Consider the following 144,179-nt stretch of genomic DNA (forward strand, 5'->3'; position numbering starts at 1 on the left):
GTAAGAGCTCCTGCTTCATTCACATTTATATACCCTGAGCCTCTTCCCTTTCAGTCCTGATATACAAGGGAGAAAAAATCAATAAAGGGCACATCTTATTGACAACTGCTCAAACACTCGTCAGTATAAACTGTCCACTAAAATTGTTTATAACTGGTAAACTTGAAAGTCTCACGTGACAAGGAAGATATATGTGTTGGTAAATCTTTTATTGGTGACATGATGGCAAGAACCGGCCGCATAAAACTAGCCCAGCATCTCCAGGCATGGAAATGAGAGTTTGAAATGGCGCCACCACGCCTGGTTCAGGCATGCCGGGAAGTGCATGCAGGTCAGGTGAGCTGCGGTGGAACTCAGAGCTCGCCTGGTCTCATTTCCTTTATTCTATTGAGTGTCCTCAGACTAAGGCTCCTAGTGGTAAAATGACTGGACTGTTCTCCCCAATTTACCCTTACAGACTTTTTACAGTTATTTTTTAAGTTGGGTATCTAGCTCTGCAGCAATTACACTTGTGTCTGGGATCAGCCTTAGACTATCCAATGCCATGAGCTATCTTTCCTTAAACACTTGCTTAGAATTCATTTGACAGAAGACAAGATTTCGCATTCCACAGCTAAAGATAAAACTTACAGAGCAAAATTCCTGAGCTCCTTCACCCCCTCCCCTTCCTCTGGCAAAAGCCCCCTCAGCCCCAGCGGGCTCCCCTCTGACTGCTCCAGATAGCCCAGCCCCTTTGACTCTGTCTGCAGTCGGACTCCCAACTTGAGTGAATGATCCAGAGCTGTCCCCCTCACCCCCGCCGCCTGAGCTGCTCTGGAGATCACGCAGGTCTGCAGGACTCACTCCCCTCCGGTCAGCCTGGTCACATCTATGCCACTGAAGCCATCTATGTCCTTTGTGGCCCACAGTGACTGTACGATTAGGCTTCTTATATTAGTTGGGGTCCTGTGAGAAGCAGACACCAATTTAGGATTCAGTGTGCAGGAGGCTTACTGGGGGGAACGCATGAAGGATGGAAAGTGGGGTGGGTGGGGAGCTGCAGACCAGTTGCAGCCCTGACTCTGGCAGGAAAGGAGGAAGGAGGGAGCGAGGGGGCAGGTGGGGGAGGTTGGCTTTTTTTTTTTTTTTTTTTTAATTTTATTTTTTGGTTATTCAATTACAGTTGTCCCATTTTTCCCCCATTGCTCCCCCCTCCCAGCCCAGAGGTTGGCTTTTGCTAAGTGCTTTGCATATATTAGCTCAAGTCTTACAACAAAAAGTCTGTAACAGACACAGAGGCTCCGAGAGGCTAAGTGTCTGGCCCAGTGCCACACGGCCTGCAGGTGGGAACCTGGCATTTGAAAGTTCGGGGTGAAACTTCAGACTACTTGAATTCCCCTGGAATTAACATTACTTTCTCCTTTAGGATTGGTTTTCTCAATTAAGTTTTAAGGATCTTAAGAACAGAGGATCCAATAAGTATTTATTCTATAAAATGGGTTTCAAAAGGAGCTAGAGAGATATTAGATATAAAAACACATCTTTGTGTCTGTTCTAGCAGACAAAATACAGATTTTTTTTTTTTTTTTTTTTTTTTTTGCCTGGGACCATCACTAAGTCTTTGATCCACAAGATCTGTAAGAGGAGAATAATCTAACCTAGAGGCTTTGTTAAGCAGGCGCCCAGGGGCAGGGTTAAAGTAGGTCTGTTCTGGGCCCTTCTGGCCAAGAGTCTGCGGAAGCTGAGTGTGCGAAGGCTCACGACAAACCGCAGCCTGGACATTTTATAGGCGCGCACATAAAGAAGTGTCTCTCCCCCAAAGTGTTTGAGTATATAAACATGGGGTGCCAAATGTAACATCTGTAATTAAGTGGGGACTACGGTGAAGGGAATGAAGGAGCATGGGGTCAGGGTGAAGCCAAACGAAGAAGACAGAAAACTGCCCAGAAAAGGCCCTTCTTAGTGTAGGAGGCAGTCACATGAACGCATCTAAAGTTATATAATGTAAATGGAAAAAAACAAGAGAACAGGAACTTGGAAGAAGAAAGGTTTGCACCATTGCTGATATGTTCTTTGTAGCTTGAGGAAGACGACGGACAAGTTTGGTAAAGGAAGGATCTGAGTGAAGAGCGAAGAGCAGGAGCTGGCTTCCGATATACGGTGTTAGGTTATAAGGTGTCCTGCGGAGCCTTCGGGCGCCCCTGCCCCGCTGTGCCCGCGGCCCCTGCACTGCTCTGTGTCTGACGTCGGTGACCCACGCATCTCCACGACGCATTGGCCTGGAGGGCAGGCAAGGAGCGTGAAAGAGAGCTGTGCCCAGATTGAGACTGTAGGTGGCAGCAGAAATTCGGGCATGAAAAAAACAAAAAGCCCGTCCACCAATCCCCCTGCGGAACTGTGTGGTAGGGTCTCCTCTGCTTGGGTCCAGCGACTCACAGAAGGACCTGGAAGATTCTAGCAGCCATACATTTAGTGAATTCAACACACCATTTGAAACCATCCTGGCTGTTCTTCAACATGAAGATATCTGATATCACGAGTTTAAAGTCTAAAGAATCATGTATTCGTGTTTCTTTATGTAAAAAAAAAAAAAAGAATTAGATCGTCTTTCTCAGTATTAGGACGTTCTTATTAGTCAATATTTAATGAGAGATAGCTTTGAAATTATAGTCTGTGACAGCCATCATCAATCATTAATGTTATTTTTTCTGGAACAAATTATCCCCTTTTGATTGTGTTGCCAAGGAAACGGTAGATCCTTTTAGAGATGAATAGAAGCTGGGAGGTATAAAAGGATTCCTCACCACTATGAATCCCTATGACTCTCCTAGAGATGATATCAAATTGTTGCTTTTGAATTTCATTTCATCAGATCTTCTTTGGTTTGCATGTGCCTGACTTATTTCTCCTATCCCTTCATTTTAAACTTACCATGAAATTTTTAAAAATGTGTTTCTTGTAGAGAGCATGCAGTTCAATATCTGAGAGTCCTTCTCACTGAGACCGAGGGCACGCTGTTCACATTTCTTCCCATAGGTTTGACTTCCTGCCGTCCTTCTTACTTTATTCTACTATTTGCTGTATCTATTGCATCTGTTGTTGTTCATGCTTCCCCCTCCCCAATTTCTTCTGATTAATCAGCATGTTAATTTAAAAAATTCTTCTCCCTGCCCTCCTTCCTCACAGGCAATACACATTTTACTATATTGCTCGTATATTTTAACTCGCGCTTAAGGCTCGAAGTCTCTGTCGATATTTTAAAGATCACACAGTCACTCTGACTCCCTGAACATTCGACATCATTAGTCCTCCCTCCCACCACGTGGAGACCTAGGAATGCTTTTGCTTTCTCACTGTCTTAATTTTCCATTCCTATACCTATCTTGTATTCATAAAATTTGAATTTGTAGGTATGACTTTAAAAAAAATTGGAAACAATTTTACAATTAGAGAAATACAACTAGCACAAAGAACATTTGTAAAGCCCTTTACTCGGGTTTACCTATTGTTCACATTTTACCCAGAATCCTTCTATCATTTGCTTTCTCTGTACACACACACCCACACACACACAGATGTAATTCTTTTCTGAACCACTGGAAGATAAATTGCATATATACCCTTATATCTACTTTGATCCCTAAACACTAGAGTATGTTTTGTACGAAGAATGCTATTTTACATATCCACAGCATAGTTATGTTTAACAAGTCTATATTTTTATAATGTTTTAATCTAATGCATAGTCCATAGTCACATTTTGTCAGTTGACTTAAAGTCATTTACAGAATCTCCACCCCCACCTCTGGTGCAGGATCCAGTCTAGGGGTGGGTATCACATTTAATTGTGTTTCTTTAGCCTCCTTTAGTCTGGAACACTCAAAGCCTTTCTTGGTATTTTATGACATTAACTCTTTTTTTTAAACAGTAGACTCCTCCAGACATTTAAAATATAGAATGTTGTTTATTCTCTGTTTTCCAGCGAGGCCACTGTGATCAGATTCAGCTTTTGCATTCACAGCTCATGGCTGTCTAAGGAGGCTGCTTTCCTCAGGATAGCTCACCTGCCCCGACGCGGTGCCTACCTGTCACCGCTGGTGATGCTGGCTTTGATCACCTACGCAGGCTGCTGTCCGGTTCTCCACTGTACAATGGTGGTTTTGTTTTCCTCCCTTGCAACTAACAGTTGCCCTATTGCCAGGCAACTGCCCTGCTTCTTATCAGTCCCGCCCCCCATATGTACAATATCAGCCATTGATGATTCTTCCCTGATCCGATCATTACTTATCATGTTTGCAAAATAGTGGTTTCCCAGCTCTATCACCCCCTGCACATTTGCCAGTCAGCTGTTGCCACTTTTTAACAATTTTTATTTATTTATTTCTAGAGAGAGGGGAAGGGAGAAAGAGAGGGAGCAAAACATCAATGTGTGATTACCTTTCACATGCCTGCAACCAGGAACGTGGCCCGAAACTCAGGCATGTGCCCTGATTGGGAATTGAACCTGTGACCCTTTGGTTCACAGGCTGGTGCTCAATCCACAGAGCCACACCAACCAGGGCAGCTGTTGTATTTTATTGTAAGCAATAGCCCTCTCTTGTCACTATATTTATCTATCTGTCATCTATCTATCTACCTACCTGTCATCTATCTAATCTATTGGCTCATTAATCCATATGTTTTCAATGGTTTGTAATTCAGTACTATACTTAATGGTTTTGGTGCTCAAACTGTCCCAAGATTTGACAGTGAAAGTCATATTTGTATGTCCCTTCTTCCACAGTTAGAATTTGGCTCCCAACATATCAGCATGTTTAGTTATTTGCTCAATACTTTAATATATCCATAATCATTTCAAAATTACTCTGTCCATGCTACAAAAATAAGCAAATGACTAAAAAGTGTTCAGGATTTGTTTTCAATTCTTCCCCCACCTCAACGGCTTTTATATTTCCCAAAAGATCTGGAAGAAGACAAATATCCACCTTCTGATTTTATATATGAAGTCCAGAGAGGCGAAAAAGCTTAGACATTTTCAAAATGTCTGCTGTCACACCAGGTCACATTACCAATCTGTGCATTAGGTGGCCCTGATGGACAGCCGCCAGGGAGGCCTGGAAGAGGTGCTCTCTGGTGCTCACAGTCACACAGATGGGTTCTTCCAAAGCCATCCAAGTTGCCACATAGCCAGAGCAGCAGCGATGAAAAGGAACACGGAGCTGACCTGCCGCCTGAATGATCTTCTGTAGCGTTTTTCTTTCCCATTGCTGCTGAAATTTTACCTCTTCTGTGAAATCTTTCCAGGCCAGTATCTCCTGGCATGTCACCATCCAACATTTGTTCCCTTTAGCTCTTTGCTACACACACGGACACCCACATGGTTCTTGGCTACCCAACCCGGCAGAGAATAAGGTGTCAGTGAAACAGCTCACTCGTGGAGACTCACTATGCTTGAACATACATAAATTAGCAAGTTTTACAGAGCTGGAAAATAAAATACATATAACACCAAAAAAATGTTTTTTGGTTATCTGTCATTGGTATAGAGCTTTATAGCAAGTCACCCCATTGTTTATTAGTTTATTTGTTATGAATTGCACCCTTGCAAATTTCTACCTGCACAAGGATCACAGTATTCACTAGATTACTGTTTACATATATGTACTGTGCTAACAACCCGCTCATATTCTCCCAAGTCAGTTGTTCTGTGTATCTCATGAACCACGCTCTATTTCTTCAGAACAAATTTATGTTTATAACCAAGCAGGATGGATTTATCTCAGGAATGCAAGGTGGGCTGTACTGTAAATTCCTGACAATTAACTTCTTGTTTTTAATTGTATGTGCCTGACATGAAGCTTTTGGTTGCTGAGGTATCCACTTCAAAGACATTTATCTAGGGGTGGGGGGACCCATATTGCCAGCTACACAGCTAGAGAAAGAGCTAGGCTGTTCCACACACGAAGCTCCTTATTTTAGAAAGCTCTGGTCGACCTGCACAGCTGCTTGCTTTTCCCTTCTCACGCTTCAATTCCCACTCTTCTGTTTCCAATTCACCAAGAAAGATGAACTCATGAAAGCCTAGGGACCCTACTCATAACTCCCATAAAAGCAGAACTTTAAGTTTGTTCTCACTTTCTCCCTCTACCGCCTTCTTGTTCTCGCTCTCCTTCTCTCTCTCACTCTCCCCCACTTCTTGTGTGGGCTCCAGTCTGGAAATCGCCTTCAGGCAGAAAGCCTGGCCAATGGCAGGGCTCATAGGTAATACCTGTTGAGGAGGCCCCAAGGAGGAGGCAAGATGGGCCAGGCCTTGTAAGGATGACAAAGTTTGGAGGACCAGGACAAGCATTCTAAACGGGTGCTTTTTTCTCTTGACAATCCCCCAAACACATACACTTCCACGATCCTTATGCTGCTGCCAAATGTAATGAACAGAGGAAGGAACAGTAAAGCTTGCAGAAGAGCATGAATAAGGCCACAGGCATCTGTATTAGTTTCCTGTTGCTGCTGTAACAATTACCAACACAGTGGCTTAAAACAGCACAAACTTATTATCTTATAGTTCTGGAGATCAGAAATCTGAAAGAGGCACTATTGGGCAAAAGCCAGGTGTTTGGGAGCTGCTATTCCTTCTGGGGGCTGGCTATAGGGCAGAATTCATTTCTTTGCTTTTTCCAGCTTCTAGAAGCTTCCCACAGTCTTTGACTGCTGACCTCCAGCCAGCGATTGCATCACTCCAACCTCTGCTTCCATCATGACATTTTCTTCACCAACTCACTTGCCTTCCACTTTCCTTTATAAGGATACCCATGATTGCATTAAGTCCACTTAAACAACCCAGTATAAGCTCCCCAGTTGAAGATTCTTAATTTAATCATGCCCACAAAGTGCCTTTGCCCTATAAGGTAACATAGTCACAGGTTCCAAGAATTAGAATGTGAACTCTTGGGGGGAGGTGCATTATTCTGCTTATCAACAGACTGGCAAAATAGATTTAAAAGATGAACTGTCAAATGTGGGGAGAGACGGACAATACATGTCACCAAGAAAGAATAAGATCAAACACTATTTGAACTATTTATATTACGTGTCTGTTGCTTCTTCAGGTGGTATGGGTTATTAAGAACTGATATTGACTGTTTTAAAAATTGTTTTCAGTTACAGTTGACATACAATATTATATTAGTTTCAGGTGTACAATATAGTGATTAGATATTTATATAATATATGAAGTGATCACCCTGATAAGTCTAGTGTCCACTTGACGCCATACATAGAGATGTTGACTATTTATGACAGTATAAACCTCCCATCTGTATGTACATATAAAATCTCACTTAGCTGAGATTTGAACCCATGTCTATCATATCCCAGACCCAGGTACTTACCACTAGCTTCAGTGCCTTCCTGGGAGGAAAACTAGTCTATGTCGTTATAACCCTGAATTGCTCTATTTGTGCCACTGAACACCATTAAAGATCTGAAGTATTACGGTTCCCAAACAGCATCATTTCGGCAGAAGTCAATATGCTATCTCAGGAGATTTTTGTTAAAAGCAGACGTGTTCTTTTGGCTTACACAGAGCATACAAGGAATTTAAAGGAAACTTCGGAGCAGATGGCCTTCTGCCGTTTTCAAAGGGTGGTTTGATGGGACCAGCAGTGAACATGAAGAGGAGGCATGATTTACAAGGAAGCTGTTGGAGTACTGTGTTGCAAATAAAAGCTAAGGAGGCACTTTGCAATTCACTTCGCTGTTTCTATTTTTCCCCGGTGTTTTATTGCCGCCTTTCATTCCCAAACATTATAAATGTTCCTTACCAGTTTCACATTCTAAATTCTGACTCCATCATGTTCTCTCCAAGAACCTGACACTTACTTCTCCTGCTGTATGAGAAAGAAGGAATGTCACAGCTTAGCTAAGTAAGGGCGTGGTCTCTGCCTGTGCAAATTGTCACAAACTCTCATTTTGGTCCATCATCTCATCCCTAAACGGCAACATTTGGATAAAATGACCTCTACCTTCTTCTAGTCCTGTGAATCCCCAGCCCAACAGGGATTATGTCTGACTCTGGTTTGGACCCATGAGGTTCCGTCCACGTCCATGTCCAGTTGTTCATTAAAGCATCCATTCCGGGCAGTGGTTCAGACTGAAAGGGGGATGATGTTTCCCAGGGCTTTGGTGATGTTGTCCTTTGTGGTTACAGTTTGCCCGTCACCAAGCAAAGAGGACTGACGCCTGGGAGCTGTCATTACAGACTCAGGGTCGGGAAAGCCGAATTCTGCATAGGTGGCTGGGAGAACAGGAGGCAGAGGACCCCAGAGACCTGCCGTCAAGGTGATGTCCTCAGCTTGGAAGCTACTAAACCCTGGCTTTTCAAAGTGAGGTCTAAGGACCAGCAACATAGGCATCACCTCCGAATTTGTCAGGATCTCAGACCCCGCCCCAGATCTGCAGGAGTGGAGCCCGCGTGTTAAGGAGGTTTCTAGGTGATTCTTGGGCACATGAAAGTTTGCGAAGCCTTTAGTTGAGTGTCGCCGACCACCCCTACCTTGCCCCCAAGCGTGGCAAGGGCCAGTCCCTGAATTAGCTGAGAGTCTGCTGTCCCATTGCAGGAGGGGCAGGGTCCCCGAGGATCCCGGCAGAGACCGACGGGAGACACAGCGCTGTCCCTGCAGCCCCCGCTCCGTCCTGGGAGACGCTCCCCCGGGAGCTGCGGCGCCAACAGCCCCTCACCCCCACCCAGCGGTCCCCAGTGAGCGGCGGGAGCGGGAATAAAGCCCGCCCCGGGCGCCCCCGCGCTCCTCCCAGTCTGGGGCTTCCTCAGGAGAGCGCAGCTCCTGCCGGGAGGCACCGGCACCAGCGCGGGGTCCCAAGCGTCCTGTCCCCTCCCCGGCCATGGGGCGCCGGGCGCTCCTTCTGTTTCTGCCGCCGGTGCTGGCGGCGCTGGGCGGCCTCGAGGGCTCCAGGGCAGGTGAGCTGGACCCGCGCGCACGGACGACCAGGGGAGGCAGGGGGCGGGGGGGGGGGCTGCGGGGCGCTGCAGGGCGCGGGGGTGCAGGAGAGCTTGGGGACCCTTGCTGAGTGTGTGCCCCCTGCCCCGTCTGCTGTGATCTTTTATCTAGGAGGGCGAGGCTGGCCATCGGAGGGGGCGCCAGGTGAGTCGCCAGGCCGCCCTGCGGGTGGGAGGCTGGAGCGCTCAGCGGATGAGTTCGCGTCTTTCCCTCTCCCGGGCTCAAGCGGTGGGAAAGGGCGCCGATGTCACACCTCCCTGGGGGCGCACCCGCCCTCCTAGGCTCTTCCTGTCCCGACTTCCAGGCCCAGAGGGATTCGCTTTTTTATCCGGGGTCTCTGATGGGTTCGCCGCTTGGGGTTCCCCAGGCAGCAAACTGAGCCTGGGGACCTCGGGAAGCGGTGGCGCGCTCCAGAAACCCATGGGGAGAAAGTGCAGTTAGGAGTCACATCCTGCGGCACTGGTACCCCTGGGTTTAGACAGAACCCAGAGCAAAGGAGAGGCGAGCCGGAGTCCCAGCGTGACTGAGACGCCCGCAGTTCCCGAAGTGGCTGGTGACCGAGCCAAGGGTAGGACGTACCCGGCTTTTATCAGACCGCCTGACCTGCGAGCTGGGTTAGTCCTCTTGGCCGGTGCTCCCGACAGGGCCCCGTGGATGGAAGGCCGCTTTAAATCAGTACAGCTTATGCGGACCCTTTCTTAGTCAAGGTGCTGCTAAGTAGTTTGGAGGAGATGCCACTTAGCACCTGAGTCGTTTGTTATCCAGGAGGGATGCTAGCTAACCAGCGGTGGTTGGAAGCCCTTGCTCTGTGGTCTGTCTACACCACTTCCGAAATGTCATTAAAGTTACTCTCTGTCTCTCTCTCTTTTTTACTAAACGGTGCTTTCCAATGTCTTCTTATAGGAAGACATCTTTATATTGTGTAACTTGGAAAAGCACATGCTTTGTATACTGACAGAGTATGAGAAAGCTACCATAAATCTAATACATAAATAGGTTTATAACTAAGTATCTTGTTTACGCACGGCAAGCATCTACATAAATTTGTAAAGTAGTATTTAAGATCTATCTGCAGATCGTGTATAGAATGTATATGCACATTTGGTCTCCAGACTGAGAATCACTAGGGCAAAATATTGTTCCAGGTGTGACTCACCGGCAGTGAGTCTTTGAGGGATGACTGTAATCTGAACGGGGATCCCTCTGGAAGGATCTGCTGGAAGAAGGAGCAACAGAATCGATGCTTTATGAGCATTTCTGTGGTGGATACTGTGCCACATCGTTCTGTGCTCATTTAATCCTTGAACCTTCCTTTTAGAATTACTCATTTACTAGCCTCATTTTATAGACAAGAAACCCAAGGCTCAGAGAGAGGATGTCACTTGTCCAAGGTCATGCTGTTAGGAAGTGGTCTAACCAAAACCCCAACCTGGGTAGCCTGGAGACTGAGCCTGTGCTCCCGTGTTAGTGGTTGGTAACATCATCTGCTCTCAATTTAATGGTTTTGGTCACGTTAAGTGAGATTGCCTGGGTGATACATGAATACATGACAAAGTTATTAGCTATCCATTAATAACCAATACTTCCTGAATATTTTATTTAAAATGTTTTTATAAGCTAGCCATTGAAATGTCAAACACTGAGTGATTATGCTAAAAGCACTATCTTACAGGGATACAGGTAAGGCAAAGACATGGTTCATTACCCGAGAGAATATATCTACACAATAGACTCTCATTGTCAATTTCCATTACGTACATTTGCATACCACCTTCCATTCCCTATGCACAGACTATCCCTGGGAGTAGGACTGCTGGGTTTTCATTGCATCTTGTAGAGATGTCTGCTAGTATGGGGCACGTGGCTTATGTTTTGTAGGATTGGTCTTTTCCTCTTTGAAAGTAAGGACAGTATAGTAAATTATGTACAGCCAGGCTTTCCTGGGGCTTCCCTTTGAGGGCCATATTCCATAACAGGCTTATTTTTGACCATTAATCATTCAAGGTTGATAAACATAAGTTCATGACTTGAATAAAACTGATAGTGTGACTCAATCTCATGCAACTAACTGAAAGTTTAAAAATATTGTAACCAGGCTATTAGAGACATTCCTATAAAGACAGTATGTAGGACCCCAAACTCTGAAATCTCATTTTGAGATGCATCAATACATATGTACAAATAAGTTGGAGTCAAGCCCTGGCTGGTGTGGCTCAGTGGATTGAGCACCGGCCTGAGGACCAAAGGGTCACCAGTTTGATTCCCAGTCAGGACACATGCCTGGGTTGCAGGCCAGGTCCCCAGTTGGGGTTGCATGAGAGGCAACCACACATTGATGTTTCTCTCTCTTTATTTTTCCCTCCCTTCCCCTCTCTCTAAAACTAAATAAATAAAATAATAACAATAAACTAGAGTCAAGTACTTTGAGCCTAGACCTCTAAACTTGCAACTATTCATACTCTTGAGTCTTTAAGACTGAACGAGAGCTGGAAGAAGTGTGTATGTCTCTTTAAACACAAATATAAGTCCACCCATCCTACTAGGAAAATGGAGGCAAATGGCAGTACTCAGCAACACCACCAGAACACCAGAAAGCATGGCTCCCAAGGATCAACATTGTCCAACTCATGTGGGTTTTAGGGTACCAAACCCCTCTGTTCTTCTCCTGGGTATTAGTTGAAGATCTTCCAGAAGAACCTTTGACCGCAGCTTATCATGAACAGGTGCTTTCTTGCACCCAAGGAAGCCAGGAACTCTCACAGCTTTGCTCTTGGCTGCCCCGTGCAGATGAAGCCCAGTGTAACACGACAAGGCAAGCCGTGTGTGGTGACAGATGCATTCCCGTGGCCTGGCTCTGCAATGGAGAGCGAGAGTGCCCTGATGGGACCGACGAGCAGTGTGGTAAGCCCTTCTTCTATGGATCAGGGACGTGTTCATGCCCGGCCCTTACTTATACGCACCTGGCCGACAGTGACAGTGTCAGTTCAGTTCTTGTGGTTTTTAGCCTCTTAAGGGAATTCAGAAATATTGAGTGCTCCGGGCTGTTGCAGCCATTCACTGAGTAAGGCCAGGAATGTCTCTTTAAGTGTTGGTACCCCTGCTAAAGAAACAAATAGAAGGCTAGTTGGGATGGAAAATCCAGCAAAAATCTGGCTCCTTTCCTTAAATTCAGCCTTAAACATCTGTGGCAGTTACTCAAACTGGGATATTACTGACATTCCTTTATAGGAAACCCTTGCCCATCCCAGGGCACACAATTACTTTTATATATGCTAAACTAGTTCAGCTTTTATGTGCTTAGACATTTATACAACTAAAACACAACTTTGCAAAATGAATATAAAGAAAGCTGCAACATCATGGGAGCCAAGTTAGCCACTTGGTAAATGTCTTGTGGAAATACGGCTCAAGTCCTTTTGTGCTGAAAGGCTCAAAGCCCCAGAAGGGACGCGTGCACCTGTGTACAAGGGAAGCCTCCTAACAGATGCCTCACAGCCTGTGCAGCGAATATGGAAGGAGAAAAGTCCTCCTTAAAGGAGGAAACCCCCAAAGTACTTGGTAAGGGTTACATTCCTTTGCTATACCCCATGCACATATTCTTGGTGGTCACTTACTGTAACTAATTTAGCATGAAACCTTTGATATTAAAATGAGTAACATTATAGGTTAGAATAAAAGTTTATACTTGCAGAAATGCCTTGTGCTGTGTCCCCCATACACTTCACCCCAACTCCCCAAGTTTATGTTTATCTTATATCTTTATATTTATATGCCGGCTGCTGCCAGTAGGCATACTTAGGTGGAAGTATTTGAAGGTTTAATTAAACCAAAAGCTAACAGTTTCCGAGTTGTCTTAGATCTTAATATAGTCTCAAACATCAAAGGAGGCAAAGAAGTTGACCTATAAAATGTGGTCACTAGCCACATGTGATGATTTAAATAAATAAAACAATATAAATTTGGTTCTCTTGTCATCCCAGCCACATTTAAAGTGCTCTAAATAAATAAATAAATAAATAAATAAATAAAGTGCTCCATAGCCACATGTGACTAATGGCCACCACTTTGGACAGGACAGGCATAAAACATTTCCATGGTCACCGAAGGTTTTACTGGGTAACAGCGATCTAGGGGAATGATGAGGAGGATAAGCTTTATTGATCTGCTAAGTGATGATCCCTTGGTAAGGTAAGGATACTGTGATATCGTCAGGGGTAACATGCAAAGGGGAAGCAAGTTTGGGGTTGGTTCCACTGGCAAATCGGGAACTCATTATTCCATAGCTGATGAAAATAGTTAAAGTGAAGCCCACATTTAAAAGCTGCTAGTGTCCTGAAAAACGCCTCTTCCTTTCTGCCTCTTCTTGAACACTGTTGCTGGCCCACAGAGGAAATATGTCACGGACATCCACGAGCCTGGCAGTGCGATGATGGGAAATGTATTTCCCTCCGCTGGCTTTGTGACGGTGTTGGTGACTGCTTAGATGGCTCCGATGAGGTTAACTGTGGTATGTACAACTTTTATCTTTGTTCAGGTTCTCTGTTTATTATGCACATTGATTAGTATCAATAGCATTAGGTGAAACAAGCAAGTCACTAAATAGCCTTATGCCATATGTGCGAAACCCAGGTGTTCAGCTGTCTCTGATGCTATGGGTGACATTTTTACCCACTTCTCCAGTTTCAAAATTACCTAAAATAAAAAATATATTATTAGCTTTATTGACTTTTTCCCCCAATTTATTTGAGGTGAAACTTCGGTATACAAAGTCATGTCCGTATCTCCAATGATTACCATCGGCTCCAATTCTTGACTTTCTATAGACAAAAGCCCCTGCACAAACCATAAATCCCCAAATAACTGAGGCTGTAGAACATCATTCCTGTCTCACTGAGCCAACCCTTATCTTTTAGAGATATCGACAGCATGTCCAGAACAAAAAATCCAGTGTCCAGGAAGTTCTGAGTGCTGCGATGCTTGGGAACTCCACGGCGACTGGGAAGACTGTGAAGACGGGCTGGATAAAGCCCGCTGCCCCCAGGGCCATTGCCTGGCTGGACAGTGGCAGTGCAAGAACAAGGCGTGTGTCATGGAGAGCTCCAAGTGCGATGGCATCAATGACTGTGGGGACTCCTCAGATGAGGACGTCTGCGGTGAGTCTTGCCCTCCCCCATTCACTTAAAGGGAAGGTCATTTCATGGGGGCTGCTTGCTGCAAGTTGCGTTTTAATTCCTGTGCCTGAGACTAACACCCTATGTCTAAAAACAGGACATTTCCTAGCAATTGCTGAGACTTAGTCACCCATGGAAACATAAAGCAGTGCCTGGATAGTAACTCTGCAATGGGCACTTGAAGCATTGCCTGGAATGGTTCCATGATTCATCATGGCCGATGGCCAGAGCCCCCTAACAGAGGCCTCACATCCTGTGCAGTAAATTGTGGAAGGGGAGAACCCCTCTTTAAAGGTGAAAACCCCAAAGAACTTGGCGAGTGCCATATTTCTTTCCATAGCCCACATGCACAGTCTGGTGGAACCTCCAGCTTCTTGGGGAACCACGATCCCATTCGGTCTTTCCTTTCTGGAGTTAATTCTGCAACATCAACTACATTCAGATTCTAACATTTCTACTATAAAATATAAACCTGGTTTCTTAAGAGAATATGTACATCTTTTAGGGCTAGGGTTGACTGATTTTAACTCAATTTTAATTAGAACTATTTAATACTAGTTTGATTCAGTTTCAATACTGTTTCAATCCGGTGCCTAGAGGTCGTAATACCTTTGTTGTTAAGTTCTTAATTCCCAATTCCCTGGAAACTTGGCTTTAAAAAAATAAAACTTTCTTTCCTACCTAGACTTGCTTTGGGTTGTAGAAATACTGTCACCTTACCCACTGTAAGAGTTCTCTGTTTCTACTTCCCACATAATTATTAGTGAACAAGAACCTTTGCCTTCCTACACAGCTTCCTGTCCAGAAGGCATGGTTAGATGTGACCAAGGAAAATGCCTCCTGGAATCCCTGGTGTGTGATGGGGAAGCAGACTGCGCAGATGGAACTGATGAGCCCAGTACCTGTGGTAAGAAGCCAGTTGCCTGGCTTTACAAGGGAGATGAGACAGTGAAGTCAAATGACCCATGCCTTAGTTACCGTCGGGAGTCCACTCGGTGAGAGCACACTGGGACTGAAACTCCCACGCAGGCAGTTGTCCTTCAGTGACGGATCCCTCACATTTCATAAGCTCCCCCCTTGGCTTTGGTCTCCTGCATGTGAGCAAATGCCACCTGAGCTGTAAAACTCCGAGTTATTTTCACAGTGTAGCTTTAAGGAAACAGACTAGCTAAACACCTCAAATTAGGTTGCTCCTAAATTTCCGGAATAAAGAACAAACAGCCACCGAGAAGCAAACCGTTTGTTTAAGACAAAATGGCAGATTCTTTAAGGATTTAACAAAGGAAAGACTGAGGGAAACCATTGGCAGGTGAGGAGGCCACTGAGCCAGCAGCTCTGGCTTTTAAACCCGTGGTTCTCACTGTAAAAATCACTGTTGGTTTGAGTTGGGGCGGAGGGAGAATGGGCATCTGTCCCTAGGTCATTTTGTCATTTTTCTCTTATCTCCCCCGACCCCACCCCAAAATTTTACCTTAGACATGAATGATGAAACCTCTTTAGTACTGTTACAGGCTGCAAGAGAAACTTCTTACTGAAGGAACAAAGACATACTAAGAACATAAACAGCAAAACAAAGTACAGGCTTCTGGTCCTGTATAGATAATTCACCGGGATTAGTAAGTTATTATAGCACTTCCTAAGGTAAGGAGATCCAGTCACCCATAAATTCCAGAGAAAATAGAGAAGAGGTTGCTGGTCTCTCCATGTGGGTGGACAATATACTAGCACTTAAAATTGTCTAGACTGTCTGCCTAGAAAGTCATTGTTCCTGCTTCATGATTCCTAACGTTCCCTTTTCTAGTTTTCCCCAAAGCCTCTGCATTCTTGGGTAAGAGGTCAAGGTCAAAAGTTATGCTTAATTAGTCTCCATTCCTCATACCAATATAGAGGGTTATGACACAGTGTGGTTTATAAAATGTTTGATCTTTATTGCATTCAACTGTACTGATCACTGTCCTCTCTCTACCAGGTAAAAACTGTTCTCTGGCCAATGGGGGCTGTGAGGGACAGTGCAGGGATACCCACTGGGGGGTCCAGTGTTCGTGTGCGACTGGATGGCAGCTACAGCCTGATGGTCAGAGCTGTGGAGGTCCGATTTCATTTGGCGCATCTTTTTTAAAAAAAGTCTTTATTGCATAAAACATATATAACATGAAATTTACCATTTTAAACATTTTAAGTGTATAATTCAGTGCCATCTTGTACATCATAATGTTGTGCAACCATCTCCAATATCCAGTTCCAGAAATTTTTCATCCTCCCCAAGAGAAACTCTGTACCCATTAAACAATAACTCCTCAGGCCCCCCTTCCCGATCCCCTGATAACGTCAATGGACTTTCTGTGTCTATGAATTTGCTTATATTCTAGTACCATGTGTGAGTGAAATCATACAATATTTGTCCTATTGTGTCCGGCTTATTTTACTTAGCATATTGTAACGTGTCAGAATTTCCTTTCTTTTTAAGGCCAAATAATATTCCATTGTTTGATTATATCACATTTTATTTACCCATTCATCTGTTCATGGACACGTGGGCTGCGTTTGCCTTTTGGCTATTGTGGATAATGCTGCTATGAACATCGGTGTACAGGTATCTGTTTGAGTCCTTGCTTTCAGACCTCTTGGGAGTATACCAGAAATGGAACTGCTGGATTATATGGTAAATTCTGTGTTTAATTGAACTTTTGAGGGACTATCAAACTGTTTTCCACAGTGACTGTACCATGTGACATTTCTAACAGCCATGCACAAGAGTCTCAATTTCTCTGTCCTTGCCAACGCTTGTTATCATCCTCATTTTGTGGGAGGTACAGGTTAACTGTTGCCGACTAATAGAAAATGTTAAGTTTAGCATCTTCCTTTTATGGGGCTTAAGCGTTTCTGCCATGGAGTAAATATGCTTGCCAGTTCACGGCCTTGCCTGAGTTCTGTGGCATGGGTGGCAGGACAGATTCTGAAGTGACAGCCCATTTGTGTTTACCCTTTCTTGTTCCTCCTAGCTGATTTTCTCTAAGTTACTCAAGCCTTCATGTCTTGTTTTTGCCCTTTGTAAAATGGGATTATGATGTCAGAATGATGAAATAAGTTTCATGTATCTTCACAATTCAGTAATAATCTGAAAAGCTTATGGCTGTTACTTCATAGTACTCGTCCATAAAAATACAGGACAGTATTTTAGGCTAACACGTGATTAAGAGGGTAGAAATTTATTGTCTTGATGCTTTGTCCTAAAGGGTAGGAGTTTCCTTTATTAAATCCTGCCACCCTGACCCCTGTTCAGTAGCTCCGTCTCTCTTCATGGGTTCCTCCTGCAATCCTTCCCACTTAGGCTGAAAGGATATAAGGGGAGAGGCCCCGGTTTATTAGATAGAATCAGAGTTACATTCAACAATTACTTTCCCATTAAGAAGAATTCATGAAGAATGGCAATGAACCTATTTTAGGACAACTCAATTTATTAATCCTCTATTAGAAGTATGAAGTCAATGTCTGGTCATGACCTTGGAGGGGTGTGTGTTTTTCACACGTGCTCAGGCTCCTACAGCATCCTTTTTGGGTTATGGCTCATTGCAGTGATTGATTAGCCACTGAGCTTGACTTGTAGTGATATATTGATTATCCCTCCTCTGGGCTAGGAAAGGCATTATTCTACTTTAGAATGCTGTGGTTTCAGAAGAACAATGTTTTCTTGGCAGTGCATCAAGGAACCATATTCCTTCCTGCTTAAAAAAAAAAAAAAATCTCTCCTAGTCCTGTGACTCACGCTAAAGGGTTCCTACCATCTGGCTTTGAGGGACATAATAGTACCTAATTTAAATTTTGCCAGTTATACCTGTGAGGCATTAGCTTTCTCATTATCATGGATGACCTGTCCCATGGCACAGTAGACCTTAACACTTGTCATTCTGAATTAGGTTCTGGCTGGCCGGACAAGTGACACATCCCCAAGACCGTTGCTAGGGTAACATAGATTAATATGCTGTGCCAACCAAACATCGAGAGTCCCCATATTGACATTTCTGCTGAACTACATTCATGTGCATGGGAATTCTATGGAGGCGGGGACTGTCAATTCCAACACTTGGCATAGTGACCTCCACATAATATATGTCCAAAGAGCATCCAAAAAGCGGCCCAAAAGAACAAAAATACTGAAGTAGGTTCACAGGCTTTCTCTAACTCCTGGCTCTCTGTCATTAGATATAGATGAGTGCTCTATGGCACACAGTCCTTGTGACCAGCTGTGTCATAATACTCCAGGCTCTTACTCCTGCGGGTGTGTTCCAGGCTACCAGCTTTACAATGGCACCAACTGTCAAGTTATAGGTGAGTTCCGATACCCAAAGCAAAGCCTAGTTCCTGCTCTATTCTTAGCAGTAATTATAAGTAAAAGTGATCTAGATGGTTCACCTTAAGGTCTAGTGTTAGAGATGACTTTATTCTTCCCATAAAGAAGCTGCTATTATAACATTCCTTGGCCAAACTGTCAGTTGCTATTAATTGTCTTTAAAATGACTTAGTTATTCTATCTGCTACCCACCTAGGTGCTGCAGAAACCCAGTCAGTGTCATTTTACTTTGCCTGTGCTTCTTTAATGATGGGACACTTTTATTAGTCACGGTTGTTCTGTACAAAGCTTAGAGAGGACTTCTGTCTCGATGAGGAGGGCTGAATCTGAAATCAGATAAGGTGGAAAAGTTCCAAAGATTTGTTTTAATGTGCTGGAGTTCAGAGGAGGAGTTGAGACTTGTGGTCAACTAGATCTCTGGATGTGCCTTAGTCCAGACCTCAGGGATATATAGATGTTGGCATGGGAAGTGGGACATCTTTAGTCAAAGAGAATGGTGTGAAAGTAGGTTTCAAGGTAATTTTGTCATTTTCTCTTCTACTTCTATTGCAGATGGTGCTGTTAGAATTCTGATAGCAGCAGATCGAGAGCTTGGTGTCCTGGATTGGAAAACAGGCATCTATGAGACTCTGATACCTATAAAGTCAAGGCCTACTTCTGTTGCCTACGATCTTGAGCGAAGCATGTACTTTTGGGTGGATGAAGTCTTAAATGTGTTTGTCCTTGGAAAGCCAAACTTTGTTCCTCTCTATCCAGGTATATTTCTTGATGTTAAGAGTCTTAGCTTCTTAAAGCTACTTAAATATAATGTAAGAAACATATGTATTCATCTGGATACCTACCTCTATGATTCCCTTATCATGAATCATGACAGTACCTAAAATCCCGATTTAAGATAAGGCTTTGCAGTTTGTATGCTCTACAGGAATTCTGTAGAGTTAAATTAAGTTTTGGAACATGGGCTCAGGCCAAGGTTAGTCTCAGCTGCATCTCTAGGTATATGACCTTGAGTAAGTTGTTAACCCCTTTGAGCCACCCTCCTTAAGATGAGGCCAATAACATTTGCCTCTCTGTGTAACTAGGCCCAAGGGTTAAGCTAGACAGTGCATGTGAAGAAGTGTTTAGCATAGTTCTGGGCATGTAGAGATCCCTTGAGAGCAGTGAAGAGGTAGAGTTTGTGATAATTCACCTGAGACTTATGTAATAAATATTGCCCCAACCTGAAGCCCTGTTCTCTTAGATTCCTTGGTTATGCTTTTGCTAAGGTCTTCCTCTTTCCCTGCTGCCCAGCATGCATTGGAAGCATCTTATAGTCACTCCCCGGGTGTCCCATGTGACTTGTTGTATAGCTTGAAGCCAGAAGCTGTAGAAAAGTCCTGGCCGAGTCTCGTTTTTCAAGCTAAGATGGGTGTAGAAGAATACAGGAACATAATTCTGTCTCCTCTGTCCCCAGAACTAAAAACAGTGAACAGTGTCTCTTTGGACTGGTTCACGGGACAGTTGTATTGGGCCAGCAGCTTTGCAAGGGTCATCTGTGCTGGTTTAAGTGATGGCAGAGGCTACGTCAGGATTTTGGAAAAGGATCTCGTGCCAGAGCAGCTGATCGTGTTTCCTGCCAAGAAGTAAGTGTTTTGTTTTTTTTTTTTTGGAATATATCCAAGACCATTGGTTACCTTAGATATTTAAGTTGATAAGAGAACACTTCAGCCTTTTCAACCTAGGTCTCGTTTGCTCTAAAAAAAATTCTCAATTTTGAAGTCTAAATTGAACATGTGGAGCCAAAGTTTTCAGAGTCTTAAGAGCAGAAATCTCCAGCATTCCTAGCAGTACAATAATACGAGGCCCGCACGAGAGAGCTGAGGGAGCCTGGCTGTTCAGAATAGGGCTTCTCCTCCACCTTGTGCTTTTGCTTTTCTCAGGTACTTGTATTGGATAAATAGGGGTCAGAGAGGCATGAGGACCATCGAAACTGCAGGCATGGATGGCTCTGATAGGAAGGTGCTTGCGGTTGTAAACATGGAGGAGCCTGTGGGACTGACACTTGACCATGTGACTGGCAGGCTGTACTGGATCAGTAAATATAAAGAGGTACTACAGAGAGGTCTGGAGGAGAAGGTAAACCCTTTTAGTTGGGGCTTGGAATGATGCTGGGTAAGTACAAAATTATCTTAAGTCTTATGTCAACTCTTTGAAGCATCTTCTGGTCATGAAAACTGAGAAGAGCAAGCTCTAATTGACTGGTATTTTGAGGCAGATCTAGACTAGATCTATATAGGTTGGGAGTCATAGCATGGCTTCTTTAAACACTCTACAGTGGAACTCAGCACTAAAGTTTTATAGTAATATAGGTCATGTTCTATTCCGTACCAAGGATATCAAGCCTTTCAAGATGGCAGGCCACTTCTTGAAAGCATACAGTTACTTAGGTACTTCAGTGCCTTGTACTCATATTTCTAGTTCTTGATGTTATAGTTCATGTTATTTCATTTTCGGAAGCATCAAACTAAAAGACATGGTGGCTAAAGCATAGGCTTGGGAGTCATATTTTTAAGCCTATTACAGCAGGCTGTGATTTTGCCTACTTATGGTGCTGCATTACCCTCTTAAAAGAGAGAATCCCTATGTCAGAGGGCAGTTGGAGACTGTCATGAAAGGAGATGGTACAATGTCTGGACGCAGACAATAATTTATAGTAGCTTCTTGTACAACATATATTTGTACAAGAAGCAGTTCAATACACCGGCTCTGGCATTTGCCTCCATGAATCTCTAAGGTGAGGCCATTCCTATCATGTTGCTATCACATGAAGATGTATAGTTAGTGTTCAAGAAACTGAGGTGCACTGACATCATCAGCGCTTGTTGCTAATGCTTCCCTGCTTTCATGAGACTCTCCAATTCTTCAGTCCATAGAGGCGGTGAACGTGGATGGCAGCAGGAGGCACACCTTTCCTGAGATCTTCTTGGAAGATGAAGACCCAGTAGGACTAGCTGTATTTGAGAACTCTTTTTTCTGGGCAAATAGAATACAGCTCCTTCAGACTTCATCCCACACCCCAAAGGAGAGAGTGGTGCTGCTAAATGCATCCATATCTGCTTTCTCAGTCCTCCACAATTCCCAACAACACAGGAGTAAGTCCAAGGCTTGCTTCTGAAATGCTCATGAATCAGAATGTACACTAAACAGTAAACAGAAACTACCTAAATTACTATCGTGGTCTGTTATTGGAACTTGCTGTTTAGAGGCAGGGGAAATGTTCTGGGTGTGATTCCAGACTTATACAAGACTTCTGTGTAAGATGTACTGAACAAAAACATCTACTGGGAAACTCGCTCCAAGCAGGTACCTTGTGCTTGTCCAGTGTAGTGTCAGATTTTTAATGTCTGAAATACACAAAACAAGATCATAAGCTGTTTACAGAAGGGCTGAAATGGCTTAATCACTGACAATGACAACTGACAACAGAAAATTGAACCAAGCCCAGCATTATGCTTATAAAAGGAAGTCAAATATTCATTGACTTTGTTCATATGAAATTGTATGTCAGGTTCTACGCAGATAACGCTTCTTAACTGGGTTCAAGAAACTAACCGAAGTTGGGATCCCAGATCACTATTTACTTCTAAGGGAGTCTTCTGATAAACGAACTAGACAGTTCTTTTGCCTTAACTCTAAGAGAGAAAATGTTTGTTGAAGCTTTGTTTGCTTAAGCTTAATATAGATAAGAATTGTCACTATATGAGAGACAGTAGACCATGGGAGTTCAAAGGTCAGCGTGCCTAACCTAGAAAGTAACAAGTATATTAGGATTCCTCTTATGGTTGAAATACCTCTCACAGAGTATTAATTTTTGAACTAGTATGGATAAATGAATCTGAAATTGTGTCTAATCTGTTTCTGTTTTAAAATAGACAGACATTCAGCATGTGTTCCAGGTTCTTGTAGCCACTTATGTCTCCTGTCCCCCGTCCATCCCAAGGGCTATAAGTGTGTTTGTCCAGAGGGGATGTTTCTGTTACCTTCCGGTACATGCAGTGGTAAGTACGCTGGGTGAAACAGGCTCAGCTTGAGGAGGCACGTCCTATGGTCGTCCTCGGCATAATGTAACTTCCGTTTTTGAATCAATCACATTCATACTGACAACCTGTTTTGATAACATTTTGTTATCAAAAGACATCAATTAGATTTTTTTTGGGGGGGGGACTAAGATATACATAACATAAAATTTACCATTTTAATCATTTTAAGTAGACAGTTTACTGGCACCAAGTACATTCACATCTCTCCATAGCCATCACACCTTCCATTTCCAGAATTTTTTACCTGCCCAACCTGAAATTCTACACCCATTAAACAATAACTCCCTTTTGTCTTTCCCTACCCCCTAGCAACCACCATTGTACTTCTGTTTCTGAATTTGACTACTCTATGTACCCTGTATAAGTGGAATCATTCAGTATTTTTCCTTTTGTGACTGGCTTATTTCACTTAGCATAATGTCTCCAGGTTTCATCTACACTAATGTGAATTTCCTTTCTTTTTAAGACTGAATAGTGTTCCATTTTATATACATATATATATATATACACTATATTTTGCTTATCTTTTTATCCATCAATAGCTATTTGGGGTTTGATTAGTTTTATAACAGGAAAAAACAGCTTACACTATTTAGTTTCACATGAAGAACAACAACTAATTGGATTAAGAAAGAAATCCTCTATAGTCTTATGACTATTGTGTGTTCTGACTTATGTTTGTAAACAGAGTATCTACTTCAATCTTGTTAACATAATCCTTCATGTTGCTGTTCCATCATTGAAATATCAAAGGCTACATAGTCATTGAACATCTCTACCCAAAGTACTTGACTTATTTTTTACAGAACATTGAGATTTGAAGAAGAAAAAATGACATAAATGTGTTCATGCTCTACCTTTAAATAACACAATTCACAGGGTAGCCATGAGATGCGATCATGGTGTAATAAACTGTTGTGCCAAACTCCAGACTTCAACTTACATTGTATCTTGAACATTATAGAAACAGTTCAACACCCAAGTAACTTCCCTTTAAATGGACAATAGAGTTTGCAGGTCTCCGTACTGACACCTGTGTGCTCTGAGCAGGAATTTGATGATGTCACCAGACCGAACACAGCAGCCCTCCAGCCCTAAGGCTCATGCTTCTGTGTCCACCTTGCAGCAGAAATTCCGAGGACCTAGTGCCTTGGGAAGGCTGAGGAACACTTGCCCAGACGACTCCTTCTCTGAGGAAGACAGGGCGCTCGGTTGTGTGTGTGTGCTTGCAGTGTCTGACTGAGGCGCCTTTCCAGAGGTGCCTCGGCTGGAGAGAAGGGGTTGCTCAAGACAGGAGCGTGGGGCTTAGCTAACAAGTGATCAAACAGTAAATCTCTCCTTTTCCTTGGTAGACTTAAAACTAGTGTTTTCTTCTGACAAACGTCTCTACTTGTTGAAAGTTGGTTTTATGGGAACTGCGATAGAGAGAACCCTGGTTCAAGAGCATCCTACGAACATCTATCTGCTGGATATTGACTGGAAAAAAAACCTCATCTACTGGACAAGTGCCCAGGGACATCTGTTCTGCTCAGCCGGCTATGCAGGAGAAAAGCGGGAGATCTGGACAGAGCGTACAGGTAAGTTGGGGTGGCTGTTTTGGATTTGTCCTTTATTTTCCGGCACCAAAATTTAAAAAAGCCAAAAATCCTTACCTGTTCCTGATCTGAGTCGACCTTAATGGCCAAAGAGTGGTTTTTAACTAATTGAAATATTGTGTTTGTGATTTACCTTTGTTCTTATGAGAGGTGTGCAGACTGTAAAAATGCTCCTGTGATTTGGGAAGTCTTAGGGTTAATAATAAGGTTTTTAAAATCCTTTTTCTCTGGCTTTACATCTGAATAGGATAGAAATGGACCTTAAATACTTCAGTTTTTGCATTGCAGATTTTCTTACACTGATTTAGAAGTGATTTGCAATGCATATTTCAGAGAGAACTAGCAAGATATTTTCTTAATATGGTAATATATACTTTCTCTCCCTTCCCACACTCTTAAATACCACCCCCTACCCCATAGCTCCCTGTTCTCAGCCTAAATGTAAACATCTACTTTATTTAAACGGAGACTGGAACTCTTGGGTGAGTGATCTAATCTCTGAATGTGTGTGCCCTGCACACTCTAAGAACTAAAAGAGGTGTCATGTTGACATGCATGTTACTGCAGAGCAGTGGACTCTACCCGGAGTCCTGTGGGCAGCACAGTGGCTGGCACTTAGGAGTTTCAGTACCGCACCCAGGGGACTGTCAGGAGAAACTGAAATGGACAGTGGTCCATGACACAGCTGATGGCTATTAGGAGACCCCTGATCATGAATGACTTCCTACTTAATTAAAGTATTACCTTCCCCTAGCTGTGTTACAAGTATTATATCAAGAAATTGTAAGAGGCTGAGAATTTCATTTGAGCATCCTCTAGTGTTGAATATTCAGTTCCTGTGGCAGGAGGCTGTGAAATTAGTGTGTGTCTATGTGTGCATTCTCCAAGTTCCTGGCACAGAGCTCCTGAGACCGTTGTTAATTTCCTGAGTGATAGGAGCACCTGACACAGAGCTGCGAAATTCATTTTTAATTTGCTGGGTGACAGCATCTTTTGTTATAATGACGCAGTTCTTGGTGGCTCCTGGATGAGGGCTGGTCACCACAAAGACCAAGCAATTTTTAGAAGCTTGGAACTCTCAGCCCCATTCCCCATTCTCTGGAGATGGAAAAGGGCTACAAATAAAGTTAATAATCAATCACTCAAATATGATGCAGCCTCCATAAAAACCCCAAAAGTATGGAATTCCTAATAAAAAATGAGAGGGCTTCAAAATTCTGTTTTAGACTAGAGTGCATGTCTGTAAGAACCTGTATAGAATTGCTCAAAGAACATTCTGTGACCCTGACACTGGGTTTTGGACCTTGAACCTGAGTGGAACCAAGGTTAAATCTAACTCCAGAGGGAACACATGTTCTTTGCAGATGGCAGAGGCCAAGAAAAAAGAGAGAAGCTGAACCAAGTGTGACCAGTCTGTTCTTACTAAAGTGCCACCCTTAGGTCAACATCTTTCCTAAACAATAGTGACTTGAGGAGTACGGGAGAATTCACAAGCACAATTCTAGGCAAATTCCTCCACGAGGACATGAGGGATAGTAAAGACATGCTCCCACCCTAAGACCCGGGAAGTAGGGAGAACTTATAGCACATTACGCCCTGTGTGTACTGGCTTCTCTAGTCTGTCACCCATGGCCCACTACCATGCCCTGGCTGTCAGTCAACTTCCCTGGTAGTTAACATTTGAATTCTTAATATTACAGAGGGTGTGCTGGGACAGATTTAATAACTGGCTCTCTGAGGGGAAAATTGTGCCTGTATACACTTATATATGTTTATAATAAAACTTATTGTTATAAAGGATGTGTAATACAATTTGCAAATAATGAGATATATGACATTCCTTCTTGTAAATTTTTATATAGCCAACTAACTTTCATAGATTGCTTTCTTACTCCAAATTCTTGGATCTTAGCCCATCTGTAATTGCAATCAATCAAGATTTAGCAAAATTCAGCTATGAATAAATGCCTGTCTCTTGATGTCATTATTGAGTGACTGTCGTCTTGATGTGAATGTTGTTTGACACTTTTGTTTCTAAAAATAAGTGAGATGAAAGTGAAACAATGGAGACTAGTTGGAATTAGTTCACCAATGACAGGTGACTTATTTGTGAAATTGGATAATAGTTTTCAAATACTTGAAAAGTATATTTCCTGATTTTTGTGGTATTTAAAATGTAATGGCACAGAGAAATTTAACCTGAAATGTTAACATTTTCTCTGTCATTTTAAGTCTAGATCAGGAGTTGTCAACCTCTTTCTGTAAAAGGCCAGATAGTAAGTATTTCAGGCTTGTAGCTTTTGCCAGTTTCTATGCTATAAAAACTCCCACAATGCCAGATTTCACACCACGAATGTAACATCACTGCATGTGGTGTTGGGAGGGCGTGTGCAGTAGCAGATCTTCATGTAGTATTTCCACCATGCAGGTACAATAGACATCAGTGGCCAAGAGCATAGGTAACAGTAAGACATAATAGAACAATTAAGCAATGGTTTAAGTATTTTAGTTTTGTTTCAAATATGATTTAACTTGATATAATTTAAGTTTTTGTAATAGCTGTGTGGAACAACAAGCTTACAGAATTGCTGAATTTACCAATTGGCTGTTATGAGCTTGTGCAAGCCAGCCCCAGCACACTGCTCTAAAAATAATAGATGCTATTCTAAGCTTTTCATAGGCATTAACTCTAACCCTCATAACAGCTTTATGAGAGAAGCACTTTTTCTATCATATTAACACATTAGTGGAAAGTGAGGCACAGGAATTTACTGACACCTTATTTTGGGACAGTGTTTCAAATGAGGCATCTTGGCTTGCTAGCCTTCTACTGATCTTAACCTTGATGCTGTCCTGCATCCCAGAGTAGGTGATGTCTAACTTAGACCCTATTGTACAGCTAGCTACACTGGGCAGGATGGGCAGTAGGGGAAGTGCTTGGTAGGTTAGTGCTTAACTCTGTTATACATTCACATCTAAGAAGCAACACTGCATAGTTTTTATATACCTGGTCCCTATCTTATCTGTGTCTCTAGTTGTAGATATCACTGTGCGTCCGCTGTGCTGATCACCTTCCATACCACTGCTGTGATGTCACTTTAGCCCAGTTTCTGCTTTCCTCTAGCAGTTCCAATCCTAGTCACTTGTCAGGTGATTGATTAAAGAAGAAGGAATGTGAATCTGAAGTTGTAGACCTGAATTCAAATATAAGCCTTGCCACTTAGATATCTAATTTATAAAATGCAGTGAGTGTCTGACCTTACCAGATGGTTGTGTGAATTGAATGAGCTCATATGACAGATATGGTGCTGGAATCAGAGTAGGCATGATGGGAAATAATCGCACAAATAAGGCGTGTGGGCTTGTTAGAGACTGGTCTTTGCGTCCCCTAATGATCTTCCTTCCATCCTTGACCCAAAACTTAAGAAAGGGCATTTGATTGCCCTTTCTAGTGAGACTTACTCTCTTCCATACAGTCTGTTCAGCAAATGTGGACATATCAACTGGGAACTTGTTCTGGCTGGCCTGCGACAGAAATGTGATTCAAAAGACTAGAATTACTGGCCCAGACACACATACCCTCTACAGAGCGAGCAACATTATACTTCATCTCCTTCTTGATTGGCCAAAGAGGGTGCTCTACTGGGTAGAAAGTGGGAAACACTTGCAAAGTATGACCCTCGATGGCAAAAACAGACAGGAAGTCTGGAGAGGCACCTGGACGGCGGACACCCACATGGCTTTAGACCTCAGCTCATCTAGCATCCTCTGGACTACCAAAGGGCGAGGTAAGCACCACCCCACCAGTGCAGCTGGAAGGAGCTTGAATGGATGAGTGTGAGTCTTGCTTCTAGTATAATGATTCCGGTTATTCTTAGAATGTCGTAGACATAGGTTCAAATTCTGCTTTTCATAGTTAAAGGCTGGATATGAGTCACTTACATCAAACTCAGTTCTCATTTATAAGTCTAGATTTATGATTTAAAAGAGAAAACTCCATAAATAATGTACTTACAAGCTTTTTGCAGTTTTCAAAACTTGTTTCTGCCTCTATAGAAGAAGTAATGGAACCAAACTTCCATTGTAAATGAAATACAGATGTTTTGGTTATAACTTGATAACAGGTACAAATTATACCATGTAGACCAATTTGATAGCCTTCTCACTGAAAAGCCATCCTTGAGGCCTAGCAGCTGCATGCTGATGACCGGGTGCTTTAGTGTGTACATCTGATGTGGCCACATGGCAGACCTAAGCCTCTCCCTTTTCTGGAGCTTTAAACACATCACGGGACTATCTTGAACAATAAAACTAAACCTACAAAACTTAATAGGGAGAATCTGTGCTTGTTTTTGATTTGGGGGGGGTCACTGAACCTCAACCAGATTGCACCCCACTGTCACAGGTTATTTGTTCTATATCAGCTTGCAAGAGCTTGACTCTTCCTTAGGGTTGCAATGTCTAAGTCTCCTAAAGAACAGAACATATACTTTGAACAAGACCTGGAGTGATGGTGTTATAGCCGCCCATGGGCCCTACCTGGTGACGATGAACGGAGCGGCTCTCGTGCTCTGGAACAGGAAGATGCTGGAGTCCTTCTCACTGTCCAAAGAGCCACACGTAAGAAAAGTTGTCATCCTAGCAGAGAACCAGGAGGTTCCAGGTGAGTCTTCCTCTGTAAGGTTGTCCTCTGAGACCCACTTTACCTGGCTGCCCTCAGTGTGTTTTTTATAGGATGAAATCCTGGGCATCTTCATGTTTCTGTGGTTGTTGTCGAAATCCACAACTCAGCAGGCCTTTTCCTTAACTTTTCCACACCCAAGGGGAGTAAGAATCTATCTAACATGGCCCTCAAAATTGCTAAATGACAGAAGTCCTGGAGCCATACTTCGAGGGAAGCCAGCACACTGTGGCCCATTCTGACAATTACCGTGCACGTTAGCACATTATAGCTCTTAGACTGGCAGTAAAGAGATCCATTGAATTTGCTCTAAAGCAGCTTTGCAAACTGATTTCACTGAGGATCCCCCTTTCTCCGTAGCAGTAACATCTTGTGCAGTACCCGTGGCGAAGCTGCCCAGGGGCTGTGGAGACCAGGAAAGGCAGTGTGCTTTTTCTGTAGAAGCTGCACCTTGTCATTCAGGTTAACCTGCTTTTGGCTGCTTTCCCTTTTTTTCCCATGTAAGCCTTTGGCACAGAGCCCAAAAATCTGATCTTGGGTCTTGAGGCAGAAAAATAAATCCTATCACAGGAGTTAGAGAGCTTTGTCAGCAGAAGCAGCTAGAAGCCTGAAGGAAGAGTGGAAATGAAGAGAGACAGAAGCTTTTATGTACCCAACCCATAGAGGTTTCTCAACTCCCTCTTCTGTCTAAACTGTCTTACTTTAAAAAAAAATTATTTTATTTATTTTTAGAGAGTGGGGAAGGGAGGGAGAAAGAGAAACATGGATCGGCTTCCTCTTGCACACCCCCAACCAGGGGAATCTGGCCCGCAACCCAGGCATGTGCCCTGATAGGGAATTGAACTGGCGACCTTTCGGCTCCCAGGCTAGCACCCAGCCCACTGACCCACACTAGCCAGGGCTAAACTGTCTTACTTTTTGATTCACTGGTTGGTTTAACCTCATCTTAAAGGTTAAGAAGCATTAGGAACATGTTTCTGAGGTGGCAAAGTGTGTCAATAAACAGGCAACTTTTTGGTAACAAATCCAATTTTGATTATTCTACTAACAAATCTGTTAGGTTGCTGAGGTAGTTGCTGAAGAATAGTAAGGGATAACTTTTCACAGTATAACTTACACATCTCAACAAATGAGTGTCCATGTGATACTGGCCCCTGTCCTAGACCATAGATGCTAGCAGGGAACGAGACAGAACAAGTCTTTATCTTCAGAACTTACTTTATTTTTTTATTCCCAGAATATAGCATTAGGTGGTAAAAAAAAAAAAAAAATTAAGCTTAAAGTTAATAGATCTAAAAGGAGAAAACGTTTGCCCAAATTCGAAGTCAACAGACGAAGGGCGAATGTACCACACTTAATGTAAAGATCTAGGCTTGGGGTCCGCATCACTTCTTCTTCCTATGAGTAGCTAACAGACTGACTTGCTGAAGCACCTGCTTGTTCTAGATCCTGGAGTTGAAGGAACAGCCACAATCACCCCTCCTCCTCTTCCTCCACCACACCCTCTACTTTGCACCCGATCTTCTGTCCCCTGCCGGGATGGGAAGGGATGCATTTCTCGGGAGAACCTCTGTGATGGTGGGCATGACTGTCAGGATGGTTCCGACGAAGAGAACTGTTCCCATTTCTGCAACAGACCAGGTCTGTCACCATCTCTATCTGAATACTGCTTCTGCGAGTCTCCCTTGCTTCTCTGCTTCCTCACATTTGCTTAAGTATCTCAGTGTTTGCCTTCATATAGGCTGAGCCCTAGAGTGACCTAAATGGATCACTTGGCAGTATTCTAACAAGTCATTAAAATAACCCAACAAATAGGAGACCATATTTAAACAGCCTGGACTGGCTTGCTAACTTAATTGATCAGAGCACTTTATTAAAGCTTGCTTATGGATCAACTGAGATACGGAGCTTAAGTAAGATACAGCCTCTTTACCCCCCTTCCGCACTTCAGAATGGGAGGGAGTTCATCTGATTTTGAGCCTTTAGTCTGCATGTGTGGTGCTAACTCTTGGCCCTTCCCATTGAAGGCGTCTTCCAGTGTCTGGACGGAAGCAAGTGCATCGAGGAGAAATACCGCTGTGATGGGGTGCAGCAGTGCTGGGACGGGTCTGACGAGTGGGACTGCTGGGAGCCCGCTGAAGACTGTTCTCTGCGCTGTGACAACAAGACCCGCTGTGTCCCTAAGAGCTGGCTATGTGATGGCAACCTAGACTGTTCTGACAAGAGGGATGAACAAGGATGTAGTAAGTTCCATAAAACTTCCTTGGAGTATTTTAAACTATTTCAGTTAGTTCTCCTTATTCCCGGTAGTGAAGTCCTATCAAGTTGCCATGAACACTGAATTAGTGGATATTGAATTGTTGCTCCTAGAAAAAATACAGAGTAAGGTTTCTACACGTCTCTCGTCACATGTGTGTTACCTAATCAATATACAAGCTTGTTTTATGTGTTTCTGTTTAAGGACAACTTAATATATTGTTGGCTTATCAACACTGAAGTCACAGCCAATAGCACCGTATCTCATGCCTGGACAAAGCTTATCTAACACACGTAATTTCTCCATGAGGCAGATCGTAGACTTCTTGCACTTAGGAACCCCAGGCTGCACTTCAGCACTTCACGTGGGGGCCATTTTAAAGAGAAAAATCATGAAAAAGTACAAAAATGTGAAAAGCATGGCCCTACAGAGACTGCAAATGAACACGCACGCACAGTGTGAGGAAGGAACCGAGACGGCAGAGTGTGACTTCTTCAGTCTCAACTGGGGACAGGTGTCGGGCAACTCAGTGTTTTTTTCTGCCGTGTGTATCTTAGCAAATGACTGTAAAATTGTGACAGCACTGACTTTTGGGGTCACAAGTAAGTTTTAGCAAGAAGGTAAATGTGCAAACACTGAATCCTCAAGTAAAAAAGACCAACTGTAGTTACTACACAGTTACCAGACTAAGATGAAAGTTTCTGAGTGACAAGGACCTTGAAGATCATGCTATAACTTCCCTCTTAACATGACAAGGAGGTTTCAATGAGTGGAAAACCATCCTACTACCGAAATAAAGCATTACTTCTTGGTGAGATAAAATCACCCTCCCTGGAGATTTTCACTGTCCATCTTCTCATGAGATGGGTCCTTGCTTTCCCTTCATTTTTATGGGGTACACAGTCTTTATTTTTATTCTTCCTAATGACATGTTTCAAAGACCTTACTCACACTGTGGGATTTGGGTACAAGAGAGAATGTGGAGAATGGGTTAGGTACCATGATACATTTAGATGTGGAGGCAACTACGTAGCTAGAGGATATGCTTGCACTTGGGCTAATGAGAACATCAGAAAGAAACAGAACAGTAAGAAAGTAGGGAGGTACCCAAAGTATAATTTACTTTTCAATATATGTTTATAGTTTTGCTGAGGACCTCACCCTTTTTCTTGAACTGAGCCAAGTAACTTCTTTCTATAGGAATTTAGTCTAAGAACATAAATTACAGGGTATGTTGGATATTGTGGGGAATTTCTTTTTTTCATGGATGACATTAAGGTCCCAGAGGAGAATCCCACTTTCCTTCCTATCCCAGTGTCCTTCCATCCTTGTCCCTCTGCCATCATTCCCCTGGACAGAAGGATTTTCTGGCTCTGTCTGGCCTAACAGTCTACTTGAACCACCTCTCTGTCCTAACACCTGAAGGGGCTTAGTCCCCAAGATGACAGCAGAAGACTGAGGGGTCTTGAAACCACTTTATTTGCCATCAACTCACTTCTACATCCAGCTGAGTTCTTACCTGAAGCCTTATTTTTCAGTTCGTGAGAAATGCAGCGTATCTGAATTTAAATGTGAGAATGGTCAATGCATATCGTATTCTCTGCATTGTGATGGGAACCGAGACTGCCTGGACCACTCAGATGAAGAAGGCTGTCCTGGTGCCTGGCCCCTGCGGTGCCCGTCGGGGGAGGTGAAGTGCCCGCGGAGTGGAGAATGTATGTTGGCAGAGTGGCTGTGTGACCACGACTTGGACTGCAAAGATGGGAGTGACGAGAAGGTAGTCGCTCTTCTTTCAGAAAAATAAAGTAGGTTTCTAATCACAACACCAATGCATGCTTCCCTGCAGAACACTTGGGAAACACAAGAGCAGAAAGGCCTCTCATAGTTACCAGCCAGAAAGCCACTCCTAACTATAGCAAAGTGTCGACATCCTCCTGCTGAAAGTCACATTTCCAAGAGGTTTTTCTTTGTAGGAGGTTTGCAAATGTTAGGCCTTGATATGACTTAAGCTATGACTTAGATGTCCCACTCAGAGATATGCTTACTTGTCACCATGGAAGACACCGAGGCTCCCATGGTGTATGCAAGGCAGCTTGGACTTGAATCCTACCATTTGCACTTGAGCTTAAGAAAGTTCTTCTTCATGCTCTATTTCCTCATCAGTAAAATGGGCATAAGATATGCCTTGTAATGTCTGAAGGGTTGAGAGAGGATCTGGGCTCTACTATAGCAGGTACACAGATGTCCCTTCCTTTCCATTGTCCATCCTGCACCACCTGAGTTTCCAAGTCAGTTTAGGCTCAAAATAACCATTCATGTGCCAGGCTATGCATTAAACAAGGTGGGAAGAACTCTAGAGAAGTTTCTAGAGCACATCCTTTTGCTTATGCCTCTTAAATTAAGACTTTCTATTTTGACAAAATAAGACATTTCTTCCCACTTCCCATTTATATTTGTGTCACTTAGAATCTGTCGCCTAAACTCCAGTTACAGGGAGAGTTTCTCCTAAGTACTGTCACCTCCTAGTTTCTAGGCTCTACCCGGCCTTGTCACAAGGTTCTTGGGAATTATCTCCTAACCGCAGTCATCTTGCTCCAAGAACCCTTCCTGGTGCTGAACGCAGGTGTCACTGACTCACCCGCTGTCTCCGCAGAACTGCGACACTGGGGAGCTTCGGTGTGGCTCCGGGCAGTGGTCCTGCACCAGTGCAGACCAGTGCGTGCCTGACTCGTGGCGCTGTGATGGGCAGCGTGACTGCAGGGATGGCAGCGACGAGGCTGGGTGTAAGTGTGTGGGGGGGGGTGGCTTTCACTGAGGGGGAGGCAAAGGACTCAGGGGGTGCCTGCTACTTGCTTCTGCTTAGTGTGAGAAAGCAGCTCAGCAAGCAACTGCTGCAGGACCCGAAGCCCGTTCCTCACCAGCATGCAGGCATCTTGCACACAAGGAGAGCCCGGCTGTGCCTGAGTGGGGGGCGGGGTTGTGGGCTAGACTATAAAGGTCCCAAGTCACCCTCTCCAGGCCCCCCGGAGAAGTGCCAGAGCTCTGAGTTCCAGTGCCACTCCTCTGCCTGCCTCAACCTCAGCCTGGTGTGTGACGGGAAGGAGGACTGTGCCGACGGCTCCGACGAAGGTGGACAGTGCTCGTGGCCAGCGTGCGGCCAAGCACAGTGTGACCACGCCTGCTACCAGGCCCCACGCGGCCCCGTGAGTGCTTCAGTTACTGTTCTCTAGCAGCTCCCGGCCTGGCTCAGTGCCGGGCAACGTCCTCTCTCAGGCTGCCCCCGACTGCTCCTCAAGCTCTGGCTCTTACACGGCAGAGCTCTCCTGACCCATCCGCCATTGTCCCGAGCTAAGCCGGGCTCCTGGTGAGTCCTGTCTTGTCCCTTCCCTGTCTCATGCTTTCTGGAACCCCCCCAGCCAGCCTCCAGAAATGCTACCAACATGGTCCTTCCCAACCCAGGTATGAGTTCTGGGTCACATGTAGGGCTCAGCGAGATTTTGTGGTTGTCCCAAAAGCCAAATGACCCTCCCTTCATGTTGCAGCTCAGGAAATTGTAGGCCTACCCACATGGGAGTTATATGTGAGTTCCACGTGAGTTATATGAAGTGTGACCTGTCCTAACACTAAGAACTGCCTATGCTCTAGCCTGGTTGTCTGAACATAGTAGTGACCTTGATTCTGATGTTAAGATAGAAGAAAACTTCTTGTGTCTGGTCATGGTCACATCTATTGGCAGATAGCCAGTTTAGTTAAGCCCGCCTGCCTCTTCACTTATTGTGTTGGGGTTCTGGGTGTCCTGTGCTGAACTTGGACACCTTTGTTTAATTAGGACCCATGGTGGTGGCCAGGGTGTGAGGTGTGTGGCAGCGTTGCTAAAAAAAGAGTGACGGTATTCAAACTAAAGTTGGTTCTAAGAACATTTTGAGTGGCTGGAATTGAATGTATTGCCATGTACTTTTTATCACGAGGTCAAGGCCTTTAAAAAAAAAATCAATGTGGTACTCTCTTCAGGAAGTTTTGAAGTTTTCATCAACCTCTTTCAGATATGTGCCTGTGCGCGAGGCTTTGAGCTGGAGAGCAGCGGCCGAGTCTGCACGGATGTGGATGAATGCCGGAGGCCGGGCGGTCAGCCTTGCAGTCAGACCTGCATCAATACCCAGGGCTCCTACAGCTGTACCTGCCGCCCTGGCTACAAGCTGGAGCCCGATGGCCGCACCTGTAAAGCAGCAGGTTAACAAGCTGGAATATCTCCTAAAGGGGGTCACAAGCTTCAGGGTGCTAAATCTGCCAGGAATACCAATGCAAATCTCTCTTTTTCGGGTCTTAAATTCTCCTGACCACTTTGTCTGTCTTTAGAGCAAGAGCAGAATCCCCAACCACTCTTTTTTTATATCTTGCATTTCAGATCAAATTTGAGTTTGAAAGTGTCTAATAATAAAGTGGTGTTACAACAAAACCAGAACTCTGGCCTTGGGTCAGCCTTGCCTGGAGCTAGAATAAATGTCTGCATTCCTAACTAGCACTTCTTTCCTGCTCACCTCCCCCCACATATTTAGTTAAAAGTGTGGTTTTCCATTTAAGCTAATTATGCCTTTTTCTAAGTATCTTCAAATATGGGTATTAGCTTAACCATTACATCAAGGGAAGAGCTGCTTAGCTACCAGATGGCTGGCATCACAGGCCTGGCAATGTGAAGGCGAAGGCTACTTTGTCCTCTAATTCCTTAGCCAGGGCTGGGGGTCACCCTTCAGACTCCTTAAGGCCGTACTGAAAGCAGTTCTTATCCAACAGGGACTGAACCAGTCCTGCTTGTGGCAATTCAGTTTAACCTGCTTCTCTATGGATTGAGGAGCTTGAAAGAAGATATTCTGGCAACTACAGACAAGAACCTGACTATTTTCTCTATTGACTATGACTTACTGGATCAGAAAGTCTTCTGGACAGATCTCGGAGCAGAAAGTATTCAGTGGATAAGCATGGACACAAAGAAGAAAGGAACTGTGGTAAAAGGTACGCCCCTTGCCTTTACTCAATACACATGGCATGAAAAATAAAACGAGGGGCCATTAACGTTCTCAACGTTGGTTTCATTATATCTCCTGAACTAAAAGGGACCAAGGCTTGCTAGTTGGTTGACATGAAAAGATCTTGATACATTGTCATCTCAATAGACACGGGAGTCAGCCAAACTGTCAGCCAGTGGCCATAGGTGTAATGGTCACCTTCCTCTACAAATAGCACTTTGGAGCATTTGAAAGAAGACTGCTCTAATGGAACTGCCTATACCAGCTGAAAAAAAAAAAAAAAAGAAAAGAATAAGCATGGCATCCTAGTCTGATGCATATTCTGAGCTGAAAGCTAGTAAGAGCTATAATTTAATCTATGTACACATACTGAGTGGTTTCCTCTCTTCAGGAATAAAATCAGACTGTATAGTGGTCGACTGGATTGGGAGGAATCTTTACTGGACAGAAAGGACAGCTGGCCAGATTTTGGCAATTCAGTTGACTGCTGTTTGGAGAGGAAAACCTGAGTATACAATTGTCCTGGATGATGATTTGAATCAACCACGGTCTTTGGCTTTAGATCCCCTAAATGGGTGAGTCCAGGCATAACTGTGTCTGGTCAAGTCCTTTAAGTTCATTATTCCTCCTCAGTTCTTCTTTGGTTGTGTTCACTGAATACAGAACAAGTGAATAGAAACCTTATATGCCTTGACTTTATACTTTATGGTGATGTAGATCAACCACACACATAGTAATTTTGTAAGCTTCTGGGAAGAGTCCTTTACTTCAATAAAGTGAGATGTAAGTTACACACTTAGTGGCCCACCTATACTTTATTTTGACAAAATAGACAAGTATATGCCTCAGTGAATAATTTTTGTGGCTTTAAAATTGCAGGAGGAGGAAGAATGGAACTAGGGAGAGTGTTTAATTTACAACAATGTGCGTGGTGGGTGGGCGGGCAGAATAATTGTGTCTTGGGGTTGAACCTGGGTTCTTCATCTAGAATCCTTTCTCCAGGAACTTAGAGATGACATTTCCTACTTGAAGGAGCAAAGCCCCCATTGGGATGGCCATATATATCTCAAATGGAAAAATAAGAAAGAGCAAACCTCAGGACTCAAAGGTAACCCAGATTGGGTATCCTTCCTCTGGTTTTCTCACCTCTACAATACCTTCAATCAGGAATCTACTAACATGGTCCTCATGAAATTGAAAGTATTTTTGATGCATCTAATGCCTGTGGCCAAGAATAAGGCCCGAGGCACATGACTGCCCATGGAACCAGTGTACTTTCCAGCCGAGAAAAGATGATCAGGTTCCCTGAGTATTTTCCATGGCTTAGACACTAATGTGTTCCTAGCCTTCTTATACAACTTTTGTGATATTTTACCCCCAAATGATGACTAAACAATCATTATAAAACATCCAGGAAGACTTTTCACTACTTTACAATTATGCTTAAGGAATAAACCAAGTTTACATTTGAAGAAAAATTAATTGGGCTACAAATTGCTGTCTTAAGGGATGAATTGATGTTATTTTCTGTGAGGTAATATTTGACCCCAATGCTGACTTTTGTTCATGCAGGTTAATGTACTGGTCTGAAATGGGAGGAGAGCCTTGCATAAAACAAGCTGGAATGGATGGTAGCAACAGAAAAGTACTCATCAATCAAGGTCTTGGCTGGCCAACTAGCATAGTTCTTGATCAGCTGAGTTGGAAAATATTCTGGTCTGATGACAAACTTCACTGTATTGGCTCTGCCAATCTAGATGGTACTGGTATTAGTGTAAGTGTTGTTTTGATATTTGACCTCTCTGAAATGTCATGGGCCTTGTGTAAAACTCAACTCAGAAACCTCACCTTCACTGTTTTATGTCATTTTAAAAATATTTTATTGTCTATGCTATTACAGTTGTCCAAATTTCACCTTCACCATTTTAGATGTTGCAGCTAACGCAAATCAAGAGCCCTTTTTCAGTGTCTGTGTTGGAAGATGAAGTCTTCTGGTCTGAAACGAAGACAAGAACCGTACAGCGCATGAGGAAGCTGACAGGCAAGAACAGGGCTGTCCTCATCAAGCGTCTGGAACAGCCTTATGGACTCAAGGTCTCTAATGTACTCTTCAAAGTATCCCCCTCATTCTCCCTGCAAAGGCTACGTGTATGAGGCTGCCATAGGTGCAGACTGGAGTGACACGTTCATCTGCTATTTTTGAGCATTCACTGATGCGTATTTCTTCCAGATAATGCATGAAGTCCTACAGCCCAGGTCTTCTCATCCTTGTCTGGACACTGGATGTTCTCACTTGTGCCTTCTGAGCCCACGACCCAAGGGAAGCTGTCGTTGCCCAGTCGGACTCCTGCTTGCAGATGACAGTGTCAACTGTGTCCCTGTCAAGGAGTCGGCATTTCTGTTTCTTACGTTGCCCATGGTTATTATACAGGTACTGTCCGCAGCCTTCCTTTGTGTCTGTACTTGGGCAGCATTCCCTTTCAGACTGAGGAATCCAAATTCTTCATGGACGCTTATAAAGAGTAGGGGCTCTTTCCTTGGCAATATTCTTCAACTACTACTTAAATTTTAGTATTCAGTGTGTGCTAGGAGCTATCATGACCAAAATAAAGTAGCTCTGAAATAAGGATGACTTCTACTTAAATTCCATTAGGAAATGCATAGTACACAGAATAGAGTGAGATTAGTTTAGTTTAGTTTAGTTTAGTTTAGTTTAGACAACTTCGTTAAGTTGTCCAAGCTCCAAGATAGTGATGTAGAGTAATTCCCAATACAAACAGCTTGGCTCTGTTCTAGCCTGGGGGTGGGGGACAGGTACATTTTATGAGGGAAAATTTTTAAGTCACAGGGGGATGAAAGGTACTGACAAGCAAGTCACCCTTTACTTCTAACATCTAGAGGACTTGGCATTTTACAAAAACAAAACAAATTTTGGGACGAAAGATAAACTTCAGCCTCCTTAAGCTCTTCAGAGTAGGAGCTCATTTAAAGGGGAGGGCCCTTGATAGAGTGGTAAATCTTCAAATCACTTGAATTCAAAAAGTTTAATGTGCTTGAAACTCCAAGAAAGGCGAGAAATGACCACTATATGCTTTTAGAAAATCGAATATATACAAATCTGAATTTATGTATTCTAACATTAATGCAAAATCAAGATAATGAATTAGACTAGACCTAACCGGTACCATCCACCTAACTTATTTTCTGTAGATTTATCTGAAAAACCTAGAAGCTTTCCTAGGACAAGCCACTTTACCAGAACATAGGATACTTCCCTTCACCAGTGTGAACCAGCTGGCTTCTGTGGACTACATTGTCCAGGAAAAGGCCCTCTACCTTTCAGAGTTGGATAACGGTGATATCAGGCTACTGAGGCTCAAAGAATCTGGAAAGCTCTCTTGGAGGAAACTCTTATCTGTGGAGGGGACAGTAATCGCCCTTGCTGTGGACTGGTTGAGTGGAAACGTATATTGGATTGACAGTGAGAATCCTCATATCAACGTAGCCTCGTCTGAAGGCCAGTATTCCACTGTCGTGTTGAGCGACAATCTGTACCGGCCAACCTGTGTTGCGCTCTATCCACCTTCTGCGGTCATGTGTTTTGTGGATCTGGGTTCCCAGGAAGACAGTGGACATGGCTCCAGCATTGAATGTGCCTTCATGGATGGCAGCAGGAGGAAGGTGCTGTGGCAGAAATCCCAGGTCCCTGTGGGCCTGACCTTTTCAGATTCAGGAACTCGAATATACTGGGCTGATACCGGTAATTATTACCTACACCCTAAGTGTGAGTCTGAGGGACCTGGGCCAGGGTGAAGTAGAAATGTTCAGCTTTCTGATCTTCAGTCATATTTTCAAATAGTTTTTAGATCAGAGTTTATATTTTCTGTACTACCTTCCACATAAATGCAACGATTCCCCATCCTGAGTTGCACATATTAAACCACAAGCATGCAATATAACATCTTTGTGAAGGCATAACATGGAGAACATAAAAAATACACATGCACAAGTCTTTGTGTAGCACTATTAGGATAGAATGAATGAAGAAGAAGTGGCCTTCAGGGAATGCATGGCAGAAAGTCTCTTCCTGGAGGGGAGGCAGGACCAAGCACAGCTGTTTGGGCAAAATAAAATAAACTGAACCTCTCTTTCTAGGGAGAGGACTCATAGAGAGTATTCAACAAGACGGCTCTAGATCCAGAGTAGACCGCAGAGGAATTCAGGGCCTTAACCTCTTTACATATGGCCAAGGTGTGATGTTCTGGACAACAGTTGATGACGGTGATGATGGTAGGTCTTCTATATCTGATTGTCTTTGTGATCTGAATTTACTCCTGGGTATCTGAAGAGAATCTGCTACTGCTTAGCCCTGATCTTCGGCGGTGTCTTTCTTTTGGAAGAATAGCTAAACAACTTCCCTAATCTCACATGTATGTGTAACAGTGATTCTATGACCTAGGGGAGCTTTAACTTTCTTGGTTATTTTTTTTGCATAATCCATTTCTACCTGAGATTTCTGACATTCATATGAGGCCCTCTGCTTTGGAGGACACCTGTTATGGTAGAGAGAGAACTGGGCCAGAAATTGGAAGTAGGTGGTATAACTGCTCTGTCAGTTAGTAGCTAGTGGCTGTAATACCTTACCTGTAAAATTAAGACAGTACCTGTTCCAGTTGACTCAATGCAACATGAAAATACTAGATGAATTATAGAACATTTTACACCTGCAGGGTATTTCTAATATATTCAAAGAGATTGTCCTAAACCCTAGTTCTCTGGTACAATGATTTTCAACCTTTTTCATGTCGTGGCACACACAAACTAATGACTCAAATTCTGCAACACATCAAAAAATATATATTTTTTGCCAATTTGACAAAAAACAGGTATAATTTGATTCATTCACACCAGATGGCTGTTGTTTTGGTTGGTTGTCATCATTTTTTTATGTGACAATCTAAGGGAAAAGAGGTCAGTGGCCCTGACTAAATAGTCAGGTATTGCACGTTTTAAAAGTTCTTGCGGCCCACTGGTGTGCTGTGGCACAGTGGTTGAAAATTGCTGCTCTGGTATATTGTTTCTGGCTAGAATATAGATTTGCTGAAACTAGAAAATGCACAGCTTATGTGTTTAAAATAAGTCTGTCTCCTTTTTATTTCCAAATTCTGGTCCATTGACCAGTTGGGCTGGCCACAACAGAATTTCAAGGACAAATTGTCAGATCCTACCCCAGAGATGCTAATTTATTAAGTACATGGTAAGACCTTTGCCATCTGTTTTAAGATCTTCTATTGACTCTTGCTGCAGATCTGCCACTTTTTGAAGTGGATAACAATGTTTAAGTTTGTTATCCATCAGTTGTAGGGGCTGAAGTTTCATATACCCTAATTTCCTCTCTTTAGATATCTGGACGTATATGAATGTGTCAACATAGCTTATTAATTCCTAATTTAATTTTGGAGAAAGCTATAGAATGTTTTGTATTTATCTGAAGTTTCTTCCCAGAAACAGATTTAGAAAAATACACGTCTCTCCTGTAAAACTCTTGTTACTCAACTGGAATTTATGGAAACAAGTGACAGTTCTCACCTTGAGCAATGTTCTTTGCCTAAGAAGTTGTCTTAAAATTTCACTTTTGTTAATGATCATTCACTGGCTCTTGTTTCAGCCCAAATTACTAAAGTTTGGTACAGCAAGGCTGAACTTTCAGAAAACCAGTGGTTCCGAGTAGACCAGAAGATTGTGAATTTAAAAGTTTACAGTAAACTTCGTCAACAGGGTAAGTAACTCTGCAATGGTTACAACACTGAAGTCTACTGAATTTCCCCTGGGAGGGGATGCTCCATCCTTTATTATCTATTTGAAATATCTTTGTATTTTCCAATAAAATATTTCTCTAGCAAAAAACCTATACATCTGCATAACTCTCTTTTCTCTATGCAGTTATATACAGTCTGGTTCTAGTCTATAACTAGTTCTGTTCCTTATCTAGTATCTAGAAGACATAATAGTGATAGGTGTATTGGACTCCAGTTTGGTACACTTGGGTTCTATTTTCAGTTCTGTTATTATAGATTAATCACAATGTGGGATAATTGAAATCTCCTGTTAGCTCTAAAGTGGAGCCAGCATTCATGCTACTCATTGTCACTTGTATCTACTTGTGATGTCACCTAATCCTTGAAATATCAGCTGGGGCTGGTGCTCAGAAGTTTCCCTCCACCTTTCTTACAGACACAAATGGGTGCCTGACTGAATGTCTGGGGAGGATGATGATGGGTTTAGTTGAAGTAGTAATAGAAGAAATCTGTTCTTAGTGGAGATTAACACCAACAATATGAGCTCAAATAGTTAACCACACCTACCTTTACCATGTATGATGGAGTATACCTATTAGTCAAACCCTGGCTGGTTTGGCTCAGTGGATTGAGCGTCGGCCTGCGAGCTAAGTGTCGCTGGTTCGATCTTCCAGTCAGGGCACATCAGAGAAGGAAAACTCTGATTCCAAAAAACCTCCGCTGCCTTGCGGCATACCTCTTCAGGGGAAAGGCTAAGGGAGTAAACCCCAACAGAAAATCCGGAGCCGGAGTCCCTAAGGCGGTTTGACGTTGTAGTCAACACCGGCAACTCCTGCGGCGCACCTGAAGCCAAGCTGTATTGACTCCGTCTTTCCCTTGGACCCTTCAGCTGCGAAGAGAGGGGGGGTCTGCTGCATGGGCAACAGCAGATCCTCCATATCACCCTGCCCAGGCTCTGTAGCTTCAGCTTCACTGGAGAGGACACTCCAGCGTCATCGCAAGATGTCGATTCAACACGGGAGGAGACATATACCGTGTCACTCCCGAGTTGGACTGCACAGCCATTCTCGGCGGTGCAGATAGACTCTTAAGAAGCTACACCATCGTCTCTCGAGACGGACGGCTGCCGACGACGACCTATTAGTCACAAGGAATGCTGCTCCATTGCTTTGTTCTTGAAAGTTAATCTTTATAACTGATATTGGTCATGCTTAATCCTAAAATCTTGGCTTAGTGGGGAGAACCTTTTTAGAATCCTTCAGTGAGATAAAAGGTCACATTACAAAAATGATGTTAATCTGTTACTTAATTCTGAGAACCAGAAGGAGGGTCTCAGTCACCCTTAAAGTAGGTTTTATCTATACTACATACATACTTATTCCACAATTCCTGGAATATCTTAAAAGGTAACACCTCATTAGAAGTTTAAGTCTTTAAGATAAAAGCTTTGGAGAACTATGGGAAGCTGTAAGTGGCTGACTTAATCAGACTCTTCTGCAACCCCACCCCAACATACCCCCACCACACCCCTGGCAACCAGCAATCTGTTCTCTATCTATGACTCTTAGAGGGGTCACAGAGACCATAGCCCTCAAAGTTCCGTCTAAAGAGAACTTTATGTGTAAGACCCTTCTAGTTCTGATGTTGAGTGGTTGGTGTGAGTGGAGAAGAGAATTCACAGTGGGGCCTTGAATGAACCAGAATACCTCGATTTTTCTTAAGCTCATCCCTTGTTTGAACTCTTTGGTTTCCAAAGCCTTTCTTATCCATGAAGAAGACTCACCAATCCCTTGGTACCCAGCTGACTACAAGGAATTAAATTGAAGAGCTGTCTCCTCTGGGGAAATATCTTATAACTCTGCTAGTCATATCTGCAGAAAATTTGCAGAAGACCCTTCTGAAAAAAAAAATCTAAATCAATATATTTTGGGGGGTGGGGGATCCACAGGTAGTAACAGCTGCTCAAAAGACAATGGAGGCTGTAGCCACATTTGCTTACCAAAGCCTGAAGGACGGACTTGTAAATGTGCCAGCGGCTACTACTTGGCTGACACAATCAGATGCGCTGAAGCTGTCCACTGCTCTGCACCATCTCAGTCCTGTAAGGACGGTCAGAAATGCATTTCCCTGGAGCAAGTGTGTGATGGTCGTGCTGACTGTCTGGATGCCTCTGATGAAATTAACTGTGAGTAACTCCTGCTCCTCACCACCAATGGCTGACTTTTAGTAATATTTAATTTCTCAATATTCCTTAAGCTTTTACCCTCTAAATTGCTACCTCATTATCACCGTGTACTCTTTAAACTGAACAATACTCTTTAATCTTCTAATATGGGCAAGTGGATATAGAGTATGTGGACCTCCTGTGGAAAGCTAACATGCCCTCTGCTTTGATTGTAAAACAGGCAGTGTGATGGGGAGCTCCAAAGGGCTAGACCCTTTGTGTGTTGTCTGAGAGGACACTCATTTAACCTAGATTTGACTCGGCCCATTTTTGATCACTTGGTAAGCATAGCCCAGGGGAAGTTGGTAAAGCAATCTATTTGCCCTCCCTTGGTTCCCCCTTTTTAATGTGGAAATAGCACTTTCTACCTTACAGAGGTGTTAAAGAATACAAGAGAATGCGTATAAAGCTGCCATGTTAGGACTTAAATGCTAACTGTGGATGGCTGTTATAGAAATACTGTGCCAAATAGTGCCTGAAAAAGTGTTTTCATGGCCAGTCGTCGGAGCAACTATAGCTATAGCTACAGGTCCAATGATACCCATGTCCCATAAGCTATAGAACTGAAGAGGCAGTGGACATGGTACTGAAACTGGCCATACCTAGTAAAGAAAAAGATTTGGAAAATGAATCTCACAGGGAAGTGTTCTCATTGGCTTCTCAATTTAAATTCTCACCTTCCAACACCCACCTGGCTGGAAGACAAACGATTACCCCTAATCATTTCATTGTAACTAGGAAACATAATGGATTTTCCAGAGTTGATCTGATGGTCTTGTAAATGAGGGTGGTTTTGTTGAAAGCCTTGTGTTGGCAGTGACTCATGGGCAGGGAGGGACAATGAGTGAGACATTTATCACCTTCATCACCTGGATCTAAAACTAAACCAGAAACCTATCATACTTTCACTTGCTCTCCCATTCCTGATGACTAGGCCCAGGAGTTAGCCCTGCTCGTTAATGGTGATTTCACCCTGACTTTTATGTCACTTCTTTGGAGGGTATATGGTTTTGAGTGTACAAAGTTAGACTGGCTTCCTCTGGATGTACCTTACGACGAGGGACCCTAAACTGCCCAGGATGGAAACCCTTCTGTGAACCAGGTTATCGCAGAGGCAAGAAGTAGTTTCATTGCTAATGCTATTATTTTCCCTCCCTGCAGTTTGGGCTTTAGTGTTCATGTGAGGATAACACTTTTGCTAACAATAGCAGAGAATCTAGTGAAATGCCTTACACACAAACTTAACTTCAAATTCCTCTATGGTTAGAAGCACTCTGTTGCCTACCTCCTGCCCCTCATACCATCACCATCAAATCTGGTTCAATATTTGCCACTTGTAGATCTGGCTAAACCTACAGTTTACTTGGACTCAGAAAAGTTTTAAATAGGCCCTGGCCAGATAGCTCAGTTGGTTATAGTGTTGTCTTGATATGCCAAGTTTGCGGGTTTGATCCCCAGTCAGGGCCCATATAAGAATCAACCAACGAATGCATAACTAAGTAGAACAACAAATTGATGTTTCTCTCCCTCAAAAAAACAAAAACAAAAAAAACACTTAATAAAAATGTTTTAAATATTCATAGATAAACTTACATTTAAAAAATCTTTCTAGGCTATACATTTACTATTTGAAGCTACCACACTAATCCTTATGGAATAAAACATTGTAATTGATGGACTCTGCCTTGGCTAAACTTGTGCATACCTATGTCTAAAAGTAGATTGGTATGATCGACAGAATGGTCCTGAACCAAACATTTTAAGTGCTATAAGATATGCAGTTTTTAATATAAATTTTAACAGTTCTTTTTTTCCTTTGGCCCAAAGAAATGGTAGTGATTTATGATTTTTTAAATTCAGTCTCATCCAGTTAAGTCCATTCAAATTCTTGTCCTTCTAAAATAGTTCTTAGCAGACAAATACATGTGTATACACACATTTATACCTTCTGTTTTTGTAGGTACCTCTCCAGATAAAGCCAATTCAACACCAACACCTGAAAAGCTAGAGGCTGCAAAAAGCGTGACTCCTAAAATTACCCCGCATCCCCAGGCTGCCAGGCCCACGGAAGCTACACATCTGCGTCCAGAATGGATGGCTCATCCTGTCAGGAAAACACCGATCCCTCCCATTCCTGGTCGAGAAAGCAAGACCTCAGACGCCAAGGAAGGAGGGAAGCCTGTTCAGCCCAAGCACTCACAGAGAGCAAAACCTCTGCCCTGCAGCAGCGATTTCTGTCACGGGAGGGGAATCTGCACAGTGGAAGGGGAGCTGAGAAAATGCAGCTGTCTGGTGGAATACGGCGGACAGGTCTGTGAAGAGGCAGTGCGTGGGCCTGCCCTGGGCTACGTCACCCTCAGCTTCGCCGTCAGCTTCCCTGTTGTCCTGGTCGCTCTGGGAGCATTTGTGTATTTCAGAAAAGAGCACAAGCTAAAAAGGTGAACAGCCATTAATGTTCTCATGGGAGAGTTTTATTCCAAAGAAGTCGCTTATAAAATAACATTAACGGGGTTGGAGGTATGAGTCTACTCTAGACATCTAGACATTTGTCCTCTGAGAAAGGCTCTAGGTGATGAAGCAGCCTCACCTGCTAGATGACTGGAAAAATAATCCTTGTTGGGAGGAGTGTTACCTGGGGCAGATAAATCTGCCTCAATGGTTGCCGGGGGCACAGTCTCAGGGATGAAGTGAGGTGATCCCCCACCATTGAGGCAAAGTTAGTCCAATGATTGGAGGAAAAATTTGTTAGGAGGGGTGTATTAGTTTGCTAGGGCTGCTATAACAAATACCACAGACTGGGTGTCTTGAACGACAGAAATTTATTTGCTCACAGTTCGGGAGGCTGGAAGTCTGAAGTCAGTGTGTCAGTGGGGTTGGTTTCTTCTGGGGCTGAGGGCTGGTTTCTCCTCAAACCGTAGATGCAGATCTCTGTGTCCTCACATGGCCTACCCTCTGTGCATGTCTTGGTCCTAATCTCCTCTTCTTATGAGGACACCAGTCAAATTGGATTAGGGCCCAAACTAATGACCTCCTTTTACCATAATTACCTCTTTCCAAATACGATTACATTCTAAAGGAATGGGGTTTATGACTGAGACATACAAATTTGGAAGGAACATCTCTCACCCTACAACAGGAGGTGAAATAAACTCAGGAAAGGCTTAAAACAAAAGCATCAAATTTTGTCAAAGAGCAAGAGAGTTATTGGATGAAAGAAACAAACAAGAATAAACAAATGATGATTTAGAGTAGGAATGATGACAAAATAAACTTTAGCGTAGGAAGATATAGTAACTGAACAAACTGATCAGATAAACAGACATTCATCAGCCTATGTTTCAAGAAATAAAGAATTGATAGAAGTTTTAAAAGCTATATCTCTGTCCAGCCTTCACTTCACAGACCAAAGGCTGGAGGAAGTGATTTGTCTTGGCCCGAGGAAACACTGGTTAGTTAATAGCTAACCATTTAATATTAAGGTGACTGAGATGCTACCCTTGGGCTTCTGATTGTCACCACAGTTTTTGTTGTTGTTTGTTTGCTTGTTTTTTTACCACATTAACTTGCCAATTACCTATGTTCAGTTGCCACTTACCTGTCCTTGGATTCAGTACTCACTGACTCCCATTACCTAGTTCCCCTCAGTTGAAAGATGTATCATTTTAGAAGTTAAATGAATACCTAGCCACAAATAATAATTGACTCAAGGGTTGCCCATTCTAGGTTGTTTGCTTTGTTAAAGAGACAATTAAAACAGGGCATAATTCTTTTTTAAAAGATCCTTCGATAGGGGACAAGTTGACCCTTTCTAGCCATTTACCAATCCCAGCTTCTAGTTCAAGGAACAACTCTTTTGATTTTGTTTCTTTGATTTCTAGAAATAGTACAGCCTCATCAAGAAATCGAACTGGCCGTGAAGAAAATGAGCAAGAAGAAGAGAATCTAATGAACAGTGAGACTTTTGTCAATGAAGTCTATGATGAACAGGTATGCCTGGAAGTCTCTCTGAGGAAAACAGATTCTTGAGAGACAGTTACGGAAGGACCCTTCTGAAAGATCCTAGCTCGGTGAAAGCAGGCAGTGGTAACTAGAGTGTGATGCTATTATGTGTATCAAATGGATGGTCAGCAACTTTTTTGTCTTTAGACTCTGTTCAGTCTTCAGTTGTTCAAACCAAAATGAGACATGCATGAAAGAGTAATCAAGAAATTCAGCTGTTGGTGGACTTCCACAAGGGGTTCAATCCACTGTGGGGTGGGCTGTGGGGTGTTAGCAGGGTTAGTTGGAGTTACTCCTAAAAGTTACAGCTCCCCCTGATCTCTTCTAACTTCTGTGTAGTTAACCAGCTCTGTGTTTTTGCTTTGTTTTAATGTGGTGCATATGCCCTAACTTCAACTTCCTTTCCTTATAGGAATTGTTAACCTCTGTGCAAACTGACTAATCTGATGAAAAACCAGATGAAGGAGAAGAGGAAGAGGAAGAAGGAGAAGGAGATGAAACATCTCAATACAAATTGTTTATACATTTTAGTGAGAATTGTTTTAACTGCTGCAACAGTTTATGGTCAATAGTAACTTCTTATTAAAATAACTGCTTTCTAGATTGGAGGCGGTCATCTGGTTTTGTTAGTGGGTGTAGAAATCAGTACTGTCTTCATGTAATTTAGGCCACGGCTTATCAGCAGAAACCGTCTAATCCCAGTACTGGCCCAGTACTAATCAGAAGTTCTGGATTTGAATCTTGGCTCTGATACTAACTTTGAGCTAGTTGATCTCCATGAACCTGGTTCTCCATTTTACAAAAGGGAGTCATTTCTCTTGAATCTTTACCGTTTGGGATAAAGATCAGGCTTCTGCACTGCAGTCAGTGTGAAAGTGTTCGCTCCCTCCCTCTGATACAGTGCTCCACAAAGTTAGCACTCATTTTTTCTGAAAACTTATAGAATCAATGATTTTCTAATGCTCTCCTATGATTCTAAAACTAAGTACAGGTGAAGAACTCTACAGATGTAGAAACTCAGATAAATGATTTGTCTGACTTCTTCAAAGTAAAGCAGGTGGACACTGTGGGCAGCAACACACGGAGTTGTAGGTGTGGACCAGGACTCATCTCAGCTAGCTCTTACCTGCTGGGGAAACACCGGGCAACACGCAGATGCTACTCAGTCAGCAGGCCTCATTTCCTGTTTGGCCCCAGAAACACCCCCTTGTTTCCTTTTCCTAAAAAAAGAGAGCTGAGTGCTGCCACATCTCCTAGTAGGCCACGTATGCACCCCTTCTTACCTGCAGCTTATTTGCATCTTTCCCTATCTTCAGTCTCTTACAAAAGTATGTCTGAGTATCATCCAGCATGAATCTAGTTTAACACATCCTCTTATGCTTTCCCTGTTCAAGAGTTTACAAATGAAGATTAAATTAAAAAAAAAAAAAAAATTTACAAAACACACCTGAATGTCCTTTTCACCAGAAAGACTTAAATTTCATAAATGGATACTTAAGATTTTATACTTAATTTCTAACCTTCCCCATCCTCTAACCTGGTTGTAATATCATACTTATCTATTTGGAGCAATGGCATGTTTTCAGCTCTAGGAACCTGCCATTGTGATGATTTCTAGGTAAGGCATTCATTTCTTACTTAATGCCTCTCCACTAACAGATGGAGCGGTAAGCCTGTAGCAGACATTGAACTTGAATTTCTTTATAAAAATTCAACTTCTGTGACCTGGTAATAGGTTTGAGTTTTCTTCTGAAAGAACAAGGAACTTCAGGAAAGTTCATTGGCATGTGTGTTAGGCTCAAAGAACACTACGCAAAACTTGCTAGTAATTAAGAGTTAAATAAAGTGCTTTATATGGGTTGGGGACAGGTCATGGATGATGAGAAGGGGTTACCAAGTTCCTACTATTTTAACTACTGGGAGGTTTATGAAATTCAGAGAAACTGAGAACTAGACCATGGAGTTTGTTGCTATCAGACCAACCACTAATTTTACAGATCAGTCGGTTTCCCCAGCCTTTGCTGTTCACATTTTACATTTGTCCTCTCAGCCTCCACTAATTCTTAACCTTCACTCTCAGACTATTAAATTTAGACAGACCCTGTGATAACATCCTATCCAGTCTTCCCAGTTGTACAGATGAGGAAACTGAAGTTCTGCAAGAACAGAGCTTGGGCTACTAGGAAGCATGTATTACCCAAGTTCTGAAAAAATCGCAGAGACTTGTTCAGTCTCACCCAGCCTTTCCCTGGCCACTTACCACAGGGCATAACTCTGTTCACAAAGGTGCTTCTGGGCCCTTTCCCAACCAGTGGCCCTGGGTCTGGGGCCAGTTGCCCTGGGCCACAAATTACTTTCTCTGTACATGACAAGCTGTGTATAAAGCGAGAAAGGACCTGGGTACAGAAACAGCTTTTAGAAGTAACTAACTTATTCAATTGCTAATAGACACTAAAGAAGTGTTAGTACCCGTTCTACGGTTACAAAAATAAATAGAAACCATGCCCTTATCTTCAATTTAGAGGTAAAATGGGAAAGTACACCAAGAAAAATACACATTAGGCATGTATCTAATACACTCAAATATGACTCCTCTCAGCTGAAGGGGGGAAGTAGTTTTGGGTTGGTGCGTGGGGGAGAGAAAAGAGGGTGAAAACCTAGGCCTTGGGCAAACCATGAATGGAATTTAAGCTAAGAGTGGATGATACATAAGAAAGATCCTGAGGGTTTTAAAGGGATGAATGACAGACCTTCATTTCAGGAAGGTCACTGTGAAGAGGTGGGGTGAGGGAGGGGGTATGTGTGTGTGGGGGGGGGAGGATCCTGGAGGTTAACCTTTTCCTGTACTCTGGGGCTCAGATTCCTTCTCTGCTGGCTGCATTGTAGGGCTGTTTACACATTGGAAGGTTCCTCACTAGCATTGTTTATATTTGATTCTGAAAGCATCCTATTAAACAGATTGTATTTATTCTAGAGTGTACTCCCTCCTAGAGAAGCTATTAGCCTGAGAAAACGCGACATGATTTCCCCAACCTCACTCACTTGTACTGCCAGCTTCTTCCTGCCCTGCTACCTTGTTCTAGAGTGAAGTGGAGGCCACACCTGCAGGAGGCAGGACTGCCATGCCTGCCTGTTTTCACCAGTATCTCTTCAGTGGACGTGGTAGTTTGCCGTTCTCTCAGCCTGGAATACTTCCCTCTCTTTCTTTCTTCCTTCCTTCCTTCGTCCTTCCTTCCTTCCTTCCTTCCTTCCTTTTCTTTTTCTTTTTAAGAGTTGAAAGTGGAAAACGAAGCTTATTAGTAAAGCAGCAAGAAAGAGGATGGCTACTCCCCTAAAATATCATCCTTTTCTCCAGCCCTTGACTCTGCTCTCTTAGTCTTCATTTCCCTTGCACGGAGGGATCTCTCACACTGGACTATGTGAGTTCCACAAGGCAGGGCCTGCAATAGTTTGGTTTTCCAAGGGGCCAACCGAGGTGCTGGCAAAATGACAGGCACCCCCAAACTTACTGGGTGAGTGAGGCAGGAAGGAAAGAGGGTGGTGGCTGAGACATCTTTGACAGCTCCTCCCACAGCCTTGCAGCCTCCTGAGAGACAGGGACAGCCCTGTGCTCCACACCTCACCCCTCCTAGTGAGGGTGCGGAGCCAGACCAGGGCAGGAAGAGCAGGCCCGGTGCTGATCCAGCGTCTGCTCTACTTTCACAGGCTCCTCCGTCCTCCGGGCATAACTTGAGTAATCTCGAAAAGATGTCAGTCATTCAATGAGGACACATACTTTTGTATGTAATGAGGATTATTAAAAGTGAGTGGTGAAGGCATATGTAAAGGCTTCAAGCAAGGCAGCCGTGCTAGTCCCCATGAGTATTTTCACTGTGGAGTGGTTGCTACCTAGCCAGTATTAAGGTTAGGGTAAGTGTTCACCCCCAACAGCAACTCCTGAGGTCCTGGCCTCCTGCAGCCTCTCTTGAGTCTCCCATCTCCTTTGTCTGTGATTTGCTCCTAATCACCAGAGAGGAAGTGTTTTGAATATAAACCAGTGGATACCAACTGGGGGGAGAAACAGAAAACATACAAAACGCCAGTTGTTTGTTTTTATTAAAGCTTCCCTAGAAATAGATGGAATTAGGTGCAGTAAATTTGGTACTTGCCAGAAATCCAGTGTCTTTATGTTATCTGCTAGGTCCTGACTTCTCAGGGGCCTAACATCTTTCTGAGGTGTTAGCTGACAACTACAGAATTGCCTTTTCTCCATTCTGGCCCTGCTCCCTGGAGGACAACCCCTAACTCAGGGAGAGGGCACGCTCTCAAAGGTCTGATTTTGTGCTGCCAGTTGGGACTGAAATTTGAGTGGGGCACAGGCCCAGTGAAAGCCTGGCAGCCACAAGTGGGGGCCAGGAACCATCAGCCTTAGCATCTCCTGGGAAATCTTAGGAAATCAGTTTCAGGCCTCACTCCAGACCAACTGAATCAGAATTTGCATTTGAAAAAGATCCCCAAGTGATTATGCCTGCACTCTAAAGTTTGGTTGTGAAAAGACAGAAACAGGTAATTCCAGTACAAAACGGCAAAGGAAGTGAATCTGTATTATCCCTTCCAGTGCTGAGGAGATGCATGTGATGTTCAGTCAGTCCTCTAGCTCTAGGCTATCAGTGCTCTTTTGCTGATAGTTCCTGTCTCTGAACTGGCTACCAACAGCAGGTTTTAAAGGTGAGATTCCATTCAATTAAAGGTACCTTGAAATCAATCACTTGGAATTAGAGCCGGCCCTACGGGAAATTTAGTCCTGCTCCTGAGCACACAGATGCCTACCTGTGACTTCAGGCATCACTGTTACAAGAGAAAAAGATTTCTAGTCTCACCCGCTGTGGAAACTGGTGCTTATAGCTTTTTCAACAACAGACTTGTTTCTGCACAGGAAACAGCATGAACCTGAAAATAAAGCAGTCAGGAACTTGAGTGGGGCCCATTGGCATCTTTTAGGAATCTTATGCTAAGAGGTGCAAAGATGTGAGAGCAAGATTTCTGGACCGGTGGTGCCCAGGCAGCCAGGAAATTGTTAGAAATCAAGGCTTAGACTCCCAAAGGTTGTACCAGAGAGATAGAACTTCTGTGGGTGAACTGCGAGTCTTACTTTCAAATTTTATTTACAAGTGAGAGCTGTATAAACACATGTACTTTAACCTAATGTGATCTACGGTGAGGTAGCCAAGGAACGAAACAGTACAGTATTGGGCCTTTCATTCTTCTCTGACTTCTAGAAGGGAAACTCTGGTGTGACCACAACTTTCACACCAAAAAGAATAAGAAGACAGAAATCCTATTTTTACATGAGGAAACACAAATATGAGTTAATCAGGTTATTTCACTCCATAAAAGCCACTAAAGCTGCCGGTATTAGGATGGCTCTATGTTTATTTTTAAGAGCCTCATTCAAACATAGCCAGAAATATACTGGTCTTTTGAGATTTTGCATGAAAATGAATTATACAGAAAGAAATTAATTACATTTAATTAGGTTGGTTGATGCAAAGTTCATCAGCATTTCAGAATGCTGTTTCATTGTGTGAAATCCTTTTTTAGCCTCAGTTGCTGACTTTGACTTTTTTTGTTGCTGTCCCTGGTCAACAAGACGCAAAGTCTCTGTATCTCCTTCAGCTGAAAGCATGAAGAGCCTGTCCCTCTATAAGGATCCTGATTCCTCTAGAGAGAAAAACTGAACTCTATAAAAAGAAAATCCAACCCAGCCTGTACTAATTGTCCAATGAGTCTAGTTTGGCCACAGGAAAGGAAGACAACCCTCCAAACCAGTTATAGGATCAGGAACGGTGTCCAGGGTTCCGAGTCCAAGCCAAGTGTTTCCAGACGCAAGGTAACAGACAAGCTGAAGGTTGGACGGCAGTGGAGCGAGTCCTTCGTCCAGACAGTCCAGGCGGCGCAGGCTGGGGGTCGCCGTCTACAGGTCGGAGTCGCAGGGCAGGGAGCTGTGGCAGGGGCGGGTGCTGCGGGAGGAGGCGCCCTGGGAGTGGGCCACCGTCTCCCCGTCCAGCACGTCCACCTCGTTGGTGTAGGTCTTGAGTGGCGGCCGCGGCATAGGGAAGCCCACCTTGGGCTTGCCAGTGGGGCCGACCTCAGCGGGCCGCGGCCGGTGCTGGCCGTCGCTGTAGTACTTGATGGCGGGCGTGAGCGCGGGCTGGGGCCAGTCCACGTACACGGTGCTGATGCTGGGGCGACGAGAGCCGCCGGCCGGGGCTTTGCTGCGGCGGCGACAGCACTCCTCGCACCAGGGCGCGAAGCTGAGCGCCAGCGAGAAGCCGCCCAGCAGCAGCAGGCAGCTGCCCAGGTAGCCCAGCACCAGGCTGTAGCTGACGTCCACCGTCACCGGGCTCGGCAGGGCCGGCAGGACAGTGCGATCCGCCAGGAAGTGGTTGTACCAGGACACGGGAATGAGGCTGAAGAGGCCCGCGGCGAAGAGCACCACGCCCGAGAAGCCAGCCAGCGCGAAGTGCGGATCCTCCTGCCAGCAGCGCACGCCGAGGGACGCCAGCAGGAGCCCCAGGGCGGTGACCGCCAGGGACGTTATCATGAGTCCCCGCGCCACGAGCACAGGCTCGGCCTGGAAGTAGCCCAGGTCGTCCGGCTGGCCGCACTCGCGCTCGCGGCTGCTCTGCTCGCGGCACATGTCCCACAGGCCCTGGTACAGCACCACGTCCACCGGCTGGTCGCGGAAGCCCTTCACCTGCCGCCAGCCGGGCGCCAGCGTGCTCGTCAGGTTGAGCAGCAGCCCGCAGGGCGCGAGCACCATGCCCACCGTCATCACCGCCGGCGTCCGCATCCCCAGGCGCCGCGCCGCGCTCCCACGGGACGGCGCACCCGCTGCCTTCCCGGCCGACGCGGCCTCGCGATCTCAGGCCTGGGTGCGCCCGGAGAGCTCCGGCTCCGGGCCCAAAGTCAGCACGGGCGCCGCCGCTGGCAGGGCGCCCGCGCGCCGCTCTCTCCCGGCCGCTCTAAGTTTGCGATGCGGACCGTCCCCACTCGACGGCTCGTCCCCAATTCTCCGCTCGCGTCCGGGACACCCCGCCCTCCAGCGCCGCCGCCTTCCCCAATCGAAACCTCTCTCGGGTGGGTCAGATCGATACCGCAGTCCGAGGTGCGGGCGTGCCCGTGAGTGGGAGGGGCGCGCAGGAAGCGCACGGGGCTGGGGGCGGCCCGCTCCAGCCGCCTGCGAGCGCCAACACCCGGCTCCTCCGGAGCCCGGCTTCTCCGGGACGGAGCAAAGGTCGTCCCGCCCCGGCTCTTCCCAAGGCTCTGCGGGCCGTGGGCGGGGAAGGAAAGAGGCGGAGCCGCCCCGGGGGCCGCGCCCGGCACAGGTGCTGCGAGCTTCCCTGCCTTCGCTGGTCTCTGTGGCCACAGCTTTTTCCTCTCCCTGCCTTGGACCCCACGGTGTAGCCGCCAGCAGGCGCCCGGTGGTCCCTCCAGATTGTACGCTGTGGGCTGGAGGCCACTCGAAGCCGAGTGTGCGGCGCCCCCTCTCTCCACGCCGCCTGGAAGCGCTGAGCAGGTGTGCACCAGGGCCCTGAACCGTGTCCCAGAACACCGCCCTGGGTCGTTTTTGTTTGATAAACTTGTTTAACGTGCTTAATAAAGGCTCCAGAGCCCTGGTTAAGTTTAACTCAAAAGTATCAAAGCGAGTGTGTTTCTGGGACGGGGGTTATTTTGAAAAGCACACCCCCCCAAAGAGAGGTGCTACTGGATGTCCTGTGCTGCACACTTTTCAGGTTTATCTACCTTTATAATGTCCTGTGGCCTCCCATGGTTTTTGAGCCCCTTTACAACTCTGTAAATTGTAGAAAACCTGTAGTCGTGCCACTGATTTTTGTCCACAGAAATGCGAATGACTTTTTAAGTAGATTGTAAAAGATTATTGTCCCGTTACCAGTTTGGCATTGACTTCTAAATTTATTTTAGCTCTCCTGTTTGTCTATATATGTGTCCTTTTTGAATTCTTTGAACTGGCTGTAACATCATACTGGTTCCATTATTAGTAATCAGTGAAATAAAAATTTTGACATGCCTCCCTTTTATATTGAGTCACGAGTTTATATTTTTCTAAAAATTATCCTGTAACAAATTTTTTTCTCCATAGTCCATATTTCTTAAGATGGAACTACATTGGGTTTATAATTAGTTAAAACTAAGACATTCTAAAAATCCAGGTTAATTAAGCATTGGTTTGAAATAATTTTGAACACTTAATTTTTTAACTTTACTTTTAAATTACAGTTCACATTCAATAATATTTGTATTAGTTTCAGATCTACAGCTAATTTTGAACATTTTAGGGTGAATAATAGCAATTATTACCTTTCTTTTCATAAAATGATTTAATTTAAAAAACCATGGTAAATAGGCATAACATAGGGTTGATCATCTTAACTATTTTTAAGTGTACAGCTCATTGGCGTTAAGTAAATTCATATCGTTGTGCTACCGTCACTACCATTCATCCCCAGAGCTTTTTCATCTTCCCAAACCGACACTCGACCAATTTATCAATAACTCCCCATTTCCATCACAACCCCTCCTATCCCCAAAGTCCTTGGCAACCACCATTCTTCTTTCTTTCTTCTTAAAAACAAAAATATGTAATGCTTCACAAATTTGTGTCATTCTTGCTCAGGGGCCATGCTAATTTTTTCTGCACTGTTCCAGTTTTAGTATTTGTACTGCCGGAGCAAGTATCACCATTCCACTTTCTGTCTCTGTGATTTGAGTACTCTAGATACTTCATGTGAAATGCAATCATGCAATATTTATGACAGGCTTATTTCACTTAGCATAATGTCTTCAAGGTTCATCCATGTGGCAGCATGTGGCAGAATTTCCTTCCTTTTTAAGGCTGGTTAATATTCCATTGTAGGTATATACCATGTTTGTCTACCCAGTCATCTGTTGATGCACATTTTGTTTGCCTCTACCTTTTGGCTACTGCAAATAATCCTGCTACAAACATGGGTGTACTAATATCTCTTGGAATCCCTGCTTTCAAGTCTCCAGAAATGAAATTGCTGGATCATACGGTGTTCTATTTTTAGTTTTTTAAAGAAACGACTTACTGTTTTCCATAGCAGCTGCATGGGTACTAGGATATAAAAACTAGTTTGTTTTTATCTGTACTCTTGCTAAAAAACAAAATTCAACTGAATAAATTTGAAGGTCTAATTGGCTCCATTAAGCCATCATTAACTGGGCAACATCCTCTCTAGCAATTAGGAGGGGCCTCCCAGGAGTTGTACAAAATGGAAGGTTTTTATAGACAGAAAGAGGGTGAGACTAAGAAGTTAAAAGAGTGGATTAGTTCAGGCAAAGTCAAATTCCCTTGGGGGAAGGCAGAGGTCTTATCAGGAAGGTTTTTATATGAAGATGAGTGGGGTGAGGTAGCTCTTCTGGGTAGAATGGGGGTGGGGCAAAAAGGATTATTTTTGAACCAGGACACCTTTACTTTGGAGTAAGAGAAATGACATCTTCTTTCTATGGGGGTGCCGGAAGCTGAGAGACCTACATGACAGATTACCTTACTGGTGCTTGACCAAAATATTCCATAATGGTTGATTAAGATTATGTTTCTGTGAAAGGTTGAAGCTGCAATTAGATGAAGTATTAAATGTACATTCTGTATCATGGGCTTTTAGCACAAGCGGCACAATTTTGGGCCTGTAGTTATTTTCTATAGCACAATAAGCCCTACACAGATGATGTATAATTGACATACAATCGGTCAGTCGGTCGGTCGGCAGCCGTCCGTCTCGAGAGACGATGGTGTAGCTTCTTAAGAGTCTATCTGCACCGCCGAGAATGGTTGTGCAGTCCGACTCGGGAGTGACACGGTATCTGTCTCCTCCCGTGTTGAATCGACATCTTGCGATGACGCTGGAGTGTCCTCTCCAGTGAAGCTGAAGCTACAGAGCCTGGGCAGGGTGATATGGAGGGTCTGCTGTTGCCCATGCAGCAGACCCCCCCTCTCTTCGCAGCTGAAGGATCCAAGGGAAAGACGGAGTCAATACAGCTTGGCTTCAGGTGCGCCGCAGCAGTTGCCGGTGTTGACTACAACGTCAAACCGCCTTAGGGACTCCGGCTCCGGATTTTCTGTCGGGGTTTACTCCCTTAGCCTTTCCCCTGAAGAGGTATGCCGCAAGGCAGCAGAGGTTTTTTTTTTTTTGGAATCAGAGTTTTCCTTCTCTGATGTGCCCTGACTGGAAGATCGAACCAGCGACACTTAGCTCGCAGGCCGCCGCTCAATCCACTGAGCCAAACCAGCCAGGGCTAACATATATATATATGAGATGGTATGATAAATGTCATGAAAGAATAATCAAGCTGGGTGAGTCTCTAGATATACGTAGGGAGAGAAACATTTAGCACAGTGCCTAGCACATTGTGTTAGTTATTTCTGTTAATGTCACTATGTCACTCAAGCCAGCTGGAGACCTCTCTCTGTCACTCACTACTTATCCCATCCACCACTACTTATTTTCTATGGTAATTAACTCTCAAATTCTTCAGCTTTTTATCTCCACTGCCCTCTGTAAGTCTGAGCCTTATTCTCGCTTACCTGGATCACAGCAACAATCTCCTAACTAACCTCCCTGCAGCCATCAAATCCATTGATAACGTGATAACAGCAAGCACCTAAGTAGCCTTCACTAGCTGTCAGATGCTCTTCTAAGCACTTTGCAACCATAGGAAGTGCATGCTACTGTTGTCGTTGCCATTTTACAGATGAGGACATTGAGGCACAGAGGGGCTAAGTATAAGCCAGCCTCTATAGTCCCTCTTTGCCTCCTTCCTTTTCCTCCATGCCTCATTTCTGTTAAGATTTACACCAGCAGAGTTTCAAATCCCAACTCTGTCACTTAGGGCCAGACAGAGTTGACATACAATACACTGCATATATTACGTTTGATGTTTTGACCTATCGATACACCAGTGGAACCAAGCCTCGGTAATCTCTTTTCTCATCTCTCCCTGCCACTCCTATTCCCAGGCAACTACTGATCTGCTTTCTGTCGCATAGATTAGTTTGTATTTTCTAGATAAATGGATTTATACAATGCAGATATTATGTCTCCCATGGCCTATAAACTCCCTAATTTGTCTGAACATAAGGATCCCCTGGGGAGATCACTTTGGGAAAAAAACTGAAATCTCCATCAGCTCTGAGAGAACACTTACTAAATGCACTTTACAGTTTGCCCCTATGTTTAGAACCTAAATGACTGTTGTTTAGAACGGCAAAGAGACTTCATAAAGACTTCATGGGCTCTGAATCCTCTTCCAAAAGTCGCTTCCTTCTCACTTAGATTCTGCTATGGAGCAAATGAAGCCCAGGTAATATTTACCTGTGAGAAGGAGGGAATCTTGCATGTTCCACCTCTTAAATCTCTCTAGTCATCCATTTCTCTTTCTTCCCCCTTTGTCTTTACCTAAGCCCAAACCATCCTCTCATCTCTCCCTTTAAACTGGTTCCTAGATGGCCCTGACCAGTGTGGCTCAGTCAGTTGGGTGTCATCCCGCAGAGCAAAAGGTTCTGGGTTCGACTCCTGGTCAGGGCACAAACCCAGGTGCAGGTTCTATCCCTGGCCAAGGTGCATCCAAGAAGGCAACCAATAGATCTTTCTCTCTCACATCTCTCTCTACCCTCCTCTCCCTCTTTCTCTGAAAGCAATGAAAAAAAAAAAAAAATCCTTGGATGAGGATAAAAATAATAATAATAAAAATAAACTGACTCCTAGCTGGTTTCCTACACTGAGGCTTTCTCTCCCCATTCTCATTACCCACACAGGCTATCAGAGCTGATGTTTTAAATTTAAATCAAGTCTTGCACCTGATTTAGCCCTTTACAAGACCTTCCACAGTTCAGCCCCACCACATGCTGTTCCCCAGCACTCCCTCCACCTCTCCAGTACCATCTTCTCACCCCATAAACCAGGAAATACAGTTTTTTTCCCCTTGCACTTCCTTTTGCCTCTAGCTCCTTGCACATGCCTTTTTCTTTTCCTACAGTTCTGCCAGCCACTTCCCAACCCCAGCGTACCCTTCAGATGGCCACTTGTACTATTGTGTACTCCCATAACCCTCTCTTTTATCATAACACTTGCCCCAGTTCCTTCCTACTTGAATCGTCTAGTTTCGTAGTTAGTCTGTAAATTCTCTGTGGCAGGCATCAGGCTCATCTTGTTCTATTTTGCCCTGAAATCCATCTTTCTGCCTGGCCCACAGTAGCCACTCAGCAAATCAATTTTATCTCTTTCTGTCCCATATTCAATCATGTAGTAGTCACAGAATTCTCTTACAGGTGACTGCCTGGCCAAAATAGATAGTGACATTCATCTCAGTTAACAGGTTTGCTTGAATGTTTTCCCTCAGCACAGAAAATCATGAGATGATGATTAGCTCCAGACATTCACAATAGTGTAGAAGTCAATGAGGGTAATTTTTATGGTAATAAAAGAAAGACATGATTGAATTAAGTATAGCATCTGATTATGGATCCGGGCTCTTTGTTCCATGCACTTCCGAGTTCATCCTAAGGCTGAGTGAGAAACAAAGCGTGAATCATAGTCTGGCAGGAATGAATTATTGCTGAGATTAGTACCTGTCTGTGTAAGCTGATCCCTGGGCTCAGTAATAGCTTTCTTTGCTGAACAGGGGCCCTAAGGTAAGACAAGAATCTGTTAACTGTGCCCCAGCTTTGCTGATGAATAGCGGGCTCCTGGTGGCTAATTCTAAAGGAACTAATTCTGGGTCCCCAGCAAGCCTGCGAAGGCTGGGTCTAGATACCACTAGTGCAGTGACTTTATCTTGGAAGCTGCGTTAAAAACTTTCATGGCCAAAGAGGGTCCCAGCATGTCAGTGTGTTATTATGAGAAGTCCTCAGATTCCCTGTACCAGGTCTTCCTATTGTTGATGTAAGAAACGTCCAAACCTCTAGAGAACTTTTATAAGAGTTTTATTTATTTGAGCCAAACTGATAACATATGCCAAGGGAACAAGATCTCAAATGTTCCAGGGAATACCAGTTTTGCAGCTTTTATGCATTTGAAATTAAGGAGGGAATGTAAGGAAGATTACATGGTGGTGAGGGAAAGCAGGTGGAGGTTGGATTATACTATAGATAACAAAATTATGTGCTCTCTTGAGGGCACTTACAGTTTATTTCAAAGGTATTTTGACCTGATGCACAGAAATAATGGACAGGGCTTGCTTAAGGCAAAGATAAACCTTTTGCTAAAAAATTATATGCCTGAGATGTGTCTACCCACCATGACCTGCCCAGTTTTGAATTTATGATAAGATCACCCTGTGTGGTTACTTTCCATAGAATCCCATTTTTTCTGGCCACACTATTTTACTTTCTCCACAGGATAAGGCACTAAATAAACCCTGTCACTAGTTTTCCAATGACAAATCCAGTTCAGTAGGTTATAGAATAAAAATTAAACTATGACCATTCTCTGTTTTTTTAAAATTGACTTTAGAGAGAGAGAGAGGAGAGAAGAGGGAGGAAGGAAAAAATTGATTTATTGTTCTACTTTTTTATGCATTCATTGGTTGTTTCTTGTATTGGCCCTGATCAGGGATCAAACCCACAACCTTGATGTATTGGGGCAACGTTCTAACCAACTGAGCTACCTGGCCAGAGAATATTCTACTTTAAATGGCATTAAAACAGTCTGAATTGAACTAAGCCCCTTCAACATATCATTAGCTTTCCTTGTTGGCATATAGCCTGACAGCCTTGTGTGTCTAATGCTGCAGAAAATAAACATGTAACTTTCGACATCCAATTTAAAGTAGCCCCCAGTTAGCTCAGTATCACATCACTCTAATATTTTCTTATTAGCTATTCATTCACTTATCTGTGTTCTGTTTCTCTCACTGCTTCATGACTTCCAAATTCTAGGGAACTTCCTGGCCTTGTTTATGGCTATATATCAGCAGCTGGAATAATGCCTATATCATAATAAGTGCTCGGTAAATACTTACTAAATAAATGAAAGAAGTTCTGTAAAATTCTTGCACAGTAACACAAAAAGGAGATATAGAATGCATCTTTTTAAAAATTATAGTAAAATATACATAACATAAAATTTACAATCTTAACCATCTTTCAGTGTATAGTTCAGTGGTGTTAAGTACTTCACATTGTTGCGCAATCTCCGAAACTCCTTTTATTTTGCAAAACTGAAACTCTATACCAAAATAAACAACTCTCATTCTCTTCTCCCCTCAGTCCTTGGCAACCACCAATCTGCTCTCTGTCTCTGTACATTTGACTACTCAATGCAACTTATATAAGTGGATTGATACAATAGTTGTCCTTTTGTGACATTTTTCTCTTAGCATAATGTCCTCAAGGTTCACCCATGTTGCAGCATGTGTCAGAATTTTCTTCCTTTTTAAGGTTGCATAATATTTCATTGTATGTGTTTACCACATTTTGCTTATGTAGTCATCCATCGGGGGGGACACTTGGGTTGTTTCCACCTTTTGGCTATTGTGAGTAATGCTGCTGTGATAGTCTGACAGTATTTTTAATTTATACTATTTCATTTCTGTATGGTGATTGGCCATCTAAAGCAAAAACCTATTTGCCATTTCTCTCATACATATCAGAAAGTGTCATGTGATATAATTGCACTTAAAAAAAAATCTTGCTTAAATTTTATCTTCTAGAGCTTCAAACCCTTCTTGGCTTAGCATCATGGTTATCTTCTTTCCAATAGTGGGAATGCGTGGTGGGGGTGGGGCTGCTCCCAGGAATCAGCTGCTGCTGCTCATTAGATAGCCTGCTTCTCTCCAAACCTGTCCATTCTGTCTCCTTCAGAGCAAAAATATTTAGCCCTCACGGACTTGGTTCATTAGGGTCTTTGAGATCGTTTTCAGTTTGAGTTTTTTGTTTTTTTGTTTTAATCTACAAGCATCTTTGTTTTTCTTGTTTTGCCAAAGTTTACACTACATGACAACCAGGAAAAATCCTACATAGAAAAACCAAGTACTATAATAATAGTAATTCTTTCCAAATTAATGTAAAGGCTCAATCCAATTCCAATAAAAAGTCATACTAGAATTAAATAGGCAACTTTAAAGTTCATCTGAAAAAATAAATGAAAAGAACACATCAAGAAACTTTTGAAAAGAGCAGTAATAAAAGGGCATGCACACTCCAGCTGTTACATGTAATATAAAACTAATAATTTAAAGGCTGATATTAGCACTAGAATAAAAAGGTAGATCAACAAAACATAGTCGAGGCTGTTGGGTGAGAAATATAATTATCCTTCTACCCTTCTAAGTTCTTCTGCCTGGTCTAATAATCAAGTTGACATGAGACAGATTAACAGAAGAAAATAACCAAATTCATTATGTATGCACATATGGGGGTTCCATAAGAATATGGGACCCAAGGACAAATGGGCAATTGAGGCTTATTTGTCATCCTGGACTAAGGGGAGGGAGTCTGGGGCCTGGGACTTCCAAAAGAAAGCAGGCAGTTCACAGGCACATGAGAAGGAGCAAACGTGTGGGAAACAAATTCTTTCTCTGTCCCAGAAACAATAGCACACAGAGAGCAGTCTATCCAACAGACTTTGCAGGTTCCGCCCTGTCTGCCACACTTAGCTCCTATTGTGATGTTAAGGTGATAGCTCACTTTCTTTAAGCAGGTTTTTCTATCTGAATTCCTTCAGGCAGGTAAGAGGGAGGGCCAAAGTTTCTTTCCGAGTCTTTTGTTTCTTAAAAATAATCAGCTTAAAATAATATCCCAAAAGGCATATTTTGGGGTGGCAAACTCTGCTTTTCTTCAAGCCTGAAAGGTAGCCCCTGGTTATGTACAAATTTACAATATGATGAAAGTAGAATTATAACTCCTAGAGAAAAGCATGAATATTCGGTGATGTGGTAATTGCTTTGCTTTGGGAGAGAGAAAAATGTAAGCACTTACATCAAAAAATATGTTGAAAAAGAGTCTAGGTAAACTGCATAAGTTACATATAAAAAGGAATCCAATAAGTATAAGAAGGAAGTAGAGTGGGAGGTAAAAATATAGGATGTGGGAAGGTTTTCTAAGTAAAGCATCAGAGATGGCAATTATAGAGAAAACGTTTGATAGACTTAACTATATGGAAGATTAACATTTTATATTTCACTGCCTCAAACAAAATTAAGACAATATACTTTTAGTTTTTGTGGCAAAAAAAAGAGAGAGATTAATAATTTATACCTATCAAGAAAATCAATATGAACACTTACTGTCAGTGAAAAATGGGCAAAGAAAATGTAGAAGCACAGAAGAAAATAAACATCTAATAAGCATATTTAACAGTGATCAATTAAAAGAGCTTTTATTCACATAAAAGGAGCTAAAACATGGAGGACCTTTTTTTTTTTCCTGTTCTTAAATTGGAAAACTTAAGCAGACATATGCTACCTAATTTTGGTTAGAGTTGGGGAAAAAGTCACTACTAGGGCTGGAGTGAACAGCATATTTAATAGATAATGTAGCAATGTGTTTTTAAAAGTCTTAGATATGCTTCCTTCCCTTTAACTTCTCAATTAGTCTTCTAAGTATTTGCTCCAAGGAAATAAACAAAATATATGGAAATTTTTAGCTATACGGATATTCACTTTAGTGCCTTTTATAATAAGTAAATTATAAAATTGTATTGCAGCATGAAACCAATTAGTTAAAAACATATGTGTATAGAAATAACTGGAAGAAGATATAACAAAACATCAATTGTTCTTAAGCAATGGGATTTACAATTGATTTTAATTTTCATTTAACTTTTATAAAATTTCAAAAATTTGTCTGTCTAGAATTTTTTAAATTTGAAAAACATTACTTTTAAAGTTTCAGGGCCAGTTAAATTTCTCTATCTCTGACTTTAAAGTCAAATTTCACATTTTATATTACTGTAGGTAGCTAACTAGTTATTAATAAGAAAGCAAAGGGAATGGGACATTGAGCTTAATGAACTGGGGAGTATGAACCTGTTTGCTTCACCAGGAGGCTACAGCTTCGCACCCCAGGGATCATACCCTTGCTCTACCAAGCGCATTAACACTCCTCCCCCTCCCGTCCTGTAGCAGATTGTTGGGGGGAGCAGGGAGGTGCTTGGCCATAGAGGCCTGTCAGTCTAACTAGGGTGTGGATCCATCATAAAGCCCACCAAAAGTTGGGAAGTTGATTGGCCATTCTGAAAAAGCTCCTGGCTATAACCCCAGGGGACAAAGAAGCTCTCTCCTGCCCACCCTGTACCACACTTGCCCGCTGCATTCATACACTCCCTCTTGCCCTTCAGGAGCACGTGACCATGTGGGTCTAGCCACTACCCGGCCACGGCAGATGGCACGGGCTCTAAAGGACTAAGCTCTAATATGAGGCAGAAACTCTGGACACTGGCCTCTACTTTCGCCCTGCTGAACACAAGTTTGGATTTTTTCCATGGTGGACAAAGACGGGACATTGGAAACCCAGAGGCAGATTTCCACCCAAGTAAACCTGGCCACATCACAATCTTTCATGTGTGAGTCCTTTGGAATGCTTTTCTCATGGTCCCTCCAGAGGGCCTAATTTCCACTGACAACATAATGACACCAATTTTCCCTCCATAACTGTGGATGTCCAATTTTTCTGGCCATAAGTAGGCCTAGTCTCCTGTGAAATGTAGAAGGGCTGAATTCTATTTTGTTGTAACATCTAATCATTCACAAAAATGTATGCACTATAAATAATATACATATATTCTAGGAAGAAAATTGAGTGGTATTTTTCTATATTTTCAAGTATTTTTCAGGTTTATGCATGATATGGAAATACTCTTTACATAGCCACAAATATCAAGGGCAAAATTCAACAGGTAAATCAGTTATGAGACTCAAAATGCACATTTTGCATTGACCTTGAACTTCAAGAAGTATTTGTAAATACATTGCAGACTGATAAACAGAATAATGGTACATCTCATGCTCATTTTTATATTTTTCTGAAGGTCATTTAAAAAAAGTCATAATCATATGAGTGTTATATTCTTTAAAATATTAAGAATCACATTTTCTCTTTTTCTTCTTGGAACACTGAATGTACTTTTTGTGGTTGCCAAGCAGATAAGACAATTCTATGAATGTCTTAATGTTTACAATGTTATGCTATGTGAATTCTGAATACATGGGAGAAATGTGCATTGAATCTTATAACATGGGCAGAAACTGTATGCTGCTAGACCATCAACTTCAATGAGAAAATTTAAATTAAGTTAAGGGGGATATTTTAACCTAAAGATAGAGCTATGGTGGCTTTAAAAAGAACTTTTCCTTAGGCATCCATAGATTAAGTTTACCAGGGAGTTAGTTGTTTTGACTGAACAATCCTCTGGACTTAGAAATGAGAAAAGTGTTAAAAATGGTATCTCCTTCCTTATTTTCAGAGCAAAACACTCCCTGTTGCCTGGGCTGTTGGAGGACATGTGAATTCTCTGCCATTCATTGGTAAGAGTAGAAAACAACGTGGAGCAAAAAGTGTTTTGTCCTGTCTTGCTCTGTTCTTGGTTATGTTCATATCAACAAACAGAAAGGGATTGAATTTCACTGAAACAACTACAATATGAGAAATGCAAAACTTATACATCACTAACCTCTAGACAGTGATTTCATAAGCACATCATATGGAAATATATGAAAATACACATTACTCACTTTATAGTTGCCATGAGGTTTGTTTAGTCTCATAGCTGGAAAATAAACATCATAAAATAGAGAAATTTCTAAGCACAAGTTGTTAAGAAAGACCATTTTCTCATCCATTCAACATTCTCCACCTCTGTCTTGTATTCAAAACAGAACCCGTTAAACTTGTAAAACTTGTCAGGTGTTTGTGAGATCTGATGCCATCAGTCAGGCATTTAATCAGTTGTTTCAGTTCCCCTAAATCAATAGCAACACATAATGTTAACATCTCAGTCCCTGACCGTGTTGCATAGCAGAGAGAACCGAACAAAATCCAACAAGAAGTGGTCACAGCTACCATGGTGTGTCCAGATAAACAAATGTTGGGGCTGGAAGTACCATGAGAATGTGGACTTTAACCTTATTTTCCTGATGTGAATTCAGAGATGCAGAGAGGAGAAGCGACTTTCAGACTGAAGGAGTTTTGATGTGGATCAGACCTGAGTATAAACCTGCCTCTGCTAAGCATTGTTTGCCTTTGAAAGGTTGGGCTCTCAGAATCTGAACAGTTTTTTTTTTTTTTTTCAAATGTAAAATGGAGCAGTTAGTTTTTACTTAATAGGACTGCTCTAAGGATGACTGAGATAACCTTTATAAAATATGTAACATATCATAGGTACTTGGAATTAGATTTTTTATTAGTATTAATATATTTGAATGATCCTGAGTTTAAATCTCATTGTACTCTTTATCTAGTGTATCTAAAATTTACAATAAAAATTAGAACCTATAAGTCTACGAGAACAGTGGAGAGTAGTGTGTTCATATGGATGATGTGGTAGTCAAATTCAAGTGTTGAAAACCTGGATGCTTTTAAAATTAAGGTAGTATTGCAGAAGGAGGTATATAAAAATCTTAGAAGTTGGTCTGGCCAATGTTGATACAGAAGTTTAAAGCTAATTAAAAATACTTTCTATTAGTCATAGAAAATGTAATGAGGCATTTCTTAAAGTAGATGTTTTGATCTAACTGGACAACTTGAATGTAAAATTCCAAATCAGAATAACTTTGTTAAGAGGATACAAAGGACAGTTGGAACTTTCAGCCAAGATGGAGGTCTAGACAGACACACTGCATCTCCCTCCACAACTAAGAAGGAATACAACTACCTCAAAACTAGAGACAACCAGAAGTTCCAGAAAATTGAGCTGCATGGAAGTCTAACAAACAAAGATATAAAGAAGAAATACTCATCCAGACAGGTAGGAGGGGCAGAGCCTGGGACAGAGAGGACGTGGTGTTGTGGTAGCAGCAGCGGTGGTAGCAGCAAGCCAGTGGAAAGCATAGTCACACATTTTAAAAAGTCAGGAGGGACACCTGGGGAGCACTACCAGCACCAAACCAGACCGTGCAACTCATGGTTCCAACGCTGGGGAAAATCAAGCCTTATTGCTTCTGACCTTACAAACCTGTGGGAGTTGGGGCAGAGGAAGAAACTGCCAGTCTCTCAGTAGAGTCCACCTGCTTAAAGGGCCCCCATGGTCCTAGAGTGTCCACAGACCCACCCACTCTGGGAACAATGGCCACAGCAACAGCTAGAGAAGTGCCAATCCCATACAGAAATGGGAGAAGTGCCTGGAAAAGAGGCTAGTGCTAAGCAAGTGGCAATTGTTCCCTCTCAGACCCCTCCCCCACATACAGAGCCACAACGTGGTAAAATGGGTCACTCTGTACTGATGAACACCTAAGGTTTCTCCCCTTAAATGTCACAGGTACAACAGCTCTACCTAAGACACAGAGGCAAACAAACACAAGAGCCTGTCAAAATGAGGAGACAGAGAAGTATGGTCCAAAAGAGGGAATAGATCAAGGTTCCAGTGGGAGAAATAAGCGACTGGGAAATAGCCAACCTAACAGACATAGAGTTCAAAACACTGGTGATAAAGATGCTCACAGGCTTGACAGATATGCTTAAGTATAGCAAACACATAAGGGAGGAAATGAAGACTATGGTTAAGGGAAGGAAACTGGGGTTCAAATCAATGATTTGGAACATAAGGAGGAGAAAACCAGTCAACCAGTACAGAATTAGGAAACAAGAATTAAAAAAAATGAGGAGAGGCTTAGGTATCTCTGGGATAACTTTAATCATGCCAACATCCAACTCATAAGGGTGCCAGAAGGAGCAGAAGAAGAGAAAGAAATTGAAAACTTATGTGAAAAAATGATGAAGGAAAACTTTCCAAATTTGGCAAAGGAAATAGACATACAGGTCCAGGAAGCACAGAGAGTCCCAAACAAGCTAGGCCCAAAGAGGACCACCGCAAGACACATCATAATTAGAATGCCAAAGATTTATGATACAGAGAGAACCTTAAAAGCAGCAAGAGAAAAGCAGAGAGTTACCTACAAATGGGTGCCTGTAAGACTATCAGCTTATTTCTCAAAAGAAACTGTACAGGCAAGAAGCGACTGGCAAGAAGTATTCAATGTGATGAAAAGCAAGGACCTACAACCTGGATTACACTGCCCAGCAAAGCTATCATTTAGAATGGAAGGGCAAATGAAGTGATTCCCAGACAAGGTAAAGCTAAAGGAGTTCATCATCACCAAGTCATTATTATATGAAATATTAAAGGGACTTATTTAAGAAAAAGGAGATCAAAACTATGAACATTAAAATGACAATAAACTTTCAACTATTAATAATTGATTCTAAACAATAAAAACAAAATCCAACTAAGCAAACCTGAATAGGAAAAGAATCATAGGTATGAGGATCATTTGGAGGGTTATCAGCTGGGAGGGGGAAGAGGGAGAAATGGGGAAATGGTGCAGGGATTAAGAAACATAATTGGTAGGTACAAAATAGACAGGGGAAGTTAAGAATAATATAGGAAAGGGTGAAGTCAAAGAACTTATATGCACAGCCCATGGACATAAACTAAGGGGGGCGGGATTGCCAGAGGGAAGGGGGGTACTGGGCAGAGGGGAGCAAAGGGGAAAAAAATTGGGACTACTGTAAAACATAATCAATAAAATATACTAAACAAAAACAAAGGACAGCTGGCATAACAAAGAAGACAGTGGAGAATCAAGAATGAACACTCTGGGATTGGAATCTCCCTTGAAAAAAATCTAAAAGGATGGCTAGTCCAAACTCTGTTCTATTATCAGACTCAAGCCATATGTCACTTTTGGTTTAAATATGTTTTAAATTTTTTGGACAATTAATTTTATTAGAGTGCAATTCATGAACAATTTTACTCATGATGTACTTGGCTTCTGGCACTGCTCTAAATCACAGATTCAATTTTTTGGCAGACGGGTTCTCTTTCACCTGGAAAGTCCCTGCTGATCCCATTGGGCTGAGATTGGCTTCGGAGGACTCATCAGCTGTAAGACTCCGGGGAGAAGTAATGACTTAGGACTCAGAAGTCTTGGCTATGCCACTCCTTAGTTACATTACCTCTGAAAAGTTACTTATTATAGGGACAATAAAACTTACCACGTGGAAGCAAGAGTGCTTATCTCTAAATAGTGAGGAGAGAGAAAATTTTGAATGTGAATTTTGAACTGTATAATAAGGCAGGTCATAGTAAAAGAGGACATTGATAAGAAATGACATACTGATGATCTATTTGGCTAGTTTAAAATCCATTTCTAGGAGACTAGAGAATTTAGCAGTGTGTTTTACATCTACATATAATTAAATTGAATTTTGACCAAACCTTACCGGTAGGATGATTTCTATCTTAAAGAGTGAAATAATTGAATCAGAGGGCCTTTGCTGTATAAAAATTACATCAAAATTTCATGGCTTAAAATAACAATAATTTTACATTTTTTTGTACTAAACCTTCAAAATCTAATATATATTTTACACAGCTTGTTCAGACTTGCCCCATTCCCAGGGCTCAATAGCTTTGTGTGGCTAGCCGCCATTGTATTGAACAGCTTGGAACTACATGTTAACAGACAGGGTATGAGGGAGAAGCGGGACTGGAAGGCTGAGATTGACAGTTTTTATGCAGAGCAGTCATCCCACCCCCCAACCATAAACACCCACTGACAGCAGAGAATGCAAATGGGGGAGGGAGATTTTTGTATAACAAATAAAATGAATGCTCAACAGTAGGACATCTATTACTATAATCCATCATAATAATAAATCAAAAGAAAACAAATAATCATACTAAAAATTTTTTTTAACATTTCACATGAATTGCTAATTAAAACAAATAATAAAACAACTAAAACCCTTAGGGAAATGAAAGAGAAATTTTTCATAGAGGCAAAAAATATTTACTTAAATCAGTAACCAACATTATAAGTGGTGAAATAGCAGAAACATTCCTAATAAGTTCAGAACTATTTTTCAACATTACCTGAGAGGGATAACCAATGCAATTAGATAAAAACCTAAATCTAAGGGTAGAAATATTAGAGGAAAAGCAAAAGAAGAAAAAAATTCTATTCAGAACAGTGGCAACAACAAAATTAACTTATTAGTATGTCTATGACATTGCAGTGGGTTAAAAATGACTACAAATTCTTTGTCACTTTGCCTATTCAAAGGTAAGTCTATGTTCTCTTCCATGTTGACTAGGCTTGGTCATCTGACTTGCCTTGGCCAATGGGCCACCGGCGCATGCAATACAAGCAGAGCTTGATAAGCCTTTATTCGATGGAACCTGGTCAATTTGGTAAACTGGCTGACAGGAAGAGAGGGAGGTTGGAAGAGAACCAAGGCACCCAGCTGATAAGCTATCACCAAGGCCCCTGTCCTGTGAGTGAGTCCCTTGTAAACCTTCCATTTCAGTTAGCTGAATGCAGTGGCATGAGTGAGCCTGGACATGACTAACAGAAAAACTCTAATCAAACTGCAGAGAAATGATAAATAGTAAATCATTAATTCTTAGGGTGGTTCGTTATACAGCAACAATTAACTGGTACAGAAGAACACTGCCATAGAATCCTAGAGTCGTAATTATTTTAGAAACCATTTCACTGCATTCCCTGTGACCAAGGGATACTGGGAACTAGCAATAGTGAAGTCAAAGGAGGGGTGACATCGGCTGGCTTGTGTGCAGAAATTTGGTGTCTGTCAATGCGTTAAGTTATGCATTCTTTCACTGAAGCCTGGTGCTGGTGACAGGAAGGTAAAACTGGCTCAGTTTAGAGGGAGAGACAGAAGGATAAGTAAACAGTCATGATACAGAGAAACAGACACTGTCAGAAAGGTGTGTAGAGAGTGCTGTTTCCGGGGACACAGGGTCAGGTTGGGTGGGTCACAGAAGTGTCATTTGCATTGGGTCATAAAGGCTTGGTGAGATTTTTTGAGTCATCGAAGGTTGGACAAGGACATTCCAGGAAGAGACAGGAGGAGCAAAGGCCCAGAGATGCCTAAGTACAAGCCTGGGAAATGGTGAGCACCCTCCAGCCTGGTGATGGGAGGACTTGCTGTGGTTTGATTTTGGCCCTTTGGGGACCTAGTCCCGCAAATCCAGTTTGGATTGCCTTCCCCTGAAGAATCCTAACTGCAGCTAACTCTTCACCGTCCTTTGTGCAAAAAGTGCCAGCTACGGTGTGTGAAGTTAAAAGGACACCTTTGTAATATTTTGTGAAAGGGTTCAAAATTTATACTTCGTCTCCTTTCAGCTGTTTTTTCTTTGATATGACGTAAGTTTCACTGCTGATTAATTTTCTCCTAACAGACAGGAAAACATAATTCTCACATGACTTTTGGAGATGATCTGGACAATTTGAAATGAATTGGTTTCTTTCTTCCAGAGGGAAAAAGGAAAGAGGAAAACCCTGTTAACTCACACCCAGCTTGCTTCACTCACCCCAGGTCCTTTTGTCATCGAAACATGCCCTTGGGCTCCCTGCAGCATATCTTGAGTATCATTTATTAGAACTTGGCCCAGAGTCAAGTGTTTCTTACTGTCTACATATGTAACTATGGAAATGTGTTTTCTGGGAGTTTTAAACTTCCAGGCTATAGTCTAGTTAATCTCTTTATCCCTGTAAATAGAAAAAAAAATGTATCAAACATTGTTTTTATTTTTACTAACCCATATCCTCATTCAGAGGTTGTACTGTTGATAATACTAAGGAAATCGGGTTCTTTTCTAAGCACCTAACAAATTCCTTGTTCATGGTAAATACAGAAATAGATGGCTCTCTCTCTCTCTCTCTCTCTCTCTCTCTCTCTCTCTCTCTCTCTCTTAAGGCTGGATTGTACTATTCCAGTGCTTAAAGTAAAATTGGATGGTATGCCACATCAAGCCCCCTGAAAATAAAGGCCTGAAATAATCTTGTCTCCTTATTTTGTGAGTTAATAGTATGTGCACATTGTCACACAGGCTTCATTCTTCTAATTTCAATGGCTTTTCTTATTTATTTGTTTAGCTTTTATTTGTGTCATTTTTTTCTTGTGTCTTTAATTTTCTTGAGTAGCATAATGCATGCTCTAGCCATCCTAGACACACGCATTTATTTTTTCAGGTACTGTGCTGGGTCCTCAGGTGAGCCCACTCCTGGGAGTGAGCAAGCAGGGGACAGACACTTGCAAAAGTTACCGAGAGGACACAAAGTGAGCTGGTCCTCAGAGGTGAAATCTCACCAGGCAGATAAAGGAGAAAAGGGATCCAGGCAGAGGAAATGGTAGGAGCAAGACCACGGAGGAGTAGTTCTTGAGACTCGTCAATTGAGTATTTGAATAGTGTGTGTGCATGTGTACGTGTGTGAGATTTCATCATCATCATCATCATCATCATCATCATAGTCATTGTCATGACTATTGTCATCATCACCACTATAAGACTGATAATGATTCTGTTACAACGGCAGTGCTGTGTCATAAAATGAAGTCGCTTGTAGAATCGAGAGTTCTTTTTAAAAATAATTTAGCTTATAATTCATTCAACAAATACTCATGGAGACCTAATACGCTACCACAGATCAGTGCTGCAGTAAAAAGCAGAACTGTTTTGGTCTCCAAACCTGTTCTGCATCCTGAAAGTCCATGATGACTCACAACAGGATGGCCCCTCCTCCACAACCCAGTCACTCATTTACAAAGCTGAAGAATCCTCTATTGACAGAGAGAGACCGCACAGAGAGTGTTTCATCCCAGAAAAGGAGTGCTCTTTAACATGGGTTTCTAGTAATGACGGAATATATATTCAGTGGACGACCTCAGGTTATGGCAATCTGGGTGTCTTATTCTAGTTAGAGTCTATTAAATACAACAGTCAGAATGAAGAGACTGGGCTTCTACAGAATGACATGAACATCAGCTGTTTCTTACAATGAGGCAATAATAGTTTCAGCATTATGTTAGTGACATTCAGCTGAATGGAGTTACCTGTCTATGGTTAGGCACCAAATCAGTACATCTGAGGCAGATATAAAGCTTGTTCACAAAATTTTCCTTAACTGAAATTTTCTTTTTTCCCCCTAGGTACTAGGGGCCCTTAAGGAGTGGGAAGTGAGTCCTACTGAAATTTTCAAACTCTTGCTAGGTCCTGACAACTGTGTCTTTCTGGGCTGATAACATTAGTTCAAACCCTGGCTGCTGTGGCTCAGTGGATTGAGCGTCGGCCTTCGAGCCAAGTGTCGCTGGTTCGATTCCCAGTCAGGGCACATGACTAGGTTGCATTTCAGGTCCCCAGTTGGGGGTGTGATTGAGAGGCAACCACACAGTGATGTTTCTCTCCCTCTCTTTCTCCTTTCCCCTCTTTCAAAAAATAAAATAAATAAACAAACAAAAAAATTATTTTAAAAAATGTTCTTAACAAAGAGTAAAAATTATAAAAAACAAACAAACAAACAAAACATTAGTTCAGACAACAAGCCTTTGGGTCAGAATCTACCCTGGCAGCCTCATGCATATGCTGCAAAACCAATGCCCCAGGCATGATGGGTGGCCACTGGGGTGAGACTCCAGTTTATCATTCAGCGCTTCTATTCCCATCATGTAAAACCACCTTCTAAAAGGCAACTTCATTATTCAGAGAGTGGAATGTAAGAGAATAGGTACAGAGTTAAAGATTTTAATGAATTTTAGCAACCATTCTGCTCTTTTAAAATGGAGATGATTTATCTTTCATAAGGAAACAATAATGGCTGTCATTTCATGGGTGCTGGCTGTGTGCCACGCATGGCGCAAAATCCCGAGCTCACACCAACTCATTTTCTCCTTTTGTAACAGGATGTTAATTTTGACTTTTCTAGGGTTCTGCAGGGAGCTGGCAGAGGCTTCAAAGCTTGAGAACAACAGGTGCCAGACTATCTAGGCAAAACCAGTTCTGCCACCACCATCACCCACTACCCACCTCCAGGCCATGGAAGAGAAAGTGAAAAAATCCACCAGGAAGAGTTGGGAAGAGAGTGGGCAGCAGATAGAGATCCTTAGAGAGAGCTCAGTGCTGTGCTGACTGCTCCCTGTTCTCCCCGCTCACCCCCACAGCCCGGTGGGCAAGCTGGGCTCTCCAGGCACAGAGTAGAAGCCAACTTGCGTCATCCTCAATGCCGCATCATTATACTTTTCTATAGAGTTGTTCTTCACCGCCCTTGGATGAATTTCTGAATCCATAGTCTTTCTTGTCTCTTCCAGATATTAAGCAGTTTAATATCAAAATACCAGCCCTGGCTGGTTTGGCTCAGTGGATTGAGCGTCGGCCTGCGAGCTAAGTGTCGCTGGTTCGATCTTCCAGTCAGGGCACATCAGAGAAGGACAACTCTGACTCCAAAAAACCTCCGCTGCCTTGCGGCATACCTCTTCAGGGGAAAGGCTAAGGGAGTAAACCCCGACAGAAAATCCGGAGCCGGAGTCCCTAAGGCGGTTTGACGTTGTAGTCAACACCGGCAACTCCTGCGGCGCACCTGAAGCCAAGCTGTATTGACTCCGTCTTTCCCTTGGACCCTTCAGCTGCGAAGAGAGGGGGGGTCTGCTGCATGGGCAACAGCAGACCCTCCATATCACCCTGCCCAGGCTCTGTAGCTTCAGCTTCACTGGAGAGGACACTCCAGCATCATCGCAAGATGTCGATTCAACACGGGAGGAGACAGATACCGTGTCACTCCCGAGTCGGACTGCACAGCCATTCTTGGCGGTGCAGATAGACTCTTAAGAAGCTACACCATCGTCTCTCGAGATGGACGGCTGCCGACGACGAATATCAAAATACCAATCACACACTAAATTTACAGTGTTTCTGTTTCTTTGGTTCTTCCTGCCTCAGGCTGGGAGGCCTGCACTGTGGTGAGGCCAGGGTCAGCTTCCTACTGTGCTCCTTTGGGATGAAGGGAAGGGAGAGAGAAGAGCTGAGGAACTGAAAAGGTTGGATCTGACTGGGACAGTGACAATGCGCCCACTTGAGTGTGGCACATGGCCAAATACTGACCCATTGTTTCCTGGGGTCCTTTTGTGGGGATCTTGGAGACCCCCACTGGGCACGATCAGTTGTGATTCCCTGATCTGGCCCCTCTGACTTCTTTTTTTAAAGTATGTTTTATTGATTACCCTATTACAGTTGTCCCAAAGTTTTTCCCCTTAGCTCCTCTCCGTCCCTCTAACTTCTTACACATTCTGACTCCCTGTGGGTCAGGATTGCTGCCCTATTCCCTTCCTCCCCTGCTGGTCACTTTCTCTCTCCCAACACAGATCAAGGTTGGTTCCCTCCACAGGGTGCCCCTCTGGTCCATGGGAACCATCCTTCCAATCTCTCCTCCCTCTGCCTTCAGGGAAGCTCAGCCACGGCCTCTGGCTCTTAGGCCTTTTATAAAACAGGCATAAGTCAGACACGAGTCCACCTGTTCTCTCTGTGCTTCAGGTTTTCCAATATTTTCTGGATATTGTCTCCATTTGGCCTAAAGCAGGTGAGTTGTGGAAGGGAAACTTCTTTTTCTACCCTTTGGGGGAAATTGCATCCCAGCTACCTTCTTCAGGAGACCCTCTCTACCAGCATCTAGTGAATTTACAGTCTTTTCTTCTATATCTTTTTGTGAAGGACTTTATCTTTTTAGAGTAGTCTTAGGTTCACAGCAAAATTGAGAGGGAGGCACACAGATTTCCCATTAACCCACTGTCCCCACACATGCATGATTTCCCCCATTATCAACATCCTTCCCTGGGTACAAGGTTGATACAAGGATGGATCTACATCCACTTGTCATTATCATCCAAGTCTGTAGTCTACAGTAGGGTTCACTCTTGGTGCTGTACATTCTGTGGGTTTGGACAAATGTACCATGACACGTATCCAACCATTATATCAGACAGAACAGTTTCTCAGCTCTAAAAATCCTCTGTGCTTCACCTGTTCATCCCCCTTTCTTCCAACCCCTGGCAACGACTGATCTTTTTACTTTATCCATAGTTTTCCTTTCCCAGAATGTCATAGTGGAATCACACAGTGTGTGGCTTATTCAGATTAGCTTCTTTCACTTAGTAAAATGCACTTAATATTCCTCCATGTCTTTTCATGACTTGATAGCTCACTTCTTTTTACCCTGAATAATATTCCATTGTCTGGATGTACCAGTTTATTTATCCATTCACCTACTGAAGAACATCTTGGTTGCTTTCAAGGTTTGGTAATTACGAATAAAGCTGCTATAAACATCCATATGCAGGTTTTTTATGTGGGCATAAGTTTTCATCTCCTTTGGATGAACACCAGCGAGTGCGTTACTGGAATGTATGGGAAGAGTGTATTTAGTTTTGTAAGAAACTGCCAACCTGTCTCCCAAAGTGGCTGCACCATGTTGTGTTCTCACCAGGAATGAGTGTGCGTTCTGTCGCTCTCCACCCTCCTGGCATTAGGTGTTATCAGTGTTCTAGATCTCAGTCATTGTAACTGTATCTCCTTGTGTTTCAGGTCTTCTACATCTTGAGGCAGGAATGGGGTAGTAGGGTAACCGTGACAAACAGGTTTGGGGATGACGTTCTGCAAGTCTTGCAGAAGTGGCCAACAGCCAAACTCAGAATGTGGGGGAACTGAATACCCGTTGTTCTCAGTTTGGGGTCCTTGCTCCAAATTCTCGTTACACTTAAATTAACCTGTGGATTAGGAGGATTTTTTAATTAATTAATTTTTTATTGTTTTACAAATTATGAAACTAAGACTCAGAAAAGTTAGGTTTCCCAAGTCTGTATAACCAAGAAATGGTGAAATTCTGCTGAATGCCTTCTCATTATTTCCCAGACCCAGACAAAGTGGTTTGGGGAGAGGGGACAGGAATCATAACTGGAATTTGTCATTTAGAGTTTTTATTACTATAATGGAAAAACACTTTCTAAAAGACAGCTTTATAAAAATATCAGATTGATTTATTGTATGATTCAGGGTTTAGCTGAAGATTTTTCTTTTTTGACTTTAAATAATTTTTTATTTTTCAATTACAGGTGACATAAAATATTATGTTAGTTTCAGGTGTACAACCCAGTGAGTATACATTATATAACTTCCTAAGTGATCATCCTGATAAATCTAGTATGCATCTGACACTATACATCGTCGGCAGCCGTCCGTCTTGAGAGACGATGGTGTAGCTTCTTAAGAGTCTATCTGCACCGCCGAGAATGGCTGTGCAGTCCGACTCGGGAGTGACACGGTATCTGTCTCCTCCCGTGTTGAATCGACATCTTGCGATGACGCTGGAGTGTCCTCTCCAGTGAAGCTGAAGCTACAGAGCCTGGGCAGGGTGATATGGAGGGTCTGCTGTTGCCCATGCAGCAGACACCCCCCTCTCTTCGCAGCTGAAGGGTCCAAGGGAAAGACGGAGTCAATACAGCTTGGCTTCAGGTGCGCCGCAGGAGTTGCCGGTGTTGACTACAACGTCAAACCGCCTTAGGGACTCCGGCTCCGGATTTTCTGTTGGGGTTTACTCCCTTAGCCTTTCCCCTGAAGAGGTATGCCGCAAGGCAGCGGAGGTTTTTTGGAGTCAGAGTTTTCCTTCTCTGATGTGCCCTGACTGGAAGATCGAACCAGCGACACTTAGCTCACAGGCCGACGCTCAATCCACTGAGCCAAACCAGCCAGGGTTAGGTCTTTAACTACATTGTACTGTAACAGCTGTCATATCAGCGTGCATTTAAAAAAACTTACCAAAATTGGTGAATTTTTGTGTAGCCATTGTAATATTGAAGATGCATGAAAATAAGCAACATTCTCAGCACATTATGCTTTACTATTTCAAAAAAGGTAAAAATATAATTGAAATGCAAAAAAAGATCTGTGCAGTGTATGGAGAAGGTGCTGTGACTGAACTTGTCAAAAGTGGTTTGTGAACTTCCGTGCTAGAGATTTCTCGCTGGACGATGGTCCATAGTTGGGTAGACCAGTTGAAGTTGATAGTGATCAAATCGAGACATTTCTTGAGAACTATCAACATTATACCACGTAGGTGATAGCTAACATGCTCAGAATATCCAAATCAATAAAATAATTGGTGAAAATAAAAAAATGTGTCTTTTATTTTATGGAAAAAAACCATATGGACTTTTTGGCCAACCCAAAATCTTAGTTACCGCTCTTTGACACTTTACTTATTAAATGTTAACAAAGTGAACCAAAAGAAAGGAATTTCAGAATAGAGCGAGACAGAGACAGGAGCAGCGACATAAGGAAGTTGCTCAGGATGCTAAAGTGACACCAGGTACATCAGACACACGGTGCCAACCACCTCGGCCCTCCACACACTGCCTCGTGCAGAGCCAACTGAATGGATGTTGGTCACAGCCACTCTTCAAACGCCAGATGTGCGAGCCCCTCCCACAGATCATGCTGTTGACTATGATTGAGATGCATGCGACAAGCTGTACAGACCCCAAGGCGAGCAGCTGAGAGGAATCGGAGTTTGGGGGTCACAATCAGTTGGAGTTCCAGCACCGCCAGTTTGTAGCATAGTGCTTTTTCTCAAGAATGACTGGTAAAGTGGATTGTCTGAAATGAAAATTATTTTATATAAATACGGTAATTTAGAGTATGATTATATATAATATGTTCTATATAGTTATCCGTCGTCGTCGGCAGCCGTCCGTCTCGAGAGATGATGGTGTAGCTTCCTAAGAGTCTATCTGCACCGCCGAGAATGGCTGTGCAGTCCGACTCGGGAGTGACACGGTATCTGTCTCCTCCCGTGTTGAATCGACATCTTGCAATGACGCTGGAGTGTCCTCTCCAGTGAAGCTGAAGCTACAGAGCCTGGGCAGGGTGATATGGAGGGTCTGCTGTTGCCCATGCAGCAGACCCCCCCTCTCTTCGCAGCTGAAGGATCCAAGGGAAAGACGGAGTCAATACAGCTTGGCTTCAGGTGCGCCGCAGGAGTTGCCGGTGTTGACTACAATGTCAAACCGCCTTAGGGACTCCGGCTCCGGATTTTCTGTCGGGGTTTACTCCCTTAGCCTTTCCCCTGAAGAGGTATGCCGCAAGGCCGCGGAGGTTTTTTGGAATCAGAGTTTTCCTTCTCTGCTATATAGTTATATTTATATAATATTTAATATAAAATAGTGATAAATATAAAGACTAATTAAAATTTATAAACAGTAATTCTAGGATAATTCCAAACAAAGGAAAATGTATGTAATAAATCTGTAGTTTTGTCCTGGTTGGGTAGCTCAGTTGGTAAAAGCATTATCCCATACATCAAGATTTGGGGTTTCATCTCTGGTCAGGGCACATACAATGAATGCATCAATAAGTGGAACAACAAAATCAATGTCTCTCTCTCCCTCCCCACCACCAAAATAATATTTCTTTTGAATCTGTAGTTTTGAATAGAAATTCAAGAACAAGGTCTTCTCAGTTCATACCAAATAGGCCACTGTTTATGCTGCTGCAGCCCCGGCAGAGTCTCTCTGGCCTCATTGTCACAGGTACCCCCACAGCATTTCCTTCCCTCCACTGCTAGTGCTCCGGGAACTCAGTCTTCTTTGTCTTCCTCCAGCCATATTTATCTGAGCAGAATAAATTATTGAGTTTATGCCTTTTAATAGAAATCTGTCACAGTGAGAGACAAAATGTGACTTTGCAAGACTTCACAAGCTATGAAGTCTAGAGTATTATTACTAAGAGTTAAAACAGCCCTGGCTGGTGCGGCTCAGTGGAGTGTCGGCCCGCAAACCAAAGGGTCGCTGGATCGAATCCTAGTCAGGGTATATGCCTGGGTTGCCAGCCAGGTCCCCAGTTGGGGGTGTGCAAGAGGCAACCACACATTGATGTTTCTCTCCCTCTCTTTCTCCTTCCCTTCTCTGTCTCTAAAAATAAATAAATAAGTGCAATGAGGGGGAAATTGGGACAACTGTAACAGAACAACAATAAAAAAAGATATTAAAAATAAAAATAAATAAAATCTTTTAAAAAAGAATTACTACAACAAGGTACTTTTTGATGACTTAAAAATTTGTATTATTTCCTCTATTTGAGAGGTATAGCTAGAAAAAGGACTGAATTTGGATCAAATTCAACTTTTATCAAAACAAACACCGAATAATGATTAAAATGTGACAAAAACCTTTTTGTGTTTAATAAAAGAGTTTAAGTCAACAAGTAACATGATGATAAAAATAAGGCCATTTATATTGCTTGCTGTTCAACTGGGGCACTATGTTGAGCAGGAAAACAAAAGCACTTCACCTTTGAAGTGCTTCATAATTTGAAAAGAGGTCTCAGGGTCTAGAGCAGCAGTTCTCAACCTGTGGGTCGCGATCCCTTTGGGGGTCGAACGACCTTTTCACAGGGGTTGCCTAAGACCATTGGAAAACACATATATAATTACATATTGTTTTTGTGATTAGTCACTATGCTTTAGTTATGGTTGGGGGTCACCACAACATGAGGAACTGCATTAAAGGGTCGCGGCATTAGGAAGGTTGAGAACCACTGCTCTAGAGGAAATGATTTGGGTCTTATATAATATTAAGACATTTATTGTTGTTAATTTTTTAAAAAGATTTTACGTATTTTTAGAGAGAGGGGAAGGGAAGGAGAAAGAGAGGGAGAGAAACATCACTGTGTAGTTGTCTCTCATGCACCCCCAACTGGGGACCTGGCCCACAACCCAGGCATGTGTCCTGACTGGGAATGAACCAGCGACCCTTTGGTTCATAGGCTGGCACTCAATCCACTGAGCCACACCAGCCAGGGCTGTTGTTAATTTTTTAAAATTTTGATAAGTGGGAAATTAACTTTTCAGTTTTCTCATGCATAAGCTGAGGACAGTATCTGCATCAGAGTAAAACGATAAGAATTGAGGTAGTATAGTACAAAATGCCATCTTTAAGAATGTGCCCTTTGATATCACACCCTCTTTCAGATACTGTCTCAGGACTCGGCTTCCTACCAAGGTAACTCTCAACTGAGTTGACTTCACCCACTGTGTTCCCACTCACTTTCTAAAAAAAGTTTTACTGATTGATTGATTGATTTTAGGGAGGAAGGGACAGAGAGAACCATTGATTTGCTGTACCACTTATGCATTCATTGGTTGATTCTTGTATGTACTCTGACTGGGGATTGAACCCATGATCTTATCCTATTGCGATGACACTCTAACTAACTGAGCTTCCGGGCCAGGTCCTCACCCACTTTTTTCTTTGCACCCCAGTCCAGTCAGTTCCCTATCCCTAGCATTTCACAGCAATGGCTCCTATCAAGTTCACCAATGACTTCCATCAAGTATCGCATAATCAATTTTCTGTCCTCAGAGTGACATTTCCACAGTGGAAACACATTTTCATCCAGGCTTCTGGGACTTCACAGTTTCTGGAACGCCTCCAACTGCACGGTGTTCTTTCCGCATTTCTTTAGCTCACTTCTCTTCTCCAAGTGTGGGGAAGGCTCTAGGACTCTGTTCTGAGACGAACTTCTCCTCCATATCCCCTGCCTTCGCAGGCCGGTTATCTCACACACATGCCCGTGACTCTTAGTGTCTTCCCGCCTCTCTCACCTTGCGTCTTAGCTCCAGAGTTACATCGGGGGTTGTCCACTTGGAATTCTCAAAGGTACCTCAACCTTCCCAGAAGCAAACACTTTATCCCCCTGAACCTCCCCAGTCCTCATCCCCCTCTCCCTCTTGACTAATCTTTTTTCTGTGGGTCTTCTTTCCATTTAGTCGCTCAGGCAAAAAAACAAAAAAAAAAACAAAAAAAAACTAAATCACCCTTGACTCCATTATTTTTCTTTCTGCAGCCACTTCATCAACAGATTCTATCAGCGATGCTTCCGAAATATATTGATATCTTGAATCCAATCTCTTATCATTATCTCCATGGCTAAAACTGTAATGCAAACCACCACCATCACTCACCTGGGTTTCTATCTGGTATCTTGTCCCATTTTCCGTAGTGGGAAATGGCCTGTTGGCCATAGAAAATTTAGAGCAGTCTTCCGAAAGCACAAGGTAGACCATATCACTCTCCTGCTTGAAGCCTCCCGATAGCTCTAACTGCCATTAGAATGGAGCACACCCACCTTGGCCTGCTCTGCAAATCCCACAGGACCTGACACCTGACTGTCCTCCACCCCCACCCGCATCTTTGGCATTTTCCTCCTCATCCACCCTGATCCGGCTGCTAACCATCCACTGTAGTTTAAAATAACTATTGTAACAATATAATCAATAAAATATACTTTAAAAAATCCCATTTAACCTACATATTAACAAATAATGGTATAGGCAGGACGACAGCAGAAAACTGTTATTTTAAGGGGAAAAGTTTTAGGTTCTAAACCAAGGTGCCCCGAACATATATCTCCCTGTTAATGGCAGGAGCTAGGATCTTCTGCCCCTCTCCTTCCCCTCACTGGCAATTTCTCTCCCCACCTTAACCCCTACATGCCCAGAGAGCTGATGCTTGGGATCTTGCGTTTGTGGTCTCAGCAATGGAAGCCCTGGTGGGGGTGACAGATGTGACTGTGAGACAAGGGGCTCACGGAGCTACGTGAATTCCAATGGGCCATCTTGTGTTCACTCTCCTCTGAGAATTTTGGTTTCTAGAGCTATGAAGTGTGAATGATGAGAGCCTTTCATAGTGATCTTAAGAGAATTAAATGAGATGATATATGCAAGCACTCAGGATGGAACTTGGAACATGTAAATGTCCAATAAAACATAACTGTTAGGATTATTACTTCTATTATCAGGATCAATGATGCGTGAACATGCCTGAAATATAGCAGATACTCAATAGACATTTGTCTCTCTTTTTTCTTTCTCTCTCTCTCTCTTTTTTTCTGTCAGCACCTTTGAGGGGAAAAGTAAAGTGGCGTCTGTGACATGGAACATTTTGGTAGTTTGAATTTCGATATTGGCTTTCCGGTTTTAGTCCTGAGAGAGAGAGAGAAGCACTGGGGGCTGGCAGCCAGGAAGGGGGCGCGTTTGTACAGTGAAGTGGTTTGGGAGGAGGAGTAAGTTATGAATGAAAGGATGGCAGCTGTGGCAGGAAGAGGAATGAAGTGGGCGACTATGGGCCCCCATCCACCTTGTTCACTCATCCCAACAAATTTAAAGCTTGTTAAATGCTGCAAAATACCGGAACATAGCTGTCAAGGCCAGATGGCAGAAACGCCATCTACTTCAGCTGATTGTTTGACTCCGCCTACTGGGGTGAAGTGGTACTGCACCCTCTTAAAAGCCAAGGCAGAAGTCGTGGTTCTCCTTACACCCAACTGTTACCAGTAAAAGGCATGGCGTGTGTGTGTGGTGTGTGGTGTGTGTGTTCACTATTAACCTAAACACGCCTAGTATCAATGAAAACTTAGGATAATTCCAGAATATGTCCCATAGAAGTGCTACAGGAATGCAGAGGTGAAGATTTGCAATAATTTGCTGAGCTAGCGAGTGAGCTTTCTTCCTTGCATTGTTAGAAATAAGTCACCTATTACAAGCTCCTCAGCACAGACCACTGAGGCCTTGCGTCGAAGCGCCCCTGCGGTGGCGCAATAGATTGCTTAGGTGGCACGATTGAAAGCCCTGTAGCTCTAACGGCGTGGCCTGAGACCTGAGGGATTCAGGCCTCCTGGAGTTTCCTGGTGCCCTCTGCTCTGATCTTGATCGTGTCCTCCGATAAAGTTCACCCTGACCCCCTCTGGCCTGCAGTTTTGCGGGGCAGCCAGAGGCCTTTGAGGAAAACTTCGTGACTCAGTGCTATCCTTACTCTTGTCAGCAGGTGTCAGCAAATCTCAGGAAGTAAAAACACTGCCCCAAGATGGGGTCGTTGGTCACAAAATTGGGGTGGTGGAGAGAGACAAAGGAATCGGACAGTGATTTCCATCACAGTTTACTCGGGCTTCCTTAAAAGAGGTAGAGTGCTGTTCTTGAGAAATTCCTTAAGATTAGGGTGTAAATATTAGCATATGTCTTTCAGGACCTCTGTTACTTTTGGTACAAAAGCTACTTAAGCTCTCTGGGCTACTGCTTACTTACCTGTCAAAGGATGAGAACAAGATCCTGCCTGCCTCTCAGGATGGAGAGCGTTAGCTTCCTTTTAGCGCTAGATGTAGTGCCCCCTAGAAGTAGAGTGCAACAGTCTCCCCTTATCCGCGGTTGTAGGTACCCGTGGTCAACCGTGGTTTGAAAATACTTAATGGAAAATTCCAGACGTAAACAATTCGTAAGTTCTGAACTGCACGCCGTTCGAGTAGTGTGATGAAATCTCGTGAGGTGCTGCCCCTCCTGCCCTGACTGTGTCGCATCCTTTGGCCCAGCATCTTCACTCTGTGGACACTCCGGGCCCATTAGCCACTGAGTAGCTCTCTGGGTGATCAGTTCCACTGTCGTGGTATTACAGTGCTTCTGTTCAAGTCACCGGTATTTTAGTTAATGGTGGTCCCAAAGCACAAGAGTAGTGATGCTGGCAATTCAGATATGTCACTGAGAAGTCATAAGAGTGCTTCTTTTAAGCAAAAAGGTGAGTACAGGACAGTAAGGTATTTTGCAAGACCACATTCATATAACTCTCATTAAAGTATATTGTAATAATTGTTCTATTTTATTATTAGTTGTTAACCTCTTACTGTGCCTAATTCATAATTAAACTTTATCAAAGGTGTGTCTGTATAGAAAAGAAAAGTATACATAGAGGTTAGTACTATCTGCAGTTTGGGGAATCTAGTGGGGGTCTTGGAACATATCCCTTTCAGATAAGAGAGGACTGCTGTATTAGAAAAAGGGTTTTGGGGGAGAGACATCATTGACAGTTGCAGTACAGAGAACCTTAATCAAAGCCATGGGTGAAAGCTACCCTGACTCATTGCTTCTCCTTCAGCTAACACCAGCCCAGCTTATACTAAACACGTGATTTATAGCCTTTGCACAGGTAGAATTGATCATTTGGGGTTAAGAGAAGCTGCCCAGAGAGATGACTTCTTGGTTTGCAAACATGTTCCTGGAGCCTCTGTGAATAGGGTCTTCTGGAGCATCTTGAGACATTCACTTTGTCACAGTTACATGAGATGCAATTCATCCCTCAGCCACCTCTTGTCCCAGGTGACAGAAGCAGGAGAACTGAGTAGAGACTTACTCCTTTCAATTTGCATCTTGCCTGGGGTCAGGGAGTTCTTGTGAAGGTGTCTGGTTTGGGTGGAGTCTGAGTAACTTGGATAGGCATCCCCTTACCCGGATTTCAGTAAGTCAGTGTTACTGACCCCTAAAGCAGTGCACGCATGTGCAGTGACCTAGGAGTTTTGCTGAAATACAGATACTGACTCAGTAGGGTTAAGGTAGAGTCTGGGATCCCACACTTCTCCCAGTCTCCCAGGTGATGCTTGCTGGTCCATGCACCACACTGTGAGTAGCACTTGTAAAGCACGTGGTTTGTTTTGCAAGAGAGAATGGAATTGCAATCCTTCCTCCTCTAATGAACATGCGCTTCACCGATCACGAATATATGCCCCGCTGCTCTGTCTCTTCGCCTTTCTGAATACACTGTAAGGTTTCCTTTCAGTACTGAATCGTGGGACAATCTTCATGGAGACATTTTACACAGCAATTAAACCCAGCACCTGTAGTCCCAACACTGCACGTAATCCCGTTGACGTGACGACAACAGCAACAGCTGTGAACAAGTCTGCACATGCGGGCGATGACAGCTAGGTCACGTGGGTGCGAGAGGACAGAGATTATAAGGTGCTTTGAATCCCACTGCAGGGAGTTTGGAGATGTTAAACTGTGAAAAAACGTGCATCTTTGCATCAATGCAAACGGAAAGTAAATTATTCTTTCTGTTTCTTCTACTTTCCTCTTTCTGCCTCCTTCTTTGTTCTTAACTTGAAGACATTTCTATCAGGGGTTGATTTGACCTCACGTTTTCTGGAAGTCAACTTTGCTTTTTGTGAGTGAGTTCTCTACCCTGTCCAGGGCCACCCAAGGCCTTGCCAGAGTGGTCAAGGTAGCTCTCACCCCATGACCTTGTTTGAGGTTCTCTGTACCGGGGCTGATGGTCCTCACCAGCCTGACCGCTCGTTCCCTTTCCCAGAAGCCTCTGGGGCTTCCATAAGCTGTCATCCCTCCTGGATACCTCCTCAGCGACCACACAATCTGTGAGCTGGGAAACCGGTGTGCTTGGGCATGCTGGGAATAAACTGAGCCTAGCACAAGGTAGGTGCTTTGAAAATGTCAGATGAATGCTTTGGGGTGATAAGCCATGACTACTCATCGATCCCTGAAATTCCTGAGTTAAGGGAGATGCATTTTATCTCAGGAGACTGGATGCATTAGTGCCTCACATCAGCTTGAGGTGCGGTAGGGCGGCAATTTCTATTTGAGAGCAGTTATGCCAGGAATTTGTCTCACCAGTTCACATGTGATCCACCCTTGACCCGGAGTGCAATGTCATCGGAAAGAGGGGACAGGATAAATAAACACACAATGGATTCGAATCTCTAGGTCCACATATCATGAAATATTTTCCATGCAAAAACATTTGAGTTTCCAGGGATAAATAGGTGTGCCAAAGAAATGACTCTACCTACCATGTGAATTAAAAACATATCTCCGTTAACCTCCCGCTGAAATCAGCTATAAAACCTGGACAGAACACATAGCTAATAAATTTGGGAAATTCTGGCATAAGCCAAGTTAAATAGGTTTCTTTACTGCAGAAACATGGGTTGTATTTATTAAGTGTTGTGCCTCTCTAAGAGAAACCCATTTGTATTTAGTGTTTCCCAAACAATTAAATTAGATTTTTTTTCCTCAAAGAACATTCTAAGAGGTATGTTACCTTGTTTCTGTGTGTCCCGTGTCCCTACATGTGGATTAGATGGGTATGACACTTCTCATATCTCTCCTGGAAATCACACTTTCTTTTGACAACTTCAGTTGGGGGAGGGGCAACCTGTCAGTTCATGGTTTAACTCGGCTTTTCTGATGGCGGCTATAAATGATCACTTCTTCTAGTTTACTAATTATACCAGATTTGCGATTTGACCCAGTTGAGTGATTCATGTAGCAATAATTAATGTGATAACATAATAAAATTAACGTTTCTTTCCTAAAACTGAGCTTGATAAACCAAGAAGGGCAAAGGAAATAGAAATAATGAAGCAGCTTACATCTAATTGCACAGAGATGAGTTGCTATATTCAGCACTGCTGGGAAGTTGATGTTGAGCAGATTTGAAATTTTGAGATGTTTCTCTAACACAGTACTGGGAATTCAGAGGAAGGAAAACCAACAAAGAGATTTGTTAGAAAGCATATTGAGAAATAATCAGCACTCTCAGAATAATATTTATTTAGATATAGAGTACCTAGACTTTGTTTTAAACACTGTTCCAGGTAGGATAAAGTGTATTAGGTTTTTGTAGTGTAACAAATTATCACAAACATAGAGGCTTAAAGCAACACTATTGTGTCAAAGTGTAAGTCAGAACTATAGACAGGGCTCAAAGGAATCCTCAGCTGAGGGTCTCACAAGACTGCAGTCAAGTGTCAGCTGGGATTGGGAACTCATCTGAAGCTTGGGGTCTCCTTCCAAGTTCACGTGGCTGTGGAAAGGATTCATTCGTTGTGGCTGTAGAATTCATTGAGGCTGCACCTTCAAGGCCAGCCAGAGAGCCTAAGTGGCTTTGAATCTCTCTGACTTCTTTTACGGGATCATCTGATTAGATCCAGTGTATCTAAGATTATCTTCCTTTTGATTAATCCAAAGTTAACTAATTAGGGACCTTTATTACACCTGCCAGATCCCTTCTGCCATATGAAGTAATCATGGGTGATATTCTATCATATTCACAAATCCTGCTCACATGCAAGGGCAGGTGATTGTAAAGAGCATCTATGTCTGGGGGCAGGAATCTTGGAACCCATCTTAGAATTCTGCCAGCCATGCATATCCCTTTTTATTCCCCACTGAAATTAACTATAAAACCTGAACAGACTACAATGTCAATTATGTCAAGTTGATTTTCTATATGCTTGCTGATTTCCTTTCTACTTGTGCTGTTAATGATTGAGAGATAATTATTGAAATTGCTGACTATGATTTTGAATTTGTTTATTTCTCTTTGTAGTTCTGTGAATTTTTGCTTCATGTAGTTTAGAGCCCTGTCATTATGTGTCCTTCTGTTATTAATACTGCCACTCCAGTTTTCTTTTGATTAGTGTTATCATAGTGTATCATTTCCTACCCTTTTATTTTTTACCTATCTGTATTTCTGTATTTAAAGCACATTTCTTATAGACATCATTCTTTGTCTCCTCATTTTTTATTCAGTCTGACAACCTCTACCTTTTAATCAGAGGTGGTTAGAGAATTTACATGTAATATGATTACTGATATAGTTAGGTTTAAGTTTATTGTATTGCTGCTTGTGTTCCATCAGTTACATCTATTCTTTATTGACTTTCTCCTATATATTTTTTGCCCTCTTTTGGAGTAACTACTTTTTTTAATGATTCCATTTATCCTCCTTTTGTTGTCTTATTAGCCACACATCTTTGCTTTGTTATTTTAATGGCTTCTAAATAGAGTGTATTGAGTGTGTAGTGTATAATGTGTATTACACAGCTCTTATTTAACACTGTCCTTTTGTCAGTGATAAGGAACCACTTCATGTATAGTGTAAGAACCTTAGAATAGAATATTTCCATTTCCCCTGCTCCATGGAGGGCTTCCCTAATTTGCTTCCTGATTTTCAGAGATCACTATCCTTCATTGCTTGAGAGCCAATGACTTTACAACTGTTGTTTCACACATTTTGCTGCTGCTGATTGCATGTGGGTTTGTTTCAGGAAGCAGGTAAAAATCTGCCTTGCTATTTTCGTCTCATGCAGAAGCACCTCTCCTCAGCCAGTGCGTCTTTACCGTGTGTCTGGAATAATCACAATGTTTAGCAGGCAGGAGAGATACTGAGAGGTTCAAGCCACAGAGCCAGTCCACCCCCTGATCACGAGGCTGCCTCCTGCTGGAGGGGCATGTGCTTCTCATGTCTTCCTAAGAGAAATTTCAATAGAATCTTTTCCACATAGCCCAAGATCTGGCTTTATTATATTTGTAAATGCTGATAGGAGTTACAATCACAATTATATGGATCTCTGTATTTAGTGCCTGCTGTTGCAAGCGAGTAAGGTCAATGAGCTCAATTTGTAAGTTGGAATTTATTACATCTTGCCACTTAAATATAGTACTTCTGTTTTAGGCAGGCTTATTTTAACATGTATGACTAAAGCTATTTACTGTAAAAATGTCCTAATAAGACATAAGTACTTACAAAAAGACTTTTATCTTTATTTTCCTTTGATAAAACAGAAAAAGGAAATGTGCTTGAAGCCAGATTTTTGGCCTATCTGTTAGATAACAAGAACTCTGTGAAGCTCTTCAAACATATTTCAGGGAATGTTTTCTGAAGAAACAGCCTAGCTCCAGTTCTGAGCCCATGGAAGAACTGCAGAAGCCTTGATCTGGAGAAACCTCATGCCCTGGATGGCGGCAAAGAGGGGAGCTGGCTGCCCGAAGAGGTCACAGAAGACAGAACAGGACACCAGACATACGTGAGATCTCTTTAGGTTGACTTTTCATATATTGATCTGGGCATCCATAAAGTGCAGGTGTGTTACATGGGTCTGGACCTGGACTGAGGCAAGGTTCTGAAGTGTAAATTGTTGTCATCAGTAACGCGAGAGACGGAATGGAGATGGTCTCGAAGGCGCTGGCGTCTTCCAGGAGAACCTGATTCTTAGGCCTCTTGCTCACCTTGGTGCTCAGCAAGCCTGACCCAGGGGAGGCGGGTTTCTACCAGAGTGAGTTTCTCTCCCCATGACCAGCGTTTATTTTTTCTGTGGCCTGTTTCTTCAGGGCATGATCTTCCCTTGCTAATCTGATAACTTATATTAGCGATGCAAGTTGGAGGTGCATCAGGTAGTCACTGGAGTGAGGGAAGGAAATAATGGAACTCTATATTTATTTTTAATTCATCCTTTCCTTTATTTATATTTTTATTATATGCATACTATATTAGTTACAATACTACACACATGCCATACACACATATATGTGTACATATATATCCAACAGTATACACATCATATATGTCGTCGTCGGCAGCCGTCCGTCTCGAGAGACGATGGTGTAGCTTCTTAAGAGTCTATCTGCACCGCCGAGAATGGCTGTGCAGTCCAACTCAGGAGTGACACGGTATCTGTCTCCTCCCGTGTTGAATCGACATCTTACGATGACGCTGGAGTGTCCTCTCCAGTGAAGCTGAAGCTACAGAGCCTGGGCAGGGTGATATGGAGGGTCTGCTGTTGCCCATGCAGCAGACCCCCCCTCTCTTCGCAGCTGAAGTGTCCAAGGGAAAGACGGAGTCAATACAGCTTGGCTTCAGGTGCGCCGCAGGAGTTGCCGGTGTTGACTACAACGTCAAACCACCTTAGGGACTCCGGCTCCGGATTTTCTGTCGGAGTTTACTCCCTTAGCCTTTCCCCTGAAGAGGTATGCCGCAAGGCAGCGGAGGTTTTTTGAAGTCAGAGTTTTCCTTCTCTGATGTGCCCTGACTGGAAGATCGAACCAGCGACACTTAGCTCGCAGGCCGATGCTCAATCCACTGAGCCAAACCAGCCAGGGCTGATATCACATATATCACACATATATTATATATGTGTGTGTGTGTATTCCTAAACTTACCCCAATCATGTAGGTCTCCTCTCTATGTATTCTATCAAGTCACCTTTTAGAAGACATCTCTTTCAGAGCCTCTAATCTTTGTCACTCTGGGTTGCTGGCTCTCTAGGTTTTTTGCATACCTGTCACTTCAAGTTATCCTTGGCCATCATCTTTGGCACTTCCATTGCTTCTAACTTTCATCGGTTCATCTGTTTCTTAGATCTTATTTCCCCTTTTCTGGATATATTTCTAGTTTATCTAGCTTCTGAGAGCTTCTAGTTGCCTCCTGAGAAAAAGTATTATAAAAAGAAGTTAAGCCTTTAAAGACCTTGTATCTGAAAATATAGTTACCGTATCTTAACAATTAATAGATAATTTGGCAGGATACGGGAATCCTTCTCTCAGAAGTTTGAGGCCTTGCTTCATTATCTTCTAGGTTCCAGTTGCTGTTGAGAAATTTGATATTATTCTGATTCTTGAACCTTTGTATATAAAATCTGTTTTATTTGTATTTTTGTATTGAAAACTCATAAGATTTTCTCCACACCTTCCCTTCAAAGAGTAACCACCATGCCAACTTCTAACACTTTATTGTTAAAAGATAAAAAAGTTTTGCCATTGAGTTGATATGTACTCTCTTTCTTGCCTTTTTTTCCTTTTCTTTGTTGTCAGTCTTGTCATTCATTTCTGTTTTCAGAGTTCACCCAAACACATTTGACCACTCTCTCCTCACCCTGCCATAAATTTCCTTAGTTGCTACTATAATTCCATTAGCTATTTCAGAGTTCAGAAGCAACTATGCTTTAAAAGTGATCTCTGATGATGGAAATTACCCTTAATTTTACATGAAATCCCGCCATTTGCAACAAACAACATGGCTGAACCTCGAGGGTATTGCGCTGAGATAAGTCAGATGGAGAAGGACAAATACTGTATGATGTCACTTCTATAGGGGATACAAAAAGTTGAACTCATAAAAACAGAGCAGAATATTGGTTAGCACGGCATTGGGGGATAAGTTATTTGTGAAGACATTGTCCAAGGGTACACACTTACAATTAGGAGAAAAATAATTCCTGGAGCTGTAATGCACAGCATAGTGGTTATAGTCAGCAACACTGAATTGTAAATTTCCCCGTTGCTAAGAAACTATCTTTATTGTTTCCATCACAGAAAGAGATGGTAGCTATGTGACCCCATAGAGGTGTTAGTTAACACTGCGGTGGTAACCTTATTGCAATATATGAATCTATCAAATGTACCTTACACTTACACAATTTTATATGTCAAGTATACCTCAATAATAATAATAAGTAGTTCAGGATGGAAACAGAAAAGCCGGGATTGCAAGCGTTGACTCCCTCCAGTCTTCCAACATTAGAATGGTCAACGAGAAAGTTGATTGTTTTCCAATTTAGATGGCCAAAAATGAGTGCAACTGAAGAACCACCCCCTGGGAGTCCTGAAGAAATCCATAATCAGACAGGAGCGCATCACAAGAAAGTGGGAGGATTGTGATCAAATAGAGCAGAACCATCAGGGGGTGTGAGAGGCTCCTGTGTTCCTACAGCCACATTCACAGATGCAGCAAGTCAGGCTTCCCATTTCCAAGGCTGGGAGCTGGCCATTTTCTCCTGGAATGTTGTCACTTCAGGTGTGGAATGCTTTGGTCTTTTCACAGATCAAGTGACATTTTAGAACTTAAAAGGTCCTGACATCTTTTAGGGTCAACCAGACACTCCTGGCTGATGCACATTCCAGAAGACTGAAGTCAAGTTGTCTTTTGACTGAGCACACAACCAAGGGAACAACTCCTGGCAACCAAAGGCATAATGAATGTGACTCAGCTCTCCTTGTGGTAAAATAAATAAATAAAAGAAAATGGAATCTGGGCCAGTTAATAATGTAGTCCATGCGTTTGTGCCCAGCACATTGAATCTGAGAGCAGTGGCCCTTTCCCAAAGATGACCTGTCCGAGAAGGAAATGTGTAACCTTTGTCCCAGTTTGTCTTTTGAGGCTTGGTTCCTTTGGAGTCACCTCTTTATACCAGCAGCAACACTCAAAATTAGTCTCTATTCACAAATGATTTCCAATGCAGTCTTTCTGGGAAAACTTAAAAGCCTCTTTAACTGGAGGGCAGACTGCTGCCAAGCAGTTGGCCTGGGAGAACGGCAGTAATTAAATGATGTTAATATTTAGGATCCTGCAGGTAAAACAAAGGCTCCTTTCTTTGTCTCAGGTGGCGACACGTTCATGCGTTGCCTCTGTCTGGGACAGGAGGGAGGCAAGGGAGGAACGAAGCTGTGGTGGGGGTGGGAGAAAGGGGAATTAGAGAGTGGAGTTGTAGGGGAGGCAAGGCCGACATCTGAGGTCTGGAGGGGAAACTGATGCTGAGAGGGAGACAAATTTGATATTAATATTCATCAGAGATGGGCCCTGTGGCATTTCAGCCTATATTAGAACAGGTGAGAGATGAAATGAAGCCACCTGCTTTGTGAAATGGTTCATTGTCTGTGGGGGAGGGGCAGGGAGGGTGCAGTGTGGGAGGTAAAGGAAAGAAGAACATAAAGAACTGCTATTGACGTGGTTTATTTTAATGAGGCTCGCATGGTGCCCTCAGCTGGCCACGTGAGGCCATTAAAGCTCTCAGCACGGCCCTGTGTCACCGTGTCGCAGTGGTGGGAAGATGGAAATCTGAGTCCTCACCACCAGCCTTTCCTCTCTCCGGTGTGTCCTCTTGTGTACATCATTTGATCAACATCAGCTCGAACACCCACGCTGCTGTGTGTGCTTGGGTGTGTACCCGTCTCATGATTTGAGCTGATCCAGACATCAGTGTGATGGATACACCCAGTGAATCTCATAAATAAGTAAATTCATGACACTTCCTTCAGCTAAAGCAATTTCTTTTCATCTGTTCAGCCCACGAAGAGGATGAATGGACTGTACAGCTCAGGGCACAGGGCCAGGGTTCCAAACATGGGGAAGGGCGCCTGTGTTCCTCATTCATTGCTGCCGGGCCTGGACATATTCCATCCAGGAAGCCTGAATCCCAGATCACCCCATTCCTGCCCCCCGCCCCTCTTGTCCTTGCTCCTACGCTCTCTCTTGGTAGAATTTAACTCTGGCTAAGATAATCAAACCTTAGAGGGCCACAGTGCAAGACCAGGGTGCTGTTTGCAGCATTTGTCAAGATTCTCTGAGTAGGATGGAGTTAGGAACAGGAAGGGCAGTGGGAGGAGAAAAAAAGGGGAGGGATTAAGCCAGAGCATCTTCTCTTTTTGAGTAAAAGCAGGTCTGACCTGACCCTTATAAGGATCAGATTGACAAAGGGTTATTTTTAGGTGGGTGTAAGAAAAAGATAATCATGAAATGCCCGCCAGGAGGACTAGGATAGTGATGAGATGGCCTAAAGGAAGGAACAAGACATGGGTTCTTTCTTGTGCTTCCAGTGTTATTGTTTTTTTCTTTTTATAATATAACATATTCATTATAGAAACCTTAGAAAATAAAGAAGAGTCTAATGAAGGAAATTAAAACACTCATAATGCTATAACTCAAGGTTAAACACCATTAACCTCTTGGAGAATTTTATCATTTTAGTATAATCATATAGCCTACTTTTGTCTTCTAGTAATTGTTTTGTGGGCATTTTCCTAAGACATTACAAAATCCCACAGAATATGTTTTAAAATCAGTTGATTCATTTTATTGTATGGATAAATATACATTTTTATAAACAGTGCTAGCACTTAGGTTTTTTATTTTTCCTATTATAAAGGAAAAGCTTCTATGAACACCCTTGTGTATGTGTGTGTATAAAATTAGTTTCTAGAAGTGCGTTTTTAGGAGTGGTATTATTAAATTAATCCTATATCCTTCCAAATCCCAGTAGACTAAAACTTTTTGGAGAGGTTGCCCCTTGACCGGGGACCGAACCCAAAACCCAGGCATGTGCCCTGACCAGGAATTGAACCAGCGACCTTTTGCTTTGTGGAGTGATGCCTAACCAACTGAGCCAAACCGGTCAAGGTGATACATTTCTGTTGTTTAAGCCACTCAGTTTGTGGTCCTTTGCTATGGCAACCCAAGGACACTAGCAGTCAGCATCACTCAGGAGCTCAGAAGCCTTCTGACCTTGGAAGAACTCTGTCCTCTTCATACATCTGCTTTACACAGAAAGATAAACCAGAGATGACTAGTTTATGAATCAGGAGTGTGTGTCCCAGAGAGATGAAACAATTTATTTGAATTTACTTTCTTAGGAAAAAAATTTAAAAGAATGAAGCAGAGAAAAGTTAACTCTGGCAACATGCTCACCTTGCACCCAATGCTCCTGACTCCTTTAAATGTTAGCCTTTTGGGGATGCCTTGACCTTGGAAGCGGAGTGAGATCACACATGAGTCAGAGCAGGGGATGGTCAAAAGCAACGCCAAGTCAAGCCTCGAGAGAATGTGAAGGACCCATGTATGTACAACCTGCCAATGGAGAAGGGTGTGTACACCCAAAGGATTTGTTTTCATGCCATGCGATGCCAAAGAATGCTTTGATTTTAGTGGGGGGAAGTATTTTCCATCCTGAAGGTGGAACTCCCTGGTTTCCAAAGTCTTGTGCAAATATCTGGATCAGAATCACATTTCAGTGTCCAGTCATGAGGGATTGAACACAGAAAATTCTAAAAGCAAGCCACGAGATACGGAGAACAGACTGGGGCTCTGGAGTCCAGACGCAGCTGGATTTCCAGCTCCACTCACACTGGGACTGTGACCTCAGACCAGACACGTTACCACCACTGGCTCTCCTCTCTAAATGGGAGGAACGACCACACCAAGTCCCATGGGGTAATGTATGTGGAAGTGCTTTATAAAGGGCAGAGTCACCAAAAAGCACAATTGGTTGGTCTTAGGTGTGAAAAGGGGACACTTCAGAGTTCTGAGGCAGCATTGCACCTGGAACACCTAGGTGTCAACTGCGGAGTTTACCTGGGAACCGGGCTGGCTGGCCACGCCTTCTCAGGAGTTCTGACGTGGGTTGCTGACTTGGAGAAGCAGACTGTGGGAAGGACCTGGGGAGAGTCATGCATGCTCATTTTCTGGGGAGAGAACTCAGGACTGTGGGATGGGTGACTGTTCCATCACTCCTCCCTCATTCATGTGACGGGGGCTCAGGTAGAATGGCAGGGAGGAAAGGAGCTGTGGAGCCTTGAAGGGAGTGAAAAAACAAACCTTGAAACCCATATCCATCAAATCACATCAAATGAAATCAAATCAAATCTTCCAGCCTTCACCACCTTACTGAACATGCCACCATGCCCTTCCCTCTAGCAGGCAGCCTGTGCCTTCTGTTTCCCCTCAAAGCTTCACCCGTGAGTTTTTTTTTTTTTGTGTGTGTGTGTGGGGGGGGGGTGACACTAGACTATGTCCCTTACCTTCTTACTGGAACTGGGTGTCCTCTGTACACCCATGTCCCAGTGACACTGTGTGGGAGTCAGGCTGCTGCCACCACTGCCCCATCCCCTTCCCGCAGAAAGATGTTTGGGAAAAAACCTGAACACGGAGGGATGATCCCGCCAAGTGTAGTGTGTTTGTTGGAGAGGTCGAGGGGTGCAGGGCAGGCTGGAGGTTGGGGGGACAGGGGGCGGGGGGAGGAGGCAACAGGGCTGTGGCTCACTCTGAAAGAGCTGGGCTGTCTGACTGTAAACTCTCAGAGGCTGGGAAAGCAGATGCAAATGCAGATTTAGCTAATAGAGAACATTGATTTCCTTTGTGCGGCGCAGCCAAATGCACTCAGCTTTGACTTAAATATTGCCAGCAACTGTTCCTCAGTTCTTACACGGAAACCCTCTTTTGGGGTGACCTTTAAAATTTCCTAGCTGTCCCTTTGAGGAGCTGCATGCATGGATGGTGTCTCACTTCAGCGAGACATCCGACTGTTAATTATTCTGCCTATATGCATCGCTTCCTTCCTTTTTCTGGGAAGTAGAGAGAAAAAGACACTCATTCTTCCAGGGCCATTTTATTGTCCTGTGTTTATAGCACTACTGTGTATCTACCATTCCCTCTCCAGCTGTCTGCCTGTGGGCCTCCTTGTCCACTAGCCAATCAACCAAGCCCAACAATGGTATTTATCAGTAGCAGAAACACAGTGGACTAATAACAGTAACAGCAAAGATCATGAAGAAAGTGTGCTTTTCTTTGTTAACTTCTTTGGCTGCACTACATTATAATTATCATTTCATGCTGCTTCTATATTATTTTAATCTGACTTGAGGTGACAGTATAGAAAGCAAATGTTATTTTACTCTCGTATGCCTTAATGGTAAAATGTATATATGACCTCGTAGAGTTTTTCAACCAACAATGATCAGGAACTAAAGAATACAGTATTTTATTATCTAAACTAGTAATCACTGTCATTTTTAGTCTCTCAATAGAAAAATTTCCACATCCCTCTTCCGTGGAAACACATCTTTCTAGGAAACACATTTCAACAGTTTGAGAAATTCTCTTGCCTCCCCTGTTCCTGGCTTTCTGCTCTTTCGGCACTCCTGCTCCCCTCCTCCCGCATCCTAATGAATATTCAGCCTGCATCCTTGACCAGGACTTTGAATAGGATGCTTCCTGTTTTTCCTATTAGAGATTAATTGTTGTCCTGGGTAAAAGGGATTGTTTGGTAAGAACTCACAGCTGGGAATTCCTGTTTATTTTTTATTTTGACCCTAGTTCTGGGGACAACATACATCGCATAATTTCAAGTAATGCCTGGTGTAAGAAACATTCAAACCTGTGGGAATGCTTAGGAGTTTATCTGAACCAAACTAATGATGATTGCAGGGAAGAAAAACCTCAATGAGTTGAGAAAATGGTCCAGAGAATGGCAGTTTTGCACTTTATTTTATGCATTACAATCAAAGGAGTAAGCATAAGGGGCTTACATGAAACCCATTGGTGATAGATTAGGGAGGCGGGAGAAAACAAAGCAAGGGGGTGGGGTGAGGGGGGCAGGGACCTCCGGGATTGGACAAAAAGTAAAATGATAGATGCATACTTCTTTTACATAGATGGGTACAGGACAGTTAACAGTCAACAATTTAAAGGAGAGCAATAACAACGAGGGGATCTGTGGCATCTTCTCTGAAACGGGCTTGATTAAGGGAAGATGCCAGCCTAGGATATGGCTACTGGCCCTACACTTCTTTTAGTTGGTACATTTTCATTTCCGACCATTCTTCATGGTTACTTTGGTCTCTGAGTTTGCAAGGCCACCACGCAGGCCTCCCCTGAGCTTGTCAGATTTTGTATGTGGCCCCTTTTTCATCCACACTTGTAAAGTCCGTTGCTCTGTTACCCTGATTCTGTATCGCAAATATATATATAAACCTGCACACCTCTTCCATCTCACTGTGAGCAATTCAAAGGCAGGGAGTAAGTAGGCCATACTCTTTTCTGGTGCCCAACATAGTGCCCAGAACAGAGCAGAAGTGCAATAACATTTGTTGAATGAATATATAGTGATTAGAAGTTCCAGAGAGACATGGTCAAAAAGATCCATAATTGTCCTTAGGCTAGAAAAGAATCAAGACCAATGAAGATTCACTTGTGCCTCTTGTGGGCACTTTTATGGCAAAGTAGTGATTACATGGGCATGTTGCAGCGTGACCCATTGGGTCCTGGAATTGGGTTTTATTCGTTCAGCCTTTCCAGCAGTTGATTTTTCCATGTTTCCTTCAGGTGCTTAGGAGCCGCCTCAGCTTTACCTGGTTTCAGGTGCTCCGCGGGTCACGGTTATTGCTCCTTGCTTGTTGCGCGCCTTGGAAGTCCATCACTGAGGATATTCTGTGAACCCTTGGTGATGTTACCTTGGTGACCTGGGAATGCTCTGCAAAAATTAATGAACAGGCAGACGATGGATTTGCCATTGTACAGAGAATGTTGGGCAAAAGCATGTTTGTAAGTATGATTCTACCAAAGCCGTTTATCAATGTGTAGATATTTTCCATCGAAAGTGAGTCAGTTTTTATCTATGGCTTGGGCTTCACAGGGTTAGCTGTGAGGAACTGTCTGGGAACCCCTTCACAGTTTAAAGGAGGTCCATGAGGTTCTTTCTTGAGAGCTCATGACGTTTTGTATTTGCCATCTGGGTGAAGGTATATAAACACCTTGGTATTTCCTTCAAACTTATTTTCAAAGGCTGCAAATATACTTTACAAACACTATTTCAAGAAACTGTAAACAAGCCTGGGAAATAGTAAGTGCACTTAATATTTACTGAAAACTTCCAATAGCTTCTTCTCGCCCCAGGGGCAAATTGCTCCCCAGCTGGCCTTCACCCTCTGAATGCTTTCTCAATCACTAATGTCGGAGCTACACTCAATTTCTAGCCTCCTGTGTTCTCGCTTGCCTCCATCCCCCTTGGAGCGTGTTTCTTCTCCCAGGACTACTCCCCACTCTCCCCTTTCTCATTCCTAGTCCTGCTTTGAGTTTAGAAACTTCAATGTCACCTCCCTGAGACAGTGTCCAGATTCCTGCACCAGGTTAGGTCCCTTCCTGTTGGCTTCCTCATAGGAGTTGCAAGAAGAAATTAGGAGCCTACAGAGTACACATTTTCAAAGAGTAATCACAATTGTTTTAGTGATTTTAGACATAAATAGGAAAGATTTGAGCTCTGGGCTGTCTTCTTTGTGATAATCCATGTGTTTCTATTTATGTGCTAAATTGATGTCCTGTCAAAAGTTGCTGCCAAAATTGCATTTTAGAAGAGCCAGGAAGAGCTTGTCAGACATCTTGACTTGTAGTTTGGATCGCTGAGTTTTGTCAGATTTCCTTGGCTGTCCAAGAAAAAAGTAAATCCCACCTCAAAATCCTTGACTTCTTCCTCTGGATAGTTAAACATATTATTAGTAGCTTGACCATAATTCAAATTTCATCATTACAAACATCCAAAGATTATATGACTTTTATGATTATATTAAAACATTCTTTTATTTAATATAACTTAAAGTAAGTAGTTATTATGCAAAGGCTTCAAAGCCCTTTGGTAATATAAGCTGCTGTGTGATGGTATCATTTTAATCACATTAGGTATTCACTATTCTTAATAATATGCAGAGCAGCAGAAGAGTCAAGAGAGAAGATTCTAAAGAAGACCACACCACTCATGATACATAAATTAATATCTCCATGGCTTAGTTGCTTCATCTATACAATGGACATGACAATGACACCAACCTCATAGGAATACCATGAGGGTTAAATGACATAATGCCTATAAAGAGTTTAGGATAATATATGACACAGGGTGGGCTCTAAAGAAATGCTACCTATTTTATTATTACATATACTAACACATGCCCCTTTACACTTCTTGATGAGTTAGTTCTGCCATTTCCTTTTTCAAACTGATCACCGTAGGTGTCAAAAGAGTTACAGCAGTTGTGGGACAGTGACTTAAATCTAGTTTTCCCTTCCTGTGGTGCTAGGAAGCTGACCTCATTCTCATGGGCTCCTTGAGAGTAAGAAGCGTAGCGTCCTCATCTTGAACCCCTGCGGCCCATTGTGCAGTGTGGTACAAGCCTGCCTCTGCCATTTCCCTTCATTACAGTGTCTTCCTTCCAGTATTTGGACAGCAAGCTCTCCTCCATACTAGACCATAACCTGATCTACCTAATATTCTTAGGCCAGTTGTGTCTTGCCCATAGATACTCAATAAAGGGGAGGGGCATACAGATGACAAAAATTATTTTCCAAAGTGAATAGGTGAGAAAATAACTGCATATTTTAATCACAATTTACTCCCTTTCCCCAATTTTACCATCATAGTAAAAAGTCTGAGGACTGACCACATTCTTTTTTAACTAACTTAATAACTAATCAACCAACCAATTAAACAACCAACCATCCAATCTCTCAGGATCCGAGCAAGAATCAAACTCCTATCTCAAGGAACAACTTAAATCCTGTGGTCATTATTTTATTGATAAGCTATTGGTTAGCAAGGGTATCAGGCTGATACTCAAGTTAGGTCTGTCAAATGGAATCACAAAAGGAAAGATGGTTTTAATAGTTCTATTAGAATTTCTTGAGATTTTATTTGACATCCTTGGTTTTTATTGATTCGAGGTGTGGTAGACACATTTTTCAAAGAAACTCTGGCATAGAGTGAAAAGAAAAAGCCTTCCGTGACACATGTGGATTTTATTATTTTCTATCTGTTCATCAAGAACACACATCCTAGAGAAAAACAAGCAAACAAACAAGATCACCTGCTCATCCAATAGAGTTTCTGATTCTGAACGGTTGGCTGTTTTGAAGTTCTTCCCATGCCTAAGTCTACAGCCTCCTCACCCCTTCCCATCGGCTGCCTCGTAGTTGCTGTGGTGTCACAGAGGGACGTCGTTCTGAGAGTCACAGATGCCGTTTCTCCTCTGTCACTTACTACTCTGTGAAGAGAGTCAATAAATTTGGTCAGTTGTTTATTCCACAGCAGCCCGACTCCTGAAATCCTGGGCCTCAAATTTCCATCTGTTTGTTAAAGAGCTTGCTCTTGCTTTTTTTTTTTTTTTTTTTTTTTAGCAGCACAATCAATGCATTTTTATCACTGTTGACAAGTTAGTCACGACTCTAAAACAACCCTTATTTTTCTCTTTAAGACCATTTTACTCTCCCTCCTCCCTCCTCTGTGCCAGGCTCAGGGGACATCTTGTCTGAGGCTGAATTTCAACTCCATCTGTCCCTTCTGCCTCCGTCAGTCCCAGGTCACCCTGGTCCCTCGATGTGCCCCCAACATGCGGACTCAGCTCCATGAGCCGTGAGGTGTCTGAGACTTGCCCTTATCTTGTCTTTGCATCAAGCTTTGTGAACATGAATGACATGTAAATTTTCTTTCCCATTCTGGATAAAAGATGATCTGAAGTTACCACCTCCAAGTGAGTGGATGAGACACCCCTGGGCTCGGCTGGTCAGAAAGTCCGACTTGGCCTGGGCCTCCTTTACAGACAGTGAAGCAGGGAGAGCCCTGCCTTGGAAGACCTGTCACTGGCAAGTCACTTCTCCCCTTCTCTGGGCCTCGAGGTTTTTCCTCCTGTTCCTAGTTCGGCCATGGCATAGAGGAGGTCGTAGCTGAGGACTGGGGTGGCATCACTGATGGGCTGCCAGCCAACAGGAGGAGATGCAGGGGGAGAGACGGAAAACTGTTTGGCCGTCTGCGATGGAGCCAAATGCAGTTTGTCTCCATCTGTCTCTGGAGTCTGAACCTGTGCAAAGTAGAGTTTGAATTTCTTCCCTCTGAATTGGGTTTCATGAAGCTCTCTCTTGGCTCGGGCATCAGATTTGGGATTGCTGAAGTTTATTCGGACACGTCTGAAACTCTTAAATAGCTGGAACATCACACACCCTTAAGCACCCTTAGAGCTGTGCTATTTTTTTTAAAAACCTACCTGCAAGAAAAACTAAAGGAGTTCTCAAGAGTTTGTAATACTTTATAGAAAAGGGGATTCTATTTCTTAAAAATTCTATTCTGTAAGGACTATTAAAACCCATCTCATAGAAATACTTGTCTTGAATACCATTATGTACAGGGTGGGGCAAAAGTAGGTTTACAGTGGTTCATATGGAACAATAATTAATACAAAATAATACAAGAATAAGCTTTGTCTTTCATATACTCACAACTGTAAACCTACTTTCGCCCCAGCCTACATGTAGACGGCAAAGTTGTGGGCATTATGACTTACTAGCGACAACTGCTTCCTTTATCAAACTCTGAGTTTGTTTATTAATCCTGGAAACCATTATGATCAAGTTAATAGAGAGAAGGAGCTCTCTGAGCTCAGTGTACATGGAAGTTCCTGAGAACAGCCCAGAGTTAGTAACTGGATGGGACCCAGGTAAAGCTGGCGCAAAAAGGAGTGGTGAGGACCCTTCGGGAATGCCTTATCCCTCTTAGTCCCCTTAGTTATTTGTGTCGAAATCACGTCCTTAGGACCACATTCTTTTAAGATGGATCACTGTAAAATATTTTTATTATAGCACCTTTGGCGGCAGAATGTTTTCCAAATATATAAAGAAGCAATTAATTTGTCCCAAGCCTTGTGTATGTTATATTTGCCATGTGTAAGTGCTTAACTAAGAGTTAGGGGAATCTGATAATTTGAGGAGAATCTATGATGTTTAAACAGAAGATCTGAACCAACTTGCAACTAAATCACTTCTTTAGAAACTGCTTCATCCATTCCAGTATGTCTGATTTTGTTTTCTGGAGGCATGAAATGGCTAATGAAAATAGCACAAATGGAGTTTTCACAATTAGCCATTGGTAAAATGAGGAGTAAAAAAATGTTTCTGGGATTTAAATTTTTTTCTGCCTTGCATGGTTGCTGTAATGGTTAATGGAGGTAATCTGCATAACGAATTTTAAAGAGTACCTGAAATTCAGATGGTTCTCAAAAAATATTAGTATCATTGTCATTATTAATAAATATATAAGGTTGAATCAGTGATCGATGCTAGATATATTTAGCAGTCAATATAAGTTTGTGTCTCAAGAAGTTACAACTGTACTCTCAAGTTTTGACAGAATCTGCAGAAACATTTATATTGTACTCTTTTCTCTCCTAGCACCTTAATTTAAGGAAACGATTTGGATTAAATATTTAGCAGCCTATCAGCAAGATCTAAAGTCCTGGTTTTCTGTCATTACAAAAGCAGGGGTCTATGGGCTATTTTTATTCTTAAAAAAAAAAAATTCTTACAGCATGTAACCATTTGATAATATGCACTGAAGTTTAGAGAATTACTAGGAGAGAAGCATGGTTTGTGAAAAAGTATGTTTTTGGTAAAATGACATATGCAATACAATGACATATATATACAATTAACTGTGGGAGAAGGGGTGGGTGGGGGGAGCCATGGAGGGAAAGTGGGACAACTATAATAGAAAAACAACAAATAAATCAAAAAAAAAAAACATATATATGCACATATTAGAAAATAAAAAGTATCTAGAGTGTCTGTATTGGGAGACTTCAGGAAGCTGGAGAAAGCTAATTTCCTGATCAGTGGTTTCTGAAGGAAAAGGCCATTCCCCTTGTAGCCCTGACCTGTGTCCCAGACTTGTCTTCCTCTCTCCAGCCTGTTCGTCTAGGCAACAGGGACCTTTGCTCTAATCTTATAGTTTCAGTTCAACCCGTAGCCCTTCTGGTGACCCTCACTTCTGACCTGGATGTGATCACCCTTCTTTTGTGCCCCCACAAATGTCTGTCAGCCCCCCTGACACCACTGTCCTTATTTGATTAAAGTCAAGTCTCCTTATAGTTTTCTTCATGATAAAACACTTGCTATTCATCCTTCTATGACTGTTTAAAACAGTGTCTGGTATTTAGTAGGTGCTCAAAAAATGTATTAAATGAGTGAATAAAATAAAAGGTAAATTAGGTTAAATGGTTGTAATGTATGTGCCCAACAATGACCTTCAGCTTGCCCAGGCATTTGTCTTGAAGACACGCCCCTTGAATGAACGTATTGTCAGCTGTATGACTCAGCCTCCAGCAAAGCAGCTGGATAAGAAACCAGGTTGTCCCCAGTCATGAAATTCTCCTTTTATTTCTTTATTTATCCTTACTTGAGGATATATTCATTGATTTTAGAGAGAGAGGAAAGGGGAGAGAGAGAGAGAGAGAAACATCGGTTGGTCGCCTCCCAGACATGCCCCAACCGGGGATCGAATCCACAACCCAGGCATGTGCCCTAACTGGGGATCAAACCCGCACCCTTTTGGTGTATGGGACGATGCTCCAACTAACTGAGCCACCTGGCCAGGGCCGAAGTTCTCCTTTTAAAAACCCCTAGGCAACATAGATAACTGGCCACTTGAGTGACCCAGCTTGTCCCTTCCTGCACCCTAAGTCTGGCTCTTATGCTTGAAATTTACCAATAAAGAGTGAACCCTTGGAGCTCGAGACAACCCCTTCTCAGACCCTAAAAAAAGACAGAGCCCCAAGGCCACATTCCCTCCTGCCCGTGACCTTGCTCTGTGGTCCTCGGTCATGCCATGTGTCCTCCAGGACCTGCAAGAAATGAATCTTGTTCTTCAAAGTTCCGTTATGGTTTTTGGTTTTTGCTGAGGTGCCTGTTGCAATCACAATAAGAACCACAAGGGCTGGTCCAGCCACAGCATTGGCTCTGGCCGGGGAAATGTATGATGGGGGTTGCCTCAAGCAGTATGGGACTGGGGGGGTCAGGTGTTTGCACTATCATTAGGCTGAGACCCACTCCACGATGATATGAAATATTGTCTTGGCACCTGATATAGATTAGGTACCAATGGGCAGCTTTGATTATAATTAATATTTTATTTTCATGCATGGCATTTTGCCACTCAGATCTGAAATACTGTTTTAGGTGAAAGTGTTTAGCCTTATATACCATATTTTTAAAAAGTTATCAAACAATAGAAGCCTAAATATACAGTTCAGTTTTTCTTGTTAAACTCTCCAGAAATACTCCTGAACACATTTCCTGTACAAAATAAATTTTATTTTTCCTGTTCTGAAAATGTTGTGTTAATAATAATAATTTTTTAAATACAGAAAACATTTCATGCCAGTTCCATTGTTGAGGTAAACCATATTAATATATAAATATTGTTTTAGCCTCTTTTTCTATGCAAGAGTCTTTTCTTTTTAATATGGTGGTGATTCATTCATTTATTCATTTAACAAATGCATACCATGTGCCAGGACTGTGCTAGTACTCTGTATACTGTGATTATATAAAGAATATAATTTTATCTGTTTTTTCAGTTAATAGAATTATAAACATTTGCCATTATTATTAAAAACCCTTTGTAAATATAATCATGCTTTATTTAATCAGCCCATTGGACATTTAGGTCCTTCTCAATACTTTAATGTTGTAGTAATGTTTTAGACATTTAGGATGCTTTGTTTAGGAAAGATTTCCAGGTATGGATTTATTGGGAGGAAAGCTAGGAACAATTTAAGACTTTTGATATATTTACCAACTTGCTTTACAAAATGATCTACAAATTAATTGAATGGGGAGTCCACTAATAAATAAAACTATAAAGTATAGAAATATACAAAAAATGTTTTATATGTCTAGAATATAGAAAAAATATGAATAGTAAAATGACAGTAAACACAATAATCAGCAAATGAATCTAAAAAACAAAGCAAACTAAGCAAACAACTAGAACAGGAACAGAAACATAGATATGGAGATCATATGAAGGGTTATCAGGGGGGAGGGGAAGGGGGAGACTGGGGGAAAAGATGCAGGGATCAAGAAGTGTAACTGGTAGGTACAAAACAGGACAACATTAAGAATAGTAAATGGAGTAGCCAGAGAACTTATATACATGACCCATGGACATGAACATTGGTGTGGGGATTGCCTGAGGGAGTGAGCAGTGCTGGGTGGAGGGGGGACAGAGGGGAAAAATCAGGACAACAGTAATAACATGATCAATAAAGATAATCTAAAAAATAATAAATAAAAATAGTCAGCAAGCATCTATGAAAAAAATATATCAAAATATCAAGGTCTGAGTGACAAAACACTAAAGAGGTGGCCTTCATCTCAACTTAGTTCCTTGAATACTTGAAATTCATGTGGAGTTGCCAGATTGTCTGGAGGTTGTGACCGTTCTCTGAGAGAGCAGAAAGGGTCTGGTTCAGGCGCCTTGTTCCTAATCCAGTGTCTCCTAAGAGCACATAACCTTGGTAATTTAAGTAAGCTGTCTCTTTGTGATGCCTTGCAGTGCCTAAAACCATGACAAAATGAGGACAAATATAGCCGATCACATGCACACAAGAGTTTCATGTAACAAGTAAAACCAAGAATTTTTTAAAGGCTTAGGATTGCTTTCATGTTAAATATACTTATTTATTTTTGGATAGCAGAAGCTTTGGGCAGAAACAAGCAGTCTAATGTCATCTTGTATTGTCTTGTCTTGAAGGAAATTAGCCAGGAATTTGATTCATTTTTAGCCATGACATTCCAGGAAGCCTTTAAACTGACTATACTTTCTGAAGTAATTTTGGCCCAAAGAGACACAGATTTCTGAGGCAGAAGACGTAGACATTGCATGCATGTTTCAATTCAATTATATTCCCTTTTCTTTCATGTGTTCAGAAAGGTTGAGCGTTTAGATAATTCTTTCTTTTTGTCAAAGACTTTATTTATTTTTAGAGAGAGGAAAAGGGAGGGAGAAAGAGAAGGAGAGAAACATTGATGTGTGAGAGTAACATCGACTGGTTGTTGCTTGCATGCCCCAAACCAGGGACCTGGCCTGCAACCCAGGCATATGCCTTGGCCAGGAATCGAGCCTGCAACCTTTTGGTTCCCCGGCTGGCACTCAATCCATTGAGCCACATCAGCCAGGGCAAAACAATTATTGTAAAGGCAAAGATTTGTCATCTCTTCACTGGTTACAAGTGTTATACATGTGAGGTCATGATTTTCGTCATCACATGACATGGTTAATTGTACTATTCTCTTTCATAATCAGATGACCCCATCCTTCATGGAGTAGGTGTGTAAGGAGAGTGAGAGGATGTAATCCCTGGGGACGAAAAAGCATGGAAGTAGAAGACCCTTTTATTAATCCACTAATATGTGCCATTCACTTCACAAGGATGAAAAAGTAATCCACTCACTACAAGCTCATTACCAGCATTGGAGGAAAGAACTGCATTAATCATGGCATGATAGCATGTTTCTGTGCTTGAAGAACAATTCATTTTAAATTATAGTATGTAAAAACACTATATATAAATAGAGACATATTATTATTAACTACTATCAGTTTAGAGCCCCTCCCCCCTTTTTTAAACTTATTTCACTGATTTGTATAATAAATATTATGAAGGGCCCATGCTGGGCCAAAGTTCATTCATGAGAGGTTAACTTCTTTTATCTAGAGAGGGCTATATGACACATCATTTAGCAGATCATAAAACCAACCCAAACCTTGGTAGACCATCTGAAGTTGGAGTGACTTGGGTATTGTCCGTGTATGTTTCTCTTTCTTCGAGGAGCAACTACATTGGTAGATTAGCAATCTATACGGAGTAATTGATTTCCTGGGAATAGATAAGGCCAACTAAAATGAGATAGCATAAAAAGAAAAGAGAGCTGGATACAGTCACTTAGAGAACCTAACATTCCTCAGACATCCAAGGAAAAATCACGGAAGGTGGTTTAGAAGGTATGATGGAAGCCTAACCATTTTTTACCCTTTAAATCAAACCAAGACTTTGCTGTATTAGAAATGGAGGGAGGAGTGTCTCCTGTGAAAGGGCAGCTTGGCCAAATCAGGGATTCAACTTTCCTGGCGACCCTGTCTCCAGAAATCACTATGTCTCTCCCGCTGTCTTCGGGAGACTCTTCTCCTTCTACAGGACTATGGTTCACATGTGGACATCTGACACATTAGCTCCCGTAGCATGGCAGAGACAAGGCCACTATATTTTCAAATGACATTTCTAATTTCAAGGGCAGCTTCTTTCAACATCTCCCTTCACCTACAGCAATAAGCACAGTGGGTAAAGTTTACTTGGGACATCCAGGTCAAATGTGATCACAACTACACAGAATGAAATAGATAATAAAATCTGGTGATATGTTAAATTCGTTCTTTTAATTGAATTTATTGGGGTGGCAATGGTTATTAAACTTATATAGATTTCAGGTATACAATGCTAAATTCTATCATACACACAAGGAAAAAATTTTAAATAAGTTAAGTGTTTTTCATGTTCATGTGAGTAAAATATGCACATTAGAACAAAGTTTGGGCAAATTTCAAAATTTTTGAAACAAAGATGAGATTCCAAATACACATGCTCATACGCAGCTCTTTTTGTCTCCCAAATTTTTAGTGAAATGATGAAACAATGTAACTGTAAAAATTCTATAGATAACTGACAGTTAGAGAAGGGACCCACCCTGTTGGGAGACAATCTTCATGGGTTTCTTGCATTTCTGTGCACCTATGAGCAGAGGCACTGACTAAATACGTTCTGGACTATCTTTCCAGGATGTTTGTATAGCAGACAGCTTGAAAGATAGAGATATCATCCCCCAGTGGAACAAAAGGCATGCATGTTTACTGCCCATCATAAAAGATTTGAATTCCCTAAACTCAGGGATTCTCTCCTATAACTCAGTCTGCTGCTTGAAGGAGACACCTGGCCTGTTCATGTCACTCTAGGATTTGAGACTTGGAGAATGCTAATGCTCAAGCTCTTGCTATTGCTGTAATAAAAGTTCTTTGTCTCTGACCCAGGAGTCTTATGTCTTCTGCCAACATCCATGAAACTGTCAAAGGTTAATTTGTTGGCTTACGAGAAGAGTAGAATCTCAGATGCTTTACAATTCTCAATAGTATAATTGACGTGGATGAGATGCCAACAGAGACATGGCTTTCTGGGAGAGGAAGGAGGAGGGTCTGCAGGACCAATGAAAGGGATTTGAGGACAGTCCATGGGAATTAACAGTGAATATACTGACTGCTATTTTTTAAAACTAATTCCTATATCCAACCTGCTTTTAATTTATTTAGTTGTTTCTGTTCTAGATTCTTGAACAGCATTTATAGTCATTTTCAATATTCTTAAATAATAGAAGCATTAAAACTCTGAGTCCCTCTTCCCCCAAATCCAAAGAGCAGCATCTGCCCCAGTGAGAATGGTTGTGGCATTCTCACAGCTGGCTCAATGGGAAGAATGGAAAGAAAATGGAATTTGATAGCTAGAGGTTACCTGAGAAGGGGTTTCCCTACACTCTGTTGACTTCCTGGGAGAGCATCAGAACCCCAGAAAAATTTAAGGGATTCCATATGGAAGGGACCATTGGTTAGCTAACCAAAAGTTAGATAGGACTCTAGAAGTCTTGTAGAAACTTCTGTGTGTATATACATGCAATGTCTGGGCAGTGACTGGAGCTGTGGTCAGGTCAGTAGGTGGGTGGGCCTCATAGCAGCCCCTCAGTATGATGTGTGGCAGGTGAGGGTCCCCTGTCTGCCAGGATGTGACTGAGTGCAGAAGTCCCAGTGGGGTCCAGTTGAGGAGAATGCAGAGTAGATAGAATCTGAGACCAGAAACTATGGTGGGACCACAGACATGAGCAGCAGATGCCCTGGCATGATGATGCCCGTGGCCAGGTGCATCCACCTGCCCTGCAGCAGAAGCCCAGGTGCCAGGACAACAGACAGACCTCTGGGAAACTCAGATCCCTCTTGGGGAAGAGTGTAGAAGAGAGATGACAGTCTTTACTATTCAATTACCTGAGTTTACATCTTGAATCGACCCTACTTTAAACCAAAAGTAACAGAGATACTCAGTTGAAATGGGGCCATTGGGTCAAATCCAGTTCCATTACAGACAAGGAAATATTTACATGTTTAAACACCTGAGCTGCAAATGTTAAACCTGCTATATGTTAAACTTATTCTGAATCCTGTCTCTTCCTCCCTGTTTGAAGACCCTATGTTGCCCCCTTTCTCTCTGGTACCTTCAATCTCTGCTTCCTGGCTGCTCTGGATTAGTCACGCTTCTGCGAGTCATTATGCAGAACGCACGAGAGAACGCCTTTCCTTGACCTCTCCTGCCCCTTAAGCCACATCTGCATTTCTTATCTCTCCTACTTACGTTTTCTATAAACATACCCACTGTCTTTATTTATTCAATTCTGTTCATTCCTAAGGCCACCGTGTTGTCTTCAGTCACCATTATCTTACTTCTTTGAGCTTATAAAGTTCACCAAAACCTAATTGCTTCTTTCCAGTTCTCCCATTTCCCCATCTCTCTGTGCTATTTATCCATGTTGATCAACCTTTCACTCTTCTTTTTCAAACTCTGCCCTTTGAAATTTATTTTTATTCTACTTTATCTTACGTTAACATTTTCCTGATTCTAGCTTTCTGCAGGCCTGGTTAATTTCAGACACTGACACTCCCTTTGTGGGGTTAGTCATTCAGGTTGGATGTTAGATTTTATTGTGCCTGTTTATTTTTAAAGGTAAGGAAACAAATGACTATGGTGAATCCCAGTTGGTGACCTAGGTACACTGCCACTGAACTAAATAGCTGGTGTCTGGGACTCTTTCTGTGCAGAGTAGGAAAGGAGTCAATCACCCCAGCGATCTGTGCTATCTGGCAGACACAATCTGATTTATGTCGCATATATTTACATAAATTAGTCTCATTTTCCTTCTTCCTGCCTAGCTCTCTCAAAGGAAGGCCTCCCAGCCTTTGTGAAGATGGGAGCCAGAAGGCTGAGCTGCGGTGACCGGCTGACACTGGGGAGTGTTGGTCTGTAATTAACCATGGTAATGACTGCGGCCACGTTTGCTCCAGAGAGAGGCTGTATTTCAGGACCCTCACTCCCTTTGGCAAGGAGAGCACATATGTGGGGATGCTGAACACTTACTCCTCTGCAGATCTCTGTTCTCTGGTTTGGAAAGGGCCTTCAACATCATGTCATTTCTATTTGCTTTTTGTTTTGTTTTTAAACATTTTATAATCAAACTGCAAAGAATGTATGTGTTCACTGAAATGACTTCAGATGATGTTTTCTTAAAATACTGCTGGTGAAGCTGGTGGATACTATGGAAATGAGGCTTATCAAATCCAAGACATGTTTCCTTGATGGATCTAAATACTTGTTTTTATCCACCTTTAAGTATTTTGAATGAGATGCTCTCTCCAGGCCCTTTTTGTGGTTTGTGCAAATCTCCTTAAGCTCCGGTTGTAGTGTTTTCCTTTTGATAGTGAAAAGGCCAAACGCCTGATAAAGAATAAGGTACTGAGAAAAAACTTTAACTTGTAGAGGGTCCAATAGGAACCCAGAACTGCTATCTCTTATCTACCATCTTCTCCGTCACATTGGGTTTTGTTATAAGAAGCAGGTGGTGATAATATCTGTTAGGTTTAACCATGTAACAAACCACCTAACACATCAGTGACCTAGAAGATGCATTTGCTGTTTCTCACGAGGCTACGGGCCAATGGGACAGTTCTGTTGCTTGCTCTGCGCCAGGTTCACTCATATATCTGTGGTGAGTGGGTAGCATAGCTGGAGGCTGTATTAGCTCGAAGGGCTTTAGTGACATGTGTGGCTGTCGGCCGGCTGTTGCCCAGCTGTGAGCTGGGGACAACAAGGTGATGGAACCACTTGTTTCTCATTAAAAGTCAGACTAGGCCAGGCTTGTTTTCACTGTGGCTGGACATGTGAGAGCAGAAATGAGGTTCAGAACTGGCCCAACACCATATATACCTCATTATATTCATCAAAGCAAATCACAGGGTCAGCCCAGATTCCGGGACGGAAAAATAGACTCCACTTCTTTTTTTTTTTAATTTTAAAATTTATTTATTGATTTTGGAGAGAGCAAGGAAGCTCTCTCCAAATATCGAGTTGTTGCTCTGCCCATTCATGATTCTTGTATTGCCATGATTGGGGATTGAACCTGAAATCTTGGAGTATCAGGACTATGCTCTAACCAACTGAGCAACATGGCCAGAGCCAGACTTCACTTCCTGATTGAAGGAGCCACAAAGTCACATTGCAAGGGAGGACGGGATGAACACAGAGAGAAGAAATTAAGGAAAATCCTGCAAGCCATGCACCATAGAGTTAGTTCTAATTATTTATTATCTTTAAAAACTTTGCAGACAGACTTACCCAAATCCTGTGCACCCAAGGATATGCTGAACATTAAAATTTACTACAAGATCTGATAACACATGACTAAGACAAAAATCTTCACAGTGTTTCAGAAAAATATGGTATAAATATGACTTAAGTGTTAAACCAAAGGGTCTTCCTAGAAGTGATTCAGCGAATCTTCTGAAAGTAAGTATTAACGAACGTTCCTTTACTTTGAATAGCTTTTCCTTTATACAAATTGATGGCTTTTCACACAAATATGTCATCTGGGTGGGGGCGCGGGTAACCTAGAGATGATTTAGTCTAGTGACTTTCAAGCCTTCTCAGTTCTATGAGTCCGGAGTTTTGGGAGGAGACGTCCCAGAGACTCCCCTCCTGCTAGGGTGATAAAGTGACAGAGGGGACAGAAACCCTTGGGAAGGTACTGATCAGGTCCCTAACCCTCCCACATGAATCTAATTCAACCAGAGTAGCTCTGCCTTTTCCAATTTCGTATATTGGGTTTTGATATACAATTTCATTAAAACCAGGAGTTTCCGCAGCTTTTAAAAAGGCAGGAACTCACAATAACCAAAAAACCCAAGCAACTCAATTAAAATATGGGCAAAGGACTTGAATAGACATTTCTCCAAAGAAGATATACGGATAGCCAATAAGCACATAAAAAGATGCTTAACATCCCCAATCATTAGGGAAATGCAAATCAAAACCACTCCGAGTACATCCAGTAGGTTGGCTATTAAGAAAACAAACAGAAAATAACGAGCACTGGCCAGGACACGGAGAAAAAGGAAGCCTTGTACAGAGCTGGTGGACATGTCAAATTGTGCTGCCACCATGGAAACCCGTACAGCCGTTCCTCAGGGAGGTCAACGCTGAGTCATCATGTCGTCCAGTAATTCCACTTCTGTGTACAGAACCAAAGAAACTGAAAGTAGGGATTTGAAGAGATATTCATACAGCCATGTTCATCACAGCGTTATTCACAATAGCTGAGAAGTGGAAGCAGCCCCGTGTCCATCATCAGGTGACTGGGTAGACAAGATGTGGTGTAGCCATACTATGGAATAGGTGTCAGCCTGAAGACAGAATGAAAGTTTGACACAGGCTACAACATTATGAACCTTGGAGGAAAGGATGTTAAGTGAAGTAAGCCTGCCACAAGAGGACAGATACTGTATGATCCCACTTATCAGAGCTGCCTAAAGTAGCCCAGGTCACAGGGACGGAAACTAGACTGGTGCTGGCCAGAGGCTGTGAGGGCAGGGGGGTGAGGGGTTAGTATTTGATGGGTACACAGTTTCAGTTTGAAGAAATGAAAGAAGTTCTGGAGAGCGATAGTGGTGACGTTGCATAACAATGTGAATGTACTTAACTCCACTGAGGTGGACACTTAAAAATGGTTAAAATAGTGAATGTATGTATATTTTATCATAATTTTTTTAAAAAAGGTTGGAAAACCACTGATCAAACCTAAACCCCCTGTTTTTCATCTGAGAAATATGGACTTCATTTCTTTTGCCCAGTAATCCAATTTGATGGATCTTTCCATATCAGACTGCACATCTGCCTAGGACTGTTTCTTTCTTTCCTTCTTTTATTTTACTTTATTTCTATCCTCACCCAAGAACATGCTTAGGGAACAAGGGGAAGAGAGGAAGAAAGAAGGAGGGAGAGAGAGAAAACATTGATGTGAAAGAGAAACATTGATTGGTTGCCTCTGTAGGCTCCCCGACAGGGGTCCAAACCTGCAACCTCGGTGTGTGCCCTGATTGAGAATCGAACCCAAGATCCTTTGGTTTACAGGGCAACTCTCCAACCAAAAAGCCACACTGGCCAGGGCCCTAGGACTATTTTAATAACTGCTTCTGCTTCTCCACAATATGGATGTACCACAAGTTATTTAACCAGCTCCCTGATGACAGGCACTGAGGTTCAGCCTTTTGCCAACATATCTGTCTTTCTGCTTCTGGATGGTGAGTGCCTTCTGAGGGCATAGACTTTATCTTATTTATTGTTAACTTTTTGAAACCCTGCACAGGGCTCCAACCTTCATATTTTTACTTATTAGGGAACTGAATGAATGAGACAACATGTGGCCAGGAAATATAGATCCTGGGTCTGATTCACTATGAATGGGCTCCCCAACCTTGGGCAAGTCCCATCATCTTTCCAGGCTTCAGGTTCCCTATGGATATGAGCAGATACAACGGAAATCCCACAGTTCCTACTGCTACACTGACCCAGGACCTGACCCACTTCTCAGCCTCAGGAACAGAGACAGGGAGGAGCCCCTCTCTTGCCGTTGAATGGAGCCTTCCCTTACCTGGGCCACCTCTGAGCATGGAAACACACAGTGTCAACCCTTTCATGTCCCCAGGGCCATGTGAGGTGACTGAGCCAGGATGAAAATCCTTCTGTAAGGGCTATTTGCTAGGCTGCAGTGACTGACAGAGCAGTTTCACACAGTTTAACTGCCATTTGCATAAAATGTTCCCATAATGCGGGGCATTGTGCCTTTCTTGCAAAGAGAAAAAAACTGCTTTAACAAAAGGCCTCACAGTGATGGGAAAATGGATGTTAACATTTCTGCCTGACTGATAATCTCTGATGTTACCCTTGGGAAGCCCCAGCTTTCAGAATGATTTATTTGTCAGGCTTTGGAGGGTTTTGCTCCCATAATGGGCTCTCTGGCGAACACAGCCATGGGCAGTGGAGGGAGGCTCGGTGCTCAGAGCAAACGGAGGGGAGTTTTACATGTTTTCTTTGGATTTTATTTGGTTTTGCTTTCTGAGGTGAAATTTTCATTTCAAACAAAGAAAGAACAAAAAGGGACAAAGAAGCAGTGGGCTGTTTTTGTTTGTTTTGTGTTTCTTTACATGCCCTTTTTCTCAGTGCCAAAATCTGAGATTGAATGTTTGGCCCTCAGGGGTGAAGCTGAGGGTGAGGTGTTTTTTTGAATTTGCCTGCGATATCTTTGGTTTTATATTTCTTTGGTGTGCAGAAACCTTGTAGAGACATTATGAGAGAATTCACAAGAAGCGATCTTGCCAAGGGGCCCGAGCAATGCACACAGCAGGCATTGTGAGTAGGCGCTGCCGAAAGGCCAGAAAGACTCCCTTGGAGAGGGGACACAGGAGACTGTGGCAGTGGTCTGCTTTCCTTTCGCTCTTGCATCTGAAATCCATCTAGCCGTGGCTCAGGCCACCATGTGTTTCTCTATAAGGTCCACGCAGAGGACAACTCTCTTTCCACTTGCTTCTCAAAATCCCCCGCTGTTTGGAAGAAACTATCAAACTTATTGCCTGGAACTTGATTCCAGGGCTTAAATCAATACCTTTTAGGATCAGTGCTAACTTGTGGTCTGTCCTGGGTTCTTGGCATTGTATGGAGTCCTAGTTGTGTAGATGAAGGTCCCCTTCCCACTCAACGCACGTGTGTTTATGGCCAACCTTGAAAAGGTGCTCTGCTGTAGAGCACATGGTTTTGAGAATGGGTAGTGAGAAGCCAGGAAAACTCCTTGGCAAGTGGAATAGGGAAACTGAGACAGAGAGCTGAACACAATGGCTGAGAGTGATTTATAGCCAGATACAGAAGTTCATCTTCCTGGAGATAACATTTACACCTCAGTTGTGCTTCAGCTCCAGGCCCAGAAAATTAGCAAAACCAGGTGGGAGATGCAGCCAGAACCAACTGCAGTGACTAAAGACCCCCTGCCCTGGCACTGACCAATCAGTGGAGACCATGACCCTGAAAGGGCCCATGGGGAGAAATGATAAATATTCTAGTGAACACACTCACCTGAGACCGCCTCTAAGGGAAAGAAAGAGAGAAAAACCTCAAGATAAAGGACTCAAAGCCCATGCTCTCCCTCTGGGGAACCGCCCACACCATTTCCTTTCCGTTCTTCCCTCTCCCACCCCTTCTTTCTTCACAGGCATGTGCCTCCTAAACCCTAAGGCAGTGGGCAGCCTGACCCAGGCTAATCCCATGAACCTGTCCCTTAAACAACCTCTTATCTGAGTTCCCAGTGAGCTAAGGCAGCCCAGCCTGGCTCTCCTGCTGCTGCTTCTATGCTAAGCCCTCCCTTGTTTCACTGTCCCCAGCTTTAACAAATATACCCTCAGAGTCACCTGGACGCATGTTGTGAAATCTTTCCTGGATGAAGTCAAGAACCCACACACTACAGCTGGCCCTAGGCAGACCCACTCCAGGACAGGCCCCCATCTGGTAACAGTTTCTTTTCTCACTGGATTTGCAACATACGAGAAAGAGGAAAAATTAATATATATCATAAGGCTGCTTTTGATTAAATACCAAGGGAGTGGAAGAAATAGTAATCTATGTTAAGTGTGACATCTAATATAATCTGAGTCAAGGGGAGTCAAAATTCTATAGCAATATCAATAGAGTATCTTTATATCTATAATTTCAAAAGGGTGATACAACCTGGTAGACAGTTCAGAGTTTGGACTTCAATAACTCCCCTGGCAACATTCTCTGACCTTGAACTTGTCCCACACATGAAAGGTTTTCACTCCAGTAAGAAAGGAAAATGACTAAGATGACCTCCATCAGAAGGACATAGCATCTGACTTATTAATCAAAGGCAAGTTCTTCGGGGAGCCTTATGCATTCCTTGTGATACCAACTGCTGCAGCCTCCCTTCCGATTTTCCATGAAACAGTGTTTGGGGACAGGCTTTGGCACAGAAATACAATTAGAATCCTCTTGCAAGCAGTGTGATTACAGGGGGCTTTAAATTGACAGTGGTGGACGAGATTCTCACCAGTATGTTAGAAACCAAGGGCAAACACACTTTCCAACACCAGGGAGTTGAGCTGGCTTCCCCTCAGTGTCAGCCAGGGAGAAGCACGCAGCTACTTGTGGCTTCCCTAGTGCTGCTCACATTCCTCTTCACAAGCTCGCAGCATACTTCCTAACCTCCCTCTGCCAGCTCTCTGCAGAGGAGATTAAGTTTAATTTTATTCATTAACACTCCACTGTGAAGGAGAATTCAAATGCATCACTTTGAGGTCCACAAAAATGTCCCTACTTAAGAGTAGATAAATGAAAGGAGTTAAGATATGGTTCATAAAATCATTCCCTTACAACTCTCTGCTGAATTGAGAAAGATGTGATTAAAAGCTTTTCCCTCCACACTTTATTAATTTTTAATAGATATTCTTTTAATTTTTTTAATTTACTGATTTTAGAAGGGGAGGAAAGAGAGAGAAGCATGGTTTAATGTTTTATACATTAATTGATTGTTTCTCGTATGTGCCCTGGCCAGGGATTGAACTTGCAACCTTGGCATATCAGGACAACGCTTTAACCAACGACCTACCCAGCCAGGGCCCCTCCTTACTTTAAAAGTTACCATTGGGGGGGTGGGGTGGGAGAGGTTGGTGGTGAGAAGCTAAATAAAAATGAGACTTTGAAGTGAGCCTTACAATTTTTTAAGTGTTTCCTAGTCACCTGTTGGTTCCTAGAAGTAAAACTCATGACACTAATTTGTTTTGGTTGAACCCTATGTAATTGTCACTTTGAAGGACAAAAACTGAATGTGGTCAATTTCATAAAGGTCAACCTAATAAATGAAGTAAACGCCTGATGGTTGCTTGTGCATTGTAATTTTGGGAGTTCTGTGAAGGACCTATAACCTTAATATTAGATAAAACCTCCTGTTTTGTGATTAAATAAAAACAACAAGGCAAGCAAGCAGTGGCACCAGGAGGTTAAAATGGGGTGACGGGCAGAGGTGGAGGGTCACGGAGACAGAAAGCCTGTCCTCTACAGAGTCTTGGCAACAACTTTGCCAACCTCTGGCACTGACCTTTCTGGAAGGTCACCTTCCCAGTTCTAATCAGTGTATGGGCCGAGGAAGGGTGTTCTCTGATTGACACAGGTCCACTCGGTCCTCACTGGTCTCTGCTGGGGAGAGGCTGGATCACCCACTAACTAAGACATGACTGGTGCTATGTGGCAGTTTGGGTTGAGGTTGAGGGATTGAACATACAGACAATGGTCAGACCATATATAACACAATGGGGCTCTGACCCACCCCTACTGCATCTCCCCATCTCGGGCAGCCTATGAAGGTAAGATACACACCGTGCAAATGAGAAGGCACACACATATTTTGAAAATAAATCCCCCCTCTGCAAGCAGAGCTCCCTTTCAAGCTCCTAGCAAACTTCCCGTGAGGTGAGGTGAGGAGGGGCTGAGTCTTCCTTCCCTCCTGCCCAGCACACAGCACTGCCATCGAGGCCCGCCCCTGGCTCTGCCGCTGACTCAGGGGCTGACCTGCCCGACCTCCACTGCCTTGGCTGGTAAGGCTGAGCCAGGACGCACGCACAGAGCACTGTGGGGACGGAATGAGACGCTGTGCACTCAGCACTGCACCTGATACAGAGAGAGCAGCACTTATTGGTATTCTTTTTTTAAATGTAATTTCTTACAGATTTAAAATAATTTAACAGAATTCCATAAAATTCTGGGATAGGTCCATGAGAAGAACATCAACTGTATGGATCTGGGTTTAACAGCAGACAACAGGGTTACACTTCCCAAGGTTCGTGGTGGCAGATATGAGGGACTGAGTCTGGTCCACGTAGCAGAAGGGAGTGGCTTCTGAGTGGGGGTGATTGCACCCAGAAAACAGGGGAACATTGTTTTTGGAGGAACAAACAAAAGCTTAGCTATCTGTAGCTCTACAAAGGACCATGGAGGGGTTGATCAGAAAAAGCTCTAAAAAGGCACTTTAGAGGCAAAGGGAGAGCAATGAAAAGCCAAGAAGCATGGGTTTATTAGAAGGAGGCAGGAGCTCTTAGGCTGTGTCTGGGAGGAGGCCAGCCCCTGGCTCAGGGGAGAGGACAGTTGGCAGCCCGGAGTTCAGCACAGGCCAAACCACACAAATAGGCTGGTTCGGCTGTGCCGTTATCGTCGCTGGTCATTGAATGCTGCAACACCAGGGCAGGGTATGAATTCCTATTGCTAGGAGCAAAGTCCTAGGACCTCTGGTGCTACCAAGCCTCATTCAGTGGTGGAGTTCCCGGAGGTATTCGGTTGGCAGGTGGGCAAAAATGACAGTTCCCACCTGTGGGACACTGTCAACCCTGTGATTTCAGGCTACGTGTGAGCCCCGGGACACCACTAGCTTTGTAGCTGTTTGTTTCACGGATGCTCTCCGATTTGGATTCCCATCCACCCTAGCTCGTTGTTACTGATATTTGCCCATCTTTATGTTTTCAGGCAGGTGTACTTTCTAATCTTCCAATCTTGGAGTTGTCTTCCCGAGGCAAAAGGAGATTCCACTCATTCCTTGTGTGGTTTCCCTTTTCCTCCAGGGAGATGAGTCCTCGAATCCTAAACCCTTTACAACTTCTGACCAGCCCATGGAATCTTCTTGACTCACCCTTTCCTCATCAATTTTCTTTTATTCTCAGGCCCTCCCCTCAGCAGCTGTGCCCAGCTCCCCCAGGCGGGAAGACTGCTTTTTAAAACTCAGATGTGGGTGCGGTGGGCAATTGGGAGCAGGGCATAGCAGAGGTCAGCTGAGGTGGCTTTGGAAAAGCTCCTGTGGCTGCCATTATTGTCATGGGAATTGCCTGGTGTGCTTCTTAAAGAGAGTACATTGTCCCCTTGCCTTGCATAATCAGTAAAATCATATATTTTGTACAATGCTTTACTCTTTAGAATTTCACATACATTCTCTTATTTGACAGTAATGACAACATGGTGATGAGACCCTTATTATGACACCAGTTTTCTGCAGGATATGCATGTACAAGAGATATACACTTTATCAGGATTTAAAATGCAGAGAGTTAGAAAGACCCCAGCCTTAGAGCACACTATGTGTTTAATCAAGATCCTCTCTGATTTCAACCCCAACAGATAACTGGGTGTCTCTGTGCCTCGTAAGTTGAATTTCCTGTGGCTACAGAGCAACCCCAGACATTTCCCCCCTCTGTTCTTGGCTAGTTGGCTTCAACGCAGTATTATTTTTATTCATAAAGTCCTGAAACAGAAGGGTCCCTGTCTGCCCAGTCAGATCAATTGCTCCTCTCCCTGGTGCTACCACTGGCCTGCACAAGACTCTGCACTACTGACTTGCTTAGCATTTGTCCCTGCTACTGGGCTAAGTGGCTTTAAATGGAAGACTTTATTGAGCCTGCACAGCAACCCTCCGACCTAGGTTCCACTCTCATCCAGATTTTACAGGTATGGAAACTGAAGCTATAAAAAACTTGAGAGATCATCATGCTAAGAAAGTGTCAGAGCAGGGATTCAAACAGCCATCTGTCCAACTTCTGCACCAGCGTTCTCCAAACCTACACCACATGGCCTCTTTGTTTATAAGTTGGCATCTGTCCATGGCCTCTAATCTCTTGAGGACCAGACCGTGACTTCTATATTTTGCACCTAAGAATAGTGCCTGGAATATACTAGGCCCTCAATAAATATTTGTTAAATACATGAATATGATCTTAGGGCATCCCTGAAAACTTGATTTTTTTTTTTTTTTTTCTAGGTAACAAGTGAATATCCACTGCTGGAGATGCTCAACGGGCTGAACATGTTGGCTCGGCACTAGGGACTCTCCTCTAATTTTCTGGAGGTGAGGCTCTATCCTGCAGCCTGGGTGTGGTCATTTTCCTATCAATATCTTGTTTTTTTTTCCCTGTTGAGCAGGAACAAAAGTACTAGCTACCTATATCATAAGGACTTTATGGGAAAAAAACTAGAGGATCATAAGAATAAAAAGTTTTAAACAAATTACGGGAATTTAATATGTGTATTACATATGGATTGACTTGTAGAAAAGGACCTTTCTTTTTTTCTCTCTCTCTCTCTTCTTCTCTCTCTCTCTCTCTCTCTTTCTTTAAGCATTCATAATCACATAGCTAGGGAATCTTCGGATACTTTAAAAGATAGATGGAAAACTAGAAACTGTGATGAATATCCTGTTTTATATTTCTTTAAACTCTTCTTTATCTCAATTTTGCTCTTAAAATAACCTGGTTCTAGTTGTTTTAGTTTGCTCAAATGAGCTAACTTCAGAGAAAAAGGACTTTTCTTAATGGTTCATCTGTTTGAAACCCAGTTTCAGCTCCCTGGGTACTTATAAGGGTTGTGATTATTTAATTACCAGGATGTTTAATTGGATTTTTGTATTAAAGTAACTTCTTGAAGGAAAAAAAAATCATTCGTTTTTTTTTTTTCCAAAATGATTCAGAGAATAGGTCTAAAAAGATAGAGAAATGAAAGGCAAAATCCTGAATGAATTTATGCTATACTTCCAGCTCAGAGAAATCAACGAAACACTTAATCTTCTAGCCCCTGTATAGACTTTCTGACCGTCTTCTCTGTTTCTAAGGGTATTATTTTCAGCCAGCCATCAGGTTAGCATTAAGGGCCTGGACTTCAACATGTCAGCAGCATGGATTGATGGGTTCTTCTCCACCTTCCTCATCCTCCTAGTAAGGTCCTCATTAGAATCGCCTGGCTATCTTTAAACATCCTGGTAATACCCCCAGAGTCTCTGATTTAGTTTCACTGATGTGTGATATGGGAACTTTTTTTCTTTTTTTTTAAGTTTCCTGGTAATTATAACGTAGGGCCAAGATGAAGAGTCCTTCTGTTGTGAATCACTAGGAAGGAATTCCACATAACAGAACAATGGCTAATGGAGAAGCAGAGACAAGTGTTATCACTGACTTAGCCACAGAAAAGCAATGCATGGAACGAAGGTCAAGCGGAATCTCTGTCCCAATCCACCAGGTGTTGGTTCTCTAGACACTGCTACATAAAGTATGGTCTGGATCAGCAGGAGCATCACCTGGCAATTTGCTAGGGATGCAAAATCTCAGTCCCCACCCCAGACCTACTGAACCAGCCTGCCTTTCAACAAGACTCCCTCCCGAGTGATTCATCTGCGCCATGAAGTTTGCGAAGCCCGACCTATTTAGCCACAGGGTGGAATAAAGTAGGTATGGGTGGGAAAATACCTCCTATGGGCCTCATGCAGAGGCCAATTCAGCTTGTGTCTAGAACTCTTTGGTTGTCACGCCTTCATAATGACCCTCGATGCTCACTGCTCTCCTAGAAGCTCTGACCTCAGGGAAGCGCCTTTAAGTGGTGCTTTGCCTTTCACCGATCTTGCTTTTCCTTAGGAAGTCAGTTGCTTTGCGAACACGTTTGCTGATGCTGCTGGTTGGTCCACTCAGGCTCATCCTTACCGTACCTTCTGTCTAGCTGCGTATTATCATCATTTAACTATTCTCTACGCATTCACACAGGAACAGCAATTTCAGAACAAATACTATAAACTATGTCAGCAATGCATTTTCTCAGGAGGCAGTACACAGAGGAAATAGAAACGAATTCCACAAACGACTGAAGGTATTTAGGAATCCCATCTCTGGAGGAAATGGATAATCTGAGGACGCAGAATGGGGGGTTGGGGGGCGGTCCTGGCAAAGCCGGGCACTTTCGGAGCCCTCATTTCATCATCTATAAAATTAAGCGAGTACTGAGCAGCCTAATGCAAAGAACTGTTTTGAGAATCCAGAGAGAAAATATATCTGGAAATCTGTGCAAACTGTGAAGTACTTCACACGAATAAGGAGTTGTTATTGCCGTGGTTATGAAACCTAAACTGTCTGAGAAGCATTTGTTAGAAAGGACAACTCTGTCCTCAAAATGTGGCCTGGAGCCTCATTGGACGTTTGAACTTAAATCTGACCCATAGTGACAATTCCTGTGTCCCTCAAAAATATGGCCACAATGTTGGTTCCAGATAAAATTCTATATATTTTTTCAGTAAACTGACATAATATATATATGGTTTTGTATCCCTGATTTTTTCACATAACACTTCAGTTCTCACTGATCATTAACAGTTTTCTATATTGTGAAGTAATATTTGAAAACATGATTTTAATTGCTGTATAATACTTCATATAAATACTCTATACTTTATATATTCTTCTATTATAAGATATATTGTGCTTCTAATTTTGACTCTCATAAGTAATATTGTAGGAACTATCTTTAAACCTAAATATTAACATGCATCTCTCTTGTTCCCCTTTGTATACATTTCTAAAAGTGGATTTATTGGGGTCAAAGGGCTGAAAGATTTTTAAGGCTTTTTATATGTCATGAAGTTTCCAATGAGAAAGAGCTAGAAAGCATATGAGAAAGTTTATTTTACCATGATAAAAAATATTTTCATCATATGAAAATACACATTTTTTGCATCTGCGTTTGAAAGGTAAAAAATGATACATTGAAAATATAATTTTCATTGCAAGTCTTTGACTATGAAGTTTACATTCTTCACATATGAATTGACCATATATATTTTTTCTTTTGTTAGTTCTTACCTTTATTCCATTTTTTTATCAAAGTATTTTTACATATTCATGATTTTACTATCCTCACCCAGAACACTGTTCCCCAAAATGTAAACATTTTAAGCTAAGTGGAACAGAAGAGATGTCTTCTTTCTATTCTAACAGGGCCTTGAATTGCTTATAAAATTAGCCCCTTATTCTGCCACTTATAAAGGTTATAGTCAAGAATAAAAGCAATATTTTGAAACATCATAATAGCTTTATTTTAACATTTAGTGATACTTTAAACTTCTTCCACTTTGAAAATTGAATTAACTCAAATTAATAAAAAAGAAATCTAAGCCAGCCCCACTTAATTGATAAATAATAGAAGCTATATATGAACCTATATGATACAATCCAACATTCTATAATTCTACTATGCATTTACCCATGCCATGTCTAGATTCTGGTGTAGAATTTGCTAATGATGATATTACAAAATAAGTATACGTGATTACTATAATATTAGCAATATAAAGATTTAGATTTATACATATGCTTATATTGATACACATTTCTTATCCATATGTATTACCATCATCTAAAGCCAAAAGTAGCTAAAGCCAAAAGGAGGGAATGGTAAATATTTAAACCAGAGGAATCTTGCTCTGCCCTTATATGCTGGTCTTCATAGAAAACCATTCTCACTTTCCTGAGGCCCCAGCATCAAGGAGAGAGCAGAGGAGTGGTCAGGCATGGGATTTTACATGGCAGGTGTTGACCTGGGTAGCCAGAGGGGTGACAATGGGTCATTACCTGAGTTAGCACCAAAAACCACTCCAGAATTGCAAGTCTTCATTCTGCAAGTGCTGTTTTCTCACAGATACCAGAGAGGAGCTGCTGTGATGCATCCATGTGGGATGATCACGGGTCGCTGAGAGCAAAGAGGGACCCAAGATGTGATCAAGCCAGCTTTCCCATCAGAATCAACTTCTTATTGCCATAGACATCATAATAAATGCTAGTAACCCATAAGTTATTATGAAAGAAATTGGTACTTTGAAAGAAATCATAAAACTTGTAAAGAAATTCAGATATAACACATGTACACACTGCATTTAATTTTACATTAACATTATATTCTAAGACACACTATCAATTCAAAAGGGATGGGGCAGAAGAGGAAAAACTCTAAATTTCATGTAGATATTGATAAAAAGCAATATTGATAAAGGCAAATTGGTTTATAAAATGCTAAAAAAATTTGAAGTATGCCTTAGAATTGAGTACCAACTAAGCTTTAACTGTAAGAGATTTCTGCCTAACTTAAGTCTGGTTCTCTTTACTAGGATTCAGTAGCAAGTTCACCTGGAATTATTCTTAAATGGCTAAAATCTTTTGGGAGCTTTTTGACCCTTTGTCTTCAGTACTCTGGGGCTTTCAAGCAGTTCTGGAATAAAAACCTATGATTTTCAACTTCAAGTGAGACAATATGACTTGAGTCACATAGTACGTGACACTTTGAGATGGAGGAAGGGACTCTATTCAGAGACTGTAATTGTCCTGTCCTCATTAACACAAAAAACTTATAGCTAATATTTATTGAGCATTCACTAAGTGCACAGCACAGGCATCCTCCTATTTAATCCTTACAAAAAACCAGCGAGTTAGGTTCTATTGTTTTTCATTTTATATCTAAGTGAATGAGGTTCAGAGAGGTTAATTAAATTACCCAAATATGTCCTACAAGGCCAGAAGTAAAAAAGAAAAAGAAAAAAAAAAAAGAAAAGAAAGGAAGAGCCATCCTTTGTTTTTAAAGTACACTGGCAGCCTCCATTACGTTCCTGGGTTCCCTGGACTGTCTGCCTAATATTGCCAGTTTCCAAAGGCAATTAGATGCACCCCACTTTTCTAAATGAGGCAATGTCTCATTTTTAATAGCGCTAAGTGCTCTAAAAGTAATGTTAATTAAAAGTAATTCATAAATTCCAGTTTCGGTCATAATAATGGGTCTTATTTCACAGCTGAACTTAGGATGCTATTTGGACAATTAATTAAAATAGCCACTATATTAAAATCCTAATTTCTATATGGTTGGCCTTACTTTCTCAGGAGATGGCACATATGTTGAAGGGCTCTGGGTTAAGCCTAACTTCTGAGAAGATGGTAAGATGCATTTGACTTAGATTTCTAGAAATGGACTTTTTCCTCCTCAACTCATAGGTCACTGGACAGGGAAACAGCTAAATCAATTACAGTTTAACACCAATGATCCTCATTCAATTAAAAGAATATACCAATGACTTGAGGTTGTCTAGATAAAAGAGAAAATGTATTGTGACTAAATTCTTGTGCCTACAGCGCTGAGAGGAAGAAGTAGATCATGTATCCCACTGAACCACATGAATGCAGAAAGGATGAGGTCCTCGTGGAAACATGATAAATTAGGACTAAGCCACCCATATGAGTGAATGTTAAACTTGGCTCCTCACTTGAGAGTAATGGCATTGTGGTGATGATGGCTAGTGAAAAAATTTAACACAATAGAAGCATATGTTAATCAGAGATTTTCATAGCATCCTGGGATTTTCACCCTAAGGCAATATGATCATGGTAGAGTAATTTTCACCCATGATCATTTTTTAATTTTATTTGCTGCTTATTACCTAAGTAAATAACTTAAACTTCTAGCGTCCTTAGGAAATTACTAGAAACTTCATTTCCTCTACATAGCAAATCCAGAGATTCACATTTGCTATCAAAACTTATTTAAAAAAAAACAACAACTCATTTTTAAACACTAGGAGTTGACATTATCTTCATTCTGAGCTGAGTCTAAAGTTGTCAAGGAATGGGATTAAGTAACCCAGAATCACTGAACACATTTCATTTATGAACTTTGGAACACAAATAAAGCAAAATGTGAAGATACTATTTTTTCCCCTTTGTTCTGTTTTCTTTTTTGACAATATTCAATTAGCTGAACAGTTCTATAAATAGAGGAAAGTGGCACCATTTTACGAAATAAAATAGAGATGAACATAGGAACAATAGGGGACAGATGCCAGATGGGGACACATTGGCAGTCCTGTGTCTTCCATCAACTATTCATGAAGGTCCAGGATCCCAAGTACACATCTAACTAAATGGTCATGTGGTTGAGGGACAATGAGGAGATGTCCTAGAGAAATAATTATCTACAAGCAGTTGCCGATATACCTAAGTATAAATTAAATATAACCCTGACTAAGCTTTCCCTGTCATTAGTCACTGTGCACCGTCACACCCATGACCTCCGGGAGACATTCAACTCCAGGAAACGTTCCTGGCTCCTTTGTAAAGGCTTGTGTCTGGGCCAGGAGACTCTGGGAAATAATCAGCTTCTCCCAGAAGACAGGGGCAGGTCTGATATTTGGCCCCTTCCAGCTCCTGGAAGTGAGATATTTACAGGATCTCTGGAGCTGAAGATGCCTAAGACATTGACCTAGTTTGTCATGCCATCTCTGGGCTACCCAAGTTCACAAGGAATCCACAAACTCTTCACAGAGAATTCCCTGGGAAAACAAGATTCAAGCATGCTGCTTGAAGAAAGAGAATCTGAAGAATCCCCAAATACTATGTAAAAATCTTAATATTGTTGCTTCTGGGATAGTCTTCCACCCACAGCTTATAAAGGATGTTTGCAGTCTGTTACTGGGTACCTTCAAGAATCCATAATTACAACTTGTGGCAAGATCATTAGGGAAAAAGGGGGGCTAAAGTCCCAGCCTGGGAGTTCTCCATCTCAAGTGCATTGAATGATTTCCTGTTTTCTTTGTCACCCTTGGAGGGAAATAGTTAATAAAAGTAATAAAAAAGGTTATTTCCCAATGAGAGCTATTGGCCTGGGTCCTTGCTTGTCCACGCTGTCTGGCTCTTCACATAATGACACCGTGCACCAACATAACATTGAATCAACAGGACTTGAACTGAAGACCTGAATTTTGGTTCTTATCTAAACTTTGGTCTCTGGGGAAAAACAGACAAACAATACATTAAATAAATAAATAAACCTTGGGCTCTGACCTTCATTCCACTTGGCAGCTGGCTTTATTATCCTGACCCCTGTTGCATAATATTATTTTTGTGTGCTCTGATCGCACAGGCTGGCTTTGAGGTTTGGCTGATGCTCCACCTGGTAGTGACCTAGGGCCTGTTTGCCCTGTGCTCCACCCCATAGCTGGTGTAAGGGGAAACACAAATTTTTGCATGTGGTTCAGAATGCTTAGTCCAGGTTTAGAAATATTCTATTGTGGGCACCTGGTGATGCCGGCAGGTTGTCTAATCCTCTTCCTCACCTACCGCCAATGAGGGCTGGGGCTGGCCAGGAAAGTGTCCAGGGTTCCCAGAGCCAAGGATTAAGTTGGATTGTTCTCAGTGAAGGGAATGTGTTCTCAGAAACCTGGGAGTGAGGAAAGCAGGGACGCTTTGTCAAGGTGCTGACTCCTAAGGAATGGAGCGTCTGAAGTTGGGCCACGGATGCACTGAAACAGGGTGATAGTGCCAGCAAGGAAAGACCAGAAAGTGGCAAAAGCCAGTTTCAGGAGTAGAAGAGAAATGCATGTTCAGTGTGTTGGGACAGTTCTTCATCTATCCGCACTCAATAAATGGTAGCTGTGAGGTGAATGTTTAAAGTAAGAAGAGTTCTAGGTAGTTCCTCTTCCTGCGTGCCTGTGATCATGTTCCCATGAAAAGCTTATATATCTTTTCTGCCTATCTGCTCTCCATTGTTAGGTCATGGCCAGTTGAGCATCAAGATTAAAAACAAATGTTTTAGGGTCGGATTGCCTGGATTTGAATTTCAGCTCTGCCATTTGCCAGCTGCCTGGCCTTGGGCAAGGTGAGCTGTCTGAGTCTTAGTTTCCTGGGGTAAGAGAACCCCCTTATTAGGACCATTGTGAAGGTTCAGTGATATACTTTGTGACAAGTCTTTATTATAGTGACAGCTATTATTTTGGGATATTTCTTATCTCTACTTCTTAATTTCTATCTTGAATTCACCCTGGTGATCTTTCCTCCTTTATATTAATGAAGTAATGTGTGTGCTATCTGGCATACTTCTACATAAGTGTCAGTGGCTATTATTATTACTATTATTATTATTATTTTCATGACTAACCTAGGATCACACACTAAATTAGAGATAAAGCTAAGATTGGAAACCAGGTGTCCCAAGTCTCAGTCTAAAGAAGGTCCCATTTAAAGATGGTATCAAAATGCCATCTACTTTTACTCTACGAAGTTAGTTCCTATGCATATTAGTTCTAGATAGAATTTAAAAGCAATTCTCAAGGGACTCTGTGCACTGCTGGTGCACAGGGTTGTAACCTGGTATAGTCAATGTGGAAAACAGTATGGGTGTTCCTCAAAAATTAAAAATGAAAACTATCGTATGATTCAGAAATCTCACTTCTGGAATTGGAACATTCAACTACAAGAATGTTACTCAGTCATAGAATATTAGTCAGTCATGAGACAGAAGGAAATCCTGACATTTGCAACAACGTGGGTGAACATTGAGGACATTATGCCAAGTGAGATAAGTGAGATTAGTTGTAAAACCTCACTAATATGGGGAATCTAAAAAAGAAAGAAAAAATTCTAAATTTATAGAAAATCATTAAATCTGTGGTTACCAGAGGCAGAGGGTGGGGGTGAGAACATTAGATGAAAATGGTCAAAGGTACAAAGTTCCAGTTATAGGAGAAATTAGTAGGGATGTAATTAATGCGCACCACTGTCACTATAGTTAAGACTGCTGTCTAGTGTACAGTTGACCTTGAACAATGTGAGGGGTTACGTGTGCTGACCCCTGTGTAATAAAAAATCTGCACATAAATTTTGACACCCTACCCCCAAAGTTAGTTGACTAAGAAGCCTTACCAGTTGGTTATACAGATGGATACATTTGTCAAAATCTATTGAATGGAACGTTTAAAGGGTTTTGATACACTGAACGCAACTTTTAACTTTAAAAAGATGTGGGATCAAGGCCTAAACCAGGGCAGTCCCAGGAAAACTGAGATGTATGGTCACTCTAAGCCTAGAGGCTTGCAGCAGAGGTAAACGAGAGGACAAGGTGGTCCCCACTTTGTAAGACAATTGATGAAGAAAATATCAGCTAATCATTGACCAGAAAATAGCCACCACCCCAGATTCCCAAGGTCAAAAGAAGAGAGACTGTAATGGAAGGTCAGTTCTGAAGCAGGAGCTGTGCAGGACAAACTTGTGTGGGCAGAGGCTATTTTCTCTGCTGCAAGTGCCAGAACAAGGGGTCCCGGAATGCCTGACCATCTGGTATCCTACTTGTCACTGAGATAGGAAGGAACACAGGGAGGACAGCTTTTCTCTGTCATATTGTCAGTGGGGCTGATTTTCTGCCTCACAGACTTTCGGCAGAGGGCTTGCCTACAGTCTGAAGCATTCTGCAGGCCCCCTTTTCTCTGCTTGGACTCTCACAGTTAGGACTCCATCTGCAAAGTTTCTGCCCAGTGGATTTGTTTTTATAAGGGATTCTCTGGATCAGTGTCTTCTTTAACATACTTTGATCACCTAATCTCTAGTCTGCAGGTCACCTTTTTCATTAATTAGAGGATCCTTGGAGCTGAAATGGAAGAATCAAATCTCTTGAGAGTCTCAAACCTGGCTCATAGAAGAGAAGAATGTTTGGGAATTTTGATGCCAAGTACTCAGTCCAGTTCCCTCCCTGTCAAGGGGCTGGACCTAGGAAGTTGTCAGTGTTTAAACACTGCAGAGGATGAAAAAGGGAATGGCAATGGGATCAGGGCTACACAACTCTGCTCCTTCCGAAAGGGCTTCCTCAGCTTGCTTCATTTGCTTGTTTGTTTGCTTTTTAACTGGTTTTAATACTCCAAATAAGTTCTCCCTGATTTTCCTGTCAAGGTTGATGGCTACACCGTCCTCCCAGCCTCTCAAGCTGGACACGTTGGAGTCATTTTGATTTGTCACTCCCCAGAGCCCCCCACACATGATGATAGCTTCCACGTCTGCAGCTGTCACCTCTCTGGGCTCTCACACCTATCCTCTCTGGTGCCCAGTGACACCTGCCTTGTTTAGACCTTTATAGCTTCTCACCTACACCACCACGGTTGACCTTAGCTGACTTCCCTGCTTCTATATATATATGCCATTAGTCTTTCTACTGTATGGCTCAGATTACTGCATTTCCGTGCTCAAAATCTTCGACAGTCTCCCAGCATCTATGGAATTAAGTCCAAACTTTTCCTCTGAATCTGCTCTTCGGCTCTCTCATTCACAGCCAGTGGCCTGATTACTGCCATGTTTTTTCAACTCTTGCTTTGGCTACTAATATATCTCCTTCCCTAAGTACCTTATGGATCTGTCCACTTCATCTTTCAAAGCTCATTCCACTTCTAACTCCTTTAAGAAGTCTTTCTCGACTTCCAATTAGATGTGTTCTTTTTCCCTTCTAAGTCATCTTAGCCCAGTAAAAGAAATCTTATAACACTTACTTTCTGTCTTATATTACAGTGAGGCCAATACTTGTCTTATTACTATTATTAGATTGTAGACTCCCTGAAGGACAAAGCTATATTTTTCTTACCTTTGTCAGTCTTTCTATGTTTTATACAGAATTTAGCACATCATGGTTATTAAATAAATATTTGTTAACCTCAATATGATTCTCACAATTTCAAAACCGCATTCACATTATTTGAGGTTAGGATTAGTTACTGTAGTTTAGTCTGGGCCAAGACTTTAAAAGGTATTAACTGTCCTCTTTCAACTAATTAAACTCTATCTTCAGCTTGTATATACCATGTTAAAAGTGAGGAAGAGGCCAGGAGGCAAGACTGATGTTCTTTAATAGTCTTCAAACTATTACATACTTGTCATGGCCTCAGTTAAAGAGACATGTGCATCCCTACGGAATAAAACAGAGAATAAACGAGAACTGCGCACCTTAGAAATTGGGAAGCAGAGGAGGAAAGCCAAGCGGTGGCTGAAGGCTGATGACAGAAATGAGGGAGGGAGAAGCTTCTATAAATTACCTCAGAGTGTACCTGCCCAGAGTATCCATGGCTAGAGTTGTTATCATGGCCTCACTCACCTACTTTGGAGTCATGACCATTTTTTTCTCTGGTGAACTTTCTGTAAAATATTATTTTTGCTGTGTGTCAATATTTTGGAAAGTTGTTCTTGTCAATGTCAGGCTGCCTAGTCTTTGTTGAGGGAACGAAGGAAAGGACTTTTTTTTTTTTTTTTTTGTCTAGGTCATAAAGGAAGAAGAGTTGAGTTTTATGGTAGTGGGAGTAACTGAAATTCATAAGGGAAAAATAAGCTTCTATGGGCCGGAGGGGTAGGGCACAGTGAAGGCTGCCTGCACATGTCCCTCTGTTTACTTGGAGATTTCCTTCCTTCTGGAGCTCTTCTCCTATAAATCCCTGGACTCTTTCATTACTGTCCTAAAAAAGAGAGCCAATTCCTGCCCAAGATGCTCAATAAATATTCACTGATGGATTGTTGATGAATGCCCTTGGCTATACCAAATGGATTAGCTCTGCCTAACTTGAGAGCCATATGGAACTTCCATCCAAGATGACAACCGGACCTCATGCAGCCCAGAAATGATCCCAAATCACGTTTGTTCTTTTTGTTTTGATAAATCACGGGCTTCCAACATCTTCTCTGCTACAGCCCTGGCCTCCTTGACTGCACATTAGACACTTCATTTGAACCTGAAGGGACTCTAAATCTCAAGAGAAAGGCTACCTTATTTTTCATGCTTCTGCTGACCTCCAAGAATCCATCCTTATTTTATCCACACTCTTCATCCCATCTACTCTGTTGGCTTCTCCTTTCATCGTGAAGAACAACTCTTGAGGTTGGAGGGCATTGAAACCAGAGGGAACTACAGCCCTAGGGGAGGAAACAAGACGAGAAGAACCCTCGTAGAACTGGGCCAGAGAGACGCCCTCTCTTCACCCTTTCTTGGCAGAGCTGGAAGGTTGTAGCTTTTTCACTTCATGAATGAAGTCTCTGTTTTAATAAGGACAGTAGAGCTGAAACAACTTTATTTTTTAGGTTATTATTATTTTCTAATTTATGTTTTAGTTATAATGGGACAATTCATTTTTAAGACAAGGTTTCCCCTGCCATCTTGAGAAGAATCCAATGAAGAAGAACCACTCACAATTGAATCGCTGTTCCCTGATTTCAGGCTAAAATGTTTTGATAAACATTTAAAAATAAAATTTGAAGTCCCATCATGCAGAAGCAGCCATTATTATATACATGTGATGTATATACTTCTAGGTATTTTTCCCAAGCAAGTATATTGTGCATAGCCATGTATTTAAAAAAATAGATGCACACTAATTGCTCTGTCATCTGGGTTTAGTTTTGTTTTGGTTTTCTTTGCCCAACATTACCTTGTGTAACTCCTTGTCAATAAATATAGATATACATAAACATTCATAATGGCTTCCTGTGTTTCATTTTTGGGTGTTTTTCTATTACACATGTGTTATTGTTTCAGTACTGAATTTGAGCAAATCAGCAGTCATTAATATTAATTATTTTGCATAGTTTTATGTTGAAATTAGGACTCAAGTTTCTTTGGGTGCAATAATGATATTAATATTTTGGACAAAGAGTTCTGGCTTTTGGCCTAAAATAGTTCTTAATGTAACTCAAATATCATTACATATCACTTGAGACTAACTTGCGAGTTACAGATTTAGGTAAAGCTGGATTCTACCTCTTATTCTAAGATTGGAACAGTTCAGAGGTCTCTCCACAACTTCTCCACCTTCTTTATGTTTCCCTTAGGTTCTGTTTCTGAGCCCATGGACTCTTCTGGGTGCCGCTTTGAGTCAAATTTGGACATAAAGTGGAACATAGAGCCTTGCTCTTTCTCCGTTTTCTTCAAGCAATACAATCCCTCTGGGCTTTGTGGTGTTTAACTGAAGATTTGACGTGTTGCAGAGAAGAATTTCATAGTGCCACAGAGTCTTCCCACAAGCCTCTCTGCCAACGCTTCCCAAAGCCCACTGGCCAGATGAACGACCATCTCCACTGCACGTTGACTTCACCATGTCCGCAGACACCTGCCCCCAACTCCCACTCTTCCTTCAGTTGGGGAGCAACTCCATCTAATCAGACCATCCAATGAAGTTCCCAGTGGGCAGAAATAACACAGATGTATGAATATACCTACTAATTTAGGTTGATTTGCACAAAATTGGCTACATTTTTATATAGCATTTAAATAGACTTATTCACTTAAGATGCATTTATGGACTTTGGAGCAAGAAACAGCTTCAAAGGATGACGTTCAGGTACCTCACTTTTCAGTGTGAGAAACTGGAGCTAGAGGCCTAATAGTCCCAGCCACAGTCAGCTCCTTTGGGCCAGAGCTTTGCCCAGAATTCAAGGTTCCTGGTTCCTTACCCTATTGCTTTGCATTGTTAGAAACAAACAAACAAACAAAAAAACAAACAAACAAAACCAGGAGTTCTCTCCCACTACAGAGAGAGCAGGAAGACCCCTTCATCTCTTGCCCTAACCTTCCTGGGTCAGAAGGATCCAGAACTGGAAGATGTAGATTAAAGAGAGAACTTAGGCTTTTTTTAAAAAAGGAGGTATTAAAAAAAGATATTCAAGGAGATCAGTTATTTATTTATTTTTATTTTTGTAAATTATTTTTTATTTTTCAATTATAGTCAACATACAATAATATATGCATTTCAGGTGTAAATCCCAGTGATTAGACATTCTATGACTTACTAAGTGATCATCCCAAATATATCTTGGACCCGTCTGACACCATACATAGTTATTAGAATATTATTGACTATGTTTCCTATGCTGTACTTTACATCCCCATGACTATTCTGTAATTACCAATTTGTACTTCTTACTCCCTTCACCTTTTTTATCCATCCTCTACAGCCCCTCCCATCTGGCAACTGTCAAAATGTCCTCTGTATCTATGGGTATGTTTATGTTCTGCTTGTTTGTTTTTGGATTTAATTATCGGTAGATATGTATTTATTATCATTTTATTGTTCACATTTTTAATCTTTTTTATTTTCTTTTTTCCTTAAAGAAGACCTTTTAACATTCATATAATACTGGTTGGGTGGTGATGAACTCCTTTGGCTTTTTCTTGTCTGGGAAGGTATTTATATGTTTTTCAATTCAAAATGATAGCTTTACTGGGTAGAGTAGTCTTGGTTGTAGGTCCTTGCTTTTCATCACTTTGAATATTTCATGCCAATTGCTCCTGGCCTGCAAAGTTCCTGTTGAAAAATCAGCTGACGGTCTTATTGGAGCTCCTTTGTATGTCACTAACTGCTTTTCTCTTGCTGCTTTTAAGATTCTCCTTGTCTTTAACCTTTGCATTTTAATTATGATGTGTCTTTGTGTGGGCATCTTTGAATTCATCTTGTTTGGGACTCTGCATTTCTTAGACTTGTATGTCTATTTCCTTCACCAAGTGGGAGAAGTATTCTGTCCCCCCCACTTTTTTTCATATAGGTTTCCAATTTCTTGCTCTCTCTCTCTCCTTCTTCTGGCACTCCCATGAGGCAAATGTTGGTATGCTTGAAGTTGTCCCAGAGGTTCCTTATATATGTTCATTTATTTAGATCTTTTCTTTTTCTTTCTTTTTTTTTTTTTTTTTTTTTTTGCTTCCTTATAGTCCAAATCACTGATTTGGTTCTTGGATTTCTCTATTTTACTGTTGATTCTCTGTAAATTATCCTTCATTTCAGATAGTGTATCCTTCATTTCTTCCTGGTTCTTTTTTATGGTCTCCGTGTCCTTTTTTATACTGTTAAAGTTCTCAATAAGTTCATTGAACATCTTATAACCAGTGTTTTAAAACAGTAGGTTGCTTCTCTCCATTTCATTTAGTTCTGTTCTTTCATTTGGGCATGTTTCCTTGTCTCCTCATTTTGCAGCCTCCCTATGTTTGTTTCTATGTATTAGGTAGAGATGCTATGTCTCCCAGCCTTGGTAGTGTGGCCCAATGTAACAGGTATTTTGTAAGTTCCAGTGGCGCAGCTTGCCTGTTCACCTGAGCTGGACACTCCAGATGCACCACCTCCTCCATGGTGGGCAGTGTACACTCTCCTGTTGTAGGTGAGTCCTGATTGCCGTTGGCAGGTCAATGGGAGGGACTTACCCTCAGTCTGATCACCTGCAAGGACTGGCTGCAACCACCTGGAGAAACAACTGTGCAGGGGCCTACCTCACAGAGCAGGACTTACTGCAGCAGGGCTCTGGTGCTTGCTGAGTCCACCCCTTGAGTGTGTCACCTGTGGAGGTGGTTAGGTGGTGCTTCAACATGTTCTAAAGCCGTCCACCAGGTGCGATGGCTCTGGGGCCTTCTGAGAAGTTCAGGCCAAGGTCAGTCCCTTCCTGTGTCCTGCCTGGGTCCTCCTGGCATGAGCTACAAAGAGATCTGCAGATGGATGCTACTTGTGCTGGGGCTGGAGGTGCCCAGGAGAGGCCAAGCTATGAACCAAGGCTCGTAGCTAATAGTTCCAGGCCTGGGGCCACTTAGCAGGAGGTACAGGCTATGCCAAGGCTAGATGCTACTTCTTTGAGAGATTATAGGAAAGTCTAAAGCATGAGCCAAGATAGTCCATTTGTATGAAAAAGCCACTGAAAACAGCTTGGGTGGGCCTGAATTTTGGGTGGGGTGGGGTCTGAAGGGATTACAGGGCAGGGCACACTGTGATAGCCAGGTTGATGGAGACTCAGCTATGGCACCTTCTGCCAACTAGATGAGGTGGGTGGGAGGGCTCAGCAAAGGAACCACAGTTTTCTGCCAGTACTTCTGTCCTGGAGAAGGCTGCCCCTGCAGCCCTTGCCCTGATGCCAGACAATTCAGTTTCTCCCCATAGGAGGTCCCTGGTGCATCCTGGCTGCTGCCTCAGTGCTGGAGCTCAGCGGGAGTAAGTCCAAGTAAGTGTGTGGCAAGCCCTTGAAGAGGGACTGCCTGGGACTCCAAAAGCTCTTTGTCTCACTCTGCCTCTATCCCCACTGGTTTTTAAAGCCAGAAGTTGTGGGGACTTCTCTTCCTGGCACTGGAACTCTGGGTTCGGGGCGTGGTGTGCGGCCAAGACCTCTTGCTCCTCAGAGGGAACTTCTGCAGCCAAGACTCCCTCCTGATTTTTATCTACCACACGTGGGTGTGGGATCAGCCTATTCTACATCCTCCATCCTTCTTACCAGTCTCAGTGTGGCTTCTGCTATATCTTTAGTTGTAGGTAGGACGTCCATTCAGCTAGATTTCAGGTGTTTATGAACAATGGCTAATCTACAGTTTAGTCATAATTTTAATGTGCTTGTGGGAGGATGGGAGTACTGCATTTACCTACATGTCCATCCTGACCAAAAGCCTCAAGATGAATTTTTTTTTAAACCGGAGAGAAGAGTGAACTATTAGCATTCAACCCAAAAAGTCTAACATTGTTGCTGTGACTTTTCTTCAGACTGTCTCTTAAATCTGCCTAAGCCTTTGTGACCAAAAGGATGACCTCAATTTGGGGGATCCTGGCCTGGGAGCTGAGATTTTGAAGATTTGTTCCAGGACTTGTCCCCTGACTTTGTGTACAATCCTTGGGAATCGTCTTAACCTTTTTGTGACCTGATCCCCTCTAGAAAGGGGGATAGTATTACTTCCCTTCATTCAATGCCTTAAAAAAATCTGTGAGATTCCCAGGGGGAAGCTGTGTTTTTGTCTAGAGGGAAAAATGATACTTTGCCCCTTCAGCAACATTTAGATAATTATTTGAGATAAACAAATGCAACTAAGTTTATTTTTGTGTGTTGAGTACTTTTCAGTTGAACAAAATGTAACTAACTCAAGAATGTTTTACCTTCAACTTTGTTTCATCTTGGAATGTTATAGAGCATGTCTCACATGAAAAACTGCCCTTAAAGAAGAAAATCTGAAATTACAGTTGACCCTTGAACAAGGGTTAGAACTGCGCGGGTTCACTCATACACACCCGGATTTTTTTCAATGAATAGAGTAAATATATTTTCTTTATGACTTTCCTAATAACACTTGCTTTTCTCTAGCTTATTGTAAGAATACAGTATATAACACATATAACATATAAAATATATGTTAATTGACTGTTTATGTTATCGGTAAGGCTTCCAGACAATAGTAGACTATTAGTAAAGTGTTTTTTGGGGGGGAGGGAGTCAAAACTTGCACCCTGATTTTTCTCTGCACAGGGGTGTGTGTGGTGTTGGCACTCTTAACCCCTGTGTTGTTCAAAAGTCAATTGAATAGACAAATTTAACCAACCCCTTTGCAAACAATCTGAAGTGTGCCTGGAACCTCTCTTTTCTCTGTACGTATTACAGGATGTACAGATCTCCTTGACTGCTGATATCTAGGCCCACAAGCCAGTCTGGGTATTATTAGCTTATGTACAAGTCAATATGCCAATGACTCCAAACTCTACAACCTCAGTTCTCAACTCTCCAGTGAATTTTTTTGCTGGAATTCGAACTGCCGGCTGGGTCCCCACTTGAGTATTCCACAGCCAATTCCATCTCAACATGGCCTGAACGGGACTCATTTTTATCTCCCTTTTCCCCCATATCAGGTTGCCCTCTGCCCCAGTTATTCATCCAAGCTTGAAATTCAATCCAAACCATTCCTTTTTCTTGCCCAGAATTTTAATCAATCAGTAAGTCTTCTAAATATATCTAAAATCTTTCTCCTCTTCTTTCTTATATCATTGACCTACTTCAGTCCTTTATCTTATCTCATTTGAACTAATGCTAATTATTGATCCAACAAATATTTAAGGGTATACTGAAGGCCAGCACTATTCTAGGAACTTGGGATACTATTAACAAACAAAATACACAAAGATCCCAAAGCACAGCATAGGAAACATAATCAATAATATTGTAATAAGTATGTATGGTGTCAGATGGTACTAGACTTATTGGGGTGACAGCTCGTAAAGTGTATAAATGTCCAAGCACAATGCTGTACACCTGAAACTCATATAATAGTGAATGTCAATGGTAATTGAAAATTTTTTTAAAAATCAAGATATTCACTGATCTCTGCCTTTGAAGAGTATATATCCTAGTGGCAGGAGGGAGAAAGCTGATAAGAAGAACATAATAAATGAGTAACTTATATAACAGATTAAAATATAATCATTACTATGAAAAAAGTAGAACACTGGTGGCGGGAGGAATAGAGGTTGGGAGGCTGGAGCTAACCATCTTAAAGGGGGTGATCAGAGCTCGCTGCTCTGAGAGGATACCCTGTGAACAAAGCCAGGAAAGAGATAAGCCAGGCCTCACCTGGGGAAGTGTTTCAGGCCCAGGCAAAGGGCCTCAATATGGCGACACAGTGGGTGTGCTCAGGAAGCAGCAGGATGGTCAGCGCCACTGGAGCGGAAGAAGCTGGGAGGGGGTCAGAAATGAGGTCAGGGTCTGTGATAGGAGCTCGAGCTTCTCCTGAGCAGGATCAGGAGTCCCTGCGAGGTTTTGAGTGCAGGAATGATAGGCTTTGATGTAGGTTTCAAAGGGGTCACTTGGCTTCTGCCCTGAGAACAGACGCAGGGAAACGGGGAGAGAAACAGAGACCAGGTAGGAGGCTGCAGCAGTAGTACAGGCGAGAGGTGCTGCTGGACAGGGAGGTGGCAGTGGACGTGGTGAGAAAATGCACATTATGGAAATCTTGTGGATGCAAAGCCAATGGGATTTCTGGAAGGAAGAAAGGATGACCAGGGCGTGGTGAGAGGGGTCAGGAATTGGGACTTAAGTGACCTGAGCGTGCCGGCCCCTGGCATGTCCCTGCCTGGCACCCCTCCCTCCAAATCTCTCCTGCCAGAGTCAACTTTCTATATTTCAAACCTGATCCTGTCACTGCTCACTGAAAACCTTTGGCAGCTCCCCTTCACCTACAGCAACTTCCCTCGCTGCAGGAGGCCTGCGATATGGTCCTGCCCTCATTCCCCAGCGCATTTCCTGACGCTCTACCTTATCACACTTCCAGAACACCCACAAGGGCTGCATCGTGGTTCTGGGTCTGAGATCACGCTCCTGCATGTTTCCTGACTTTGCTTCTGAAACCCCCTTCTCCACCGATTTGCCTGATCGATGGGAACTCAATTTCCAGTTTAACCTCAGACATCACCTCTTCTAGAAGGTGAGCCGAGTGCCCTCCTGTGAGTACCCACATCTTCCTGGGTGCACACCACTCCCCCACAATGACGATCACATCATGCTGAACTCTTTTGTAACCAGATATAAGCTCCTCGCTCTTTCTCCGCAAGAATGCAGCACATTACTGGGCACATAAAGTAATAAGGATTCCTTAAGTGTTTGATGCTCACGGTCCTCCCCAGTCCATAGGTCTCCTGGTTGTGTCTCAGGAGAGCGTTACCTTCCATCACCGAAGACCAGAAGAGGAGAGATGGAGGGCTGGTGTAGCTAATGACTGGCTCTCCTCTGCCTCTCGTCAGCCAACCTGGGCTCTGAGCGGGCAGTGCCCCCAGCACCCTGAATCTTCTGTAATGAGTCGCCTATGTTTCATGGCATTTCTCTCCTAAACATAAGAAAACACACACGAGCACCATTTGCTCTTGTCCATAGTGGCAAGCACCCTGGGCGTGGTTAACATAGTGGCAAAAGTCCCAGCCCAAGGGGAGTAGCAAAGGGACATCTCAGTGTGGCTGACAAAGAAGGTCCAGGGTCGTCCCAGAGAAGCAGATGGGCCCTTTGGTAAGCTTTCCCTTCAAAGAAAATCAGGGACAGAATACAAAGAGGTTTGGGGCGCAAATGCTAAGTGGAACAGAGCAGATGCAGGAAGCACCAAGCTGGGCCTTCTGGGAGGGGCAAATGGAATGAGAACCCAAACAAGGCATCCCGCCCACAGTGAAACAAAGTCGCCAGTGCTATTTTCACTGTGTAGCTCTCATGACAGGGGTTCTGGGATTCCAGCCAGGTGCACAGGGGCCATGGTCCGGGCAGCTGAACGGTGCCAAGATCATTTGTTAAAATACAATGGTGCCCCAGCCCGTTACCCAGACAGCCCAGCAAATGTTTGTGGCGTGGGGGGTGGGGGGGGGGGGCTGAGCCTCAGGGTGGCTACATTAGGGGCAGCTTGGCAACCTCACGTTCTTGGGAAGGATGGAAGGGTCGGGGGAGAGGAGTGGGGAGGTGTTGGCCCGGACTGTGGCTTTGGGGCTTTACAGAATCTCAAATGCCCCAGGACTCTCTAAGTCTTTGGTAAATTACTTTCTATTAGCTTTGCTAAGCCTCAGTAGCCTGGAATTAGCTCCTCAAGATTCAGCCATCTGTTCCTCTCCTGTCTGTAATCCTGACCACACACACAAAAATCGTGTTTGATTTCAGCAAAAGATTGTTTTTCTCTTTAAAAAGAAAAAAAAAAAATGTGAAAGGGAAATGGAGAAGGGGGAATGCATTTCAGAGGGAGTTACATAAAAAATTGGATACTTCTGAAACAGAACCCTGACAAGGTGCATTATTAATTTCTCAGTGACTAGAGTTAGGACAATTAGCACATTAGACAGCACATTGTTGACTAATCAATAAATATGCACTAAGCCACTTGGAAATGCAAGAGACTGGGCCAGCTGCTGTTAAAAAAAAAAAAAAAAAAAAAAAAAAAGACTTTTCAGGAAGAGTCTCTACAGTCAGAGAAGACAGGAATAACAATTTAAATCACAGCTTAAGAGCAACTTAGCTTAAGAAACATTCCAAGACAGATGTGTGGCATGGGCGGACACTCTCTGTCTGCTGGGGTGAGGGCACAGGAGCTCTGAGCTGAAGAGTTTCAAGGAAGGGAAAGGGAATTTAGGGAGTTGGAAAAGACCCACAGAAGCATCAAGTTCATCTTACCCAAGTGGAAGTCCCTTCCATAGCATACAACTTCTTTAATAGTAGGCATCCGTTACCTCTCAAATTGACCACTTTTATTTTAAGGATTTTTTCCCCCTAGAATTTCTTCTCAACATAGACCTGATATCTAGCTTTCTCTAACTCCTTTTTTCCCTGCCTTCCAGACAAAAGAGTTATGTCCAAGCCCACTCAGACTTGAGGAGGACCACCAGCTCTCCCTGAGTCCTTGCCTCTGCAGAACAACCCTCCTTCTATCTTCCCCACATGACTCAGAATCCATCATTCTTTGATGGCATATTATCAGGGACTACTCCTGCCTAGAGGTGGTGCTCAGCCCTGAGCCAGCCAGGCACTCCGGATGTGTTCGGGCCAAAGATCCTGTAATCATAATTTACCATTCTCTAAACAATTCACTTATTGCCTTACATTTCAGTTACCACATTGCATTGTAAGGAAGTAGAAAACTTGTGATCAATCAAAACTCTTTTGTCTTTTCCACCTAAACTTGCTGCGTGGCCAGGTGTCCCCTGCTTGAGCTGAATATCAAGGAAGAGTGATTTGGAGAAGAGCTGAGGGCATTCTGGTTGAGAGGACAAGTGTGGGCAGTAAGAGTATTCAGGGAACATAGAGGAACCAGACATCAAAATTGACTTTATTGCAACCATAATTAAAAGTTTTATACCAGAATGAATGTAGAGCCAAACAATAAAGAAACGGAGTCATGGAAACTAGGTATTTGTTAAAGATTTTCTTTCAAATAAGTGAGGAAAGTATGGACTACTCAGTATGTGGTATTAGAAAATCTGGCTATCAATTTGTCTGAAATAATGATTCAATGCATTTTTAGCTATCATTATATGTCCAAATTCATTTCAGATGTATTAAATAATTCAGTTATATTAAATATAAATATTATATTACATAAATATTTTATATATAATATATGGCTTTTTAATTATGGGAACAATCTTCCTAAAAATAAACTAGGATCCAAAAATGGTATTTAAAATGTTTTATACAACGGAAGACATTAGTTTTTCTAAATATTAGATGATCTAGCCTCCTTGGCCCTCACCAAGAGAGATCATGATCTTTGGCTTGTGAGATGGTTGGGTTATAAAAAGAGAGAATCACTTTCTTAGGAGAAGAAAAAGAGGGAGTATTCTATAAAGTGTTATGAATATATAAAATAT

The 144,179-nt window shown here is 42.5% G+C and overlaps 2 protein-coding genes, 1 non-coding gene and 1 pseudogene across 3 annotated transcripts; 1 reads left to right on the top strand and 3 right to left on the bottom strand.

Moving 5' to 3' along the window:
* Nucleotides 1–285: 285 nt before the first annotated feature.
* On the top strand, nucleotides 286–48,775 carry LOC149996529 (low-density lipoprotein receptor-related protein 2-like). Its single transcript, XM_090258227.1, has 37 exons — nucleotides 286–336; nucleotides 5,064–5,224; nucleotides 8,186–8,316; nucleotides 8,595–8,953; nucleotides 9,105–9,429; nucleotides 11,670–11,894; nucleotides 13,381–13,500; nucleotides 13,907–14,146; nucleotides 14,958–15,071; nucleotides 16,134–16,253; nucleotides 18,368–18,493; nucleotides 19,068–19,271; nucleotides 19,969–20,137; nucleotides 20,435–20,603; nucleotides 21,421–21,646; nucleotides 22,427–22,552; nucleotides 23,947–24,171; nucleotides 27,666–27,977; nucleotides 28,640–28,852; nucleotides 30,317–30,511; nucleotides 30,898–31,113; nucleotides 32,666–32,904; nucleotides 33,781–33,910; nucleotides 34,146–34,330; nucleotides 35,171–35,357; nucleotides 35,919–36,137; nucleotides 36,543–36,726; nucleotides 37,724–37,925; nucleotides 38,081–38,245; nucleotides 38,382–38,582; nucleotides 39,362–39,911; nucleotides 40,307–40,441; nucleotides 41,820–41,930; nucleotides 43,898–44,134; nucleotides 46,134–46,611; nucleotides 48,052–48,160; nucleotides 48,585–48,775. The coding sequence occupies exons 1-37, from the start codon at nucleotides 286–288 to the stop codon at nucleotides 48,612–48,614; spliced, it is 7,389 nt and encodes a 2,462-aa protein (XP_090114353.1). The 3' UTR covers nucleotides 48,615–48,775.
* Nucleotides 48,776–52,249: 3,474 nt separating this feature from the next.
* On the bottom strand, nucleotides 52,250–55,447 carry CLDN23 (claudin 23). Its single transcript, XM_090258622.1, has one exon. It carries the CDS (start codon nucleotides 55,002–55,004, stop codon nucleotides 54,126–54,128), a length of 879 nt encoding a protein of 292 aa, XP_090114748.1. The 5' UTR covers nucleotides 55,005–55,447; the 3' UTR covers nucleotides 52,250–54,125.
* Nucleotides 55,448–56,806: 1,359 nt separating this feature from the next.
* LOC149996531 (U6 spliceosomal RNA) lies at nucleotides 56,807–56,911 on the bottom strand. Its single transcript, XR_016507589.1, has one exon. It is a non-coding gene; the product is annotated as a U6 spliceosomal RNA (small nuclear RNA).
* Nucleotides 56,912–103,054: 46,143 nt separating this feature from the next.
* LOC149996532 (calcipressin-2 pseudogene) lies at nucleotides 103,055–103,396 on the bottom strand (annotated as a pseudogene).
* Between the last annotated feature and the right edge of the window lie 40,783 nt (nucleotides 103,397–144,179).

Source organism: Furipterus horrens, unplaced genomic scaffold, assembly GCF_987537825.1.
Source record: "Furipterus horrens unplaced genomic scaffold, mFurHor1.1.pri manual_scaffold_12, whole genome shotgun sequence".
Lineage (NCBI taxonomy): Eukaryota > Metazoa > Chordata > Mammalia > Chiroptera > Furipteridae > Furipterus > Furipterus horrens.

Bases quoted from the DNA above. Each gene is read 5' to 3' on its own strand.
- LOC149996529 (XM_090258227.1), top strand. From the start codon at position 286: ATGGCGCCACCACGCCTGGTTCAGGCATGCCGGGAAGTGCATGCAGGT. The intron at 22,553-23,946 runs GTAAGTACGCTG...TTTCCTTGGTAG, and splicing joins ACCTTCCGGTACATGCAGTG to ACTTAAAACTAGTGTTTTCT. The intron at 27,978-28,639 runs GTAAGCACCACC...ACTCTTCCTTAG, and splicing joins CTGGACTACCAAAGGGCGAG to GGTTGCAATGTCTAAGTCTC.
- CLDN23 (XM_090258622.1), bottom strand. From the start codon at position 55,004: ATGCGGACGCCGGCGGTGATGACGGTGGGCATGGTGCTCGCGCCCTGC.